This window comes from Myodes glareolus, chromosome 26, assembly GCF_982192425.1.
Source record: "Myodes glareolus chromosome 26, mMyoGla1.1, whole genome shotgun sequence".
Taxonomy (NCBI): Eukaryota; Metazoa; Chordata; class Mammalia; order Rodentia; family Cricetidae; genus Myodes; species Myodes glareolus.
The window spans coordinates 37,484,043-37,628,221 of record NC_142051.1 but is presented as its reverse complement, the minus strand read 5'-3'; the positions used below and the strand labels follow the sequence as shown (position 1 = coordinate 37,628,221).

At 41.3% G+C, this 144,179-nt stretch overlaps 1 long non-coding RNA gene across 4 annotated transcripts; it reads right to left on the bottom strand.

The window, feature by feature from the left end:
- Positions 1 to 25,850: 25,850 nt before the first annotated feature.
- LOC125389990 (uncharacterized) lies at positions 25,851 to 86,575 on the bottom strand. 4 transcript variants are annotated; one of them, XR_015736751.1, is made up of 8 exons: positions 86,071 to 86,575; positions 84,974 to 85,116; positions 61,687 to 61,780; positions 55,967 to 56,058; positions 38,089 to 38,302; positions 30,233 to 30,395; positions 29,883 to 30,126; positions 25,851 to 26,120 (listed from the first exon to the last, which is right to left on the bottom strand). It is a non-coding gene; the product is annotated as an uncharacterized LOC125389990 (long non-coding RNA). The 4 variants fall into 4 exon arrangements; XR_015736752.1 differs by lacking the exon at positions 38,089 to 38,302 and having other exon boundaries at positions 86,071 to 86,574; XR_015736750.1 differs by lacking the exon at positions 55,967 to 56,058 and having other exon boundaries at positions 86,071 to 86,573.
- Between the last annotated feature and the right edge of the window lie 57,604 nt (positions 86,576 to 144,179).

The following is a 144,179-nucleotide window of genomic DNA, read 5'->3' as shown; positions in this document are numbered from 1 at the left end:
GAGAGAGAGAGAGACAGAGACAGAGACACACACACACACACACAGAGAGAGAGAGAGAGAGAGAGAGAGAGAGAGAGAGAGAGGACCAGTCTTGTTTTGTGTCAAGAATAGTTAGGAAACTGAAGCTTAAGGCAGGTCTGTAGGCACTGAACCCCGCAGAGATTATCCATCATTCAAAACCTATAGCTTTCGGGATCCCCAAGCCTCTGCAACTGCTACCCCTTTGACCCCTTAGCAAAAAGCTTTTCTCTGCAGGGAGAGATGAAAAAGAAAAGGGGCAAAGCAAGAAAATACAAAGGAAGAGGGAAACGGGGGGGAGGGATAGAGCAGGAGAGAGTGGATGGTAGAAAAAAAAAAAAAGAAGCAGCTCTTGTTTCATTGGGTTCCCAGAAGGTGCTCGCACACAGGACACATGGCAGGCCAGTCAGCCCAAGTCCCAGGGCACGACTTTCATTAAATGCAATTTCCTTTCTCCGGGCCTCACATTTGCAGCAGCCCTGGTTACGGTATGGGATATTTCATCTGTGTGTGACCTTTCGCTCCTGGCACCCTACTCACAGCCAAGTGTTTATGCCAGTTAACCTCCCCCGTGCCCCCGCCCCCCATGACCTTATGCGTTTCCCACAAGAAAAATACAAACTCACCAATTTGTTTTCTCATTACCCAGAGGATATACATGAAGTGGGGGAAGCCTTTTCATCTTGCTGCACCTGCAAACCCCCTCATTACTCAGCACCGAACAAACATTTGCTAAGAGTTAATACATCCAGTTCTCAGCTCTCTTTGTGTAGAGAATGTCCTAGCGTCCTGGGCAATCTCTCATTAAGGAAAAAGAAATAGAACACATTCATATTTTATTCATGGTCTCAGAATCCCAGGGACAAATTTCTAGGAACTTACAGACACGGAGAAACCCAAGACACAAAGGCTCCTATCTCCTTACTTCAAATGCTACCTTCTGAGTCCCAGTGTTTTTGTGAAGACACGGGTCCTCTCCCAGAATGGTCCCAGCATCATCGCCATGTCATTCAGCCCAGGTGAGCACTAAGAGTTTGCCTTGTGGCTTTTCACCAGGTCCCACAATTAACAGAGACCCAGGGTCGTTGAAGCATTGCCCGGGATGCATTCGATGGGTCACATGCTAATGTTGTCATCCATTATAAATACCCTCTCAAGACTGCTTCTGCTTCCTTTCCTGGCTTGCCTCGACAGAGGTGCCTCACCAAAAAGGCACATCAGAGGCATCAGCATAGCAACTCCAGCAAGTTTTAATTTACCAGCGATTCCTATGTCTGCCAGTTTAGAAAGGCTTCAGTGATGTATTGGACCTGAGCAGAGCTCTCATCCATTATAGTTTGTCTTAACTTAATCAAAGGCATCTTCCCCCGTTTGGAACACCTCACCTACAGTCTCCACGGCCACAGTGATAAATGTGGCTGCTTGCATCTTTTTCCGATTACGGCAAAGGAAGCTTTGCAAGCAACTTAATACATTCTGTTAATGCCATGGCTCGGGCATGGAGAGGTTGGGGCTGGACTGTGTGGGGATCCGGAAGATGATTGCATTGGGGTTTTGATTGAGCAAGGGGATTGATGGTTGGGAGCGTAGCTGAATTTACGGGGATTTCAAGGGTCTTTAAGGGATCAAGAAAAGAAAGTGAGCAGAGACTTTTCCACATCTTTATCTTCAGCAATATACATTGTCACTCTCTACTCATCTACAACACACACACACACACACATGCGCACACACACATACATGCACACACACACACATGTGCGCACACACATACACAAACACATGCACACCCCACACTCTACAGAAAGTATAAATAACTTCGGACAGAGATCACTGTAAACCCTCCCTAACTAGTAAACAGGAAGGTAACAAGGATCTACCTGTGTGCATAAAAGAAGGAAATCACAGAAACAAGGTTTTAATTTTTGAAACAAAAATTTCAGTCGGAGAACAACCTTGAAATAGCCAATTGTTTTTTTACCCCAATGTGGTTTAAGAGTCTCCCTTTGATTTTTGAACAGTGTGTGGTAATTGTGCAGAAATTTCTAGAAGTTCCTGTGAATTTCTCTTAATAGAAAATTCTTCATCATGGATAATCATAAGTTTAAGAGTGTATGTAGTTTTGCCCACACCATCTAAATCCTCTTACTTTTTAAATTCTGTGGCAGTCCTGCACAGACTTACATCCCACTGTGGTTTGGATAAGCGTCCTCCAGAGTCCCAGATCTGGGATGCTCTTGAGAGGCAGTGGAACCTGTGGGAAGCATGGCTTTGAGGAATGAAGCCATACCCCTGGAAATGTCTTTAGGAAGGGATTATGGAGACCAGGGCTTCTCATCTCTGCTTCCTGGGTGCAATGAAGTGAACAAGCCTCTGATCCCTCACCCTGATGTGCCAGACACAACAGATTCGAAGTGATGGAGCCAAGCATGCACGACTGAAATCTTCTGAAACTTTAAAGCAAAATAGGTCCTTCTTCCTTGGAGGTTGATTATCTCAGTTAGTCTGTCATAGGGATGGAAAACCGGCTATCCCACAATTCTGGCAACTAACCCAGTGTCTCGATCGAATCAAATCACAATCCCAGAAGAACTTAGACAACAATGAGGACCCTAAGAGAGACTTACGTAGATCCAATCTACATGGGAAGTAGAAAAGGACAAGCTCTCCTGAGTAAATTGGGAGCATGGGGACCTTGTGGGGAAGGTTGGAGGGACGAGGAAGAGGCAGGGAGGGGAGCAGAGAAAAATGTAGAGCTCAATAAAAATCAATAAAAAAAGAAAAACGTGTCATTAGATGTGATGGTAATCCAGTTTATTCATGATTCTAAAAAGAACCCTTTTTACTTGACATTGTCTAGCATATGTGAACCTACTTCCAAGGGTGAATGCAAACTGATAAATCCTCCTGTTGAGTCTTCATTCTGAATCGTAGCCCTGTTGAGGAAGAACCTTTTTGAAACCCACCGACTGACAGCTGTCAGTCCTTTCTCCACCAGCCTTGTAACGTTTAGCACACTGTAGGGAATAAAGTTCATTCTACTGAATAACTCAGAATAAGATTTTCCCCTGTAGTATAATATTTGTAAGAAATTATGCAAGAAACTATAGGACCTTGAAGGACAAGCTTAGATTTGCGGGTAGCCAAAGACATCTTGAGCGAATGTCTCTTACTGCCTGTTTCTGTAGAACACATGTACTATGACTGTTCAGAGGTTTTTTTTTTTAAGGGATATAAACAGCAGTTAAAGAAGAATATGCAAGAGAAATGTGTGTAATCCACAAACCTAAACAATGTCCTGAATATTTAAAATATTTTGGACAAAAGCTTTTGCGTCCTGATGTTATGGGATAGCAAACCCTTGGGAGTTTTTCAGTGAAAAGCAATATGATCAAGTCTCATGAAATAGGTCCAGAACCACAGCTATTCCAGAGGCAAAGCCAGGAGAACCACAAGTTCAAGGCCTGTCTGGACAGCATAATAAGATGCTGTCTCAAAATGAAAAGTGGAAGAGGGGTGGAGATTTTCTCGTCTGTTGGTCTCCTTTGCTTTCTGTTGCTCAGATCAAAACTAGCTAAAAAACTTGGGAGGAAAGCGTTTATCTCATCATACAAGGAAGCCGGGACAGGAACTCAAGCAGGAACCTGGAGGCAGGAAATGAAGCAGAGACCAAAAGGGAGTATTGCTTACAAACGTGCTGACTCTGTGTCTTATTTTCTTCTACAACCCAAGACCATCTGCCCAGAAGAGGAATCATCCTCAAGGGACTGGGCTCATCTGCAATCAAGTTCGAATCAAAAAAATGCCTGACAGGCTTGCTTACAAGCCAAACTGAAGGCAGCGTACTCTCCGTTGAGGATCCTCCCCCCCACCCCCCAGAATAACTCTAACCTAGGTCATGTCAATAAGAAACCAATCAATGTAATGATAGAGTACTTGTCTCCCGTGTGCAAGGTTGTGGGTTCAGTTCTCAGCAACCAAGACACACACAATGAAGATAAATTTTGTTATTTTGGTACCACTGACCTACAAATGTAAAACCTCACTCCTTTTCAACAAACGTTCTACAGCTGGGTTCCAAGGCCAGCCAAATATTAACTTTTACCTTTGCCAATCAGAAAACAAACTGGGGAGAGGAAGAACTTTACTACAATAGACCTGATATAAAATAAGACGTCGGTGAAAACAAGCAAGACAATGAATGTGTCCCATTTCCTTGGAGAAGAGAAATTACCAGGAAATAAAAGAATGCACTCAAAATTCAGGATGTTTCAAGGAAGCAGCATCATTTTATGCCTTTCTGTGATTTTTATGAATGGATCTTTATTTTGATTGTAAACTTACAGAAGACTTGAGTAGGGAGTAAAATTTTAGGTTGATTGAGGACGTCGCTCCTTTATGCTCTATCACCTACTGTGTACACAATTCTTAGAGAAGAGCTAACAATCTTTTTATCTTCTTCTTTATCACATTTTCTGTTTGTCCTTTGTGCTCTGTAACTTCATGAAATTTGATGTAGAGGACTTATTTTTTGTTATTTTTTGGACGTCTCTTTATTGCGTACTATATGAATTTACGAGGGATTTTCTTTTCTTTCTTAGTAAAAAATTTCAACCAGTTTATTAATTTAATGTCACCCTTTTGTCCCCCTTATTGGAACACATCCTACGGCTCTTGTCTATTTTAAAGGTTCTGTTTTGTCATCCTTTGGCAACCTGGAAAATTTCCGCAAATCAACCTTCTAGTTACTGATTCTCTTATCAGCTGTATTTCATGTTTACATTATTTTTCCTCTAGATTTTGATTTGAGAATTCTTATTGAGTCTCTTTCAAACCTTCCCCTTTATTTCCCATATTGTTCTTTTTCTGGTTATTTTTAGTATGTTTATTTTATTGTCTCAGATTAGAGTCCATTATTTATAGGAGCTACATGGTATTAGCCACAAGAAAAGATTATAAAGCTTCTACAGTGGAAAACAATAATGGGAACAGAAGAAACACAGTATGTTTTCTGGGAGCAGCTGATTATTCATAGGTCCGAGAATTATTAAAAAAATATAATAAACACAAGATAGGATACAAAGACTATCGACTTAAATTTTACAATATTACGGTTTATAATGTAGATAATGAGAAACCCTGGAATGCTTAGGATGGTGACATAGTAGAAAGAATACTTTAGGAATTGTTGATGATTAATTTCAAGATAAAGAAAACATCAGCATTTGTCCCTAACACAAATGTTTTAAGTACATGGAAAGAAATAAAATTTGTGAGATAAGTCATTTTGTACCAGAACACAAATCTAAGGGGAAAGCACCGCACAGAAACAAGACACATATAATTGAAAGAGATAAGAAGACTATCTGGGAAGCTGTAGCGACTCGGATGCGTAATGGGGAGATTTTCTATAAAGGCAGGAGCGTTTGGAATAACAAGGAAATAATACTGGCATGATCTTTAGTCTCCTGAACAAATCTTTGCCAAAGCACAAGGCAATTCACAATAGAAAGATGATTCTAACTTGAAAGCTCAGGCAAGTGTGGGCCCACAAACACTACTGTAGGATCATTAAAGATATATTAGGATTTTTTTTTAATGCAAGATACTGGCAAGTGGGAAGGAAAGAAGTGTCATGACACATGGAAGGGATTCCACATACATGTAACTTATCGTTATTACTGTTGTCATTTTGCCTTGTACGGAAGAGGAGCATGCCAGTAAAAACGGTATAGATAGAGCAAGAGGAGGTATATAGGTTTCTTGGCAGGCTACAGCCTACTACCCTTCTTACTGCAGTAGAAGGTCTTGTGAATCAAATTTTAAAAGGCATTATGATGGACTTCATAGATGACAACACACAGTTAATCAATTGCTTACATTTAGAGCCTTCTTAGCATAAGACTTGGAAGAAGAAACAAGTTCAAGAGGCGGGACCCACGGCTCAGAAGTTAAGAGTATTATATACTGTTATACTGTTACTGTAGTGCGTTCCATTCCCAAGGTGGCTCATGACCGCTTTGAACTCCATCCTCATGGAATCTGATGCCTTCCTCTGGCCGTCATGGTACCTATGCTCTTGCATGCACCCACGTACACACCCACAGACACTCAAAACTAAAATACTTTTTATTTAAACAAGAAGACCCTTTTTCCTGCTCTTGGGACTCTTTTCGTCCTATTGGGTTGCCTTGTTCAGCCTTGATATGAGGGCTTTTTGCCTTGCCTTACTGTGTTTTGTTTGGTCGTGTTTGGCTGTTGTCTCCTGGAGGCCCGATCTTTTCTGAAAGGAAATAGAGGGGGAGTGGATCTGGGGGAGAAGAGAAGTTAGGGGCAGCTGGGCAGAGTAGAAGGAAGGTAAACTGTGGTCAGGAGGTTTATCAGGAGATAATATGTATCCGGAGAGAAGAACCAATTTTCAATTAAAAAAAAAAACCAAATTTCTACATTCAAAGTAGCCATTGCCAACCCTGTGACAGATACCACTTACTTTTCCCTCTTATAACTAACTTTATGAATGTGCAAAACATGAATAGTTATAGTTTAGATAGATTTATTGATTGGGTAGTACTTGGATAGTACATGGAAAACCCATGCTGGGTGTACGGATTGATACACAATTATTAGTTTTTTTTATCACCAAGGAAGAGCAAGGAAACTTTCTATAACTTTGAGGACCCAATAACCATGTAATGCCCTGGTTAGTAAAGCAGAATTCTGACTGAATCTGAAGGGCCAAAACACTGGAAGGCTTTCATAGTTAAGGATAAAAATAATTTAATCAAGGCAACAGAAATGAACTTAAATATATTTCTTAGTCTGCCAAATACTAGGAAGTGATAAAAAGGAGAATATTGCTATTTGCTCAACTTTTGTGGTTGGAAGTGAAAAAGGTGTCTGGCGAGTGCCGGCTTCTATTTCCCGTTCTATCACCTTGCACTGAGCACAGATTACTTCTCATAAAAGATTCATTTCCGCAGCCTGCAGCTCTCTCTAAGTCCGCTGCTGCCTATTCTGTGACGGGCAGGCGACGCTCACCCTGACTTTTCTCAACCTCGACAGTTAGCAAACGCGAGCCTCAAGTAGGAAATGCTGAAGTGAACCACCGTGGCTACCGCGCAGCTGGGCAGAGATTTGGGAAGTTCCTTGCAGCTTACGAACAAGGAGACTATTAATTTCCGAGGCTCCATATTAACCTGGCAACTGTATACACCTAGCAGGTGTTGGCCGGGAAGCTGTGTTTCCTCAGAATTAATGACATGCCATTATTGTAGCAATTTTTCTAAGTCCCTAGAGTGTCTGTAATTAAGAAGTTTAACTGTACTTAAAATGATATAAAGTGCCATTAGTCCCATGCTAAATCATTGCAGATTACTGATTTATTCACCAGTGAAATCATCCAGGTAATTTTCTCTGCCTGAGTAATGTAGGGTTTCACACATGAGCACTTCTACTGGATAAAGCTTTGGGTTTTCTATGCGGTTAAAAAAAATAGTAGGGCAGGGGCAGAGGCTAGGGCTGGGGCTCATGGGCAGAGTGCTTGACTGGCCTGTGCAAAGAAAACATCCCTTGCCGTGCAAGAAAACAGCAGATTCATTAGAAGTTGCACATCGCGATAGTATGAAACTTCTGTTCACTGCCCTCCATCAAAATGAATTTCTTCATAGAAGGTGTTGGAGGAGTCTAGTAGTAGCCATTATCTTTGAAGTCTTTCTTTCTATATTTATGTAACCAGGGGAAATCTTAGTTCAAATGCAAGAGTAGTTAAACACCTTGTATGGCTTTGACTGAAGGAGAAGTTCAGCAGACCCTGCCTGACTTCCTTCCGGCCCCTTCTCCACACTTTTAGAACCTCCTCAACCTTTAGGTCCTTCTCATTTTACTACTTTATTTCTTGTAACATGAGGGCTGGCTTGTTGGGGTTTCTGTCCTGCCCGGTACCCCACAGCCGACAAATCCCAAAGAAAATCATACACAGTACTCCATAAGATTATAAACTGATTGGCCCTTTTGGTCAGGCTACTTATTAGTTCTTATAACTTATGTTACCCCATTATCTTTATCTATGTTAGCACATGGCTCAGTACCTTTTCCAGCGGGGCAGCTTACATCTTTCCTCTCCGGTGGTCTGGGCAGAACTGTCAGAAGGAGCTTCCTAGAATACTCCCAGTCTCTTTGCTCCACCTCTACTTCCTGTCTGGCTTTCCTGCCTATACTGCCTGCCTGGCCAATCAGCGTTTTATTAAAATATGATTGACAGAATATAGAAAATTCTCCTGGACCAATTTCTAAATAACAATCCTAGCCTGGGTGTTTAGCTCATTATCAGACTTGTGTTCTCAGTACCCTTCTCCTAACAACATTCAAAAGAGAAAGTTTTTAATAATTGGGAAAAATATTTGGATGAAATTTATCTTAAGTATATGGTAGACTCTGTTCTTTTAAAGTAGAAACATTTAAGAACAAAGTACTGAGAATTAACATAGTGTTCTCATTTTCCATATGGTTGGACAGAGTTAAAGAATTCAACCAAAAATAATTATTGCTTTTGATGATCTTGTGGTCAATGTATCACTCCGCTGTATTCAATTGTTCTGAGTGTGGCTTTTCTGATAAATAGATGTTTATGGGGCAGATCTTACTCTATGTCCAGCATTGTGCATAGATCTGTCCCAGTTTCTGCTGGTGTGGTAAGAGATACGGTGTTAAATTCAGTTATACCGAAATCTACCATACCATATAAAGGGGAGTGATAGGATTTGACTCCAGACACCTGCAATGTGGGTCTTCAGATCTCAGCACTCTTTGATATGGACAAGACATTCAGATTTTCAAATTCCACCCTTTCTGGCAATGTTTATTCCTCTGACACCTTCATGCTTCACAACGCACTGCCTAAATCCTATAAATCTTTTTATCTGCAGAAAGCAACTACTTTTGTATTTCCATGCAAATCTGCCGTTTTGACTTGGTGTGCAAAGTCACTCATTGTCTTCAGTTGAAATGGATAACTTCGCATTGGTGTAATATTCTACAGTGAGACCAATTCTTCCAGCCTGTTAATAATGCTCCGTTGTCTTCCCGCTTTCATTGTGGCTAACATGAAGTCAGCTGTAGTCCTGAAGTTGCTACCTTAAATTTAAAAAATCTTTCATATTATTAAGAGTTTCTGGGTTTAGCCATAGGTAGTTGTCTTCCATTTGCCTGATTTGAAATGTTTTAAAACTTGTTGACCCTGGGTTGAAGAATGCCATCGGTTAAGAAAACGTTCTGTTTCTACTCTGGATGCGTGACATGAGGTCACAGCAGAACAAAAACATATTTGTATTTTATTAAACATACATGTGAACACAACAGCAATGTTGAGAAGGAAAGGGCAGTTGGAAGTGAAAAGATCAATTAGAAGTCCAAGAAGCTGACAATCAAGATCTCAGGAACCAGGGCTCAATTTTCTTTTTTGCTTTGGTAACTATTTATTCTATTCTATGCATGGAAAGCTACCTGTTATTAATTAGGCATTTTCTAGAAAAAAAAAATCTGCTTCTCTATGGTTTTGACAGCATTTGGCATATTTGTCAGGGATAGAGTAGTAAATGTGTCCGCTTTCCTAAATGCTTCTTTGGACATTTAAAGGCGGATGGTGCATTCCTCTATAGGTCAGCTCCGCTATGATTTCCACTTTCTGCAGAGCGCAGGTCTCACTCATTGTAACCTCCAAGTCCATATCCCACTATTCTGTGTAGAACTCAATTTTACCACTGCAAAATTAACAAGACCCCTCCTGAGCAGCTACACCAGCTCTTCCCTTGGGTTTTCCCAGCTGCAAAGGAGTCATCTTTGATTCTGCCGTTGACCGACCATAGTCCGAGATGATGGACACGATGATACCTCGGTGACTGTCACCTCATTTGTCCCTTTCATCCTCTTTCCCCTCCCTCGGCGAGCATCCTGCTCTTTCTTGGACTGCTAATTGCAGCTCTTCTCTTTCAACTCTCCTTTCTCAAAACTGTCAGTGTTTTCTCTTGTACATTTCATAAAACACCAATTCATTAGCCCGGTCTTAGAGGTAATCCATATTATGCTCTGGCTCTATGGAATTTGTCTTATACCAGATACTAGCAGTCAAAATACATGATTAAATTTTAGTCTTTAATCTAATTTTATATAAAACACATCCTCTGGAACTGTATTGTTAAACACAGTAGACGCCAGTCAGTCATGTATAACTTCTGAAAACTTGAAGGAGATTAGTACAATCTAAATGCACTGCAAATGTAAAATATTGAATTTTGAAAATGTACCGTATGAAAATAATGTATTATATGGCAGTAGTTTTATACTGATTACGCATTGAAATTATCATACTTTGCTATAGTAGGTGAAATTAAGAACAGAATTACATGCATTGTATTAATTTATAATGTAGATTTTTGGGAATTTTAAAATTATATGCATGGCTTGAGTTGTGGCTCCTGATCCATTCCTGCTGAAGAATTCTGCTTTAGTGTGACAATACATGGGTGGACAGAGAGTTTCTGTAAAAAGAATATGATCAGAGAGTTGGATTTGCTGTTGTTTTTGGAAAAAATTATTTTTCAATTTTGATTGTCCACAATAAAAATATAAAGTTTAAAGATGTTCCTATTTCTCTCTCAGCTAACTCTACAGGAAGCCTTCCTTGGAAATTGGAATGGAAATATTTTTTTCCTCCGTGGATGTATTCTATCTCTGAGGGTTCCGAAGCTTACTAAGTAGAGGGGAGCCAACCGGAGTATACTTCAAGACGTGTAAGATAGCTACAGCACATGAACTAGTTTCTGTGTGGAGACGGGAATCACTGTGTTATAAAATCTGTACTGGAATCAGCAATAGACAATACCTGTGGCACTTGGCAGGTGCTTCCTTTTAGTGAGGTAATTTGCTTATTACCGCACTTAGGTCCTGGATCCTTTGCTTTCCATCATCCCTTCTGCAAGGTCTTGTGTCTCATTGCTACTCAGCAGGTTACAAAACAAATTTGGAAAACATGAGATGCATTTCTGCAACAAAACCTTCCCAGGTAAATTCAGGGAGCTTGCTGTGACAATTACTCTGTTAGATTCCTCCCAGTTCAAGTTCATTTACTCTTTAGCCCAGTTCTACCAGGTAGGTGCTATTGTTACCCCTATTTTGATAAGGATGAACCATGTGTGTGCCCTGAGGCCAAAAAAGCTCACATGACCTTTGGCTACTACAGAAAGTACAGCCAAAATACAGCCCAACCAGAGGGGTACACATAGAAGGAAATGTGCTCTTTCAAAACTAGAGTTCAAAGGATGAATGTGAGCATGCAAAGTCTGCCTGGGACTAAACAGAAGTGCACACTTGAATCTGTTGCAGGAGCTTTATATTTTACAATTATGTATCTCACCATACAGAGAAATACCTGTAAATACTAGCAAACTAAGTCATGTGCCCTTCACCATGCAAAGACCTCAACAAAGAATCGGTGTCTGACATGTGGCAGACACTAGCAATGTTGAGAATGTGACTAAATTCACAGATGTCCAAGTAATCTGTTTACAAGGTTCTTACTTAAAGAAATTCATAGTCACTGGGCAGTGGTAATGCACACCTTTAATCCCAGCACTCAGGAAGCAGAGGCAGGTGGATCTGGGTAAGTTCGAGATCAACCTGGTCTACAGAGTGAGTTCCAGGACGGCCAGGGCTATACAGAATAACCCTGTCTCGAGAAAAACAAATGAACAACTAACAACAACAATAAAGAAACTCACAGTATGGTGGTAAAAATTATTAAAGAAAACAAAAATAATAGCCTGAGCTGAGATGTGTTGCAGAGCAGCTAAATTTAGAGGGGAGGATGGACATAAGAACATAAAATGCCCCTCAAGAAAGACCCTTTATGGAGGAGAAAGGTCATAGTCTCTAACCTCTTGCCTAGAGAGAAAGGTTTCTCACTGAAGCATGACATGAACGCCTTTATTCAGCTATTCAGTATCCAGGAGTATGCTCATTTTTTGTTTTGGTCTGGTTTTTTATTTTGTTTTGTTTTTTGTTTTTTTAATTAGCACTGCCAGCAGGGAGCTCACGTTATCTTTCACACTGGAATTCCATCCATGTAGGAGTCCACAAAAGCCAACCTATTGTCCTCTACCCCATGTCTCTCTTCCTACCTTGTTCAATCTGTTGCAAAGTCCTACCTAATATCGCTCCTTGCTCTAATCTGTCTCCCGTTGCCTGCATCTCTGTAGCTACCACTGTACTCGGGCTTCTGATGAATTCTCTCATGGGTGACGGTGTCAACCTCCTAATGGGTCTCCCTGTCCACATCTTATCTTTTGTTTCCACTGCTGCTGGAGAGAGCTTCCTGAGGACCAGGACCGATCAGTGCTCCCTTTCTCTGAATCTTAAGTGACTCCGTATTGCACACACATAATACATAATGCCTTTGATGGGACATTCATGTGTCTCCTTGTGCTAATTCTTTTTATACTTATGTCTGTGAAGGACCGACCTGATTCCATATTTTGAATCTCGTAATCGAGGATGATGCGCCCAAGCTTACCACTGCTACCGTTCTCATGCTGAGGATTGTATATTCTTCCTTTGCCCTTCTCCGCTGGATTTCCTTCTAGTCAACCCTCCAATCTCAGCCTAGCTGTGACATTTTAGACATTTGGGGATCAAATCCTCTAAGAGAGTGGTTGTTCAACCATATCGTGATTATTCCTTCAATGGAGTTTGAGCACCTTGTGCTAGAGAGAAGCCAGTGTCTATTTCTGAGCTAGCACAGCTCCCATCCCACAGGAAGGGCAGAGTGAATGGCTTGCTGGGCCATCCTTTGCAGTCAACCTGCCCTGTGAAAAATATCCCCGCTCTTCACATGTGTGAACCTCTGACAAGAAATGCTGTGCTGCAGAACTTTCTGGAAGTTACAGGCCACGGGGCGGGGTCCATAAGCACACATCTGTGGGTGTCCCAGCAAATGAAGGACAACCGTGCAATATTTAAATAACCAGTGCTAACTGAATAGACAAGAGAAAATGAGCCTGGAGTCATTAAGTTCCCCCTTAGCCAAGCTCCTTGGTATGGATGCTGACCAAACCATTGCTTAGCTGGACATCTGGAGGGTGTAGCATCCCAAAGGACATAGTGGCAGCCAGAACTGAAGAAATTTTCTATTGCCATTGATGATTTTCTTGTTTTAAAATTCCTCACTCCGGTGAAAAGAAAACAGAACCCCATAATTTTCCATACAAATGACAAGAATACAAAAGTCTGAATGTAATATGAAGCTCATGTCTCATTATGCATTATATTTTAATTAGGTGAAGTGATATGAAAGTTAATAACGGGAACTTTTTGTGTAGGAACTGCTATTATTACCAGTCAAAAAATCCAACACTGAAACAAAATTATGGAAGATAAATATCATGCCTTTGTTTCTAAAAAAATTTGCATGTTTTCAAAGAGCAAATAATGAAGAATGAAAAAGTCTTTGTTATTCACCGATTTCTGTGATCTGCCAAAATGTCAAATAATCCATTTAATCAATCAGAATATGAAAGACTGTGGCAAACCTCAAGCTCATTTGAGATTACAGCTGTGCAACACACTTCAGCTCTCACATAAAGTTATGTCACAATATCAGTTACTCCATGCCATTTCCCTGTAACATAGTTGATGCATGCATACAATGTAGGCTGCAAATTAATTACAGCCGTGCTGACATTTGAACCTTGCACGGTTTATCTGAAGCTGTTTACGTGAATTCTTCCAACTTTTAATTTAACAAATGTCATTTTTTGTGGGAAGATCCTATCTATAAAAGTGGAAGTCGAGCCAAAATTAAGTCTTAGCCAAAATCACAATTGCAAGCATCAGTTCCGTTTCCTTGACTGGTTCAAGTTAGGAAGATGATTTTGGAGTTTTGAAGAGAAACAAAATCCCACCCCCATCCTCTCCCCTCTAATCCACACCAGTTTAAAGGGGAGGGACCGAGAGGGAGAACAATGAAAGAGATATCTTGATAGAGGGTGCCATTATGGGGTCAGGGAGAAACCTGGTGCCAGGGAAACTCTTGTGAATCCACAGGATGTCCCCAACTAAGACTGCTAGCAATAGTAAAGAGGGTACATGATTGGCCTTCTCCTCTAATCAGACTGATGACTACCCTAATTGTCATCGTAGAACCTTCATCCAGGAACAGATGGAGGCAGATGCAGAGATCCACAGCTTAGCACTGGGCGGAGCTCCTAGAGTCCAGTCATAGAGAAGGAGGAGCGATAATGTGAGCAAAGGGGTCAAGACCATGATGGGGACACCCAATGAAACAGCTGACCTGAGCTAGTGGGAGCTCACTGACTCCAGACCAACAGCTAGGGATCCTGCGTAGGACCTACTTAAAACCTTAGCATGTGGGTGACAGTTATGTAGCTTAGTCTGTTTGTGGGGCCCATAGTAGTGGGACCAGGATGTGTGCCTGGTGTATGAGCTGGCTTTTTGGAACCTTCCCCTATGATGGATCACTTGCTCAGCCTTGATGCAGGTGGGGAGGACATTGGTCCTGCCTCAAATTGATGTGCCATGCTTTGTTGACTCCCATGGGAAGCCTAACTTACTCTTTCTGAGGAGTGGATGTGGGGTAGGTAGAAAAGAGGTGGTAGGAGGGAACTGGAGGAGAGGAGGAAGGGGAAATTTTAAAAATTAATAAAAAAGAAAAGAAACAAATTCTTTTAATAACTTATCCCAGGATCAAGAAACTATTAATTTCAATTATTGAACACACTTTGAGTTCCTTCTGTAACATGAGGCCCTGTTTGTTGGGGTTTTTGTCCTGCCTGGTTCCCACAGTCGTTAGGTCCCAAAGAAAAATCACACAGAGAGTCTGCAGTAGGTTATAAAATGATTGGCCCCATTAGCTCAGGCTTCCTATTAGCTCTTATAACGTATATTAACCCATTTTTTTAATCTATGTTAGCCACATGGCTTGGTACCTCTTTTAGTGGGACAGGTAACATCCTGCTTCTTCCGTGGTCTGGGCAGGACTGGAGGGGATGGGCTTCCTCCTTTTTAGAATTCTCCTGTTCTCATCGCCCCGCCTCTGCTTTCTGTCTGGTTGACATGCCTATACTTCTTGTCTGGCAAATCAGCGTTTATTTAAAACATGATTGACAGAATACAAATAATTCTATCACACCTTGCTTTTATGGACCAGGCCTCTGGTAAGCATTGAGGAAAACCAGAGAAAACCAGCAGCAGCCCCTGGTTTGACAGATCATGAATGCTTACAACTGAAAAGAAGACCACAATCGAATCAAATGCCACAAATGAGTAATTAATGAAAGGCTGAGCCAAATGTCCTAAAAGAAAAAAAAAGGTACATTGGTGGGAGCAGGAATCAAGTGAATCTTATCTGGAGTGGACAATTGGGGAGGAGGGATATGGGATGTGGAACTGAAGTTTGAACTGATTAACTAGCTAGGAGAGTAAGGTTAGTTGGAGAAACTTCCTATGAGGAGTGGCTGAAAGAATAGAGATGAGACCCGCAAGCCCATCTGCAGACCCAGAAGATGTGGAGGTGATGCCTAAAGCAATAGGGATGGGCTTCAGACCTTAATAGACTATATATCCCATGCCGATGTCTTTTAGTTTAGCAGCATTAGAGAAACATCAAAGTGGGACTGGGACCACGTATAAGTTGGTAAAGTGCTTGCCTGGCAAGGGAGATGGCTTAAGACTGATTCTCAGAAGCAAAGTAAAAGATGTCAGGTTTTGCAACGTGTAACTGTAATCATGACAAAGATGAGAGGATCCCGGGACCTTGCTGACCAGCCAGTTGGCCTTAACTTGCAAATTTCAGGATAGGGGAGGCCATGTCTTTAGGATGACCCCTAAGAATTTCCCCTGGCCTCCATGCGCATCTTTACAGACGTGCGAGCACAGTTCCCTACAGCCACAAACACTGCAATCATAAGGAAGACTTGAACTAGAGAATCCTGGCATGTTGTTATCCAACCTGATGAGCTGTGCGGAGTTGCACCAGGAGGCTGTAGGCTTGGAGGGCATGGAGAATTGAACTTTGGTGTAGGACAGCAGCTCTGCCATCATGAACTTGGGAAGACACAGCAGGACCCTGATAAGATGCGTTTAATAGATACCAAAGAGATTATTTTTAAGGCCATCAGTTAATTAGAAGTGGATCAAGAGCTATGCCACAGATTACTTCCAGGCTTTGATTTTGCACAATTGATCTATGAAAGCCTACAGAAGACAGTTTCTTTGGCATATAATGCAGTCACATGTGCATGGAATGTTCTAATTAGACTGTCTAGAAGGTAGTTGCTTATGGAGGTGAAATTGAGAAGACAGGCTGTTTTAGTCACCTGTCTTTGGCAATGACAAAGACCCAAGAAGAAGCAGCTTACGGGAGGTGATCTTGAGTTTGGTGTTTGCTTGAAGGAGAGACAAACTCCGGTACGAATAGGAAGACACGGGTCAAGAACTAGTGGACCTGGTTCAGTTGTGTCTACGGTTGTGTCAGGAGGCAGAGAGGGAAATCCTGGTGCTCAGCTCTCATCGCTTAGGCAAGGAACCCAGTTCACAGAATGCTACCGCCCAAAGGTAGAGTGGCACCTAAGCTGCTCTCAATGGAACCATTGAGTCTTCTCATCTCAATGGAACCAATCCGGAATCTGCATCCACAGACTTGCTTTTGAGGTTTGTTTCCTGTGAGATTCTAAATTCTGCCAAGTGTGTCATCGCATTAACTATTACACGGACCAAGGAAAAATTCTTGACGTCAGAGGCCTGAAGGAAATTTTTTATGGAGAGAAGACTGATATTCAGGAAAAGGTCGAGAATCTTGAGAGCTTCAGTTCAAAAAAAAGAAAAAACAACAAAAAACAAAACAAAAACAACAACAACAAAAAACTCCTACAAAAGATGTTGCAAGCTAGCTATGGTGGGTCACTCCATTAATCGTGGCATTCAGAAGATGGGGACAAGGGTATGGCCTCAAGCTTGATGTTTGCCTAGTCTACAGTATGACACTCTGTCTTTGGAAAGGAAAGGAAAGAGGGAGAGAGGGAAGGAGGGAAGAAGAGAGGGAGGGAGGGTGGGAGGGAGGGAGGGAGGGAAGAAAGACCTATAGCTACATGCATAAGAAGAAAAGATAAAACGTAGTTATGACATTAGAAACAACATGACACAGAAAAGAATATATATGTTTGGGTTTTTGTAAGCTATGGATCAACAGGATAGGTTGTTACAGGGGAGTCAGCAAAACAAAGTCTTAAATAGCTCATTAGATTTAGCTACATGGAAAGCAGGATGCTGTTACGTGTATGAGTCATGTTTTATGGGCAAATTGGACTGAATCAAGAGTAAGCAGAAAGTAAGAAAATGGAAATGAAGGTTGCGATCACAGCACCAGCTTACACTTGTCTAAAATGTTCTGAGTTCCAGGCACTATTTCAAGTCATTCTTCATCAGTGGGAGAATCCTCCTAGGATTCTTGAGGTAGTAATACTTTTCCTTCTGGAGGTTAAATTATTTGGTCAGGGTCAGACAGTCAGACACAATGACAGTCCTCAGAAGTTTTATATGTGAGGAAGAGAGATTTGATTAGGAAAGTGGCTGAAGGCATGGGGGCAGCTTTGGCTTGATTTGTGTTTAACTTTTAGAGGGAAGCCTTTGGCTTGCATATGTAGAGATGGGAAATGTATATCCTAATCCCCTCAAGGAAGGAGAGATACGGTTTCTGCTTTTACATCTGCAAGGAGAGATGAAACTGTACTTCTCTTTCGCATCACCTTGATGAGGCATCAGGCCCTGCTCCGCGACCCAGGGAGGATCAATCAACATGGAAAATTCTTCGTGGAAAAGTTACCACCCTTTGGCTACAAATTCATTTTAATTTCATTTTTACACCTTTGTGTGTGTGTGTGTGTGTGTGTGTGTGTGTGTGTGTGTGTGTGTCAGGGGGCAGGGATCAGAAGACTGAACTGCCCTGAATCCTTAAATAAGGTAAGGAAATTGCAACACAGTGGGTTATGGACTCTGTGTATCCTAGTTTCTAAAGTAAGCAAATCATTGCCTTTAAAGCCAGGGTGTCATGATTTGAATCACAAAGGTCTTCTGAAAGTGTAACTGTTGATGGACTCAGCCCTCAATGAGGTGGGGCTTTTGGGAGGTGCCTGGATTGCAAGTAATAACCTAGTGGATCAGAATCAATGGATCAACCCATGTGTGGATTCATAGTCTAATGGGCTATTGTGGTAGCTAATGTAATCATCTTGATAGAATTGAGAATCATCTAAAACATAAACACCCAGACATACCTATGAGAGGGTATCTAGATTTAGTCAGCCTCTGGCCATGCCTTTGAGGGGTTATATTAACTAGGTTTCTTGCCGCAGAGGACCCACCTCAAAAGTGGCCAGTCCAGTTCAGTGAGTTTGAGGATAGACCTAGCTGAGATCTGGATTCCTCACTCTCGCTGCCTGGCTATACAGTGTGCCTAGCTGGCCTCCTGCTCCTGCTGCTATGGTCTCCTGGTCATGAGAGACTACAGCTCTTCAGAAGTGTAAGCCAAAATAAAGCCCTCTCTCCTCAATTTGTTTTTTTTGGGGCGAGGGGGGTGAGGGGATGTTGTGTCACATCAGTGATGGAAGTGACCAAGGCAGAGTCAGTAGAAACTTTTGGAGGTGAGACCCACGTAAGCAAAGTAGGTCACAGGACACATCCTTGAAGAATATAGTCTCCAGCCTTTCTTCCCTTTCCTTCCTTTCCCCACAATTCCCTTCTTTCTGTTCTTCGGTCTTCCTGCTTCCAGTTCCCTTGAGTTGAGTTGATCTGCTTAGCTGTGTGCTGTGCCTCCTACCTTAACATCTGTCTCATAGCAAATCCATAGCAACGTGGACCAATGATCGTGGGCCAAGGCTACGGAAACCGTGCATCTTAAACCTCAGCTTTCCTCCTTGTTGGCTGTTTGTTTCAGATATGGCGCGTGCACAGGCACGTGTGCGTGTGTGTGCGTGTGTGTGTGTGTGTGTGTGTGTAATGTATATGTGCATTACATGTTTAGATGTATACATGTACATGGGTGCACATGTACACATATGTCCACACTTGCAGAGGCCAGAAGACAACCTTGGATATCATTTCTCAGGTGCTATCTCCCTGTGTTAAGAGACATGGCTTCCCATCTGCCTCAGCTAGCCAAATACACCTCAGCCAGCTATCCAGGTAGTCCCAAGGGGCTCTCCACCAGCTCCGAGCTGGGATTATCTGCCCTGGCCACCACACTTGGCTTTTGTGTGCATTTTGTAGTTATAGAACTTGGCTCATCATGCTTGCAAGGCAAGTCCTGTACTTTCGGACCAATCTTTCCCGCTGTGCCTCACAGATTTGTTATGGAGATGGAAAGCTAAGGACACCCAGGGTTAGATGTCACTTCTTCAGAAAACCCTCTTAGACCCCCCAAAAGGTAGCTCTTTACACCTCCCTTGAACTCTGGGCATCTATTTTTCCCAAACCCCTTTCTACTTTCACTTTCTACTGTTCACTCTCTACCCTCCCATTGTGTAGCCCCTGCTGGAGGTGATACTTTCTCTCTTCTTGACAATATCTCTAACCCTGGCTAACAAGCCATGGCACACGGGCCAGAGCAGGAACTTAAAAGGTGCCTATTAAGTTTAAGCAATTTGCTTCTCAGCCTTTGGGTCAGGATCATGTGTAAGTTTGAAATGAAATGACTTTTTTTTTGAATTTTACTTCATTTTGCAAAATAACAGTTGTGCAGAAGCTCTATGTCTATAGTGATGCTACGTTTTACCAAAACCTTTCGGATCAGTGTCCCCAGCTCATGCTCAGAATACCTTGAGATGGTAAGGATGGGGAAATCATTTCTGGGCTGCAAACAGGTATGATGAGAGTAAATGGCTTCCTGGACATACATCCAACAAGGGGCAGAGTTGAACCTTGGAGTTTTGTTCCGCTCTCTTGTTCCCCAGTTGCTACCGTCTACTATGCTCTGTGTATATATGCTCAGAATGCTTCTGAGGATCAAAAAACTCAGTAGGGTGTAACTAGTCTTTCTCTGTCTCACCTGTCACCTCCCAAATAATGACATTATATTAATTATGAACTCTCAGCCTATAGCTTAGGCTTGTTCCTAACTAGTTCTTGTATCTTAAACTAATCCATAATTTTTAAGCTACGTTCTGCCATGTGGCTTTGTAACTTTCTTTTGTGGTGTATGTCCTACTTGTTCTGAGTGTCCTGACATCCGTCATGAGTAGATTCCTCTTCGTCTCTCTCTTTGCCCAAAAGTTCCATCTGTACCTCCTACCCAGCTATTGGCCATTCAGCTCTGTATTAAATGAATTAGAAGGCACCTTGGCAAAGACACATCTTTATAATGTAAACAAATACTCCACAACATTATAGAGTCTCTATAGTTTCTTTTTCCTTCCCTTGGGCTTTTGATATCATAGCAGGTATACTATTAAATTCTTTTTTTGTTACTATCATCTATTTTATTAATTAAATTTTTTATTTATTTTACAACCCAACTGCAGTTTCCTCTCCCTCCTCCGCTCTCATTCCCTCCCATGACTCCCCTCTGCCCCTTCCATCCACTCCTCTTCTGCTTCTGTTTAGAAAGGGGCAGGTCTTTCATGCCTGTCAACAAAGCATGGCATATCCAGTTTACGTGGGACCAAGCTTCTCTCTTTGTATTAAAGTTGGGCAAGGCAATCAAGTCTGGGGAATAGATTCCCAAAAGCCGGCTCAAGCATTTGGCCTGGTCCTGATTCCACTACTAAGAGTTCACCAAAGAGACCAAGCTACACAACTGTCATGCATATGTAGAGGGCCTTGCTTAGTCCCTTGCAGTTACCAATAGAATTAATAATTATAGATGATATAAACACAGGGGTGTATTTATGGACAGGGTTAGTGAGCCATCACTTTTTGGTTGCAAACCATAGAATAGGAAGAGAAAATCCTTTCTGTGTAACCAAAATCCACAAGGCAGCTTGGAGATGAGAGATGATATCTTGAGAGTGACCATATTCATTGAGATCCATGCCTTCAGTTTAGGGACAGATATCGGGCCAGAATAGGAATAATGCCAAAAGGAACCCAGTTAAATACACACAGGATCTTGGAGTCTAAGTTGCCAAATCCAGGACTTTTTGTTTGAGTATATTAACCTGTTAGTGATGTTGTAGAGAGGATGAAACAAAATCACGTGTGTGAGTGACATGGTTTTTAACACGCCATGGGCATGGGCACACTGTTGTTTCTTGCTTCCTAGGCATACTCAAGCGGAAGACCACAGAGATGGAGGGGGTACTGTTGAAATCACAAACACTTCAAGAGAAGTTGTTTTCTAGACTCGACAGATTGCAGTGGTTGATGGATATTGGGAATCCAGCTAACTTTCACAATTTGGATATGACAAAGCTAAGAAAATATGTTCTGAAATTATATCCTATAATCTTGATAAGGACAAGGCATAATCAAGAAATATATATTTAAAGCAAGGATAAAATTGGCAGCAGTTTTTCAAATCCTAGTGTCTCTCAGGTGGGCCTTTTCTGCCCTTGAGTTTCAAGTAAGTTTAGATTCCCCAACCGAACAGCTTTCTCTCTCTCTCTCTTTCTCTCTGTCTCTGTCTGTCTCTGTCTCTGTCTGTCTCTCTCTCTCTCTCACACACACACACACATTCACACACCTGTCTACACAACCATACTAAGCCATACTTAAATCATTCCTCATAGCTCCTGATGGGTACACCTGCCAATTTGAGCCATTGTTTTACCTGGGCTCTTATATTTTCTTTAGAAACTTTAACGCTGATCAGTAAACTATATTGTGCTCTGGGCAAACAGCTCAGAATTTTAGACCTCTTGCATTTCATCCAACACACGATGAGCATCCTTCATCTCTCAGCATCAAGAGATAATTCTTTGGACACTTTGGCACTCATTTTCACAAGGGCAGGGAGATATTGACATTTTAAGGTGGCGTTGTATACGCCTATTCTTTTTAGCTAACTCATGGTTTCCACCATTTTCAAGGACTGCTTTGTTTAAATATCCCAAGTCTGTGGCCCTGAGTTCTGTCAGTAGAATGGTGACAAGCTACAAGTCCTCAGCAGGATAGTGTGGGGGTGAGGGGTGGGGGCAGTGCTGAATTGGAATCTGAGGCTTCCTTTGACTTCAAAACTAATCAATTCTTTCTAGAAAATTTCTTAAACTGAAAATGTAAGTGAAAACAGTAAAATTTGATGGATACTCCTAGGCAAAATGACTCAATGGATGGAAATGACAGGAAGTACAGAAGATCTGGCTAACTCCATAGAAATCAGCCCAATGTTGACATTTAAGTAGTCAATGGAGTTCTCTGCATTTGACTTCTCTGAAGAGTAGGGTTAACGGATCATATCCAGAAAGTTGTTTGGTCGTATGTGTGAACACACATACACACACACACACACACACACACACACACACACACACACACACACAATAAATATAACTTTTTTCAAAAAAAAAAACAAAATCTTGAGGCAGCAGCTATGTAACCCCGACTGACCCTGAATTTGTGAACCTGTGGCCCTCCTGCCTCAACCTCCTAAATGCTGGGATTATAGGCCTATGTCACCTACCTACCTATTAACTTCTGATTTTGAATTTATTCCAATAAGCAAATGGATAAAATCTTGAATCGGTAAAGATATATATATATAGTGGAGCATGGTTCTTAGGTGGGAAAAGGAGGAAAGCGAAGTTCTCTGTGTGACAAGATGCACGCTGAATTCATGCAGTGAGAGCTGTGCACATTTCATTGTGGCACTAAATAATCACAGGATCTGGAGTCCTGAATGCTAGGAACTTTCAGATACACTGTAACTCCAGCCAGTTCTTGTGTATCTGATTCTAGGCTTTGGGGAGGAACAGCATCAGCAGACAGATTCATTCCTGGTCTCCTACGGCTTATGTTCTTCTCTGGCAGAACAACACAGAAAACAAGCAAACAAGTAACTATGTAGCAGTAGTATACCAGAGAAAAGTCAGTTTTTTTCCATGGAAAAGAGCCAATCCGGATAAGGAGTCTGGAATCCAGAGGAGTGGGCAGATACAATTTTATAAAAGGCAATCAGACCAAATATCACTGATAAGAGATTTCTGAAATTTTTATCTCAAAAGAGTCCTGAGGCAGTGATACGGCATGAGACACATAGGTAGGTGTCTCCGAAAATTAATCAGGGTGAGAAACCATACCATCAGCTCTGAAGAAGAAGCCAGTTTGGTGTATTCCCAGAATAGGGCAACATGAATAGATAGATTAGCCGGGAGAACATGGTAGATTAATTCAGAAAGACGCCTGACTATAGGACATGTGGACCTACGGGTGACTTACAAGGACTTGGAACTCAAGCAAGGAGCTGTGAACTTTCATTGTGAGGCCTAATTTTAAACTACAAACAAATCGCGTGTGTATTCTCTACTAAAACACGCACCGCTGTAATTCCACGTCTTGCCTAAAAGCATTTGGCATTGCTCAAACAACAAGGATGGGGGGAAGCTGATGGGATGCAATAATGAGTGTTACCTTAAATCAACCCTGCTTCTTTCCGATAAGGACTAGAGGTCAAAGGCAAGGCTGGAAAGCCAGGACATTACTGTCTTTACCTGTGGCTGAACTGCCACAGGTCTGCACGTTTCCTTCCTAGGAGGTTTAGCGGGGAAAAGGTCATCTAGTAGAAGGGTAACAGCTATTCTTAAACCTGGCCCCACTTCACACTGCGGCCATCCGCATTTTCACGCCAATGACAGTGGAATCTGTCCTTCTGTGACATCCATCCCTGGATTCTCAGCTTTGGTTTAGAGCTGAAAAACCTGGATTTCATACTCAAGGTTTATGTTCATCATTACACACAGAGTTTCCGGGTCCTTGCTCTCCTGTATGGATCTCCATCTCAGTGAGGAGTTGTAGACTCCTCCTCTGTAGGTGATTTTGGTCAAAACAATAGTAGAGATTAAATCAGTGTGTGTGTGTGTGTGTGTGTGTGTGTGTATGCATCTGTGTGTATGTATGCATATTTGTGTGTATGTGTGTATGTATGCGTGTGTGTATATTTCATGAGACTCTTTTCTGCTATGTGAAGCATGGGGTTAGAGTTTGTTGTACTAAGCAAAGAAGAAGAGAATTCTGAACTCTTGATTTCATCTTCTTCGGAGATCCCACAAACCCATGGCCCCATTTTTGGATTTTAATGTATTGGACATCTGCAACTTTCTGATAAGCAGGACCATCTCACGGAGGGGCATGTTAATCACTCATGCTTTCCTGATGTAGGATGTGCCTGCTGCTGGCACTAAGACCCTGGCAAGGGCAGGGGGACATGTACCTATTCATTACCAAATGAGATGGCTTCTCTTTGGAATCTTCTGCTCTGTGGACCTCTTAAATAGGAATATCCTCGGAGACACATTGCCCGTCCATAATCCCAACAGGCCAATGACAACTGAGAAGCTCTCCTTCAAGACAACCTTCTTACACACTGTCTTTACTCCTCCAAGTATTATAGTTTAGATCTAATCTCATAAAAGGAAAGAGAAGAGAGAGAGACAGAGAGAGAGAGACACAGAGAGAGAGACAGAGAGACACACAGAGAGAGAGACAGACAGAGAGAGTTAGAGAGAGAGAAAGACGGAGAGAGACAGAAAGAGAGAGAGAGAGAGAGAGCACGGGCACAAACACATGGCTCTCCTTGAACTTATGGGTACTCTGACAGCTTAGACTAATCCTGCAGGGTAACAGCTAATTGCAGCCCACTGAGACCCAGCAGTAATTAATTAAGCTGACAGTGTCCGTTCAAATCGGCTCTCTGCGTCTAATGATACTTGTGAAGAGGTTTACAAGTAAATATCTTCTCTAGGGTAGAATGTTTTGCATGTCGGAAAAATTTTCAAGAACCATTCATAAAGCCTTTTCATAAGTTTCTTGAAAAGTGAATTTCAAATCTTTGACTCCGACCTATGGAAATGTGGCCGTTGTTCCACCTTCTAACAGATAACCCCTCCCCCTCAGTTCTAGGGAACCTCCCTCATGCCGAGTGCCGTTTTAGCTTGTCTGTGGTATTCATTTTGAGTGGCCAAGTGTTCCTAAGCTCTCTTCAAATGCAGGTCAATATGGGCAGGGGTACACGTTTTTCCTCCTTTCCTTTAACAACCATGTTTCTCATGTGACTTAGTCTTTCACTCTTTTCATCCTCCTATAATTCTCAGGATCTCCTTCCCCTCCTCTCTTCCTCATTTCTTCTTTATCCATACCACTGGCTTACCACTTTTTGGACAGCTCACAAATGTCGTGGTCATTAAATAGGAACCATGAAGGGTAGTCATGAGATCTAAAGGGAAAACTCAATGATAATAAAAACACTCTGGACGCAAATGAAGTAGTTCCGGCTCTTACCAGATCCTGCTTTGATAGCAATGCACGTAGATTGCTGTGAAATTTTTAAAAGCGTCATTATGTGTGTTCTTCTCCTTACCCACAATTATTCTACAGACTTCAGTGCCTTGCAAATTCTAATTTTTAGTTATTCTAAATAACTAGATAAATGATCATCAGACTTACAATTACCGCAGCAATTTTCCCCCACTCACTGACAGGCTATGAGGAATAAGGGAATCAGTCCTTGGGTCATGGTCAGGGAATCCCTTCTAAGAAGTATTTGCCCCCTTATAGCAGTCAGAGATTTATAAAATGCAGGACACTATCTCATCATATAGAAAAAGCAGAGAGACAAAAGATTAAAAACACAAATAAGGTTTTATTAGAATTCTCTTTTAAAAATCCAGAATTAATACGCAGTTCAATAGTCAATTCTAAGCAGTTCAAACAAACAAACAAACAAAATCCTCAGAGAGCAGAAAGGCTGAGCATAGTTTGACAGTGCATCTTATACAGTCCAGGTAAAAAGTAAGGAATTAAACCATAGGGAAAGGAGTCTTTACTTGAAGTCGTTTCTTTCTCAAACATCCGGCTTAGATCCTCAGGTGTTGTTCTAGACAGACTAACATCTGAAGGAGGAACGGGTACAGGACAGGGAGAGAGAGGAACAGGAGGAGGGAGGAAGGGAGAAAAACTAATATTTCCATGAGCTTTTTAAAACAGAGTCAAGATCAAACACTTGGTTAGATATAGTATAAAGCTGTCATTTCATTTAATCCTGATAATGAGACTGGTCCCACCCCCACCCCCTTCTAAAAATATAGAAAGAGTCCCACTGTTTAATTCACATGCCCCAGTCACATAGCTGACTTGATGAAGATATCAGAACCCCACCCTTCTCCAAAGGCTCAAGGGTCCCTCCACTACACCACACCTGTAAAAGGAAGCCGGCTCTCATGGGATCTTTGGATCTACATATAGAGCTAGCCCATTCGAGGTATACCTTTTCACTTTTTAAATTATTTTTTGGAGATTGGGAGTAGAGAAATCTGGACCACATTCCCAAGAGGACAAATCTGGTTTGTCTATTTCTTCTTGGTTTCAGAAGAAAGGCCTCAAAAGTTGTCAGGGGGAAAAAAAAAGAGTCGCAGAAGGGTTGAATGCTGCCTACAAGGAGAGTGGGCTATTAAGATTTTCCCAGAGGATGTTCGTTAGTAGGAAAAACAGAGGAGCAAATGTATGAGAGACAGAAATGCGCAAAGTCAGATGTGCATGTTACTCAGTGGTCAGGAAGATGGAAAAACTCTTGCCACATCCACTCCTCAGCTGTCAACGCCTAAAGATGAAGACACTCAAGGAACACACCGACAGGGTAGCAGAGCTGTCCACTAGCTCACGTCTCCAGCACGCTCCAAGGCTACCGTTCTCTATCCTGATGATGGCCCCTTCTGAGGTGATGCGTTTTCACAATGTATTTCATGGCTTCCATCCCTACATGAGACTTCATTACAATCACATAGGAATAAAAAGCCATAAAGCACTAGAGTGAATGTTTTCTCGGTCGGATGTGAAACTTATTTTCTTCACACGACTTCACAACCCTTTCCAAGCCAACCAATCATTTCATGCTACATTAGAGAACATTTTAGGCTGCGTTGTAAGGGACACAAGCACACTTAAATTGTAACATCGCAAATGAGCAAGATTGTATCCTTCGATGGCATTCTTAGCTACAAGGACCAGAAACAAGACCAGGAGACACTCAGGAACATTCAACCACAGAAGGTCATCAGAAACAAAGGACGCTGCAGACAATTCCTGGAGAAAAGCTCATCACTTGGACATTGAACTTGGAAACACATAAGGAGAGACAGAAGACAGACAAATCACTGTACAAACTGAAGCCAGGAGAATTATTTCAAACCTCCTGCTTCTCCTTCCTTCCACGGGATGCTTTCTTACACACTCACTGCCTGTGGTCAGATGTTTTGTGTGGTGCCAAGCGGAAAGGAAGATCCCTAAGACCTGTATGTGCTGTGTCATCAGTAAGCTATCTAGACACAAAAATTAAAAAAAAATAGAAAAGAAAAGAAAGAAAAAAAAGAAAGAAAAGGGGGATGGAGGGAGGGGGAGAGGAGGAGGGAAGGAAGGAAGGAAGAGAGGGAGGGAGGGAGGGAGGGAGGGAGGAAGGAAGGGAAGGAGAGAGGGAGAGAGGGAGGGAGGAAAGGAAGGAAGGAAGGAAGGAAGGAAGGAAGGAAGGAAGGAAGGAAGGACCAAACTCATAGCATCAAGGGTCTACAAGGGCTACTAGCCATTCACAGAGGTTGAGGGCATCCCCACCCTTCTCTATGGAGACAAGTTTCCAACTAAGCCAGAAACAATGCTGGGTGCTGAAGTAGCTCAGTGATCCAAGTCACAGAAATCCAAACTCCAAGAACATTTCTCGCGCTGCATTTAAGTGGCTTTGTTCCCGGTATTATAAAGAGACTTACGCGTGGCTGAACCCAAAGCCCTGAAAGCTTGATGTTTGAATTTTCCATATTGTTCTAGCCTTTCAAAATATATCTGAGGTGCCTATCTACCAACTCCAGAAGCAGCAGCATTCCAATGTGCTGTTGGAATTCGACTACTAAGCACTTAAGTTTTTTCCCTTAGGGGTAAAATGCAACTCAAGCTATTTCTACCTAGAAATCACTATAATGAAGTCTTGGTTTCTATGAATCGCAAGGAGCCTGGGAAGAGTTAAATGAAAGGAAGTGCGTACATAAATTCAATTATCATGCACGAACATGCAAATGATTTACGTGCCGCCTCTGAAACTCTGGTTGATGTTCATTAATCTCAGGTTGCACTTTTGGAAGGAGAAAGACATGCTAATTGGGTCCAGATTAATGCACTCCCAAGCCTCTCCAATTTGTTTTTAGGTGAGGGTTAAATGATACGTCTTCAAATAAACACAGCTGTTCACCTGCCTCCACCTCTACCTCTGGGCTTGAGGTCTACCTCCTTCCCCAGCTGGCTATCTCTCTGCTGCTCTCCACTCCCAGGTGGCTCCACTCTCCAACACCCACCAGCTGACTCATCTTCTCTACTGGGCCTCTTGTTCTCTTACAGAAGGTACCAGAGAGCCCTGCCTTGTCCTTTTTGGAAGCACACGGAAGAACAACCCCTTTTCTTTGCCACTTTAATACCTTCCCTTTCATCAGGAACCCCCACACTCCACAAAGGGGATCATCTAATCTTGGACCCAAGTGTGATTTAAATTGTGGCACCAAACACATATATCAGTGGGAACACAGCCTGGCATTCTCTCAGCTAATGCATTCTTTCTACACGCCTTTGCCTTGGCTCTCTGCAGCAGGATAGAGGGGGTAGTTTGAAAGACTCAGGGGCACAGGATTGCTGGGAGCCAAAATTGCTTAAGGTTGGCATGGCGATCCTGGGACTTGCTTGTGTGGGCAAACAAAGACGGAGACCAACGTGGTCTTTGCTGCATTCTTTCCCTGGGACTCACAAAGACCCTGGCCTGTCCCTGTCCCTGCTCCCTACCAAAATTAGCCTTAAAAGAAGAAAAAAAATGCTATGATTTATTTGTTCACTTACTTGATGAAACATTAATTTGACCCACAAAGAAATGACATATTTGGTGTGTGGGGGATAATCATGAAAGTAATGACAGTCTTTGTATAGTAAATTAGTATTTTTCTTGGATCTAATCTTTAGAAAAATGCAACCAAGAAGAGCTGCAATGTCCTGGGAATGAAGTCAGGGATTTTTTGTTTTTAACAAATAAACATCAAGGGGTTAAAGCAGCCATCATCAAGGAGAAGGAGGCTTCAAACTAATTTGACACTGAAAGTGATGTTCAATTTGAATCCTGGTTGTTCGATCACCTGATAACTCCTACCCAATTGGTGCCCTCCTTCTTGGTATGTCTTGTAAACGATGGGATACTTTTTGTAATACATATACTTTTCCCAAAAGTCAAATGAAAGTCTTGGGTCTCATCTTTTGGGATCCTATCATTTGTCTAATTCTCCCAACGCACACTCACAACAGAGCAGAGACAAGAACAAGAACACATATATACACAGAGACGTAAATTATTGGGCATGCCACACAGCACAGCACTGCACATGGAGACAGATGGCTGGGGACAGACATGGGGCTCAGAGAGCCTGGCCACCTAAATTGATCTTTGCATATTTATAAATGTAACATTGGTCATCATAAATAACAGCAAGGACGAGGCCGATATTAAATCTGTCAGCATCCTCACAAACGCCCCGAGTGTTGCTTGGATGGGAAATACACTTAGGATCGTATTCGCTCCTGAAAGAGAAAATGATTACACACTAACCAAACCCTAAGTACAAGCTACAGATATTCACCTCATGACGCCATTCCTCAACTAGCCCCTTGGCACTCGCTGGAATTAATCACGGCACGAACTCTACTTTCTCATTTTCTGCAGCCTCCGTGTGGGTAATTTCTTTCACATGATTAAAAGTGAGCTTGGCAGATCCTTCAAAACGTGCTTTTAGGTGTGGTGAGGCTCCGAGTGCGTCCTTTGTCTAAGGCAGGATTCTAAGGACGGGACCTTTCGACAAGCAGGTCTCGACAATATTCACGTACCTGAAAAGATTGTGTGTTATTTTTACAGGCAGGCTTTATAGATACCTTTATAGAGACATATATTTGTACAGAAACATGTGACTGAGAGATGAAACAAACTGTTTACCTTTGAAAACAGAGGCAGGGGTTTCTCTTCCAAATAATCGCTCCAGTCTTTCTGAATGTCATCCAGAAGCGAGTCTGCCTCCTCCAACTTATCCAGCATCTGAGGTGGTGAGATAACCCTTGTAGTATTGGCCTCCTTCCCTGGCCCCTTCATTATTAGCCTCCTGGTGTGTGAGAGAGAATACAGTGGCTGTAACAACCCTACTTCACACAACAGGCTCGCTCTCTCTTTCAAATTGAAAATCCCCTTATTACAAAACAAGGGGTGCTCTTTCTCCTCTACCTATAAGGAGGAATGCCACATTCATCGCTTCTTACAAAAACCGCAGCTGCTTTTTAAGCTACAGACAAATAGAATGTGCTAGGCGGTAATTCGGCTCAGGCTGAATGCATTATTTTCCAAGACACTTTGGCAAGGGGCTTTCTATTATGAACTGGAAGGAACAAGGAACGTCCTTTCTCTCCTAATTATGGATGTGTTTTGTTCTCCTCTATTAGCCTACACTGTCAGATTGATCTTCGTTTGCTGTAGCCAGTTCAATACATCAACATTTTTTTTTTCCTGGAAAATTAGAGGGCTGATGACTAAGTCTTCATGAACTTTAATGACGAAAATAAAATTAGCACAAGAGAAAAGCAGTTGTGCTGAAACCCAACGTCCACAATGGGCCGTCCGCGGAGACCAAGGAAGCAAACCTTGTTTTGACACCCAAAGTTAAGAGCAACAGACTCGAGTTGCAAATTTGAACTCATTTAATTGTAATAAAAGTAAGACTTTGCAGCCATCTTGCCATGTTGGCTCGTGTAGAAAGCGAGAGGGGAAAGGCGTACACCTAGGAGAGCTATTTCTGCACAGAGGTCCGACCCCATATCTGTGTGGATTGCTTCCTAGTTTAAGGTGGGTGATAACTGGGCATGATGACCGCTATTCTCATGTTTCTGACCCAAGCAATGGATTAATGAGCTAAAGCAGGAGAAACTCTGGCAACATGATCAACTTGAGCCTTCACTGCGCTGTTTCAACCTCGAAGATAAACATTGAGAAACAAAAAAATCGTGAGTTCCTAATACTATCACCAAAACCAAACCCAAAATAGAAACACCAAGAAACTCTATTAACCTAGGTTCTGGTTAAATTCTGATTCCAAAGCTGCTATTTCTGAATATAATATTACACCCAACCATGGCAGAAGTGCTCTCGGTCTATAGGGATATATTGCCTTGCCAAAGGGGAGGATCCCACAGGGTGACAGTGGGGTTCCAATTAAGGCAAAATAAATACTGCTGCAGCCTGACAGCAAGAGGAGATTACCAGCCGATCACAGCACACGGGCAGGTGTGCCGCTCTGAAACCACAGGCTGAGCCGTGTTGTCAGCAAGCAAAGGGCTGAGGAAGAGCTGGGTGTGACAGGCAGTTTGAGAGTTGATTTATTCCTGTTTGCTCCCATTATTTTGAGTGTGTGTCCAGGAAGGTTGATAGTGGCAGTCAATGGGGATCTTGTGCAAAGTGTACAGTCTTTCCTGAACCCTGGACTGAGACTGCATGCATATTTAAGAGACCCCAGACCCAAGGGGAGAGAGAAGGAGGGAACAAGTGAGGGAGAGAGACACTTTCAAATTCTACATTTGCATTTAAAGCCATGCTGGCTCTTTCTCTGTAGATCTGACATTGTTTTAGAAGGGCTGTATTTGTTTCCAGAGAAATGGTGACTGGATTTTCCAAGCACTCTCTTTAGGAAGAGAATGTGTGTGCAGTGAGGGTTGGTGACAGCCTTCAAGATCCAGCCACTCTGATTAAATTTGAATCAGGTTTCCATCTGATATGCCTGGGAACACACAATGTGCTGGGCACTTGCCCACCCTGGCTGATAAGCCTAAGTGATGCCGTGGCAACCCAAAGAGCCCCAGTTCACCCTGATAAATAATGGAGCCCTGTCCCTGAGCCACATCGTGGAGCATATTAGACATTGTCATAATAGGAAAATTGAATCCCTGAGTGTCGATATTTCCATTGAGCAGACAGCACAGTAATAAGCCTGGCTTTGCAATAAAGAGTGTTTGTTTTTGTTACAGAGATGTTGGAGGCAAATAGAAAACAAATTCTCAGTTGTATGTTTGAACGAATGCAATATTCCTAGATATCCTGATAGGCAAACGTTATTCAAATAGAAACAGTTGTGCACGATAGATAGATAGATGATAGATAGATAGATAGATAGATAGATAGATAGATAGATAGATAGATAGATATCGATGATGGATAAATGGATGGATGGATGGATGGATGGATGGATGGCTAGATGATGGATGGATTGATAGACAGATAGATAGATAATGCCTGAGCACACTCTTGCTTCAAATTGTTTTCCACATTCCTGCCCCCTTTACCCTGGGTAGACATTGTTATTTAGGCTTCTTTTCCCCTTTGTGCCTCTTCCTCTAAAAGTTCCTTTTATTTCCCAGCATTCCTAAGGACATCCAGTCAAGTAGACGAACACAGTACAAATTCACCCCGCTTTAAATCTGATCGATTCCAAACACTTCCCAGTTTCAGTGGCAAGTGTACCTAGTGACTTCATTTTATTTATGGGTCCTGAAGATTGAAGATAGAAACGAATGATGTCTTAGGAATGAGACAGAGGCATGACTCAGTAGAGTGACCTGCACTCTGTGTTCCCATAGATAAGACACAGCCAAGTTTCCAGTGATTGAAGGGGAAGCATCCATGGGGAGATAAAGGATTCTCTGAGCTGTGTCATTGCTGCTTTTCCTCCCCCAATTCAGTGTGGTGTGCATGCCTCCCACATGGCTACACACACCTATACACACAGAAACACGCATGCACACCTACATTCACACTCTTCAGGTGTGCGTTAGCTCCCCTCCAGAAATCAACCTGCTTTGACTACATGTGAAAACCTTCACTCTCCAACTGGTGATAAGACACTAGCCTTACTTCAAATAGTGGGTGAATATGAATTTTGAAAGGTGCCATCCTCCTTTTTCATGTCATCTCTTCTGAAGTGCCAGCTGACCGTGTCCAGGTTGTCAAAAGACATTGAACGCCGCTACTAAGATGAATTCAGTTCCAAATGGCAAAATAGCAGCTTTCACTTAAACACACTCTGAAGACAACATTTTTATTTTATGCTTCTCCCCCAAATTAGTCATTGTTTTAAATGGAAAAGAAAGCCATAATATGAATAATTGGATGATGAACTTTGGTATAAATACATGTGGTCTAGTTTTTGAAGAACAAGACCCACTGCTGGAAATATAAAGACAGATCCCTTCCTCCCCTTCCCCGAAGTCTGCTTTCTAAATAGGATTGTCTGGAATCATCACACCTTTATGAAGTCATAGATTTTCATAAACTCATCTTCTAAAGTCATGACTAAAGTCATCAAATTCAACAAACCACTATACAAGAAAGGAGAGACTCTAAGATGGGCAACTTGAAAAAGCTGAACTCCTCCTGGTGGCCGTTGGTCCATGGACTCACCTCCCAAGACAGAAAGAGGCTCTGGGCGCCACAGATCATTCTAGCCAAGCGTCTACTCTCTACAGAAAGCAAGAAGGGACAAGGGATGGGGTGACGGAACAGAGTGAGCTGTTGGATCGGGAATGTCCTACAACTCCAGAGGCACATGCTGTCTGAGAAGCGGTGAGTCTGAAAGCCTCCGAAGATCTTTGACTTCTTGTCAAGGCTTCTGGACACCAGGAGCTTTCAAGAGGTCCAAAAAAAACCCCACATCTGTCCCCAGCTTCTGTCTTCTGTTCTCCTTTAAGGAGAAGAGTGAAGAATGGGACCACTCAGCAGCCTTTTAACATGTCACACTTGGATAATTCCCTTCCTTGCCAGAGAGCTTGTCCTTTCCATTCGGACTCACGGAAGAAAAGCAAAAATCGATTCAGAACAAAAGAAACTCCCACGTGTTTGCTTCCTTTGTGTTTTTTTTAGAGTGCCCACAGTGTAGTTAAGTTGAAAAAGTTTTTTATAAAGCCCACTGAGGCAACAAATCACACAGGTAAAAACCTGAGATTTAAGAGAGAATGAAATTTAAAAGCTAATTAAATTCAACAAGGGCTTCTCAAAGGACCACATAATCAAATTCGTCTCAGGTTAACATTTGGGTTTTGAAAGGGGGCAGTACGTGGAAAACTGACATGGTTGTAGATTCCATATTGTGGTAAAAAAGATAAAAAACTGAGATGGAGTGGGAAAAAGATGAGATGCATGGATTTCTATACAGACTGGACGCCAGGGTCAGGATGTAAGGAATAGATAAGTTCCAGCGTCGGAGCTCCGGAGGAACTAAATTTGAAGGCAGATGGTAAAACGGATTGAACCTTATTACCTCGAGTCCCTGAGAAATTCCCGAGACAGTTGGATGCAATTTGAAAAGGTCAGAAAAATATTTCCCGCACACCACTGCTTCATGCTTTAAGGGTGTATGGGCGTGAGATGCCAACTCTAATCATTTTTATTGACTTTGCTTTCTAGAGACGGACAGACAGTCTGGGAGACACGACCAGCAGATAAGAGAAAGGCAATCTTACAAATGAAAACCTCTCTGACTTGGTTCTCTGGCTTGTGACTGTGAAAAATTCGAAGTCTTGCCCATTTGAAGGGAAATCTCTCCATCTTCCCTCTGCAGGCTGATGAAATAGAAGGGCAGCACAGGGAGGCACCAGTGTAACTCGACTGTGGCTATTTCCTGGTAATTGCTATTTAGTTCACGTCTACTGTATGCTAAGCACAGGGAAACCTATGTTTACTTCGGGGAAATGATTAAGACGAAATGCCAGGATGTGCAACAGCATGCGAGCACCAGCTTTCTGCCGCTATATATTTGGAGGGCGGTTGCGGGGAAGCAGGACACCCACGGGAGAGAGTGAAATGGAACAAAGCACAACCAATCTCCATTGAAGAGACTATTCTACTAAAGATTCGACTGTCATTAAAATCTTCCCCAAGACAAAGGGAAAACGAGACTGGTGTACAATAAGAACCTTTGTTGGTGAATATATTTGTGGATCTTTTTTAATTTTTCCTTTTCTGCCTTTCCTTTTTTGCGGGCATCCAATTAGAAGTTGAAGCTGACTTTTCAGTACAGAATGCCATGATCCTTTACAGCTCTGCAACGTTTTAATTAGCATCTGACTTCCCTTTCTGTGGGGAAGTGAACCCAATCCTGTTTACTCTTATTTAGAAGCAGAGATAAACTTTTTAATGGCCCTGAGACCTGTCTGCAGGCTCTCCTAAGATGTTCTGGACCCACGGGGGTATCTTGGCAGCTCACTAGAGCCTTTCAACCAGCAGGGCGTCTTTTCCTATGGACAGCCTTCATGTTGATCCATTAGTTCTCTAGCCCTGTTATCCACAGACCACCACAACCAGCAACGAAGGGGGCCAATCGCAAGGCGGCTTTGCATAATGTCAAGGGCCCTTCACAAAGGGATGAAGCAAGCTCATTAGTTGGACATCTGGATGCTTGGCAGCCAGGGCAGGAAGTTCTTGCTTGTAATTGCCTTTCTTTCAGGATCACCTGAATATTTGGTATTGGTTAGAGAGAAACAACACAATTTGGTGACATTTTTAAATTTCCACCTTATGTTCAATAAAGTTCATAAGTCATACTAGACCTTTGTGATATAGGCCTCCACTAGATCACGTTTAACCCAAGACGCTTCCTATATTTTTACCATTTTACTTGCAAAAGAAAGTGTTTAGTATTCATCTCCTTGTACTGTTAATATTACTAGAGAAAAGCCCAAGTCTTTTACCTGTGAATATCATTAATAGCAAAAGAGCAAGTCATTCATATGAAAATAGCAATGATAACAGAAGATAATATTTAATAGTATTGTCTATTAGTTGAGCATTTACTGTGGGGAGCATTCAAAAAACACATTGTCCAAGTCCTATTGAATTCTCACAGATAATTTCAGTAAACTGAACTCAAGAATAGGACTGAGGGAGGCCAGGAGATTTGAACATGTGTGGGTATTCAAGCTAGGACTCAGACCAAGGCTTGTTTATTTCTTTCAAAGCTCGAAGCTTCAAACTCTGTTCCACAGGCACAGCAGAGCCAGGAAGGCTAGTCTCCAGTGACACTGCACACTGCACACCCTGAGGAGTGGGATGAGCCAACTTTACTGCTCTCAGGGAGTGAAAGCCGGGGCCTCTGAAACTTTACCCCAACTCCGGCAATTGTAGACAAACTGTGTAGCTCTCTCTCTTTCCTGTGCTTGTGGAACTCAGCTCACAAGGAGTACATACACTCCTAGCAGCCTTCTTAATCAGGGTGTGTGGTTCATGCTTCAGAAGCAGCAGCTGCTAAATGCTGGTGCCTAATGACACACAGATTGTTCTTATTTGGGTTATGTTTGAGTTATTCACTGAAAAAAAGCAAGGCAATGAGAAGAAAGTACTTATTCACTTGAGCTGTATTCGGGCTACTGTGGTAGTTTAATAAATCATTCTTGAGTCCCAACTTTCAAGGGGAAATGTGCAGCTATTTTGTGATCGTCATGGGTAAGTAGGTGGAGTAAAATGATAACAATGACGGGTCACCTGAGTTTACCACATTAAATAATACAGGTCTTTGACTGGAGCAAAATGCATTATACATTGTCAGATCTCAACAGAATACTATTTTATCATTGCTGGAGAAACATTTGTTACAGCTGATTTACTAGCATAGCCCCAGCAATGGTTCATCTTGTTTAAAGAGATTATGGCTAAAAATGTGGGAATATTGCTTGGCTGTCTGGCAAATGTTCCTGTAGCTTTCTTCACCTGCCTTTTGTTGGTTTCCTCTCTCTGTACTCCATTTGAAGAGAGCTTCCTTAAGGTATCAGGTCCCTTTCTAGAACCTTTGTTCCCCAAAGCCTGAAAAGACACGTTCCTACTGAACAAAGGTGTCTTGGAACTCAAGGGCCATTAAAATAAGCCATTCAGTAGAAGATATTCCAACAGATGGGTTGCAGTTTGGGCAAAACGCTGTTACCAGTAAGGACTCAGAGTAGGAGCAGGTAAAATACAGAAAGGCGTTCAGGCACAGCTGCTGGAAGGTGCAGAGAGAAACAGATGAAGAAGAGGCTGATCACAGTATGAACTTGAATCTGCAGGATGGCTACCCCCTCTTCCCTGTAGTATTTCAGGCTCATTGCTTTTCTCCAGTACAGAACAAGACTAGGAACAATGTGGAGAGTGTACTAGAACATTCTGGTCCTCCCAAAGTGCTTGGAAACAAAACGAGTCCAATTTCCACCCAGGAAGGAATGTAAAGCACTATCCCAAATTGTCTACATTCGATACGTTTTGTCGAGGAATTATGTATCAAGCCTATTAATCTTCAAAGGAGGAACGTCCTGAAAAATGTTATAAAGACAGGCTAATTGAATAATTTCTTTTTCAAATAGCAATTTGCTCTTAAAACAAATGACAATTTCACAGAGAAAAATCTCCATCATAAAAGTACTGGAAGAAACATCAAGTTAGCTTATTGCAGGAGCCTTTGTCCTGCTTTTATTTATTTATTTATTTATTTATTTATTTCTACTTTTCCTAGTCCTTCCTGTGTGCACAGTCTCAAATGCAGGCATCAACATTATTACAATTAACTATTTAGAAATAATGCTAAAAAAAAAAGATGGCACACAATTAAAACACCATACTATAACAAGAGAAACAGTAACACATCCCAGGCATGGCAGAGAGATAAAACCAGCCCTTTCCTCCTTCCTGGACCACACAGAGTAATTTAGTGGTTTCTCAAAGCATCTTATTAGATTTCTATTTTAATCATACTTCCATTACCTCAATGTCAGAATGTTAAATGCTTTGTGTACCTGGCCGTCCTTCTCAAGGGGACTGTGGTAGGATGAGAACCCGAATGTTATCCCAGTCCATTTTCTGTGAATTAGCGGGTTCTCCAGAGCATATTATTTCTTGTGTTGGGGAAAAAAAGAGCGTGGCTTAAATTTTTCTGAATAAATTTTCAAAATCAAATTTGAAAGTTTTCATGAGAGATGATCCTCCCTGGTGGGTGATGCGAAGCATAACCTGAGGGGCAACCATGAAAATAATTAGCATAAAATGGATTAGCATATAGATGCCTTTGAAATAACAAACAGCAGAAAACTCAAATGCTTAGCCCCAAAAGAAAGGGATGAGAAGACACGACATTACCGTATTCTTCTTGCGTGACAACTCTAGCTTGAAAGCCAAAATGAACTTTCTCATTCCCTGATGGGTGTAATGACCAGGGAGATGGGGGTGTGACTCCCAGCTCTGAACTCTGATTCCTTGGCTTTATTTGGCCATTATCACCATATGAATGCTCTCTACTTACCCTTTCACCGGCATTCCCCACCCTTATCTTCAGTGAATAGAAACAGAGCCAAATATCTTCCATTTACTTCCTTTACAACCTATCAGGTACTGAGACGTAAATCATATATATATATATATATATATATATATATATATATATATATATATATATATATTCAACCCCCTTCTCTTCCCTGCCTTTCCCCAGGTTTCTCAATGGCATACCAAACGCTGGAATTTGTGATTCTGTTACCAAGAGGACAGGGGAGCCTAGCTTGAAAATGGAATAACAGTCTGTGTTTTTATTGGCAATGGTCCATGAGCTCAAGCTAATTCTTTTTTATATCTTTAATAGATGTTACTTCTGAGACAGTAGCACGGTATAGGCTGGCATGGCAGCGGACCATGGTCTTTGTGCCCAGTCCCATTTTCAAATCAGCTGGAGCTCACTTAGGGAAAGATGGGTTAACACAACGAGCCCAGTCGTCCCTTTTATAAGACAGTGGTAAGCTTTACACATCAGAAAGGCTTTGATGTCAGGTGTACTTAGGCGCCATAGCTCTCTCTACCTTCTTCAGCAGGTGATGAAGATGCCACGCTTTGTGATTTAAGAGCTTAGCAAGCCAAATGCCATCCCACCTTAACTTGCATGTATTTAATGACATTAAGGAAAGATACCATGAAAGACAATGGATTCATCATGACATGACAGTATACAAATCTACTTCCCCCTCAAAAAAGAAGTAAAGAAAATAAAGATCACAAAGCTAAAATTTATCCCGTGGAACCAAGAAGATGACTTCTAAACTGAACTTTGTTACAACTGGCAGAAGTGTAGGACTCTCCAATACAGTGCAATAGAAAGAATTAAGGATTCACTAACCATGCTTTACCTAAATCAAGGGACACAGGTAAGTCCGTCGAGCAAGAATCATGGTGCATAGTTGAAACGCAGTGGATCCGTATTTCAACTGCAATGCATTATTTTGATTTGTTGATTTGGTTTTGAGACAAGGTGTCTCACTGTATATCCAAGACTGGTCTGGAGTTCTCTATGTAACCCATGCTGTCCTTGAAATCTTCAGCTTTAGGGTCATAGGACTGTACTACCATGCCAGGGTATTGATTTTAATCATTAAAGGCATCAATAGAGCACTTGGAACCCCAAGAAAGGGCATTTCCACCAAAATATCATTTGGCTTTCTCACTTTGCCATCAATTTGGAGCCTCCGATGGATGGTGACAGCTTCACAAAGGAGAGTCTTGGCCTCCTGACATATGGAAGGGGAAAGGAGACATACACTGGCAAATATCAAGATTCTACGGATAGCGGAAAGTCAGCCTTAGTATATGTCTCTGATTCTTCTACACACTCTGGTCTCATGCCGTTCACATTTGGGAACTGCTGCTAGACACTTAGGCTCACACGCCCTATGAATGCTAGTAACAGGTTATCTAAAGAAGAAACCACAAAACTAATCTCATTAATAAGGGACCGAGGAAACATGTTTTATAGATATGTGTATAGGTATATATAAAGACTTGTGCAATGAAACCTACAAAATAGCAAAAGAAACTGAAGGGAAGCATCAGATTTTTCATGTCCATAGACTCATGTTATTAGAATGCACATATCGCCCAAGGTAATCTACAGATTCAATAAAAATTCCTATCAAAATTATCATGTTTCCACCAAAATAGAAAAAAAAAAGCTTAAGATTTATGATGTAGTAGGGGGAAAAAACCCTACATTAAGAAGAATAAAGCTATTGGAAGCATCAGGTTCCCTAACTTCAAAATATACAAAGCTATAGCAATCAACACAGCATGGGGCTGCCATAAAAACAGACATTTAAGCCAATGGAACATACTAGAAAGCCCCGAAATAAACTAACACTTTTAACAGTCAATTGATCCTCAACAAACATGCCAAAAATACACATTGTGAGAAGATTGCTTCTTTAAAATATGATGCTGGGGCAATTGGGCATCTAGGTGCAGGAAGATGAAATTGAGCCTATTTCGTTGCATACAGAAATGCTAAGTGGATTAAATTCCTAAGCGTAGGACCCGAAGCTGTAAAAGTACTGGAGGGAAACAGAACCACATCTCCCTGACTTTGGAATAAGTCATGATTTTTTATTTTTATTATGTATCTATCCTTGGAGAATTTCGTATATCTAGACGTGTTCTGATCAGATTCACTCCCACTATCCCTCAGTTTCGCCCAAACCACCACTCCACATTTCCCTCCTTATACCTTATCCTCTTCTCTCCATACCCAACATAACCCACTTAGCCTAGTTAGTGCTGGTCATGTGCACATGGGTATGGGTATGACTGTTTTATGGCCTGAAACACAGGCACGAAAAAGAACCAGGGGAAAAGACAACAAGCTAAATATTCACACATCCAAAGAGCCAATCAGCAGAAAAGCAATAACAGCAACAAAGGGATGGGAGGAAGTATCTGTAGGCTACATGCCATGCAAGTAGTTAGTACTCGAAGCATATAGGGAGCTCAAGCAACTCAACAGCAGGAAAACAAGGAATCCAAATAAATAACAGGCAGAAGAGATCAAGGAGGTGTCTCAAGAGATAACACACAGATAGTCAACAGATATATGAAAAAGGCTCACCTTTTACTAGCTACCAGAGAAATACAGATTAAGGCACATTGAGACATGATGTCACTGCTTCTAGAATGCTACTATCAAACGATAGTGCACTGGCAAGGATGTGGGGAAGTGGGAGGCGTTGAAGGCCATTGGTGGGAGTGTAAATTGGCACAGTCAGTTCAGAACCCAGCAATCCCATCCTGGGTGCAAATTACAAAATTAAAATAAAATTACCCTGCTGGTGAGGTATCTATAAGTATATGTTCACTGCGGCATTTGTCACAAGGTCCCAGAGACAGAATCAACTTAAGTTTCAGCCAACAGATGTGTGGATAAAGACAATGGGGTGTAAATAAAAGCTGCAATGCTATCAGCTTTGAAGCGGAAGAAACTCTGACCTTTGCAACAGCATGGATGAAACCCAAGAACCATGTGGGGAGGGAAGCAGGCCAGGCACAGGCAGAACCCTCTCAGATGTCCGGTCTGAAATGCTGAACCCCAAAGAGGACGACATGGTACAGGGGTTGGGGATGGAAGTAGGAGCTAAGGAAGACGGGGAATGTGTTCAAAGGGTAAAAGTTTATTTTGGATAAACATGCTCCAGAGCTATGCATTGAACAAAGGGACTATAGCTTATAACAGCACACAGAAATTTTTGAAAAAAAAATCACTAAAAATAGATTTGAAGTGCTCCCAACATACATAGAAACATCTGTGGGGTAGTGCATTACTTAACTCAGTTGAGCCGTCCCCAGATGCATGCATATTTCAAAACATCACGCTACACATTTTATATATGAAATCTTTATTCAATTATATTATAATGGATGTGCCTCTCATCCTGATCCTCAGACAGCCAAGGCAGGAGAATGGCAAGTGTGTGGTCAGTGTAGGCTAGGAAGGATAACACTATCTTTTTTTTTTTCAAAAAAAAAGTTTTTTAACCTTCTACAAGCAAAAATAGTCAGCAAAAAAAATTATTATTTTCCACATAACATATAGGACTAGGAACAAAAAATGCTAACAAAACGGCGTTGACCAACCACCCCTGGAAGAAGTCATTCTGGGAGGAAGGTGGCATCTAAATTTGAGATGCAAGATGAAAACATGGTAGATGGTACTGATGAAACTGCATCTTCAGTTCCCCTTAAATCGGATTTCACGCTTCCTTCTTCTTCAGCACCCATGATTACACCCCTTAGAGACTGCAAATACTGGCAGTGATATTTGGAGATTCAGTTATCATGGCGATGATAGATGATTATTAAATAAGGACCAGCCGATGTCACAATATAGAGAGAGCCCAAGGACTGCAAGGAAATCCATCACGTAGTAAAAACATGGCTTTGTTGATCTGACCCTGACTGGGAAAAACCAGGAAGTTATCTAGGAAGTCATTTGTAAAAGGATGCTTTGTAATTTTCTTCCAAGGTAGATCAAGATCGCCACAATAAATGTCTAAAGATACGTCATCAAGGTTTGTTACCAAGTACTTTATATTGTTCAGAAATCTCTAGAACAGTCTTAGTTTGGGGGAGAAGGAATTAAGATTCTACAACATAAGGCAATAGCAAGGTCGCATAATATGCAACTGCATTTTCTATAAAAAAGCAATGGGATGCAAACCCCAAATAAAACCATTTCATTTTGAACTTTAATGAAACTGAGTAGCTCAGGAGAGGAAGGGGTGTAAAAAAATTGCTTTCAGCATCTGGAATGATAGGCAGTCGTGAAAAGGGAATGGATTGGTGACAGCATGCTGCTATGGTGGGGGTGGAGAAATACAGAGGAAGGGGGAAAATGTACAATAGGCAATTTCTAATTGGCATCCTTGACCCTGTACCTTAGCACGCAACTTCATTCTAAAGACATTATAGTCATTACATCCCATATACCCAGAGTTAATGTTCACCTGCTTTTAGGAAGCTTACAATTCTTTTTCGGCTTCTCCATATTTTTTTTCTGACATTCAACGGGGACAGAGCCTATAACACCATATCCGTTCTGTGCTAAGGCACCAACTAACTAATTTTGAAAATAAGCCTAGTGAAACCCAACTGGCCTGGCACATTCGCTTTTAAATGTGGTGTGTGTTAATCTTCTATTTAAATCTCGTCGTTCTATCATAATTTGTGTCAAATGAATCTGAGTCACCATGAGTAAGCTAAGATTAAATCCTCAGTACCAAATTTTCCATTCAGCCTGACAATATGCTTTGGGCTTGTTAATGGACTATTTTAACCAGCACAGAACCCCACAGTGCTAATTTATAGCATTAATCATGCCGTCTTTCTTCTCTTTTCCTTTTCCTACTGAAGAGAAGGTAGGCAGGGAGATCAATGAAGGAGGCTATTCAAAACAGGGGATGTGATCACCTCTCCAGATAACTGCATCTCAGGGTAAAAATGGGACTGATTCTCCTTGCACTGTTGGGTTGAACTGAATAGCATATTTAAGAATGGGATGTGATAGGTTTTGTTCATTGAAAGGGAGGGTGAATTCCTGATATGACTTATAGTCAAACCCCAGAGGCCACATTTCAATAATATGTAATGTAGAATATCAGGCTAACGGATCACAACATGGTTCTGTCACACAGCACCCGTGTTTCAATGTCCCTGCACATAAAATTGGGAAACTGTGCCCCTGCTTCAAAGGTTTCTGCTTGGGTTAGGGACAAAGGGCTGAGAACAGTGTCTAGCGTATAGAAAATATCACATAAGGGTTAGGTGGGCATCAACCTTGTCCTAAAACACAAGTCTATCACTTAAAATAAAATTAAAAAAAATCTCTTCCTGCTATGTTTCCTTCAGCATAACGGAGAACAGAAATACCATTCCAGTGTCCCAGTCATAGCCAGTTTGTTCATTAGCATGTGCCAAGCACTACAAAGCTAAATGGCATAAGAATATTTGCCCTTAGAGTTTACATTGTAGGGGTATCATAGACAATAGACGTATTTATGCCATGAATTGGTGATAGCTATGGAAAGCAAGCCATAGGAAGTCAGAAAAAGAAAATGCCTAGATGCCATTCATCTGCCCCTGTATCCAGTCCTATTTGACAAAATGGCTTAGCACAAGGCCCTGCTTTCCCCTCGGGAAAAATTTTCATGCTGACATCCTAGGTAACCGCTCCACTGACATCCCAACCGCTTGAACGATACAGAAAGAATCCAACATATGAGCACACCCAGGCAGACATATGTACACTGGCTCTCTGAAATGGAATGTGTATGCCATTTGTCGAATGGCAGATCGTCACTTCCATCTGGTCTCATTTCCCGAGCACCCGAATGCACCCCCAGGATGTAAACCCTAGAAGCTAGGAAACGGAACTGAAATACTCAAAGACATATGAGGGGATGTTTTCCGAAGCTGCAGACCCCCAAGCGAACACCGCACTAACGTCATTAATTCCTTAGCCACGGTTGAGAGTCGCAGGGGCTGAGCACAGAGGCCACAGAGCATGAAAGACATTCCATGGCAGACCTCATTAAAGGGGCTTAAGACAAGCTTGACAAGTTAATGACAAAAAATCCAATTTGGTTTTGCTGGACGTAACCCAGAGTGAGTCCAAACACACTGCAACTCTACCACGCACACTGTCAAAGAGGGAGGGCCACAACCCAAGGTCAATTAGTCCCGTGGAGTTCATGAATCAAAGGCCAGGGGTGGATACCGTCCTAGTCAACCACATTGAATAGAAAACCATGCCCTGTGTGTTTTGGGTTTGAACTTTGGTCCTATTTAAACTGCACAGACGCCATAGGTCCCTAAATTAACAGTAGTTACCAAGGAGATGTCCATCGGGCTGCATATATTGAACAAAAGCCTGGGTAGCTCCAGATGCCACACTGTATACAACACATCTTCGCTATTCTTTGCCCTTTCTCTAAAAGTCCTTTCTTAGTTCTACACTCTAGGTCCATGGAATATGGGTCCTGTTACCCAGCACTTATTCATGGCTATCTTATAATTCGCTGGTTGACCTAGTACATGACTTTCTCCATTCTTTAACTACCTTTCCATCCCAAGTATATGTGCCTCGCAGAGGAAGAGCTCCTTACACACATTCTTAATGCCCATTCCAATCTTACCACAGCCAACCCAAGTTTACAGATAGGAGAGCCGAAGAGCCATACAACTTACACAGCCCCTAGTTGGGACAGGAGCAAAAATAGGAACCATGGCCATCTGTCTTCTAAGCTTATATGTGTATCTGGCTACGAGGAGGAACAAATGCCTGTTGAATGGATGTCTCAATGAGTGGATGCACATCCTAATATCTCAGGTATTAAAAGAGGCAAGATGTACAACTCTAACCTCCGTGCCTTTGAATAATAGGTACATAATCATAGCTTAGTTTAGAATGTTTAGAGACACAATGCCCTCAACCCGCTATGCCTCTATCATATCTTTAAAACTATCTCATGGGTGAAAGGGATGAAAGATTTTTGTGTGTTCCTCTCCAGTCTCTTCTGGGTCTCATGAAGAGCATGCTAACCCTTACCTTCTTGCCCCTATCACTGGAGTACTGGGACCAGAGGCATGGCTACTACTCCTATGTAAGGGCTAATCTCTCAAGAAATCCATAGACGCCTTCCCATGTTTAGATCACTGAGCATTTGTCGAGATTGAAGGGAGACCTCAGTTCCTGGTCTCAGGTTTTCCAACTCTAACCCACCCACTTTCCAGTCAAGCAATAATAATAATACAAGTAGTATAAATTTAATCACCATAAATAATATGAGGATATTATTTTAGTAAACGTATATTGAGAAGGAGAAACTAATCTTTTTGTTTGTTTGTTTGTTTGTTTGTCAAAGCCTGGTTAATAGTCAGGATTTCTCAATAGCCTCATCCTGGGTCCAAGGATGGGTTGGTTACAGAGACTATCTCACAGATACATAGACCGGTGTGCTTTTATCCAAACAGCCCAGGAGTGTATTCTCCCTCTCTTCTCCCCTCTCTCCCACTGCAATAACAGTTCTAAGTGTGAAGGCAATGTTCCTTGCCCTGTTCTGCTGATGGGAAACCACACAGAACAATATGAACAGAACTGCTTCTGAGCTGTGAAATGTTAGTAGTTAGAAATTAATAGGAAAACGGAAAGGAGAAATATTGTGGACGTTCAAAAAAGCCAAGTATTTAATTTTCTCCCTTGCCCTACATATTTGTGCAAACACATACACTTTAAGACATGAGCCATAAATATCTATGAAGGCAAGTTTAAACAAGTTAATGAAGGCCGTTTTCAAGTTTTCACCAGTTGCTTTGATTTCTCTCTCCTCTCTCTCTCTCTCTTTCTGTGTGTGCGCACTTGTACACATTTGCATGTACGTAGGAGGTCAGAGCTTGACACTGTCTGTCTTTCTCAGTCCCCACCATGTTACTTAACACAAGGTTTCCCGCTGAACTCAGTGCTCAGGTTAGCGAAGTTTGCTGGCCAATGAGCTCCAGAGATCTGCCTGTCTCTGCTTCCCCAGTGCTGACACTACTGACCTGTGCCAGCATGCCTGGCCTGTGTGAGTCTAAGGGATCCGAAATCAAGTCCTCAAGCTTGCCTTACTGGATTTACTGACTGAAGCATTTCCCCAGACTCGTACCTGTTGGTTTCCAGGGAGCCACTGCATTCGATATAAGTGGCTACAGTTAGCACTTCCTCATGATACTGGGTATTGGGTTAAAGCGCGCATCATACAAACACGGATGACCAACATAAAGAGTTCGTTTGCAGATGGGTAAGCTCAGGTCGAGGGGAGTTAAGAAAAATGCCCCAAGGTTAAACAGTCAGCCAACCCTAAATTGAAGTACCTGTGCACAGGGTTTTGCTAACCAGTCCAAGTCCCTTCATCCCAAATGGGCAGCAAGCCCAGGTAGCACATGCTATGCTTATCTGAGAACCAGTTCAGAGGAACCATCTCTGCTGTGAGATGTGAGAGCTCCTTTGGCCAGAATACAAACTCATCGAGACTTTACAGCTTCAGATAACCTCAAATAACCAGGGGCTCTGGATGCTTTCCAGTGTGCCCGGGAGGCTCGCATCCCTAAGTTAGGGCTACAGAACCTGTGAAACAGTTACTCGGGGTGACAAACAGGATTAGTGGCCAAGGTTCTTAATCTGGTAACCGCCAGTCTTTCCAAGGGAACTCAGGGCACCTACTGTGTGTATAGCATCTCTGGGGAATAAGGCCATAAGGCTGTGTGAAGGGAGTGAGAAGGCTCCCCGAGGCAGCCAATTCCCTTTGGGGAGTCTTCCATCTACCCTTTGGGAGGGGAACCTGAATAAGTAAAGCAGTAAGAGTCAAATTAATCTCAGAATACATTAGCAATACTTACAAGTATTAAAAGTAAATCAAAATTTCTTCAAAGGATTAAGTCCTTCAGCCTTCAGCTCAGTCAGACCTGCCTTCCCCCCCCCCCCCATGCCAATTAGAGTTCAAAGAAAAGATTCATACACCTCATTTGGAGATCAGTTGAACCTTGGGCACAAGTGCTAAATCCTTAATAAGTCAGAAAGATAGATATATTTATTCTTAAAATTAACTAATTTTCACACCAAGGTTAAGCGATTTGCCCCAAGACAATTTCCTGGAAGTCTGATAAGACACCACATCCCCATCTCTCATTTGACATCTCTGACCCCATTCCCCTTGTTCAAGTGCCCCTGCAGAAATACTTACATGTATCGCACAAAACACGCGCATGCCTGCCCACGGGAACAGAAAAGAACAGAACAGTTCTCACTAAAATATTAGAGTCTCCTGGTGGCAGTGAGGAATAGCCCAGACACTGTTCTGTAGGGAACAGAACTAAGTCTAAGGGGGCTGCTTCCTATGGCTGTGTCTTGTATATAGTTCCAGATAATTGAACTGGTTGGCCAGGTACAATTGCATTCAAAGTCTTTGCTTATGTGGTGTTTCTAAGCACACACACACACACACACACACACACACACACACACACGCACACGCACACACACACGCACACACACTTTGAGTCCGTAGTGCTGAACTCCTTGAGATCATCTATACAACATGCAGTAAGTTGCCTTCAGCCATTGGGAAATAGAACCTAAGTTGTTTTGTTTGTATGTCTGTTTGTTTTACCACAAATATGAAAATCTATACCAGGAAGCTTTAGAAGGAATAACAGTGGTCAGCATTAAGGCATGTATGAATTTCATTTTAAAAGGTACTGAGCTTATCCGCATTAATCAGACAGTAGACAGTCTAAAACAATTATATGCTAGGATTGGAACTGATACGGAAAATGGACCATTTGATACGCATTGCCCCCACACATATCCTGCATGCTTTTTATTTGTTTTATTTAATTAAATTTCGAGTTTTCCTGGCCTAGTCAGCACCACAGTTACACTTTGATAGCAAAACTGTAGACAGGACAGATTCCTTGTTTCAGATTTCTTATTTTTCCTATTAAACTCTATTGTAATTTTGTTATGCCTCAGTCGATGTTAGAGAACCCAAATTACGCAAAACTTTGGGGATAGACATTAGCATAATTGAAATAATTAAATTTTTGGCAATTATAATTCTCACTTAAACCTAAATTAAATATGCCAAACTATAATTATGTTCAAATTTGCATCATGAAAATTATCCCCATTTTGCTCGTGGCATCTTAAAATATCTAACAAGAGACCTTAAGCCCTTCAGGTTGAGTCAAGAGGCCTTATCTCTGCAGCCTTTGGGAGGAGGAGGCATCCTGCATTAGACACAGTCATTTAGCCTCTTGGGAGAGGGAAAGTGGTCTATTATTTCTTCACTGTGACATGTAGGGCTGGTACAATAATCTTCAGGTACCTGCGAGTTACAGTGCCATTAATGAGGACAAAGAGCCAGAGCAGACGGTAAAATGAGAATGTTTCCTTTGGAGAGAACCCTTAAGCAAAGCAGGCCATGTTTTAGGACAAGGGTAAACAAGGGTAATGAGCAACAAAGACACACACACGCACAAAGCTGCAACATTTTTAACCAGACACTGGGAAAGCACCACTGTTTCTTAGCTTTTAAAAAAAGAATGAAGCCAGAAACCACGTACAAATAAGGAACATTCATCCACCTTTTGGTCCAGGGGATGCACAGGCATTTTTAAGACTTCTAGGATGGGTTCTTTATTACTTATTTGGGATGCAAAGATAAAAGGCAAAAATCATACAGTGTAAGCTGCGTTTTTAACTAGCCTTTCTGCTCTACAGTTACACGAACCAAATGGTGTGATTAAACTTGCAAGATGGTAGTGTATCTATCTTCATCTCTGGGACAGTAGGCGGATATAATCTGTGGATATATTGATCAAGAAGTAGATAAGGCCCCGTGCACAGGGTTGGCACACTGTCAAAGCCTACAATGAGTTTCTGACAAAAACATACGAATGTATCTCCAGTTGAGCTAAATATTCACATTAATAAAGAAATAAGGCAGTAGAAGCCTGGCTGACATCCCATCTGTTCTGATGAATTAAATTTAGCAATCATATGCAATATAGACGTTCTGTCTGAATATCATACAACCCTGACACATCCAGGCTTTCATTAGAAAGCCCCACAATGTGACTTGAATAACAATCTGTCTTGGCTAATTACTATTTTCACTTCGCTATACTCACTTCCAGACATATTGCTGTTTGCACATGGTAATTTAGGTAAACAGATCCCGTCCACAGCTGCATCAATTAACACTGCTAATCAAAACTGAATTCAGGTAATTAGGCACATTTATGCAAAAAAATGTGTAATTTTGGGGGAAAAGCTAGATTCTTCAGTAATATGTCAATAAGTAAAAAAAATCTCATTTTGTTTATGAAAATGAAGAATGAGGAGAGAAAAAATCATCATTAATATATACATCATGCAGACAGAGTAAAATTCCTAAATTAAATCTCACTCTTTAATTGGCCTGTATTTTCAGAAATTGTATCATAGTTTTTATAAATGTTTTCCTCAATGTTTCCATATAGTGAAGTTGATTCATAGCTGCCTAAAAGTGTAATCACCATCAAGCGAGATGCAAATGGTTAATGAATCTTCATGGATTCCTACAACTGGGGTGTGGGTGGCAGGGACCCTGCTCACACTTGCTCATCCATCTTGCCTCCCATCCCCAGGCAGGACTGACTCTTGGTGACTCACTTCACCACATGCTGAAACCCTCTCTGCGAGGAATCCTTCCACAGTTGGAGCCACGATAGCACCCTCACACCCCCATTTCTATGCCAGTAATTATTCAGAGTTCCTAGTTCTGCATAGTGGCCTCTAGCTGGGCTACGAGCTTGTTTTTCAAAAGGCTGGGATGGATTGTTTGATGTTTGCTTCGTCTCTGTAAAGACTTCAACCAAAATGATAAGTCTGAGGAACTACTCTGAGCTGTTTGGAGACACTGGTTGGATTTTTGGCAAGTAATAAGTGAGTTGACAAGTGACTTACGTTAAGAACCATCTAATATGGGAACAGTTTAGGACGTATCAGCCCACCGACCTATCCATCTATCAACAGGTCATCACATCTCTCCCTCTGCCTACTCTCTCAATGTCTTTCCTTCCTCAGAGTGCCGTTTGCTTTCTGCACACCTGCCCTTCCTCATGAAGTAGGGCTTCAGGTCCCTTAGCTTTAGCTGAATGGGAAGAGGTTCTGTCAATCCAATTTAACTAACACTTCCTCAGTTCCTGCCATGGACCAAGAGCCTCTGAAACCCAGAGGGAGGAGGCAAAGATGGACTTAGAATACTCACACTCTTTTGGGATGATTTCAGACCGTTTACAGACCAACAGAAACAACTTTCGGAAAGTAGAAAAAAAACACCAAGTAACACTGGATCTGCATTCCAAGCCGAGAACGCGCTGGGCTAACCTTATAAGATCTGATTTTTGTCTAACTCAGGATAATTTCTACTTTTCCCCCTTGATAACAGATTAGGAATGGGAACAAAAGTTCTCTTGCTAAGCAGTATGCTGTCCTTTTATCACTTTGTAGGATTCCAGCACATTTTTTGTTGCTGTTTGGTTTTAATATGTATCACAATGATGTTTTTATGTAGCCTTTAGATAAATTTATCATAAACAACTGGACAATTTCCTACAACCCAGAAACCTGACAGAAGCCATCTTTGGGACACAATTTCAGTAATGAAAGCTATCAAATAGAAAGGCACATTGACCAGCGGAGTGTCAGCATCCAGTCATCAAGAGGCACACTTAAAGAAAGTGCGGTAAAGACACTTCTTAGTTAAACTGAGTTCTTTTGAACGTTAAATGGAAGAGAAGTAAGCATAAACCTTTTAAAGACAGCTTTTCGTGTGTGTGTGTGTGTGTGTGTGTGTGTGTGCGTGCGCATGTGTGTGTGTGTGTGTGTGTGCGCGCGCGCGCATGTGTGTGTGTGTGAGAGTGTATCTTCCTTGGTATCTTCCTGACTCAGACCTCACTCACCTTCTGCTTTTTTCGCTTCTGCAGCCCCTAAGCTGGCTAGTCTAGACCTATCCTGCCTCTACCTCCCTCCTCCAGATAGGGGAGCTCTGCTCTTCTGGGATATGTCTGCTACTGGGTCAGTCCTTCCAGTGGATTCCGGAAACCGAAATTTAGGTTGCCATGCTTGTGCGGCAAGCTCTCTACTTCGAGCCATCTTCCCAGCCCTCGAAGATAATTTTTTTTTAAGGGCTTACTAGTTATTTGTCAGCAAACTGAATAGTGTGATAATTTTAGTACAAATTGCACACATAGTGCCAAACAGGCCACACCCACCCGACTTCACTAGGTCAATGTCGTGTGAAAATTAGTATTAAGGAAAAAATTGCTCTCATTAATCTTGAAAGTCAATTGGTGAGGCGTTTGTCCTTTCTTGAGTATTTTCTTCCTTTAGATTATCTCAAACAAGAGAAGAAATAGTTCACCTAACTACTCTTAGCCTGTCATTTTCCTCCAGTGGCTGTTGAGGAGAAGAGCATCTTGAAAATGCTGTAGGTGACAGCTTTTCAATTATGAGAAGAAAATTCTGAAAACCCTTAAATCTGTAACTTTTTGTCTTTCTTTTGTTAGGTGAAATAAAACCACTCATGAGAGGCATACTCTGAAGGTTTGTGAACTTAAGTAGCTGACACATACGCAGCTAGGGACAATAAGCAAGGAATTAAATGCCGTCAACTGCTGCTTTTTAAAAGTCTGATTTTGTTGGAAACAGAAGGACCCCAACACAAACATGTAGTCCATACAAATAGCAGACGGGCTAATCTTGGCTTATCAATGGCAAATGATTTTATTTCATGACTACCAGGGAAGGCGACAGGTTTGGGATTAGTTAGATCAGAAGGGAATTGATTGTCAGAAAATAAAGGAAACACACACACACACATGTCTCTAAAGCACAATGAAGTAAAACAGATGATGGGCTTTGAGACTAACCAACATAGAACTTCCACCAATTCCCCTATGTCTGAGAATGAATAGTGTAGTTTGGGGGGTTTTCTACAGCAGTGGCTTGTTGTGGTGGTTGTTAAAAATTGTTTTGAGTAAGCACACGAGTGTTAATGTGGGAAGAATGAAAGGATGAGTCTTAAAATTTTGACAATTCAGTGTGCCGAAGCGAAGGCTGACTATCTGCATCTGATCAGAGAGCAAAGAGCAACCCATATGTCTACAATTTATGGTGAATATTTGTCCCCGGATTAAGAATCGGGAATTATCCCAACAGCAAACATACTCTAGTTAAACATATTGTTAATCTGTGCTTCTAGGCATTAGAAGTCTCTGGAGGGGCCCAGAATCGTTCTGCCTGCTGATTCCTCGCGGTCTCTCTGTCACAGGTGTTACTTCTGTGACTTTCTTCACAGGCCTAGTGTAAAAGCCTATCTCTGAGAACGGTGTTAAGAGCACATGTGAAACGCTGGTGCAAAAATAAAACGATAGCTCCTCGGGCTTCTTAATTTTTTACTATTATACATTGGGCTTTTCTGCCTTTACACATTCAGAGTGGATTCTTTGATGAAAGGAGAAAGAAATGGAATTGCATTCCATATGAAGGGAACCTTTATTAACATTTTAATAGTTCGCAGACCCATAAAAGGAGGGCACATTCACTGTGTGGAAGGACCCAATACTAAAGAGATCCACTGGCTTAGTAAGAAGAAAAGCAGTATGATCTGAGGAAGGAAAACCATTTTGGGAGCACCCTGAATATGCAAACTTTTCACAAAGGCTTCCAGGAGATTTACCAAAGGGAAGTAAAATGAAATCGTTATGTGAATCTCCAAAGAGATGGAGTTCGTCTTTCCTATAATGGTTTTGGGCTCAGTGAAAATACTCAATACAGCCATAGAGTGTAGGAGATCATGAGAGTGAAATTCCAGACATCAGAAATCAGCTTTCAGGACTGCTTAATGAGAAACTATGGTAGAAGGCTCATAGTCTGGAGGAACCACTGTATAAACTTAACTTAGCCTAGCATGCAGTGATCATTGTGGGTTAGGACAGAAATAGGACAGTCATTCAGATCATTGCTTCGCTATGGAGAGCAGTCACTGACAGTTCTATAGATCTGGGCTTTATGCTCCATACCTTGGGTGTGGTAAGGATTTTGAGGTTTTGTAGCAGAGAAATAGTACTTGGAATTTTCCCTCCATGGCTCCCCATTATATATTCATTATTTCTTGATTTTTTTTTTAATGTTTGATCCATGCTCTCGCCAGAGCTCTGGTCCTTCCCAGACAACACATTATTGAGATATGTAAAAAAGAAAATTAAAATACAAGGGTTTTATTGTTATTACTATTTTAATGACTCAGGGCCTACTTGAAGTTTGCATTTAAATTAGACAGACTAATTCAAAGGAGGCTTTTAATTTTCGAAGGTTAATCACCCCAAGAAAGGTCAGTCAAAGTTGAGCCTTCAGTATGATTACTGTGGGCATCCCAGTCACCTGCATGACGTTTATTATGTGAATGAATGTGTTTTATTCATTATATGTCCCTCATCTTCTCTGTACATTACCACATTTGAATAAAAGTATTACATTCTTTGGGAACTCTGACAAAAGTTTATTTCTACGTCTCTTAAGAGAGAACTTATTCTTGTGAAGCAGCAACGGAAGTCAGGCCTTCAGCTGTGACTGACGTTCCTAGCCCTTTGTAAGCCCCAGAAACCCCTGAAACTCATCAGAGTTCTTCCAGCCCCCAAATCTCCAGTACACAAAACAATAAGGTGTTGGTTAAAGCAGCGGTGTGTGTTTAGAGGGACTTAATCCTCTACATTGTCTCGGGCTAAGATGGTCACCTCCTTGGTTCTGTTGGTGGAGCTTATTGAAAAGCAAGGCTATTGATTTCCCGGAAGCACACGTTAATCATGTTTGAAGACCAGCAGACTCCTTATATCCACTAACTCAGTCCGTGGTGTGTATTGAGATACACAGTGAGTGTCAGCACATGGAAGAGACGGGTGAAGGGTACTCTAAGCTAAAGAATAAAAGGATCTTTATTGTGACACATTTGTGCTGTGAAAATGATCCTCAGAATATAATAAAACAATCTAACTCTCCGCTTCCAGCCTTTCTGACCGGATTCATGGAGCTTTAGTGACGACTTGAGAATACTTAAGTCAAACTATACCATAATTTGGATTAACAGTGTTTATAATTATTTGCATACTTAAATACTTCAAAACTCATAATTCCATTGGGGTGATTCATTTCTTACGCTGATGATATGAAATTTGATTATCAAGTTTTCAAACGAATAGATTGAGAATATAATGCTTTCTAAGGTTAGGAATCGAATCACGAAAAAGTTGGGCACGTTTAGAACACGTATACTATGCATTGCTTTTGAAACATGTTGTGCAGTTGAAACACTGCTGTGAGCACAAAAGACACTGGTGATAGGCAAAAGTCAAAAGACTGATCATGAAGGGGAAGTAAACGAGCCTTAATGTGTGTCCCCAGTTCTGTTGCACATCAATCACCAGAACATTATGGCCGTGGTGTGACACAGCATAAATAACCCAAACTTGCCTCCTGCGTAGGCCTGAGACCCTCCCCCCACTCCTTTGGGCTCAGATAAAGTGCACAGGCATGGTCGCAGAGGCCCACGGCTCTCCTCATCAATATTCACACGCATTAATTAACGATATGTGAAGGCTATAATTCGAGAAACACCCCAGAGCTTGAATATTCAATCAAGCCCCAGCAAATCACGGTGGAAAGGAAATACAGGTAGGAAAAGCTTGGGCCAGGCTGACGACCGAGAGGAGAATGACGGTTCAGGAAATTAAGTGAGGGCACCTGCTTTGTGTGTGCAGAGCCCACCTCTCTCCAATTTGAACCCTTCTTCAAACTAAGGTAAACTTTACACATGCTATAACTGTGTTTGCCCCTTTATCCCTCTTCTGTGTTGACACGTAAAAGGAGGCAACACAACAGCTTTCACATGGTTAAGCAAAAACCTACAGTGTTCCACAATATAAATATTCAATTACCATCTTTTACCAAATAGTTATTCCAAAAATGATAAAAACCAGCTAGACAGAAAAGGCAAAATATTCCTCTCTGATCTATCCCCAGTATCACAAGCTATCTGATTATCGTTTTGACTTTTCAGATTTCTGAAAAATAGAATCTTAAAGCTTTTTAAGAGAATGTGATCCAAATGATCAAAAAAAAATATGGATCTTTAGTAATGCATTTCAGTCATGAAACCGGAAGGAACCCACAAAACTACCACCCAAAAATCTTAACAAGAGAACCCTGGATGTAGAATTATAAAGGAAACCTACCTTTGGCTGAAGAAGTTCACAAGTTTCAGTTACACAGCCTTGTCATTCCACCTGGAGCAGAAGTCGACCCCGAGACCGAGACCCTGGTGATCCTGGTGAAAATGCCATCACACCACTGGCAAATTTTTCGATTAAACTTTGCAGATGTAGTAGCAACTTTGCTAATTATGATATTAGTCAGCTGGCAGGGACAATCAGTCACCCACTGTCCGGCAGCCAGACAAAGAGACATCTAATCATTGCAGCCAGGGCAGATAAATTCTGTTCCCTTCACGCAGGTGTCACGGATCCCATCCCTGCTGACCCTCTCCTCAGCATCCACTGTCAAATTGAGATTCCGCAAGCTCCCCAGCTTCCCTTTATCCCTGCCTCAGATCTGAAACTCTTGGTTATCAGGAAGACACGCGTCACGAGCTGTCTCAGCGCAGGAAAGCAATCAGGTGAATACGACTTATTATCTTGCATTGCTTTCCGAGGACTGACAAGATTGATTTGAGACCAAGAACACACTCAGCTCGGAGACACGTAGTTCCGAGGGCTTGAGTTCAGAACAACAGGCTGGCTGCAAAGCTACAGGAGAGGACAGAACCTCAAGCCTGGTGCTAAGGCTCTAGGATGATGCACATTTCTATAGAGATTTAAAAGCCCCTAGCAGAGTTTCCTTTCTCAGATGCCCTTCTGGTTTCCTTTCCTCTCCTATTCTGCCCTAAGAATGCGTCTAAGAGCTCTGCCCCTGGAGACTCAGGCTTAGATCAACCCTGGGGAGGCTATGTTCTGATTGACGTCATCTGTGCCCACTCACTTTGCGTGTGGGGCCATCACTACAAGAGGATTCTAAATCGCCACACTTGGTTGATTTAATCTAAAAACCTAAGAAAATAAACACATAGATCTTTAATAACTTAGAGCTATTTGGTGGAAAGAAGGAAATATATTCATTAGGGGATTTTCTCTCTCTCTCTCTCTCTCTCTCTCTCTCTTTCTTTGTGTGGTGTGTGTGTGTGTGTGTGTGTGTGTGTGTGTGTGTGTGTATAAGAGGGGTTCAAAATCTCATCAGAACTAGATAAGGAGGTCTCAGAAATTTTTAAAATTTATTTATATATTCATGTCCATGTTGATCTAGGCTTCTTCTTGAGAGCAATATAATCTTTAACCTTGATCTCTTGAGGCTGGCATTTAAAGAAAATGAATCATAGAAGGCAAAAGAACAAAGATGCTGGAAATGTCAGGGGATGGAAGTTTGTCTGTCGTGGCTCAGTTTCAAGGAGACAAGCTTTGATGATTACTTTCAGTAAGCTTTGCTTGGAAGTGCGCTCTTCTGACCGTGCTCACTACGACAGCTTTGGCAGCTACTCGAGGCCTTAGCACAGGGCTAACTCAAGTTACACACATGGATGAAGAGTAGCTACCTGGTCTATGTGTATTGTCTTGGGAATGCAAAACTCCACTCTTTAGGCCCCGAAAATTAATTATTCATATACTTATTTTTAAATATATTTTTAAGTTAATAGAAAGACTTAATTCCAAAGGGGGGGGCTGAAGTAGGGATTTTAAAAGAATGCCAAGTACATTGACAATTCTCCTATAAAATGATTACAATTCAGGACGTTACAATTTATCTAAAAGATCTTGACTCAAACTGAAAAGATTCAGAGAATAAAATATACTATATGTAGGGGTTTTCATGGTTGTAGAGCTAATAAGAGAAAAGGAACAAATTTTATGTCTCTAAAGAAAGAAATTAATAAACAAATTTTGGCATTTGCTCATACGTAGACAGGATGCAATTATGAGAAAGATGAGAAAATTGCCTTTTTAAGATGAATACTAACTTCTTGTGATGATACTTACTGAAAAGTCTAGAAGGGGCAATGCTGGATAGAAATCATAGCCATCCTTCATGGTGGGGCATTGGTCAAGTCACTGTTGACATACGTCCCAAGTAACTCTCCTCTATACTCTAAATTATACTAAAGATAATTAATACAGCCATATAAAATGTCTGTATGTTTCTCATTCTGATACCATGACTTTTTCTCCTGTGGGTAGTTGAATTCACTACCTGTGACTATTTCAACCTGTGGGTAGTTGAATTCACAGGCCCAGAACTGGTGGGCGGGGAACATCACGTAGGCTATGGAGCATGAGAAAACCTTGCCCCTTGCAGCATCGTGATTCCTCATTCTCAACAGCCGAAGACCTCAGCTACCAAACAGCACAGTAACCAGGTTGACTACATGGCAGGAAATTGATATTAAAGTAGATAATACACGTACAATTCCTTGCATATGTCCTGGACTGCATTACATAGCTTAATTATTTCTCTTATTATAATTACCGTGTAAAAACTATTGCACGTTTCCATGTTTTCTATCAATCATTCTCCAATATCCATGAAAGTAGATGAGGCATTTTTAAACAAGTAAAGTGTGATAACTTCAGCCACACATAGATATGACCAAGATTGCAAAACTTGCAAAACTTTAACAAAAAATCAACAAATACAAATGCTAAGAAAAGCCTCCAATACTCAAAATTTCAGCCACAAAGTATAACTGGACCTAGAATACATGTTAACAGATACATAGGTCACCTTCAAAGGACTACATAGGTTTGAAATCACCATGAAGATTTCCAGAAACATGGCGGTTACACCAAGGATGTGACAGAGAGTAGATTGCACCGAGAGAAGCCCCAGGCTCCAGCTTGCCTGGAAAGCTCCTTACCTAGTTTGACATTTGCTCATTTCTGCTGCCCATGGCCACAAAGCCTGGCTTGGAGCAGAGCCAACTTGTGCCCCTTATCATGATAGGGCTATTGTATAAACAAAGCACGTGGGTGTGGGATGTTTTAAAGGTTGAACCAATGAATGAGGACCAGTCAACTGTCCTTTTGAAAACACTCTCCTGAGATGAGGATCCCCTTTGGGTCCACAAAGACCACTGATCATGACTCTGCTGTGGATGCTCTTGCCAGTGTGCCCTGAATCCTCTTCCACTGACTCATGGGACAGCTTTTCCTGCCTAGCCCTCTCGTGGCTTGAATAGGTTTAATTATATCTCTCATATATTTAAATTTCATTTCTGCCTTCCAGAACATTAGGCATGTAAGCGAATGCCTGGAATTCCCTCCTCTGCTTGCCTTAGTCTCAGGCGTCTGATGCCCTGTCTCCTTTCCATTCTTAGATCTTAACTTATTATCTCAGAGACCTTGAGAAAATGATTAAACCTCATTAGGAGTCTTAGACAACAATAACATACTGGAATACCCTGACAGAGGTGGCATATAATACATGCCAGCTGCTGATCATACAGTAGGTGCCTAATAAATGCCCCATCACTAGCACCGCAGCAACAGAATCATTGGAAACCAACATGCTTTTTGAAGAACAGCAGAGGCACTAAAGTCAAGCTTCCTGAGTGGACTCAAGGCCCAGCATTCTCCACTGATGAATCACAGCAACGAGTGTTAATATCCACCTCAACGAGGAATAAGAATTAAAGGTGTAATTGCAAAGTACCACATGGTAAATGATGTTGCCAATTATTATTGCTTTGCCTTCTAGGCTAATTGGTTAGTTATTTGCTGTCGTTTAACTCATTTCAGTCAAAACAAATAAGGGCTTTGAATGTGAAAACCTGGGGCTATACACATAGTGATGCCATACACACATATGTGTGCGTGCACACACACACACACACACACACACACACACACATATATATATATATATATGACATGTATATACAATGCATGTGCTGTATCTGCATATGTTTACATATGATTGATGATGCATGGGAAAGATACTAGGTGTAGCACTGTGTGTAATAGAAAAAAGTATTATAATGATGTCATGGGGTTACTAGAATAAATGGAGAAGTTTTGGGATGAAGTGTTCCCTATGATTCATTTTAAGCAAAGAAAGGCATAGAACCATATACGTTGTAAATCACTCTTCTGTATGATAAGAATATTGTATTTAATTTATATGCTGGGAGATTATCTGTAAACACTATGCCAGGAATTGCTCACAATGGATGCCTTAATAGATAAAGGTCTTGGAAGGGAAACAGCATATAGTTTCCAGATGTACAAATTTCATATACATGGACATACCTTGTAATATATTATAGTCGCATACACACAAACTTGCAGGTCTTTTTTTTTTTGAATCAACACACATAAAGACTTTGTAAAGAAAGTGTTTGGGAGGAGAGGTTACAAGGATGGAGGGTGCATTTTGAGAGACAGGGAGATGAGCAGGTTAGGTGTAGGAAGTGAAATTCACAACGAACTGGTACAAAGTTAATAAAAAGAAAGTTTGTTGTTCTTTGAATGGGTAGTTGACTTCAGTTTTTGTAAAAATAATTCTGTAAGTTCCCATTGTCCCACAGCTAGGAATGGTCATTACAGCTTTGTGTGCCCGGGTGATGATTTCTGCCCGCCTGTGCCACAGACTTTGCTACTTCCTGCTGCCAATTCTCATCTCCACACTGCTTCCGGTACCATGTGTAGCATGAGTTGATTTTCTTCAACTACCAAATGGCAGAATGCTGACCTGCCTGCAGCCTCTCCTCTATCCTGCAGCATCTTCTCTATCCAAGAACGCCTTCCTTCAACAAGATCTCATACAGAACGAGGAATTCAAACTAAATTCCCGTATTTTATCCAAGTCTAGATTCACATCAAGTAAGGCGCTTGCTTCTCATGCACGGAAATATGGAAATACAAATGTTTGTTATCAGAGAGAGAGAGAGAGAGAGAGACAGAGACATTCAGACCTTTAGATGACAGAGGAATGTAGAGTTTAGGGCTGTTGTTGTGCCACTTAGGATAGGTTTCCTGTATGTAATAAAGTGTGAACTGATACCATATAGTTGGACATGAGTTTAAAACCCAAGGCATCCCTTGGCATCACAAATATACAAATCCGATAATGTACTGCTCATTACAAATATCTCAAGGACCCCTGGTGTAAGCCTAAGCGTCTGTCAAGTGTCACATTTTCCCCACATACGACAAGAATGCGTTTCTTAATTTTTAAAGGTGTAACTATCAGTGTTCACCTGCCTTGGGCATAGCTGGTGCTAGTCATTAGAATACCTAAATTGGCAAGGGGCAATGATGGTCTTGGGTAACCCATGGCTTCAGTTACCTCATTGTAAAACATGCACAGGGCTTAAAGGAGAAAGGCAATTGCTAAATGCATTAATTCATAGGCTAGATGATATGATCAACACCTGAAGATCCTTAATAACTAAAGGGAGGTCTCATCAACAGCATTAGCACACTCCTTCCAATGCATTCTGAACAGTAATGGGCAGCGAGCGCCAACTATAGAGTATGGAGATTGCTGTTGCTTTCAGTTTTTCATTCAGAGAAAATTTTATCCAGCAAATGGATATAGTCCCATATGGCCACTGACAGTGCATATTCCATGTACCTCTTCTCAAATTCAAATGACAATGGAAAGTCCTGTGAGTATCATTAAGGTATGGATTTTGATTCAGTAGTTTTGGCTAGAGCTTGACATTCTTCATTTCTACCAAGCTCTCGGGTGATGGCAGGTACCCTCGCTGGTGGTCATGGAATACCAAAGCCATAGTCTACTTTGGACAGTACAGAATATACAAATGACAGGCCTGATAACAAACATGGGAACGTTAAGGTATAAACTCATGCAAAACCAAAGAATATCATTTTTCTCCTTTTTCACTTACCTTGCTGAGCAGAATTTCATCATTTCTCAGTCCTGAGATTCAATGCAAACGTGCAATAAAAGCATGATTTTTAGTTTATTCCACTTGGTAACTCCTGAAAGATGCAAAGGAAGGAAAAAGAAATGATGACGTAATTCCTAATGAAAAGAAGGGTCATATCTTCCACGTTTTTTTTTTTAACAAGTAAAGACACATTTTTTTTTAACCTGGAACTATTTTCTTTCTTGTAACACAGGAAAACAGTTATAGATTATATTCATCATGTTTGGCCCAATAACAAAATATGGTATTAACACAATCCTTTCAAGAAACTTCTCTTGTGCAACTAAATATTCATGTCTTTTCTTTATATAGCTACCTAAAGCTAAATGTTTTAATCAATAAGACCATTGTAAGCGGATACAGCATAGCTTGTAATAATTCTGGAAGCATCTACTGAGCTTCAATGATTATTTATTTTTGCCAAGAGCTAATTCCCTTGAATTGCTTGAGGATAATTGTTTTAAAAAGAGAATGGGGAAATAATACTCTGAATTTAAAAGTCTAGGATTCAGGTAAAATCTTACAAAAGGATATATAGTTTAGTCCTGTGCTTTGGTTTTGTTTCCCCTTTCAGAATTTCTTTCACTGAAACCCATAAATAAAAACATTTATAATGTGTGTTTGTGTATGCATGCACGTGTGTGTGTGCTGTGTACAAATCTATATGAATGTTTATGGGTGGGGGTAGGTGTTTGCACGCGTATAAAGGTCAGAAATGGATGTCAGGTGCCTAGATTGATTTCTCTACCTTATATATTGAGATGGGGTCTGTTCTTGTTCCCAGAGTTCACCATTTCGGGTAGTCTACCCAGCCAGTCTGCTCTAGGGATCCCTGCACAGGGATCCCCTTTCTCTGCCTTCTGAGCCCCAGGAATATAGGTAGGTCTTCACACCCACCAGACATGCATGCGGGTGCTCAGGCCTGTTGCAGATAGTTACCAAGTGAGTTATCTCCCCAGTCTCCTCATGGCCTTTTAACCAGCTGTTCATGCTCATGGTCCTAAAGACAGTCACTCAGCAGACGCTGGGACCTCAACCTGGTCCTCTGCCAGTTCATGAGGCAAAGACGGTCAAGGAGTTACGCTAGAGCTACAATGCGAAAGTCATACAAAGGAACAGCCAGGGAGTCTACGCAAGGGCATCTGGGAGAAAATCCTTCAGGAGAAACTATGTCTCCATCTCAACAACTGATCTCTCTACACGTTCTCTGGAGATAAAAGCAAAAAAAAATATATGGAGACCTGGAGTGATAGAGGTCAATTTTTCCTGCTCAGATGCTACTAGGAACTAATAAGAAAGCAAGTGAGGAATGAAGTAGGAGAATTGATAAACCCACGCACGTGCCGACAGACAGCACTGTTTATCGGTTTGAATACAAACTCCAAGGTGGAAAGTTACGGTCCCCTAAGCATTGCATCAATAGTCTCCTTGGACACTACTCCGACACACTTTTAGGTACATAGAAGTCACAAGAAGGCACAAACACAAAAACAAGTGATTTTAATCTGTCTTGACCTATTTCATGTGCGAAAGGCCAAATAAGACCTTCAAAGAAGTCCGGATAGCAAAGACTGTCCACAGGCTAGAGTATGGGCATTTCAATCCACTATTAGAAAAGCGCAGAAATCAGGTAGGTGTGTAAGTTTTGCAAGCAAGCAAGCAAAGGTGAAGGAAAGTAAGTGAAACACACCGAAACAACCCGTCTATGCTCAACTGGGTTCTAGGTCTTCTTTCTCGAGTTGAAACGCTAACTGGCTAAGTAAATAAAACTGTATTCCAGTGGGTGGCAAGCTAGACATCGTATAGAAAGAAGAGTGAAGCTATCTTTGGTATGGGGCTCTGAAAAGTTGTGCCTACACAAAGGTTGGTCCACCTTTCCCATCTCTTTCCTGTGGAGTTATTCTAAGCCTCTATAGGAGAATTAAAAATAGCCTTGAAAAATCTGATTTCAGAGTTGGATAGCTCACAGCAGCTCCAGGTGTGTGTGTGTGGGGGGGGTAATCACAACTGAGCATGATATATAAACAATATTATAATTATGATGATGAACCGAATTCTTCATAGTATTTTTTTTTAAATCTTTCAGTGTATCTAAGAAAAGCGTCTATTCTGACAATCCACTAAGTGCTATTCGTAGAGGTAGTTTACATATGTTTGGATAAAATCTGTGCTAAACAGAACAGACAAGGTAGATGGCCATGCCTCCATCTTCCTCTCCAAGAAACATTTGCAAAGCTCTCGGAGGCCTCTGGCTTTTAGGAGACATCAATTCCTTGCTCGGTTGGAATTATTCTGACAGCTTTGGCATTACAATATCATCACAAGATCACGGAATACTTAAAGAAAATTGAAGACCCTTGAGAATTAAAAGTAAAAATAACAAGAATCCCAAATGCTTGATCAATATCAAAGTAATTCACATCAAAACTTGTCAACTTAGAGTTCAATTAGCCACCGCTCTGTGTGCTTCCAGGGGCCTGGCTAAAAACAAACGACCAATTAATTCTAAATAACTCTTTTCTCAATATGTCTCTATTTCTCCTTCATACCAGAACATACATACTACATTTTACATTTTAAAGATCTTTTTTTTAAAAAATGGCATCCTGTCCAGAAACTGATTTTTCTATATAATTTTTTCTGATTCAAATGATTTTCTTTGGAACCCAGATTTCCTCATTCTCACCAAAGGGGAAAAAAATGATTTTTTGATAAGTTTTGGTAGAATTTCAAAGTAGGTTCTGCTTCCTTCCACACACACACCCAATATGGTCTATTATTAAGTTTTTATGCTGTTATACCAACTTACAAAATTGCAAAGACTGATAATTGTCATTTTCTTTGCATTTGACCCTACTCCATCAGATACAGATGTATTAGTTGATACCTGAATACTCTCAAATCTGATAGTCTTTTCCAGAGTAGTGAGTTAAGTTGTGGTTTTTTTCCTTCTTTTTCTAGAAAGCTCACCATGCCACAAAGAGGTTTTAAAAAATGATGTTTTGTTTCTGAGTTTTAAATAACAATGTTTGTTTGCATAATTATGGGCTTATTTGAGGACTCCTGGCTAGAGTCAGGGTTTGGAAGGAAGGAAGACGAAACAGATGCAATACAATACACAGCTAAGATCAAAGAGCCCCATCAATTCATTCCCAGAGTCAAAATCCAGCTGAGCCTCAGAGCTCTTCCGGCATAATAAGAAAGGTTGAGTGAAACATAGGGATTAAACAGGTGGGCTGTGTCCTGCAGAGCCAGGGAGGGGAGCCCCACAGAAACACTTGTAAAGACACTGTGGAAGCTCGCACCTGCTCCATCCCAAGGACACTAACGTGGCAAAAGACACCCTAGCATTAACGAAAGGAGAGTGGGGCCAGCATACTTGGCTTTCTTTTTCCAGATAATTTCTTTTCCCAGCAAATGACAAATTAATAAATTGCTTCCATTCCTCCAAGGTGACTTATCCAGTGCTCAACTTTAAAAATAAGGGAGGAGCAAGATGATGCAATGTTCCTGGGGCCTGGAAATCTTGTTGGGGGATGCCTCCCTTACGGGCTTCGTCTTCCTCAAATGAACAGTGCTTTCTTTCTTAAGTCAGCCTTACAAACACTGGTCAATATAATTTAATTTTGCAGTCTCAGAAAGAATTATTTTTAATCACATGAACAACCTCTCAAATGTTTTATAAATCCATTGCCAAATTCTTTTCATGTCAACCCACATCATGTAACTTCGCTCTAGGCACTAAGAATGAAGTTCAGGGATTAAAAATACTTAAAAGAGTCTGTTCCTGTGTTATTTATTGGAATGTCCTTAATACAATGTTAGCTTGTAACTACTGATGAATTATTCTGAACATTAAAATAATCTTCTTTGAAGAAAACTGAGTTAAAGTAAAGCAAGCTAGGTCTTTAATGAGACAGAATGACAAGGGTGTGCCAGTATTGTTTTATAAGATAAATTTTAAATCATATCTATAAACTCTAACTTTGGTGAGGATTAACTTCCTTAAGCACTGAACATTCTGAGATTTAAAGATGCAGTTAATACATTCAAATCAATGTCAAACATTAGCTTTTATTATATTCACCAAAATAAGGAACATCCAGTTAGCAGTTAGAGCAACATGACCTCCCTGGTGTGGGGTTGAAGTGCAGGCTTTGGCCTGCTATTGACCTTATTATATGTTCCCTCGTTCAACCATGTTTGTAGAATGTTGACTGTATAAGACAATGTGAGGGACAAAGAGAAGAATCATACATGAATCACAGGCAACAAAGAGAAACCCTGAATGCCACATATATGCAACAAGAGACATCTGTGACAGTTAACCACTGCAGAAAACATACAGAGGTCACATGGAAGAAGAGAGGTTAGCCTTTGAACTTGGTGATGAGAGACAGAGAGAAAAGAGAGTCAGATTTCCTAGGGGGAAGGACCAGACATGGACTGGACTAACTGTCACTAGACATGACTAGACATGGACTCTAGTCATGTCTCACTCATGACTAGACTGTGAGTGAGTAAGTGGTCCTATTTGACTATGAAGTAGGAAAAAGTGACCAATAAAAATGACCACAGAATTCAGTATAAGATGTTTTCAACACTCTACAAGGAAATTAAATTTCTTTCCCAGTTTTTCTCAAAATTCAGACTTGAGAATCACCTGCCAGGCATTCTGCTCAAACTTGCAAGTTAGGAGATCCATTTCAGACCTTGAGATTTGAACACATCTACAGGACATATTATTTTAATTTCTGGGATGTAGCCGGAAACCCCAAGAGCATTTTGGAAGATGAAAAATAAAGGAGAGATGATAGAGACCCTGTGAAAAAAGTTTAAACCTCCTTATTTTTATTCAGGTATATAGTAACAACAATTTTTTTTGTCCACAGTATGCATCAATATTTTCATTTTTCTTAAAAGCATAAGCCAAAACCTCATCAATTTATCCCATATTTGAATGTTCCAGATCACTTTTAAGAATGACTTTGACATTCACTTTCATTTTAACTGAAAACCTTCTATTCTGCTTCTGATAATCTTAACTCAAGTGCCATTTTTAGGGGTATAACTTAACTCTGACCATTCAAACAAATACATGTTAGGTTGGGGAACCATTAGACAACACAGGAGCGTGCCAACAACACTGTTCCATGGTTTCAGAAGAGAAGTAATACTCACTACCAGGGAAGAGTCTGGAGGGGAACCCTGATGGGGGCTTAGCATGACGGTCATCTCAGTAGACATCTGAGAGTCCCATTGTATGAACTCTACAGCAGAAACAGTGAGTGTGATCTGCTTCTGAAGAACAGCCGCGGAGTCACATGACAAGACATGATAGACACATAATGAAGGTATACATAAGTACAGAAGCAATGTAAGGAGATACTAGCACACGCATCCTGTTAAAATCTATGCAGTAAAAATCTCGAGTTCCGAAAAAAAATCTGCTACTGTGAAGCAATAGTCAATGGAAACCATTGATGCGAAAGAACAGATTAGATTGAAATACATCATCTAATTTTTAAGGTACATAGTGATGTGTTCTCAAGGCTATTGATATCCGAGTCTTAGTTTTCAGAAAATGTTCAGTTCATGGTGGACACAGAGAATGGGACATTAATAAGACTTCTCACTGTGATTTATATGCTGCAATCTCATTTTAATTTTTTTAGCATGAGCAAAAGCCCTTTTTGAAAAAGGGAAATTAGAAAGCAAAACAAAACAAAAAACATGTTAACTTTCAAGTACTTTAAATATGTATAGCTATTTGAAAAAAAATACTCGTCAAAGATCTTTAAAAACTTCAGATAATAACATCAGAAAGGAGGGAAATCTGGCACCTGCTCCTTTTGCTTAATTAAGCCTCATATTTTGACGCAATTACAGTCTTTAAAAAGTCACTTAGAAAAGTTAATGGATACACGTACTGATTTTTACATTACAAAGAACCTTTTATCTTAATTAACCTATCAATCTTTTCATTGATAGAAGAGAATTCCGGTTTGCAATTCTCAAGAAAGAGAATTTGAAACAAACACCTCCATATGGTGGCTGACTAAATTCTGACTAAGATGACTAAGACCATCCTCCACCCATTCCTTGACTTAGCAGGACGAGGGTTCAGGCTCTCACAGAATAGTGAAGCTCAAACAGGAAGTACTTACTAGCAATTCATTATGGAACGGATGTCCCAGAGATACTTCTGAAATCAATAACTCAATACTGAGCAAGAAAGACCCTTGTCTATAGTCATCATAACAAGGCCTAAAGTAACATAACTAATTTATGAACTTTTAAGGTTAGAAAAATGCCTTTGAGAATTTAAATACTTTCATAAAGAATTTAATTCTACCATGAAATTCTCAATTGTTTTCTTATTTGGATTTTCAAGCAGAGGATTTTAATCAGAGTTAATTCCAATGTTAAGGAACATAAAGAAAAGGCTAACTCTCAAATAGTTATGACATAAATTAAGTCAGTTTTTCAAATATTTTTAGTATGCTAGCACAGCTGATATACACATATCCCTCAATGACTGTGCGAGACAAGGGACAGCTTTATCAGGTCAATTTTTCTATGGAAAAATTGACGATAAAAACCCTATGATTCAGGAATTCATATCAGCACACTGCCTCAACACTATTATTTTATTTAAGTTACTTTTAAAGTCATATTTTAAAATGTGGGCCTACTTGAGCAAGTATTCTTTTATTGAGTTATCGCACAAAATTATGCCCTCATAATTACAAAATTAGAAAGTTGAAGAAAATGAAAAGGAAATATCAAAGATGTCTCTAGACCGATGATAAAAAGAAATCGCCAACTCTAGATTCTGAGCTATCACAAACGGAAATCCATATCTCCCCTGTAAAATTGACTTGACTTTCAGAAAGTCTTGGAATCTAAAGAAAATACCCCTGATACTTCTCCCTGGGCCTTCTGTAGGTATTTAAATACTTTTCAGCTTCACTGAGGCCCTTTTTTTCCCACTTATCCCACTCCTGGGCTTTATCACTCTATATCATATATTGATAAATATTCGAACTATACCGTGCAGTATTCCATAGCACATAGGAGTAATCCAAGACACATTGGTTATCCTGTACTTGGTTAATGGAGAATTTTCTGAAAACTAAGGCATAGTCAGAAACGTGTGCAGGAACACATTACTGTTTGCCTTGAAGTTAGATGACTTATTTCAATCTAAGTTGCTCTTTCAAGTCAGTGGTTTACCTTGAATATCATTTTACAGTAACACAGATTCTTTTTCCTGGAATTTGAGACGGTCACTGCCTGAGTCCTTCAGTACTTGCTCACGGTCTCCTGTATTTCTCTAAGTGAAGGCTGACATGAGTGTGTACTGTCTTTTGTCTGTCTGTTGTATGTAACTTTGCAGTTGTTTTACTAGACCGTCTGTTTAGTTCACCATCAGGAAAGTCTGTTTGTTCATTTAGCAGCTATTTGGAGGCTTATACTATACGATGTATCCTATATTGGATATAATGCTAGTTGATAAGGTAGAAGATAGATAATTAGGTACAGCCCTAAACTGTCATAGACTGATTTTTATTTTTTATTTTTGTAGCGATAATAACGCTGAGATACCTCCTGGCAATGTTTCTACCTCTGCCATGCTTTCTTCCAGTCTCTTCATTTCCCCCAGTGAGCTACAGAATTCAAGCCAATGACAAGGTATGAATTTTATGATATAAACAATGCCTCTTAGATATTAAGTTAAAGAGCACCGAGCAGCAAGGCAGAATAATTAAAACATCTTAATGCTTGGTCTAGCTCTATCCTTACTATTAAAAAGTCGGAGTGAAAATGAAACCAGCAGAATTTTAAAGAGAAGTTGCATACACAACGTCAGAGAAACTGACTGCTCCCCATAGGTTTGTAACATTTCAAATCAACTTTCCACTGAGCATAATTTCCTTCTGTTCCAACTCAAGTATGCCCAAGGAGGCTGGGTGGGAGTTCATGTCATAGCTCAAGCCTTGGAGGCCACAACTACAAACTTGCTTAAAAGTTTGGACAGAGCAGCACTTTTTAAAATATTGATATTTGTCTCCTTCTGCCTTGCTTGTACTCTGCTGCAAAACCTTTTATCATTTTGCCTTGAGATGTGATTTGTACCTCATCACCAACAGAAGAATTCATTAATGTCATTATTAATTCATATTTTATTTTATTTCTGTAAGGCCCCTGTTGGTCCCACTGAGATCAGCTCACTCACTGCGTGTGCTCTATAAAGTATAATCAATCTCTATTATGGTCATGAAAATGGTATTTGTCACTTGGCTGAGAAAAAAAAATCAATATATCATCTAAGGCTGAACAGGCATTTAATGCAATGAATTGAAGACTATTAGAGAAATTTAGCTTGCCAAGAGTTTAGGACAAACTAATCGAAATCCAGAAAATTCACTGAAAGGCTTGCTGATAAAATACATGGATGTGGCATAAAAATTAATACTGGGGAATTAGAATAAGCTGTCATTTCTAATCCTGACCCTTCCAAAAACAATGGATTCAGACAGTCAATTCTTAGAGGGTCACCATTTAAAATTGAAAAAAAAAAGTGAAATTCATGTATCGCATAGCATTATTTTTTGTACAATGCTGCTAAATAAAAGGCTACATTTTCTATTTCGATGAATTCTACTGGATAGATAAACAATTTTAAAATTGCAAAGCCTGAAATGTCATCACCTATCAGCATATTTTTATGTGAAAATTGGTTGCCTCTGGGGGCTGTAAAGATGACACAGTCACTAAAATGCTTTTTATACAAGAATGAAGACTTGAGTTTGAAAAGCAGAGTCTATGTAAAAAGCTCAAAGCAGGGATACTTGCCTCCAATCCCAAGAACATGGTGATCAGAAATAGGCAAATTCCTGGAGCTCACTGGCAGGCGATCTAGCTTGCTTGGTGCGTTCCAGGCTAGCAAGAGAATCTGTCTCAAAAACATTAAAAATTGTAGAAGACACTTGGAATTGTTCTTTGCTTCAACAAGGATGTTCATGCATGCATGCATGCATAGACAAAAACATCCATATACACAAAATTAATTAATTCATCAATGACTCATAATTAATTAATTATGTGTTCTCTGAGTTTTGAGAAGCTACACAATATAGAACAAAAATGGTCTTAGAAACTTGGAGACTCTCAGGTACATGAGGCCCATTTTCTACTCAGACATACCCTCGACCATGTTCTGGCTTCTACTCGATTACATCAACAAAAATGAAGTTGGTGACATCTTTCCTTCGACATCTTAGACATCTTCTTTACAGACTAACTCTTGTAATTAGAAGAGTCTTGGTCTTAGGCTAAAAAAAATTCTACCATTATTAATAACTTCACATATATTATAATTTCAGAAACTGGGTCTGTTACTTGTTCTTTAAATCGGATCATCCAAAGTCAAGTATGATTGCTCCTGATTCTTGGCCGAACACACCTATCAAGCTCCCTTACCCACTATTTACAGACAAACCAGGTTTCTTATATTCTGTACACAGGTCCTTAAGAATTCAAATAAGGGTTTTGGGATGTGCTGAGTATTGCCTTGCTGGTTTAGATGAAGTGTTCCAATAGCTAGCATTACTTTAAAATATATAAGTGGTAAGAGGCTGAGAATGAAGGAATGTCCTAGTTTGAAGCATGATAATTAAAAACTCAGGGAGAGAAATTGGGGCTCAACCTGAAGATCCGAGAAACAAAACAGCCAGCCACTGGCTCTTACTTCGACCTCAGTCTGAAATGGCGATCCTACCTCCTGGAATCTCAGGAGACTATGTGCCTGAGAGCCATTTCCTCCCACTTTATAATCCTCTCTAGGGCTGGGATGTAAGGTGTGCACCACCATCATTAACGGCAGGCACTGCCCAGTTTCTAGGGCAACTAGGACGGCTACTGGGATTAAAGGTGTGTGGCATTATAATACTGGGATTAAAGGTGTGTGGCATTATGGATACGGAGATCAAAGGTGTGTGTCATTATGGATACTGAGATCAAATGTGTGCTTCCATAATCTGGTCTGTGAGGCTGACCAGTGGGACTCTTTTACTCTCAGATCTTCCGGCAATCTTTATTTATTAAAATACAGCTGAAATCCCACTACACTGGTTGAGCCCGCCATCCATCATGGATTCAGTTTCTTTCCGTTAGTCAGACTCTAGAGCTGTGGTCTCCACCTTCCTGATGCTGTGACCCTTTACCACAGCTCCTCATGTTGTGGTGACCCCCAACCATAACACTATCTTCATTGCCACTTTCGTCACTGTGATTTTCTTACTGGTATGAATCATAATGTAAATATTTGATGTGCGGGGTATCTGATAGGTGACCCCTGTAAAAGGCTGGTCGACCCCCAAAAGGGGCCATGACTCACAGGCTGGAAACTGCACCCGTAAAGTTTTCAACTCCAAAGTAAGCACCACTGTCACCTGGTTAATTAACTCTGATTTTAATCCTGTTGTCATTAGTTATTTTACTTGATCTTCTCAATAGAAGCCATTCCTACAGAAGACCATGAGACATGGTAAGACAGGATAATATCATGGGAAACATGCAAGGTCAGGTGTGTTCGGACCCAAATCCTACATTCTTTTCACTAGGCCATACAACCTTTCTTAGAGACTTCTAAGGTGCTGTAGGAAAGAGCAGGGGGAATGGCTTTCGGAATAATTTATATCTGTCCTCATGAAGAGGTTCCCCAAGATTCAAATAGAGAAATAGAAAATGCTGTATTAATTTAAAAAAAAACACCTATATACTTGCCTGGTGGAAATGATGCCAATGGACCCGTGAGGAAATAAAATATTAAACTTATTTTTCATTTCACTGCGGCAGCTTAGCTGCCTCTTTTGTTCAACTGTGGTGCTGGTGGGTGTCGCAAAGAGAGAACATCCCTGATTAATATTGATTTCACCTGTTCCTCTGCAGGAAGTCGCTCATGGGGTGGAAAAAGATCAAGGAGAGTCTAGCCAAGGAGTTTGAGCAGCTGATATTTTGGTGAAAATGTCCCTCTCAGACGGGGCAATTGTGTACTGAGACAAATGGAATAATCGGGTCTTTGGAAATTATCATGATGAATATACGATGTACCGAGCATTTTCAGCGACCGTGGGACTTTTTCTTATTCGATAACCGTGAGTGATAGCTCCTCTTTATCTGTGACAAAGCTGTGGGTGCTCGCTTCATTTAATGACTTGCTCAATTCCAAAACAAAATAAGTGACTCACAGAAATCACTTATTAGAAGGCAACAAGGAGAACTGGAGATCTGATTTTCTCTGTGCGCTCCATCTGCCTCTCATTTGTATGAGCAGAATTTCATAACACCTTCCTCAATTACTGGCACTCTCAGCAAATGCTTCTGGTAGAAGATTAGCTAGAAATTTCTACCAGAAGTCCGGTGTTGCTTTCACTTACGAAGTCATGGGGTAAAGATACTGCCAATTAAATAAATTTCTCTGTATTCAATACCAAGGAGAATTATATGAATTCACCCTTAAATATGTGTCCTCTATTTTAAGTTGTGGAGTAGAGATGAGTATGAACGTATAGAAATAACGCATTAACTCCTGATTAACGTATCCACAAAGCTTTATTGACTACCCGCTCTGTGTCTGCCACTATGCTAGATGGTATGGATTTGACTAAAGGAATTATGATTCCCCCTCTTCAGGTCACTGTAGTCTAATTGGTAAGTCAAATGGAAACGCAAAGCCTCAGTCACTTGAGATAAAAAGAGCATCAGAGACCCATTTAAGTTTGCAGATGGCTGCGGAACTTAGGAAGATATCTATACCATAGCAGGCTCTCAGTGAAGACTAGTTGACTGTCCGAACAAGTGAATGAATCATTTCCGTGCCAGGAACACAGAGGAGCAGCTTCTGTGCTAGTAAGGTCACCTATGGGGGGCATGGGAGTGGCGGACAAGGAAGTAACACCTAGTCTTAGGAGCATTTACCTCCAGAATAGTATGACCTCATTCAACATGAGAAAGGAAGGAATAGAAGGGAAAGGAAAGGAGAAAGAAGAAGGAGTCAGGTAGAAGGCTGGGAAGGAGAGATGAAGAAGGTAGAAATGCCCCCGGGATTGTTCACCTATGGGGAGACAATTATCAGATCATTTTTCCTACATGGCAGGCTTTCAGTTGGAATCTGGAGGAAAACATAGGTATTTTTGTGCATATCTCACTGAGACTCTGCGAGGCAAAGTGGTGGGCTTGGATTTAAGTGGTTGAGGGCAGAATGGGACCAGCCAGTTCAGCGTCTCCCACGCTGTAGCACATCCCACAGAATGTATTAATGGAAAGTCTTTTTATACACGAAAGCAGACCAGCCAAATCTCGACGGCAGCAAATTAAAGGTTCGACTTCAGATGGCAAGAGAACAGAAGCCCAAGGATCATCCGTGTGCCCACAGTGGAGTCTTCATAAAGAAATCTGTAATGATCTCTCCCCAGAGGTCAGTCCCTATTATCCCATATCAGCACATACACTGGGAAATGCACGCAATTACAGAGATAGCGCCTACTATAAAAGATTAATGATTCCCCGAGTTAAAGCCCTATTCAAAAGATGAACTTTCTGCGAATTCATTTCACTATAAAATCTCAGGAAAATTAAGGCAGAGATTCTTGCTTTGCCTTGCCTTACACAATGAAGAATCTAGGAAAAAAAAGAAAAGTTGATTCCTGTCTAAATATTTGCTGTCTTTTAAAGCTGCCTTGGAATACATTAAGTCTTTCTGCCTACACCTCTGAGTCTTCAGCAGGGAAAAGTAGGGCAAGCTGTGAGTATTGAGTCTTTGCCTCCCAGGCCCTGTGCCTTGCTTCTGATGTGTTTATGTTTTGCCCCATTGTCCTTCTGCCAACCTTCTGGATGAGCACCCTACTCTGGGTAAACTAAACAAAGCTCTTCTCGACTCTTGATGCCGAGCTATCCAATGATGCCAAGAAGAGTGAAGTCCTAGTTCAAGGCTGCCAGGACAGAGGTCCAGCCTTGGGTCCTCGGGTGACACTATACACCCCCATTTGTCTCTCCTCAGCTCCATCCTCTGCCCTGATCTTCAAAGCAGATGCTACACACACATCTGCACAGCTCTCCTCAGCGTTCCTACGGCCATCTTGCTTCCTACTACCTGAGGACCAATGAACCCTAGAGGTAGATTTCGATTCAATTTACCCACTGGTAAATTTAGCTTCTCTTCTCCCGTCTTGGAAGAGGGAGATGTTTTCATTTTCTTCTAAGGACCCTCTTTGAGCTCTAAGTATCCGTGTAGGCAATGTGTGTCTCTTCTGCTTCTATTTCTTTGTAAGCGCCTCTCCCTAGAGCAGCCTCGTTTTCACAGAAGGCTTCCTTGGGTCCTGTCAGGCCTTGTAGGAATCACTCCCTCTCCCGCTTTCATCTCAGCACCAGACTGTAGAAACGGTATGCAGCCTGCCGTGGCTGACTCAGTTTCTCCATCGTGTCATCTTCCCGATCCATGATTCACTCTTTCTGAGATAACTAGAAACTTCACTTCTCCCCAAAGCTTAATGCGACTTCAGTTCATCTTTCCACTACTTATAACTTAGTGAACCTTGACCCTGGGGCCCCTCTCAGCAAAAGATCCACTTTCGCTTGGTTCTATGTCATAACTACTGTCTTTTTGGCTCCATCCTGTGTTGGCATGCTCTCCTATCGATCCCTTAAAACCATCAGGAGTGCCAAAATTGCAACTGTGGTGTGGCACACTTCCTCTTGTTCCTATCCATTCTCTTAGACTTATGGGTCAAGGGATGCATGACCGGCACCATGTAAGCACCAACTCCTCTACCCAGTAAAAAGTCTGAGAAGTGGAAATGACAAAGGAAAGGTTATCTGCTGATAACACTTTTAGGTTAATGCATTAATGCCCTGCTGTGGAGGCTGGCATGAGAGGCACATTTCAAGAACACTGGTCTCTAGTTTTGATGAAGCTTCATCAAGAAAATGGATGTCTGTGCATTCATAATCAGGTCCTTACAACAACTTCCCAGTTAGCTTAAAATTCAATATAGATTGAGCTGTAATAATGAACAAGTTCTGCATTTCCTGCGCAGCTTAAACATCCTAGTACGCCATGAAAAATAACTGCAAGCGTTGTGGTTGTGCGTTTGTGGTTAGAAATAACTGCCACATATGGAGCACCAAGGAAAAATGAGTTTCAGGAGTTTCCATCTGACGTGGGAGCACGGGACAGAGCAGACAGGCGGGATGAGTGAGGGGGAAGTCGCACACCCAGGAAGTGTGCTGGGCTCTGATCTGGAGTCCGACGCAGTGCGTGAAGGAGGCACCTGAATTTTTTTTTAAGAAGTGGCACGTTCAGTTCTAAAGTCAGCAAATTTGACTCTAAGGGCTGCATTAAATTTTATAGATGAGGAGGAAAAAAATGAGAAAGTAAGCAGATTTTCACGAGAAAAATGTCTCAGCTGCCTAATGAAAAGGTGCACGAAATCTGCCACCCACACGACTCGGGATTCTAGATCCATGTTCTTTTTGTGTACAAAAGAGTATGGTTCATTAATATGACATTGACACTCAGTTCAAATGATTGGGAGTATATGACCAACTTTACCCGAGAGCATAGTCTACTGGTTTGTTATAATTCATATTTTTGTACCTCTCTGTGTCACTCTGTGTGTGTATGAATGCGTGTGTATGTATGTATGTATGCATGCATGTATGTATGTATTTCCAATTGGCCCGTATCACGTTGGTATCTGAACTAAACAGATAAATAACTGAACAAGTTTACATAAGTAGCTGAATTCCTAGCACTAACTTAAAATCTTTAAAACCTTGGGCCCAAGACAGTACCAAGGCTTTGTTTTAAAAGCAATGCCACTTTAACAATGACAACCTCTCTTAGTGGATAAAGAGCAGCTGACATTTACCACGGACAGTTTATCAGCACCTGCTCATATGTAACTCTCTTCATATAAAGCATGTGGCCTTCTGGATGGGGGTGGGATACGTGTCAGAACCGAGCTCCTGACCTCTGATATCGACCCAGCCTTGCTCTTGGCACATACCGAGTTTTGCTGCCTTCACATATTAGCTGGCATCTCCTACACTGTTGGTGTTTATGACTGATTCATCAATTCTGTGTGGATCCATGGATGCCTCGCTTGCCAACAAATTTACAACTGGCCTTGCTGGCTCGTGTGGGCATGTGTTAAACATCTCTTTCTGGACCCTGTCTGACTTGCAGTTAGCAGTGAGAACTTAGTCATTTCTTGACATTCTTATTTATTGCCTTCTTTTTCTCTCTTCCTCTGGGGAAAAAAATGCCAGGAATGGAACCCAAGATCCGTTGCACATGGTAACCTGGTAGTCGACCAGTGAACCACAATTTCTCTAGACCCCCCTCAAATATTTTTTTGAAAAGAAAGGAGAATGAAGGAAATCTACATTAGTTTATGGTTTTTACGTTAAATGTTTGCTTACATGTGTTTTCTTCTATGGACCTCTGATGCCAAACCTACAGTTGACTTTTAGCCACACTAACTACTTAGGTGTCTAATGGAACATGATTTAGAGATGTCGGAAAATAACATGACAGCTCAGCCCCTGTGCCAAGAGACAGCCCCAGGAAAACAGGATGTGAATGACGAATCCATGGGCAGTCATCTATCACTTATTAATTTTTACATATATATATTTTTTGGTTAAATGTCAATTTTTTGATGAAGCATTTCCTGGCTTTAACCACACAAGTTTGTCACTTTTACACTCATAGGGACAGTAGATCTCTTTATTACAGCGAGAGCTCTGATGTTCTAAATCTATCTTGGTATCCTCACCAAGCATTCATTTGTGGTGGTGAAATCAAGTGTTCACAATTGTGTCTCAGAGACCTTAACACCTTCCCTCAATCACAGTACTTAATATAGACTAGGTGCCCCATAAACAGATGATCAGTATATTATTGTGTGAACTCAATTGTAATCACAGATTAGATCTCACAATAGAGCAATTCTTAAGAATGAGAATGCATATCAATTTCAAGGAACTAAAATGGCCAATGTAATGATCAGCAAAGGCTCCATCATGAAGGCTAACTAACATCTCTATATATCTTTGGCCATCAATTTTATTTTTTCTGACTGTAGAGGAAGCTCTCTACTGACATGGCTGTAACACATGAAGCATAATGAGGAATCTAAATGGAATCTCTGATCAGCTAGCTGCCCCTTCCTTGAAGATCAACTTAGACTCACAACAGATTTGAGATGATGGCACATATAGATAATCCCAGCACTTAGGAGACAGGAGACAGGAAGCAGAGGCAGAGACAGAAAAACTGCCACAAGTTCAAGGCTTGGTCAACATAGCAGGAACCTGTCTTCACAAAACAAACAAAAGAAACAGGAAAAAGAAAGGTTCTCACTAACACCAGGATGCAGAAGTCAGTGTTGCATTCAGAAGGGTGAGCAAGGTCAAAAGACGCTAAGCTTTATCTTGAAATCTAGGGCAGGGCGTGTTGCCTCTAGATAAACATAAATGTGAGACTGACTTGTTTACCCTCTCTTTTCTTCTCATCAATTTTCTGCACATAATTCTGTAGATGGAATGAACATTGGCACCTGCCCTGGTACCTGCTTCCCACAATTCCCTGGGAGAGATAGGTTTTCTATCTATTTATTTTCACATTGACTTCAAGATTTGTTTCCGGGAATGGTACAAAGGGAACAGAGGCCAAGGTATCTTGTTTTGTCTAGCAAGCCACAGAAGGAGAGAATGCCTCCCATTGCTGTAGAAAGCACCTACAATGTTTGCTATCCTGCCTTTGTTATTTGCTTCCTTGAATTTCCTGAACCTCTCTAAATGCAGTGGGAAAGAATGTTAATTAATCAACACAACACTGAGCTTGTCCTCAGAGAGGAAGGCCATGTACCTTCAGAACAGTGGTATCCCTATTATCTCAAGGGAACTCAATTAGGGGGGCTTCATTCCTTGGTGACTTGAAGGATGAGGCAGTGGGTTTTCATATTAGACACATACCACACAAAATGAGTTTAATTCTTACGGGTATGTTATTAAGACATTCTATTTAATTTTGGTTATACAAAAAAAAATACAAAAAGAGCATTGACAGTGATGTCTAATTTATCTTTAGCTATTTCCCACCTGGGTATAACCCAAGGCCTCTGCTGTAAATATTAAAAGTAAGTCCATTGGGCATATGCCCATCTAAAGAATGGTATAGGTGTATCTTGAGGTAGATCTCAGCTTCCTGAGGAACTGATATCCAGAGTGGTTGTACCACTCCTACCAGAAATGGAGGATTCCTCCCCTTTCCCTACATCCTCACCATGTGCACCACTCTTACCAGCAATGGAGGATTCCTCCCCTTTCCCTACATCCTCACCAGCATGGGTACCACTCTTACCAGCAATGGAGGACTGCTCCCTTTCCCTACATCCTCCTCACCATGTGTACCACTTGTACTGATCGTCACCATTCTGACCTGTGTCAGATAAAATCTCAGAGTCATTTGGATTTGCGCTTCTCTGATGACTAAGGATGTTGAGCATTTCTTGAAGTGCTTCTCATCCATTTGTGTTTCATCGTTTGAGAACTCTCTGCCTAAGTGTATAAGTCATTTTTTTAAATTGGATTATTTGTTTTCTTGATGTTCTGGGTTTTTTTTAGCTCTTATTTATTTTAGATAGTAACCCTTTATCAGATATATAATTGGTAAAGATAAGGAGGTGGGAAGGATGTGGGAGGAATTGGGGGAGAGAAAAACAGGATCAAAATATATTGTATGATTTTTTCATTAAAAGCATTACATATATAGTGTGCAAAAGTTCTTAGTCAATTCTTTAATTCTTTGCCATTTTTTCTAGTAATTCATCTTTGGTGAATTAGAGACAAAAGGAAAAAAAAATAGAAACAGTGAAAGGCTCTTCCTAAGAACTCCAGGACGCAGAGAGGCAAGTAAGGCTTCAGAGTAATCTCTTCCAGTTTTACAGTGATCCAGGTGGACAGGTGCCTGAAATGCTCGGTGACCTCAGCTGACGAATACACAAAAGGGTATCTATATTTCAGAGTCCTGGACACATACTTAATGTGCCCTGGTCCTGGCATCTGTTTCCTCAACTGTACAACAGACAATAATACAGACGCCACAGTAGCTTAGATTCTGAATTCAGACAACTTGTATAAACTGAGGCCGATTTAGTGCCTGGCAAAATCTCCAAATTAGCGGTTATTATGACTACTGTTCTTGTTGTTATTGCTATATAACAATGATTATTATTATTATTATTATTATTATTATTATTATTATAAGTGTCTCATATATAGAAAGTATTCAGTAGACATTAATATCCATCTCTTCTCATTTGTGCAGGACATTCTGAGAGCAACATGGTTTGTGGGCTTTAATGCAATCCTGGGCACTGAAACTGGGCAGGCAATGAACAATGCTCTGGACTCTGATGCACCCATCTGTTCACAACGGGGCATCTGTCCTGTCTACCTCTGTGTGCTAAGTAAAGGAATTAAAGGGTAGCCATTGGCAGCCATGCTACAGGAGACCACACAAGAGCTGGTCTGGGCCATGTGAGGAGATAAAGTTTCTTAGAATTTTACAAACTACCAAATATACTGCATCTTCTCCAAGTGCTTTCTTAGAACAAAACTGCTTGAGAGAGTAATTGATATAGGAAAAGACATAATTTTTTTTTTGAGACAAAGTCTTACTGTGTAGTCCTGACTAGACTGGAATTCAATCTGTAGACCAGGCTGGTCTCGAACTCACAGAGACCCACCTGCCTCTGCCTCCTGAGTGCTGGGATCAAAAACTGTGCACTGTGCAGTATCTTTTAAAAGACTACAGATGAGGTCTGCACCATTGTGGTGTTTACCAAAGGCAGTGATCTAATTGGTTCTTATAAACCAGGGGCAGGCCCATGGATAAACAGGCAATTAGTAAAATAGATAGGATTATCTCTTTTTAAATTCTTCCCATTGCCCGGAAGGGTTTTTCTGTGGCATCCTGTACTGTGGCTAGCCTGGAATTCTTTATTTACTGCACAACATACAAGAGAAATTACAAGACTGTTGAAATGTGAGCTTCTAGTGTGGGCAGAGCTTGAACAGGAACGCTTCACATTTTAAACCTGTCTGCAAGTTGCATAAAAGACAAAGGGTAATATTTCAGAAGAAAATATCCGAAATGCCATCTGATGGATGCAACACTTCCAGCCTCGAAAACAAACCTTTGTGAGGGAAACACAATGGGCAAGTAAGAAGGAGGCTACAGATAGGATATAGGCAGAAAAAAAAAAACCTACCTATCCAAACGAGAAGAATAATATTGGGAAAACTGTTCCAAAGGCTCTAGCTTGTGTCTAAGGCATAGCAAGATTCAAAGTCCACAGTCATGAAAGAAAAAGTGGGGCTTAAAAATATGGAAAAGCTGACAGACATTCCTAAATGTCCCCAGGCTTAGAAAGAGGCTGCCTTTGAGGATGTTGGACAAACCCCAAAGAGAGCCCCAGCAGGCACCTTCAGCATCTGAACTAACCTCACCCCATGGCCCAGTTAACCATCCCGACTCCGGGCAGAGCACTCCAGAGGGCAGGCAGAGATTGCACAGTCCGGATAATTTTCCAGCTGCTGCCTGTGCCCCAGTCTCCTTGGCTCAGGACTTGATCCCTGATAAGAGTTCAGAGACCTTTCTACGGGCAGTCCAGCGAATGCTTTCAATCGCTCTCACCTTTGTGCGGGCGACCTGCAGCACAAAGGGTCTGCCAGCAAAGAGGGACAGGGAGGCAGGGCATCGGGGCATTGTGACTGAGCAAGAAGAGGACGCACCTGCTCACTGGAAGATGCCAATGCTGACGGCAAGCAGTGCCTTTTCACGATTCCCTCTGAAGATTAGCCAGCATGCTTTGAATAATAATGTGTTATGCCGAGAACGTGTATATGGGTTGTGTGTGTGTGTGTGTGTGTGTGTGTGTGTGTGCAGACACGCAATAAATGCTAGCTCCATGAAAGATGATTACTGATGCTTCTGATCTTTTACTATACACTAAACATTGTTCTTAGGTCCACTGTGCTATTTAATTTCTATTGCCACACTATGAGGGCAAGGGTCAATATCCTCGGGTGAGGAAGAAGGTTGAAAAACTCTTTTTAGGGCTAATGAGGAGAGCAGGGGTTCAAACTATTCAAGCCAATTCTAGTTTAACCAGTACATGTGTGTACTAACATGAACAATGTTCTCTTTGGGTCTCTCTCTCTCTCTCTCTCTCTCTCACACACACACACACACACAAACACACACACACACAGAGAGAGAGAGAGACAGAGACAGAGACAGAGACAGAGAGAGACATATTCACATACAAATACATATACACACTCACACAGACAGACACACATTCACACATATATGCACATAGAGACACACACATGCGCCAGCATTCTAGTCCCATACCAGGGAAGCCAGAACCCCCGATTTCAAGTGTCTATTCTTCTGGTTTAACATAGTCCATGCACACAAAATTTGAACCAAGGAATAAAATGTAGCAGTTCCTCTTCAGAGGGAAAACAAGTGGAAAGGAAACGGAACCTTTAAGTGTGGAACGTTTGTCAAAGACGGTGATGAGGAGCCAAGAAAGTTCCATATCTCAAAGATACTGACAGCAAAACTGAAGTCTCCTAAAGCCCAAAAGAACTGCTTTGAGTTCAATCATTTTCTTCCTTTGGTTTTTCAAGATGGCGTTTCTCTGTGTTGCTTTGGAGCCTGTCCTGGAACTAGTTCTTGTAGACAGGCTGGCCTCAAACTCGCAGAGATTCACCTGCCTCTGCCTCCCGAGTGCTGGGATTAAAGGCGTGTGCCACCACCGCCCAGTGGGTTCAATAAAATTTTGCACATTCACAAAGAACTCATTTCTACTTTCTGACGCTGATCACCTAAAACCTCAGGGTAGAAAAACAGGTTCAGGGCTGCAATGGTTGTTTACTGGTCTCCCACCTGTTGCCCATTCATGTGTCCCAACCCCGTGTTCCTCTGGGCTGCATATTTCAAACCTGAAGAAAGTGTCTGAGGTGTGTGCTAGGATGCTGGGCATTAAACTGCCTGGTAGAACACAGCAGACACCCAACGAAGGTCTATCATAGTCCAGAGGGGAAGATATGGCAAGCCTATTTCAAACCCCAGCTTTACTTGAAGAGAAGCACATTGAAATACTTGTGTAGGCAATGACGTACATGTGATAAAATGAGAATAGAAGGCCAAGTGTATGTGTCTAAAATAAAACCCAAACTTCAGATTTAAAATGGCCCACTTTGGGGTCACACACCTGGTCACTGAGTTCTCCCTCCCCCGAGGTTTTCACAGCTTCCTGAAAGATGTACATGATTCAATGGAAGCATAGGTGCCCGTATTTGCCCCGCATCATGGACCACTGGGATTAACAATTAGAGAGGAACCAGATCGAGGTGGATTGTTATCTTTATGTCACTTTAGACAGCAATGATTCATCTTTTTAGCTTCAAGTTCATTAAGAGTTTATCAGCCTGGCGGGCCCTTAGGGATCACAGCAGTTGAAGGGCCGTCTTCCCTCTACTCCTTGTGACAGATACGCTATGGTCTGCATTTTACTCAATGGTTCGATCCCAAAACAAAGACATTTTTCTAGAATTTTTTACTTAACCAATTAGAATAATAATAAAATACTAATAATAACTTTTGGGAGATTGTCTTTGTGTTCTACCACTCCAAACTCTGTCCTCGCATATAACTATCCTGCAAAATTATTTTGATAACCAACACACATCAAATGAGCAAATGTAAGCCCTCCTCCTGACAGCAGGAAATGAACCCACCTAGCGCTCTAGAGTGCAATGGAGCTGGCCTTCCCTTCCTTCTGAGTGGATCAATATCCAAGATGGTGTTGCCACAGGCAAGCAGAGAGGTAACTCTGAAAAACTTTTAACTTATTGATTCTGAACCTTACTTTAGAAAACAAATGAATGTCCAGTACGCCTTGTGGGTCCTCCAGGACATTTATAAATAGAAAGTCTTTGTCAGCCTTGACAAATTGGCTAGAGGACCTGTCCAGCTACCCAAGCAGAAGGGACCACATACCCTTGACAAGATTCTAGGCACAGTCACAGTGTGGGCATCCAGGGGCCTTCAGTTCATAATTTGCCTTATTAAACCTTAGAGAAAGGCTCCGTTATTTTTTTTCCACTGCACCCTTTTGTTAAGATATGACTTGATCCGAAAAAGAAAATATCTATGAAATGCCCAGAGAACACAAAGCAAAACGCCAGTCAAACCCCGGGGTAAGGGTAGCGTGTGAGCAGGTACTAACTCCAGGGGAAACAGCTCTGAAAAACTGACATCACTAGTTGTAGGAACGTTTCCTTCCTAGTGAGTAATGTTCTCACTGGAGCTATCTGACACAGTTCAGAACTTCAGTCCTCCCACCAGCAATGAGACAGTGTTAGCCTCATCTGCCCCAGGTGACTCGGATATAAAGATCTAACCTTTCTTAGAAATGCAATCGGCATGGATGGAAATTGATGTTATTTCTCCAAACTTCACCAGTCATAGGGGAATGCCCTCTGTCTGCTCCTGCACAGGGTGAATGCCTTGTTCCGCAAGATCCCGTTTGCCTGAACTTAGAGAAGTCCCATGATCAAAGATCAGCCTATGATTTGCTTTGTTATGCTCGCTTGACTAAGTGAGCCTCACTCAGTATGGAAGGGGGCGCATACTTCCCACTTAAGAAATCATAGTCAAGTGATAAGAACAGTCAAATTTAACCTCACTGCCTCATTCTCGTCGATCAATCAATAATGCACATTATGTACAGATAGGCATATGCGATGGAAATTTTTACTCCACACATTTAGTTTCTAATAACCCAAGAGATATCATAAAAACGCTTTGCAATTCTTCCACTATGTTCTGTTTAGGTGGTGGTTGGATGGAAGCAGACCAGTTCCATGCCATGTAGAAGGGGGCACCCATTTGAGTTGACAAAACCCACCACAGTAATCCTTAAAAGTGAGATTTCCGTATCCTGTAATCAGGAGTTGCCAGGCATTTGATTAAATACCCCAGGCATTTGATCCCCAACCTACTTCCATTTCTTCCCCTGACCGGCAAGCCAGAAAAATTAAATCAAAAACCTGAAGAAACAAAATGTGTATTTTAATACAGAAATGCTTTTACCTGCCATCCCGCTGTGAATGAAATGGGCCGAGCTCTCGAAAGGTTCGTCAGTTTAACTCGCAGTTGGTGGCACTGTGAAAATGTAGCCAGGCAGCCTTATTGTGGCTTCTGTCCTTTAGCTGCCAAGCGGAACACAATAGAAGCTTCAAAGAGAAACGGAAGAGAGGGGAGTCCAGAAAGAGCCCCGAGGAGGATGAAGAACAAACAAAGGAAAAGTTTCTAAGTCAGGGACATTGTGTTCTGCCATTTGCGCTTCTCGGATAGCTTGCACACTAAAGATGAGCGTGTCTCAGTGAGTTGCCACTTCCCCCAAATTGTTTAGGAAATAGTCACCTTGAAAAACTTACAAGACATGCTTAACTTTAATCTAGAAGAGAAATGGCTGCATCGTACTGCTTGGATAAATAGATAGATAGATAGATAGATAGATAGATAGATAGATAGATAGATAGACAGAAATACTCAATATCTTATGAGATTGACAAATATTAAATATCTTATGAGATTGTTTTTGATAAACATGAAAAAAATGCTTTTTTCCATACAATACATATGCCAGGTGAAGAGAGGTAGATGCTGGGGCTTTCTGGATTGTGTGCACGGGATCTAGGACTGTATCCATGGCTGATTCTTGCATCATCTCACCGTTGGTGACTGTCATTTTCTTCTCATAAAGACACTCCATTATTACAACAGTGTGCATGTGGTTATCACTCATCGCAAAAAAAACCCTCAAATCTTTATTTCCCATTTAACCACAGAGCACTTGAAAAAAAATGCAATTGTCTTTGTTCACCACAAAGAATTTAGGCACCACTCATTAAACCTGAGCAAGGAACAGAAAATAGCATGCCCTATCCCCAAAGAGCTATAATGTCTACCATTTACACTTTACTTATTTACCTGCATGATATTCTGAGTCATAATCTAAAGACGATGGAGAAGATAAAAACCATTTGATTTATATATAAACATAATCATTAAATAGACTAGTTTTAGCCATCTCCAAAGAGTCGCAGTGCAGACAGGGAAGAGGGGGCTTGCTGGGACAGCATTGAAAGCAAATGCAGTTTCAGAGCACTTGATAAAAATCTTACCACATTGAACGGGAAATCCAAAGAGTTTCACTTCCAGTTATTTTATGTATAATTCTGGGCTCTTCACATCGGTTGTCTTGCACAGAGCAGGGATGTCAGGCACAGCCAGAGTCAGGATACTGTCTAGTTGGCCCGAGTTTGAGCAGTGATAATACACAGTCTTTAGTGTTTCAGACAATTTAAAAGAGTAGTCTAAGGAAGAAAATAAGACTGCTTTGACTGGCCAATTTAAAAAGAAAAACCAATGCCAGCTGCCAACTGCCAGCTGTCTATGCACACTTTTAATCCCAGCACTCGGGAGGCAGAGACAGGGGACTCTCTGAGATTGAGGACAGCCTGGTCTACAGAGCAAGTAATAGGACAGCCAGGGCAATGCAAAGAGCCCTGTCTTGAAAACAAAACAAAAACAAGTGAACAAAACGAAATGATAAGATCATCACATTAATTATTATGAACTGGCAAGCTTTTGTATTTGGACATTTTATAATCAATTTCTGATTGCACAAATGAGTATAATTTAGATATATCTCTTTCTTGCCAGATTAAAGTAGTAATTTGGTCATTTTGTGCTTTTTCAGCCTGAATAGTCTTCCTGGATCATCAACCCTGCTCAAATTCATTATAAAAATTTCCCCGTGCCGCTTCCCATGAGAAGACACCACTCCAGAACCCAGGCCCCAGGGCAGAACATACCAGTACCACCAGGGAGAGGTGAGCTGGCTGTCACATAAACCAGCAGTTTAACAGCTACATTTATGCTTTGCCTGGCAAACAAGCTGCCCATTCTCCATTATAACTCGCGAGCAACAGGCACGTTGAAAAGCAGGTTCTACCAGCACACAACACCCTCTACTTCTTGTAGCCAGTTCACGATAAATCTCTTACCTTGTCGGAAGATGGAAGAGCAGCAGGCTCGTAACAGAATGAGCGATGCGTAAAATGTTCCCCAGCTGACTTCCCGCGGGATTTATACTTCCCAAACCAGGGACACCTCTGCCTTCGCAGATGGAATGCTAAGTGATACAGGGAAACAATCAAGGTGTGAGGAACAGCTTTGCTTTGGGTTTTTTTTGTTTTGTTTTGTTTTGTTCCTTTTTCTTTCAACTCAGAGATCCAGAAGAGGCTGTCCCCGTAAACACGCCAACAAGCGAGCGTGAGCGTAGAAGCCGTGGTACAGATTCGACGGGATATAGAGTTTGAGGATGAAGGTTGGTGATGGGCTCCTGTCTTAACTGAGCTGGTATAAATAACGGGTTTGCTTTCCTTAGAAACGGACAGGATGTTACACTCACGTCAGGAATTTAAGAAGGAGACTTTCATATTACATGATAAAAACATTTCACCAAAATACTTTTAGCTGAATCTAAGCTACAGATAAAAGTTCAAACAAAGATACTTTTTAAATAAAATGTACCAAAGATTCTTTTTTTTTATAAAAAAAAAAATCTAAAAACACTGAATGAGACCAACTTCTATGCTTATTGAATTTCCACACTTATTTGTTTGGCAAAGTTACTGCATTTTTTAAATTTTTTTTGGAAGTAAAGGGGTCATGTCATACTTGTTTCCAATCTAAAATTAGTCTCTGTTCCTTGGGCCATATTTCCTCAGGCACAAGAAAGAAAATCAATGTCCCTACTCACCTTTGGAAGAATTTCACTGCCGAGTCTCCACGGTTCTGTGGGATCCAATAATCCGTGGCTCAGCATCGATTTTTCTGTGACACCCTGTAGAAACAAGCCTCTCCTTCCTTTCTAACGAAATACAGCGGCAAAGACTGTGTGGTTGCTCAATGAATTAAGCGTATGGGCTCTTCAGCACAACTTGCACTTCTAAAGAGACAGGGTTTATATTTTCTGAAGCTGTTAACGCTGCATGCTTTTCGCTGAACCACTTAGCCACCATTTAAAGATAATGTGAGCATCTATTTTGAAGAGAATTGGAAGGTAATATTTTTCTTAGGATTCTCACAGTTAATTCATACCACCAGTAACACTTTCTTTTTTCCTGAGGAAATAGATAAATGAGCAAAAAGTCAAAGTACAAGTCTCAGGTTTGTTTGTTTGTTTTTTTTTAAACACAGCTCCCAAATCGAGTTGTTTTCAATATGTGAAAAACTAGCCTCATGGTTTTAATATTTAAAACTTGGAAGCTTGGTGAGCTACAGAGGGTCTGGGAAGGCCTGGTTTGGAGTGTGTCAAATTCTAGGAGACAGGGGTTGTGTTTTAAGGCTGAAGTTCCCCTTACCCCCCTTCTCTTGGTGGCCTTATGTGCATGAAAAGAAAAACACAGACAGTGATTCATGTTTCCAGCGTCCTTCACGCACCCGATTGAAATCTCAGGGGTATCTCAATGACCCTGGGCAGACTTCTCTGGACAGGTCTGGAAACCCTGGGCAGGGTGCAGGGCTGCTGTTCATAAGCCACATCCTCCCTTGACTCTGCCAGCCTGCGAGTCTGCAAAATCAAAGTGCGGGATTCGCAAAGGCGCCCCCTGTCCCGTGCCCCACTTCATTTGCGCTCCCCAACAAAACAGAGGGAGGAGAGCACAAGGCAGGTTGCTTCTCCTGAGGAAGGTGACATCTTGGTTAAAAAAAATGACATGGCCAGGCAACGCTCTGACAGGTTTAGTGCTAAGACCTGACAGATATAGGCCTGCAAGAACCTCCCTGCCACACATAGTTAAGCTCACGCGAAACCTTTGATTTGATCACCCCTTGATTGGCTTTTGCTGCACTCAGCGCTAACCCTTTGAAGCTCATTATAAATGACGCTACTCATCCCATTATCGCCAATTTAGGATCCGCTTTACTAGAGATGTCGTCATCTCAATCATTCATCAAACCTGTGTCCGATTCTCAGTTAAAGGATTAGGCCAAGCCACTACTCCAGTTCTCAAGGCAGGAAGCTCCAATGTTTATCAGGCCATGTCTACACTGGCTGAGCAAAGCGCTCGGTTCAGAAGGAGAAGCGCCTTTGGCAGCTAGAGTCCACATAGCTGACCCATGGACGATCGCGGGGCGCTCCTTCACCTGATTACCCAAGTGGAATGAAGTCGCTAAGCGTCACATGAGGATGACCCCAGACAGCGAGAAAGCATGACGTGGTTGTTGCTCTAATTTATTTACAGGGCAATCGTCTAGCATTCTAGTCAAGAGGCTAGAAGAACATGTGTACATCTGGCACACATGATGGCTATCAATACGGAAGCAAGTCATGGCTCTGTAGTGAGCTTGACCGTTCTCCATCTTTCTAAGCAAGACAGCAGTGGCACCATCTTTCCTAAGTAGTTAGGATTAAGTTCAAAACCCTACCTCTTTATTTATACAGAAAATTCTTCACAAAAGACAATGCTGATCTTTAGAAAAGAAAGAAAGAAAAATGGGACAAAGGTGTTAATATTTGGGACTCAATATTTATCCTCTGTTTCTTGTATGGTCAAGAATTAGTGCCCTGAGTCTGAATACATTCTATTCTGGTGGTGGAGCAGCCTAGAATTGTCCCGAGTACTGAGATTCTTTCCAATTTTTAGAATAAAAAGAGGCTTAGCAGAAATGTTCTACTAATAGCTATAAAATTATAGGCTTCCCCTTTCACCCACCCAAACACACTCCACCCTGTGACATAACAGATATAATGCAAATCACCTTTGGAATTTTGCCAACCTTTCCCATTGGTGAGTTGGCAGAGTTGGGCCAAGCTTCCTTAAAGGCATAAAGCATGCTTAGCCCCATGAAAGCCTAAGTAATCCCGGAATCCAGTCTGATTCTTTAGCAAAACAGAAGTGAAGACTTGTATCTGTGAAAATCTATCAAATCTGTAAGTGATTGGATGACCTACAGTATCTTCCTAAGATGAATTGTCAAAACAAAAATGCTCTATCATGGCTTCCTAATCACTTGACCTTTGCAGATAGGAATACATCCCACTTTCTAACATGTCAAGATTCACAATTTCGTGTGTATGTGAGCTCATGCTCACCTCTGTCCGAGTCTACAGAGGCTAGACACTCACATTAGATCCCTTCCTTGATCACTAGCCACCTTAGTTTGGAGAGAGGGTCTCTCACTGAGCCTGGAGTTTACTAATTTGACTAGACTAGCTGATCAGCAGTCTCAGAGATGCCCCTGTCTGCCTCTTCATCACGAGGATGTAGGCACAGGTCCCACACCACCATTTTCCGTGTGCTCTGGGCATCTGAACTGGGGTATTCGAGTTCACATAGCAAACACCTTGTTGACTGCATCACCCGCCCAGATCAAGATTCAGACTCTCACAATAAATTTTCAGTCTCTCTGATTTCAGTTTGAAAGTCATCTGATTTATATGTGAAGTTAAATCCCTTTCGACTAAGGGCAAAATTGTAATTTTACCCAGTGACATGCAACATGTTGGTTGATCACCTTTCCACTCACCATTCCAATGAGATAAAGCTTCTCAAGCTTCTTAATGCTGTGGCCTTTAATACAGTTACTCATACTGTGGGGATCCCCACCATGAAATTATTTCATTGCTTTTAATACAGTTCCTTATATTGTGGTGACCCCCAACTGAAAAATATTTCATTGTTTTAATACAGTTCCTCATGTTGGGGTGAGCCCCAATCATAAAAATATTTCATTGCTTTAATACAGTTCCTTATGCTGTGGGGACCCCCAACTGTAAAATTATTTCATTGCTACTTCATCACGGCAATTTTGCAGCCGTTATGAGTTGTAATGTCAATATCTGATATGCAGTATATCTGAGATCCCTGAGGGGGGGTCTCGACCCTCAGGTTGAGGATCACTGTCCTAGACGATCTCAAAATTGTCCTAGTCACTGAAGTGCATCTAACAGAAGCTGCGTTTTCATCTTCTCCTATATAAAGTCCAGAGAGCTTCTGGATACCTAAAGCCTCCATCACAGTCAGCACCATCACCACATGTGTGGAGCAGATCATGAGGCTGAGAGGGAAGCAAACACCTGTACAGTGCACTTAACTCCATAGCAGGCACTAATCTGCATCCACAACCTCTTCAGCTCCACAACGGCCATGTAAAGTGGGCACAATTACCCTCTCTCTACAGACCAGACAGAGTCACAGAGGCAGCAAGTCATTCGCCTGGGATCACACAGCTTCCAGGTGGTGGAGCTGGGATTTTAATGCAGATGGCGCAGTTCCTGCAGCGTCTATGCTTATACTGCATGGACATGTATGGGTCTGAGCCATGCATGGGTCACTGCACTGCAATCTCTCGATTCCTGGAGACTTAGACCAAAAGGTGATCTCTTTGTCCTGGCTGTTTTCTGTCTATCTGAATGTAATCAATTGGCTTGGAACTAAACTTGACTCTGATCTGCCCTGTCCACCCGGATTATCTGCCTATTTCTCATTCATGTAAAAAAAAAATGACTGAATAGAATCCTTGAGAAGACCATTAACCTAAATGTCACCTATGGAACCAGGTTCCCTGAGGTTGTATCCTGGCTCTGTCTTTGTAAACTGAATGTGTGATTTTATTTCTTCATGAATTGACTTCCTTGCCTACAAAATACAAATAAAAACAACACTCTTGCCGATAATCTATGCTAAATACTTAACCCAATGCAGGGTACCTTGGCGAAGACTTAATTTATGTGCCTAAGCCACCAGTGGGATGACTACCCAAAGCTGTCTTTGGTAAACAAAAGCAGTACGCATTTTAGAAAATACAGATGTGGGCACAGGAACAACATGGCTTTGAAATCTGCAGTCTCAGTCATAGTCATACATAATTTAGTCTGCTTACACTTGCAGGAACATAGGCATATCATGGACTATGTCAGGATCACCTAAGGATGCCAGCTAATCTCACAAGCAAGTGGGAGCCCCGTCACTAAGGGAAGGATAGGTTCGAAGTACTGTGATAATGGTTGGCTTAATTGTATTTTTATATCACAAGCCAGATCTCAACACGTAGTCACACAAGCCCATTTTGTCTGGATAGTTATGACATAATTTTATCAACTATCCAATCTGAGGCTGGGGAAACTCTCTGTGTTTCCCTCATATCTGTTTCTCCTTTTTTCTTGAAACCCTGAGCAAGTGGTCCTCAACCTTTCTAATGCTGTGACCCTGTTATACGGTTCCTCATGTTGTGGTGACCCAACTAATCATAAAATTATTTTTGTTGCTACTTCTTAACTGTAATTTGGCTGCTGTTATGAATTGTCATTCAAATATTTTTTTGGAGAGAGGGGTTTGCTAGAGGTGTCAAGATCCACAGGTTGAGAACCACTGCCCTAAGTGTTTACCCTTCTTTGAGGCCACTTGATGTCTTAAAAAAGACTGCCTAGGAACCTAAAACAATTTATATCCCAAAATAAGAATCGTACAAGTTTTAGCAGAAACTGGTAGGTGCGGTGCCCATTTACATGACATTACAGTATGTGAGACACAAAGAAAATAGAATAGACTAAAACTTCTTTCCCTTTAGTTATGAAATGGACGTCACCACCAGAGAGCATGAAAAGCTCAGAGGCCCAGCAGGAGACCCAAAGAGAAGCTATTCTGGGTCACTCCCCCAGGATGCACTGGGGTGTCTATGTGGCCTGCTTGCTATGGGATGAGACAACCAATTTCTGGTATCCAAGAGGCTGACAGTGAGAGGCTCCTACACTTCATTTTGCCTGCCTCAGAGACCAGACATTCTCTGATATACCCAAGGGAAGGGAAACCTTGATGTACAAAGCAGCATCTTGGTCCAGAATTATGGTTTTGATGAAGGGATACATGAGCAGCCCCATTTGAGAGGAGGGTAGAAAAATAGATGGAGACACAAAGACCAGCCAGGCTCCGTTTTGATCCTCTAGGCATGTCTGCGCTAATTCTTCCCCACAACATCCAGACCTCTCTTCAGATAGAAGGGACCTGTCCCCTCACGCTCTAGGAGACTCTCATTGCGAAAAGAGGTCTTGTGAAATGAGACTCAGCCTCTGCTTTTCGAGATGAGGATGGCGTGTCCCCAAGGTAGCCAGCTGCCAATCACGGGCAGGTCTAAAGTTAGAACCCTTGGGAGGTCAAGAGCAGTTGAAGTCTTAGAAAAACATTAAATGTCCTGATAAGAACTCGACACAAATGTCTTAACCTAGCAAGACAGGACAGCCAGCATGATCTCCTGGGAATCATCTATAGGGCAGAAAGAAGTAGCCATTCTCAGGTGATGGGCAGCCAAGATGACGTGCAGAGACGTGCAGAATGAGAAGCTGAGCCATCCAGGATGGTCTTGTACTTGTTAAGATCAGTCATCTGTACAGACAAAGGATATCATTGTTTTGGCTTTGAGATGATGTGAGCGGAGGCTCTAATTTTCTACCTCTCAGCATCTTTAGGCCATGTACATCATGGCCTTTATTAGTATCTTCCAAAACCCCTGCTATGTGCAGCTCCAGATGAGGCAACTTCATGAATCCTCTCCCCTGGGTCCTATCTCCTCACCCAGCCTCACAAGACCATTAAATGTGCTTTTCAGTTTTTCTTACCAAAAAAATATATATATAAATCTTACTTTCTTTTTGGAATGTCCATCTTTTTCTTATTACTACATACTTGGAAACCATGGAAAGAATGCCTTTTGCAAATTTTAACCGGTCGCTTGTTTTAAAGATTCTATTTATTTTACACCATATAACAGCTTCAGAATAACCTATATAAACACCAAATATGTAGGTGTTCATACGCGTTTGGATATATGTGTCTGTATATGCATGTCCCAGTATGTGTGTACGCATGCCCCTGTGTATGTGAATGTGTGTGTGTATGTGTGTGTGTGTGCCTGTCTGTACATGTGGAAGTTCAAAGACATTTCATATCATTTCAAGGCAAAAATTAGCCTTGACCTCATGAAATAGACTAAATTTGGATGGCTAGTGAGCCCCGCAGTTCCTCTTGTCTCTGCCTCCTCCACAGTGTGACCATAACCAAGTGCCGCCATACCTGGCTTCTCATTTTCTAACATGGGTTCTGGGGATGGAAGAAAGGTTTCCATGTTTGCAAAGCAATGACTTTAGTGACTGAACTATCTCCCCGGCCCACCAGAAGAAACATTAAAAATCACCGAGGGGGCGAAGAGGCTCCGCTTACCTATGGCCCTCCTCCCTGGCCACTCCCTGGGCCTGTTCCCATTTCTCATTATTCATTTTTTATGATTCCACGCACAAATTCAACCCAGGTGATTTGGCTCTTAACAAAATGAATGTGAATTAATTCTGGTCATACATTTTAATGAGACAACACTTCAGGAGCCCTCAGACGTGACAGATGCAAAAGTCACCTCTTTCGCGGCTGATACCGGAATTCCTTTTCTGAAGAAGTCTTGCTTGGTTTGCCTCTGCTACTTTGCCACTCGGAAACCATTTGCACAGGAGCAAAGTCAGAGGAGGGGAAGGGCCGAGCTGCCAAGTGTCCAGCATCCTCACCCCAATGTCACTGCCACACACCTCTCATTTCCCTTTGTTCTAAGTTTTAAGAAGTCCTATAGTGTGACATCAAGCTTGATCTTGTCATTTTGCCTGACTGTTCAAAATTATGCTAAACCCTAGAATGATGGCAGGATTTCATTATACGTTCTCTCTCTCTCTCTCTCTCTCTCTCTCTCTCTCTCTCTCTCTCTTATTAAATGGTAGAGTCATATTTAAAGAATGACGATTTCTAGGGCCACTCATTCAATTCTTTAAAGACTGATATCATGTTAAAATTTCATTCCCCTAATCTTCTCCAATTCTATTCCCGCTCTACTTGACACGCCAGGAATAATTATCAGGGCTTAATAAATACAGAAGACATTTCTTTTTAGAATTCCTGAGCAGAGAGGCCCAGTATTGCTTTGTTGGCAGCTTTGCACTAGCTGGCAATTTGCACGTGCAATCAGCAATCCCTCATGAAAATGGAGAAGTTCTTCTGCACCGTGTTTTGGTTTCTCTAGCTGACGGTGGCTTCCCGGGGACCATCCGTTCCTTACACATAATTAATAGCCCACGCTTGACTTCCTCGGAGATGTCCCTCACCTTCCCCTGCCACTGTGCAGATGAGCGTGTTCAAGGCAATGACTTTGCTCTGTCACGTGTTAATGGCAGGTCAGCTTGTTTAAAACCCGGTTCTGATTAGAATGAAAAGCTGGTCGGGAAGCCTGTGTTCAGTTATCTCTTGTTTTTCACTCCCCGGGAAAAGTGGGCACCGTCTGTTCTGTTCATCAGACAAAGGCAGGGGGAGAAAAAAAATCTATTTTGTATCCAAGGTAAATGGAGAACTCTTGCCCCCGTATTTCCTTTCAATGCTTCCTATTGTCATACATGAATTAAAAAAAATAGTGATTACAAAAGGCCCCTGCCATGTCATGGTCTTGTTTCAACTCTGAATATATAAAACTGCATCCACACAAAACAATGCATTGGGCGGGGCTCTCCCATGGTGGGTACACTCTAAGGGAATATTGAGGATGACATCATTGGACACTGATCATAGAGATTACAGCCAGGTGCCTCAACCTCTGATTTGTCAGGTGATATTAACTCCTCTAACAGTCCCAGGGAAGAGAACTACCAGGCTAGCCCTCATGTGAAGAGAATCAGGGTTGGCTGAAGCTCCCAGCATCAATTCTGCAAGACTAGCTTCTGCTGTGCCTGTGGTTTGATGGGGAGAGTTTTTGACTTGTGTGCATAGAATCATGTTTCCCTGTCACTTATTCATTATTTGGCTTTGAGCAACGTATGTTTCCCGGGGCTGACTTTATACGGATGCCGGGAATAATACCTCATGGGTCTTGTAGGCTATCCGATCATGTATGTGACACAGAAAGCATCCGCTCATGATAAAGCATCATCATGGTGCAGGCTCAACATTGTTTCAGTTCGGGAAGGACGTTTGGCTAATGAGCCAGGGAGTCGGGATGACTGACATTAACAAGAAGTGTAGGCGAAAGTCATCATATGATTTGACTGCATTCGGCACCAAGTATAGGGCTTTCACAGAAATACAACTGGGAGAAGCATCTAATCACGTGAGCCAATCTCATATACAGGGGACTGATTCTCAGGGAGTCACGGTGCAGTACAATCCTTGTATATCAAAAAGACATAAATGAACACCTCTTAGTAATTAGGAAGTATTTCATTCTTATGGCACCTAAGGGTCATAATTATGATTATCTGGGACTAATTTACAAGAGAAATGGATGGGGCCCAAACGACTCTATGACATAAGTGAGAATAAATTTTTTGGAATTAATCCATACTATCCATTTTTAATGTTGTCACATGTCTCCATAAAAAAAAATAGCATGACCTCAATAATTTGCAGTTATCTGACCTCGGGTTTTTAATGATCTGAGTTATCTCTAAGTAGGAATTAACTGCAGTGTGCAAATTTCCACACATCACCAAGCAGGAGAGCCAAACCCCGGGCCTTCTGGGAGGTGCGCATGGCCGGTTTACTCCAGGATCTTGATCTCAGGTACCGGGTTTAGAAAGAGCAGCAGGTAGTCACTGTAGGGCTGGGACACACAGAGGAACTAATAAGGTCTGTGCTGGCAGATTGACAGACTGTCAGAAGATGAGAGGAATTAACAGCCCAAGAGGACTTTGTAAGTTATGAGGCCCTAGGCATATGTAAGGTGTTAGCGTTACTAATGATAACCTTAGCTATTTACAATGGGTAAGTTTTATATATATATAGCTGGAAAGGGAAGAGCTCTTTTTTAAACAACGACACATTTTCTCCTTCGTCACCCGATTCTTGCTCCCTAAGCTTATCTCCCAGCCAGCCCGAGTGACACATTAGTCTATCGCTGCTTCCCTCTGTTTTTGTCATAGCTTGACACAGTGGAAATAGATGGGAAGATCTTGCAGAGAATCATGCTGCAAGCAAATTCTGCAAATTTAAAAATAACTGGCTCTGAAGATTGGCGTATAAAGGTGTCTGTATGTGAGGGGCTAACTGTTCTTTGTTTATGTGGCTGGAAGCTTGTAGCAATTATTACAAGGATGGTAGAATTTTCCGGAAGCTCAACATCTGTGCACTATCTCCACTTAGATGCCATTTTCACAACAGATACAAGCCAGAATGACCTCCATTTGGGAGCTCAGCTATTCTAATTGTCCCCTTCAGATACACAAGCCTATATTTGTACATAATCACGAATGTGTGGTTTTATAATTATAAACCTATATAGTTATGCAGAAATATACACCACCATAAGAAGAAAAGGTCCATGCAGGAGAGTTCTGTAAAACTCTGCAGTGTCACCAAAAATCATTTTTGAACCATATAAACATAAAATTAGGTTAATACAAGCAAATAATCATTTCCTCACCAAAGGAGAGAGGATTTTATTCACCTTTAAGGCATTTAGAATACCGTTAGAGGCACAAGGCACACAGTCCACAAGGCCCCCACAGGGATGGGTAAAAATCTAAAATAGTGATATGAAGGGCAACCTCCGTACAAAGAATAGAAGCATTTAGAGAGATCTGCTGGTGTACAATGATTGCATTGCAAGAATTAGAGGCCATAGTACTCAGAGAAAACTGGGTGTAACCTGACTCTCCTGCTGTCTGGCTTAGGACTGTCCCTGCTGACCACACAGCTCTGTCAAGAATATATCTGTGTCTGATGGGGATAGAAGTGGTACCTTCTCTTGCCCCTGGCCACTGCCCTTCACGGGATCTTTCAAATATCACCTGGACAAGATGTCCACACGGACCTTCAGCTCAGTGACCAGAAAGCAACAGGGAAACCACCTGGCTCTGGACCCAAATTCACAGCAAATAGGATTTTTTCTTCTTGCTTTTAACTGGAGAGGTTAAAGCACTGAGATAAAATCTGTGACCTACTTTTTCTTTAAACCACCACAAAAACAACAAATACAAGAAAAGAAAATTTTAAATCCCATCCATCTTTTTTTTTTAAACCTTAAGGAACTCAAGTGTTTATTTTGACTACATCCTTAAATTTTACTCAAGGTGAAGTAAGTGTCTGTCTTTAGTCTTTATGACTTTAAAACCCAAACAAGAGCTACTAGTGGAAGCAATGAGCCTAAATGAGGAATTGGTAAATAGCATCCAGGAAGCCATATACAGGAAGTTCTATGTGTATAAATAAAGTTTTATTGGGACACAACCAAACTCATGCATTTAAACATCTCTCCTGCTTGCTCTAGAACCATGGCAGAAAAGGTGAGGCTTCACTGAAGAAACCACATCCTCCATGAAGGCTAAAATACTCACTAATTGAAAGATTCCAATATGGTGATAAAATGTTGATGCTAATGACGACAAAAAAAAAATACCGCTATGTCTAATCTGCATGTTGGCCTGCTCTTTCCGGGAGTCTTGTTTTAAGAGAGACTTTTAATTGTGAGTTCTTAAGGCATGGGTATGTGTTCATTTCTTCTGGTACACAGAAAAACAGAAAGAGGCAATGAATACATTACTTTATAAAATCTCGGTAGGGAGAATGGGAGTTTAATTCTGAATTTTGCCACTTTGTTTACAGTCCTGTTGGTCCTCGACCAAAGTCTTAGATTGAAAGTACAAAGAAAGGCCCAGGTTGAAGGACTACAATCCTGATGGGCGCTATTGGACATGTCTGTCAGTGCTTCTAATATTGTGACTAACTTCCTCAATTCCTGAATGCCCCAATTTTATCCTGAAAAGAACCTGGCCAAAAGAGAAATTATAATTGCTTAAGCTAAATTTTTGCAAAACATTTGCGTGGATGGAGCCATGCAGGGTATTGCCAACGATGCTCTGATTTTGTTCGCCTGGCAAGTTGGCTGAGCTTGTTTGGCATTTCATTAACAAAAAATAAACCTCGCTTCTCTTCCTGAGAAAATAGCATGTGTAGTATTTTGGGGACAGCCACACTCCGTGTGCTCCTTTTTAGTATAAAAATATATATTTCCGAAATGTGGATGAATCAAGCTTTTAAAAGCGTTTCTTTGGCATGGTAACTGGCCACCTGGGGGAGATCCATGTTCTAAGTATGTTACTGAATGAAAGCGTTAGAAAAACACCTTTAAATGTTTAAGATTCGCCAAGAGGCAATGCTTGAAACTCTCAAGGAGACTGATCTGTAACCCAGAAAACTGTGCCCTGACACTTTAATTGTGATACTCTGCAAGCCAAAAGCTAGTCTTTTGGCATCTCTGAGAATAAGACATTTATAACATGTCACATGAGTGCTTGGATAGAAGGTCACAATAAAGACAATTGTAAAATTTGACTTGGTTACTGTTATTTAGATGGGGTGAAAAGAGAAATTAAAGATAAACCCATATACAAATAAGCATTCTAAAATGGCTCAATTATCAGTAGTGGAATGGGCAAACATTTTTCCAGTTCTGGCTAAATTCTTATTTAGGAAAGTCTTAATTTTAGTAAAAGGAAGCAAGCTGCTCACAGCTATCAACACAAACGGGAACATCATCTAATTAACGCACAGGCTAGCTTAGATGCAGTGTATGGAGAAGGCTTCACATAGTTAGGAATGACATGGGGACACGGTACATAAAGGACCAGGCCCTCAAGAATGTGACCAGAATGTCAACTAGAAGGGCAAGAAAGAGGGATGAAAAGGGAACTGGAGATACCACAGACAGCAAATAAACACAAATAGCATTCATATGTGTAAGACTATATTGTTACATATTACTAGAGTCCCCTCTTTGAAACAAGGCCCGAGTGTTCAGAGAAAAGCAAAAGCCTAGAAAGAGGCAGGAAGTGGTGGGTCTAAAGTAGAAGGTAGATTGTGGCTATTTTGTTTGTATCTGTCAGGGAGGGGCAAGCCTGGGAGCCTTTGGACTTGCCACAGCAGATATACTGTGGGTTCTGCACAGGATGGACTTGACCCTAATGGATCAGACATTCCGTAGTTTAGATGTCCCAGCAGGAGACTAACCCCAAGAAGCCATAGCTCTGAACTAGAACCGGTGATGATAATGAGTGACCATTGTAAAAGGAATCAAGAAATATTCAAGACGGAAAAAAATTAACTAGTCCTAGCTCTTGGTCTGAAACGCAACCAACAAAAATGAAAACAGGAGAGTAAAAATGACTATCCTATTGTCTCTCTACTTCTGATGAATAGACAATAATGTCTTAAAGCCAAACAGAGGCTATAGAGAAACCGGGGGAACCATGATGAGGCTAATTTGTGCATACTGGCTTGTGGGTGCCTGATGTGCAGCGTAAGCTGCTGGCAACGCAACTCTGAATTCTATGAGCCTTGTAAATCCTAACAGAGGATGACAGCACAAGGCAATGATGTGTGTGGTATGAGGGTGAACTTGAAGGAAGGGAAGAAGTCAACTCCATGACGGAGATGGGTGAGGAGACACCATTTGGTTGATCTGGTACCACGAGAGACTGGGAAGTGGGTTGAATGGATCATTAGGACCAAGCATGCAGAGAGATCTAGGAAGGAACCCAGGAGTTGAGTTGGAATCTGCAACTCAGAAAGTCTTAGTTCACTGATGCATTAAGAATATGCAGGTAGAGATAAAGACAGACGTCACGTATGCAGATATCAAGGTGGCATGCTTACATGAGATGGAGACACCACAGTGAATATGGAGAGTGACCCTGACAATGGGAGGACATTACAGACAGAAGAAACCCTGTACTTGAACCAGTGATCCTCCACGCTGAGTTCTAGCTTAGACCTCAGTTCCATCTGAGGAACCTTAGCTTCCATAGGGAGCTTTCCTCCCTCTCCCTCTTCTCTTTGCTCTGTTTCCTATGACGTTCATATCCGGGGTACTTTCCATGCAAGCTGCCCTAGACCTTGATGGTAATATTCAGGCTCTTCAGCAAGCAAAACATAAAACAAGTCAAACCTGGTATTTTTTTATTATTATATCTCCTAGCAAAATGAGAGAAATAGGAATTTGTTTCCTAAATAATTAATATCTTTAAGATTATATGCCTTCTTTGTTTCATCCCTATTTAACTCTTGCCCACTATTAACAGAGTGCTTATATTCTACAGTAATTCATTTAATAGATAGATTAGTACATTATGAAATATCCAACAGGAGACCTGATTTCTTGATGAATAGGAATTATATTCACCTGTATCTTTCTGGAGTTTTTAATCTCCTATACTAGAACAGAAAGTAAAGCATATCTCAAAGAGATTTACCTTACTATGAATAGATTTTTGAGTTTTCCTGGGTCTGCCGCCACTTAGCCGCGGGACCCTCTCCAAATTCAGTCTTCATTATAACTTTCAAATCTTATTTTACTAACAGTTCCGTCTTCCAGAATTTGTAGGTAAGAGAAAATGATGATAAAAAGCCAAACAATGCATTATAGAACCTAGAAGACTAAACATAAAGATGTTTCATGAGTGGGAAGCAAATACTCAGCGAGGCGATGGGTCAAAAAATCATGACACATTGCCTCAGAAGAGAACTGGTTGATAATAATTAGAAAAGATAGCTCCATACAGTGGCTTTTCTTTTTCAAATGAAAAGCTCATTTGAATCTCACAATATTTTTCTTCCCTTTCAAAGTCGGCTACCAAGGGCTTGATGACAAACCAAAGCAGGATTGTTACAGCCTCAGTGTGCATGCCAACAACTCTGAAAGCTACATCAGCAGAGCAACAATTTCTAGAGACAAATGATTCATTTCTGTCCCGGCTCTATTCACTAGGACATAACCGCAGTGGAGATTCAATCTGAGCTCCAGTAATGCAAAGTCTATGGACTCGGTCGCCACACAGACAGCGCTTCCTCCTGGAGAGTCTCCGCAGACAATACTGGACAAAATTGCCTTAAACAACATTAGAGTGAGGGGGTCAGGCAATAAAAAACTGATTTTAGTCTTATGTAGATTTGAGCAACACATAGTTGTGATCCTGGAGATAAAATGGGAGCAATTAAATTACAAAGAATTACCCTCCTGCTCTTTTTCCTTTGTTCCACAGACCAGCAGAAGGAATCATGACGGTAAATAGGGTTGGTCCTTTTTCTAGACCATTCTGGAAGACTGCATAGCCTCAGCCAGTCTTGCTCTCCATGGGCAACTTTTTCATTAGAAAAAAGAAGTCTACAAACATTTTTTTTTATTCCTTTCCACCCTTGCATGTTTTGTTCCCTGGTTCTACAGTGTCAGATCCTATCAGTGTTTTAAGTGATTTTATCATTTCCAGCTCCTGAATTTAACTCTGTTTATCTTATATTGTATCTATGGTCTCAGGTCAAAACTTACTGATTCCTCGTCTGGATGCTTTTGGCATTTTTTTTTTAAAATCTGTTTTTAAGGGTTTTTTTTGCCATCTCATCTAACAACCCCACTCATGCGCATAGAAATCATTCATTTATTCAAGGGGATAAAAATCAGTATGTGGAAGAAATTTGGGCACTTTCTTGATTGTTGTAGGGCTATTCTTGTGAATGGTAATAAAATAACAAATATGGATAGTAAAAAAATCTGATCTGCTTTCTGAGGGTTAATAAACATCTTTGATTTCTGAGGCTCACAGTCTTACTGACTGTAAAACTGTCCTCAGTCCTCTATAGAATCGGCAGTGATATTCCCCAGGATCTCTCTCTGACTCCTTCCTTCACTTTCTACACCGATACTTCATACAGTTGGCTCTCCTGAATTCCTAGAGATGTGGGCAACCCGCTCTGTCATATCCATTTTATCTCTTGCACCTGAGGTATTTATCTTATGCCTACGTCATAGAACCATTCTTCTCTCACTCCTATACCTTCTGCCCATGTACATCCCACGTTTCCAATCCTATCTTCAGCTTACCAGTCTTCTCCCTTCCCTTCATGAGTCAAGACCATTATCTGGTCCTTGATAGAAGAGCCAATATTGTTGGAAATATCTGCAAAGCAAACATCCCTGGGCTGTGGTTTCTTACATACATATCCCATTTTACTCCGCCCCCTTTTCTAGTGCTTAAACTGCCCAAGTGTATGAATGCCCCAAAGCTTTATGACTTTATACTCGTCTCTCTCTGCAAACTGATTAAGTCTCTATTTCCATCAGTGGATTTGAAATCTGAGTGCAGAAATTATAGCTATGTATCAACCTTTTGGATATTTTTAAATATGTATTTGTTATTTGCTAATACTTATAGTCTTCAGATGTAGACAATCCAGAGATGACAATGAGATTATTATGCAAATCTGCCTGTTCTACCATGAAGGGCATTAATGAACAAATCCATCCTAGTAGGCACATAGCTGGTCTCTATCAGCTCCCCCATGGGACATAAAAGCACTAAGACTCTTTCGTACCTTGTTCTCTGAGCTGTGGTACTAATCCAACCAGAGACTTGCTTTTGAAGTCAACTGGAACATCAAACATGGGTGAGCTCCGGAGAGCACACAAAAGCAAGAGAAGAAAACTGGCATGTTATTCTTAACTAAAGAGACCGTGCTATTTCTGAGTTTCTGTACACACTTGGGCATCCCACAGACTTCAAGAGCCTGTAGAGGAAGAAGGAGAAGCTGGAATTAAAAAAAAAAAAAATCCCGAAAATGGGCAGCAGATGAAGCCACTAGAGAATGAAAGTTCTAAATTCTAAGTAAATCTTCAGCATGTTTCTTTTTTTTCTTTCTTTATCAAGTCATGCAAACCACAGAGAGAGAATTCTTTAGAGCTATAAAGACACTCCTTAGGAATGTTAGGCTCTTTCTCAAACGGCACTGACTACCACTCATCTTGGGTACAAAAACTGCCTTCTAGGCTCCCATTCAACTCCAAGCAGTGGGCATCTATCTAGAGTCGTTACTGAGGAGGCCAGCCCCTCCAGCTGAGAGCTGCATCAGCGTCTTCACAAAGAAAGTCATGAAGTAGCTCTCGTAGCACACAGCCCTCCACAGGCACTCAAAAGGCACACTTCAGCATCAGCAGGCGAGGTGGCCACATGGGTGAAACACACATTCCAGTTTTATATGCTGCGCGATTAACACTGTGGCGTAGCTCTAATCCTATACACAAAGGCGTACGCTAAATGAGGGTTTGGGAAAAGTTGTTTTGTGTTTGTCACTTTTGACCCCACGTGGCTTTCTCTGAATGCAAAGCCCACTGAAGAAAAAGAACCAGCCAATAAGAACTTAGCTAGTATTTTTCTGGCAATGCTTTTCTTTACCTTTGCAACCCTCTATGTAGCTACTTGCAGATGGTGGATAATAGCATTTACCTTACATATGGCTGTGATACCTGACATGGAAGAATTGGGCAGAAAGATGGTAAGAAAATCGGTAGCATGGGCTTCTATTTACAGAACAAGGTACATCTAGATGCTGAGTCATGGACCATGGTAATAGTAGGTCTGGAAATCTGATTTCAATTTGTCTGATTTAGAGTTTCTGGCTTACTGATCCTCCTTGAATCTCAAAGTGAACACGAAGAAGAAACATCAGCTCAGCAAATCCCCAACCATCATCACACAAGGTTAGAGGCCTTCTAACAAACATCTCTTCAAAATGTGAACTCAAATTTAGAATATCAGACATTAAAAAAAAAATCTACTATGCTCAACTAGATACTAAACTCCAATGTAAAAAAAAATGGCAAAAAACATCATCAGTGCTTTCATGTTCAGAGAAAATGAACTTGCCTGTAAGAGTCAGAAATGCATTGATTACTGGCAAGAAATGAATTCACTAGAGGGCCGAGAAAATTGCTCAGTGCTCCTGGACATTGATACAACACTTTAACCCTATTGCTTATTTAAATATTTCAAGGTGAAGCCTGGAAAATTGTATTTACCATTAAAAGGACCATTACTCAAAATAAGTCAGCTACATTATCGGGCTAAAGACTCTGATGGTGATAAGCAACCTATATCAAAGTTAAGTTATTATGAATAAGCACATTGGTGACCCAATATAGTGATTCACTATCTCCTGGGGATGGGCAGTATGAGAGTTCCTTCCCTAAAACATATTTGCTTCAGAGGTATAGCACTAAAATTAAGGACAAACAAGAAGGTGAGTAGCACAATCTAGTGAGGCAAATAAAAAATGGAAATAATTGAGTCCATAATTGAACATTTGACCCCTTTCTTCAAGTTTTCCTCTCTCCAGATTTACAAATTTCAATACATACTCTATTCTCCAGTGTGTAGGACTTGGGTGTGCTCAAGTTTTGGGTTGATTTTTCTTTGCTTCAAACACTCCACGTCTAAAGTGTACGTGGAGCATGAGGTCAGACCCAATGCCTCTTGTCTCTAATGTTCATGTTGTATATCACCCTGGAGGGCATGGAGACGTGAAGAAAGAAATCGTATTGAGTGATTTCTCAGCCATACCTTTCAGATTGTATAAAGTTCAAAGGTGCCTTCTGCAAACAGCTATCAAAATGAAACATAACTCAAGGCAGATGTGAGTGAGTTAGCATTTTTATGTGGGAGGCCCAAAGGCAATCCCGGGCATTGGCAGAAGGTGTACCATGTCTCTGTTGGAAGTATCTGTTTAGACAAGTGGACAGTGAACCTTATCCTCAAGATGCGGAGAATCCACAGCTGTCAGGTCTTAGAGGATGCTGCAACCTGTTTTGCCAAGCAGACTTAGCATCCTTCAGTCTGACTCTTCCCATGATGGCCCACATATGCCCTATCATGTGAAAGGAGTCTTAAGGAATTTACCCTTTGCTTGTCTCTTCCACCACCCTGCATAGAATGATGCTTGCCTTCATCTGTTTAAAGAGCAACATATACCACCCATAGGAGATGAGCCACAAGAATGACTGCATAATTTTCTCTTCATTCTTCCCTTACCTGAGGGAGCAGTAAGAGGAAGAAAGAAAGAAAGAAAGAAAGAAAGAAAGAAAGAAAGAAAGAAAGAAAGAAAGAAAGAAAGAAAGTTCTTTCAAATTTTACAAAAAAGAGTACAATTAGGTCTTTGCTGGCTTTTTGCTTTTCAATACAAGGAAGTAAGGACTTTATTTTTAATAAAATTTTAAAACATGGCAGTGAATTTTGTTTTTCTGGAAAAATTGTGATTCACTTGTATAGGCAGTTATTGTCTTTTTTCCTTTACAATCTAAAATTTTATATTTAAGCTTAAAACCAAGAAATGAAACAGTTTTTAATTATATAGTATTTTTAATCTAAGAAGGGTAAAGATAACATATCATTTCTGACAGAAAATGAAGGTTTGGGTAGGGTACCGTACATTTGTGGATGCTGGGGATAGTTTCACAAACTTTCCATCACAGACTATGGTCCTGTCTTCTCAAGATGGAAAAGAAATCGAAGTGTTTCACAGGATAGACACAAAAACAATGATAAAGGGTCCTTTAAACATTTCAATTGACATTTATGCTAAAATCTCTGAAGTATACTGAAAGTAATAGTCAATTTTACTAACACACACACGCACACACACACACTCATATGCATGCCCCCCCATTTTTATTATAAGCCTCCAATAAAACACGGAGCAGTTTAATAATTTACAACATTACATAATCTTTGAAAATTCTGATGAAACAGACATCTCGTGTTTTTGCTGGTGAAATCAGCAAATAATTCTCAAGTCCATTTTTAAGACTTAGCCTTCCTTTGGAATATGTGTATTGCCTCACAGACAACCTGAGCCAATATTCTAAGCCTAAAAACTACATTTGATTGTTAATAAAGCTTTGTATCTGTAAAGGAATAGATTTCCCTTTTTAGTGCTGAAGTATGATTGTTGGAGAGTCATTTCATCATAATAGACAATTAGTTCGGTAAGGTTCTTTTTCTCCCTCCAATTATTACAATTGATAAAGGAAAGATCGTGTTTCCTCCTTACATAAAACTCTTAAAAACGTAGTCTTAGCAACAGTAGTTAGATGAGATAATGAAAGGAGGAGAAAAGCCAATGAACCGAGAGAGTGAAGAAATGCCTACATTTTCCAAATTTATAACAATCCTGGTCATTGAGTCAAAGACATACCCTTTGAGTTACCAAGTCCCTATATGACACCATTTTGTCCTTACTTGGAATGTAAATACTAAGTTACCCAAATTGTAAAAAAATAATGTTAAATTTTTAAAGCTCCATGGCCATTTTTTAATAGTAGTCAGCCAACAAATAATTTTAAACCACTGCAGAGATGAAGTTTACGATGTTTATAAATGTTAGAGATCCCCTGGGTAACAGGGTGAACTCAAGTGGATGGGACGTCACTGCATGGAATTATGGGATAAAGATGAAGGGTATAAAATGGAGTCAAATCATTTTAGCTCTTTGAAAACACTGGACTTAAAAAAAAAAGGCAGACTCAGTCCTTAAAATGGTAGCTTCTTCCCTCAGATAATTTCATTCTATAGCATTTGGCACTTAAGAAGCATGAGCACAAGACTGAATGAGAGTCACCATGGGCTTCCGGTTTCACCAAGTATGTGTGCACCTTGGAGGTAATTGCCTTGCCACTTGAAACGCTCTCCGCTCTCCATATATCTTTTAAATTAAAATTAAAAGCTGCTAACATGAAACTATTTTCGTAAATGTCACCACATGGAATTTCTTTTAAAGATCAACAGCATCATCACTCAACACGCCTAAAAACAGAATGGTATTATTCGTGCGTCACTTACAGTCTTTCTTCTTCCTCTCTTCTTCCGGTTTTCGTCTGAAGTCCACATTCAGCCAATGAAGGAGAGAGTGCGAGGTGGTTTTCTTTGTGATCTTTTGAAAAAATTAGTTAGAAATAGCCTATTCCTAAAGTACACTCTTTATATATGAACATTCCAATTAATAGTCAATGTGTCCAAATTTGCGTATTTTGAATTCAAGAGAGAGAAAGACAATCAAAAATTGTGAGGGACTTCAACCAACTTAGCTCATTGGGAGTGCACTGGGAAAACTGGCTAATTGAATATTTACTGTCAACTGCATGTGGTCTGTCCTTATGGCAAAATCGCAGGGGCTCAATATTATCCGCCATCCACTGCCCTCCATTGTGCATCCAGGTGGCAGCCAGATACCAACAATTAGACATTGTAGCTAGGCGCCAGGGCTCATGCCTGAAATTCATGTCAAAGTGAGGGAACCATAGGAAGTTGGGGTTAAAGGGATTCCAAGCTATCTCTTGCCCTTTATCAACATCACACAGGGTAGGATATGTGATTAGAACCTATTTTGTTTTTGGTACTCCAGTGATATGTTCAGCTGCTGCCATTTCAACTAGCTGAAGAAATATTCTTCCTTGTTTTGTAAAGTAAGGCCAGCTCAGAGCCTTAGGGCCAAAGCTTAACCATTGCTACTTCAAAGAACAAGCAATCCCCAAAATACAGAGCAATTCCAAATGCATCCACCCCTAAACGTTCAAAAGGTACATCGCATAACATTATGTTCAAATAGCCAAGAAAAATAGTACATAATTTATATACATATGTATGTATGCATGTATGTATGTATGTACCTATCTATCTATCTATCTATCTATCTATCTATCTATCTATCATCTCCCTGAAACAAATCCTATATTCTGATCCACATATATAAACCTATCCATCACAGGCAATAGAAATAGCCCCAAAGCTGAAGTCTGGTGCAATATCTGCTTTTAAAAAATGCCCACTGGATTTGTACCTAAAATACCTTGGAGTGAGACAGCAAAGAAAAACAGATGTAGGTACTTCTCTACGTGCATCAAGGCTACATTTTTTAATTCAATTGACCAAAACCATAAATTAAAGTAACCTTAAGAGATGATGGTTAATAAAGAATATTTGTATCAGAACACTGAAGAGTGAGTTTAACTTTTATTGAATGTAAAATCTAGCATGAAGAATTAACTAGCAAAACTTAATATTGGCTAAAGGGAAAGGACTTGGGTGGAGTGAGGGTGGGGGTGAGGAGCAACTTTAATAAGAGTGGAATATGTCCCACATAATAGAAGAATAATCATACATAGAGTAAAATCATGAAAGCAACGACATCAGGATGTGTCATCTGTGCTGTGGACTCAGAGACGGAGTGCAACCGCAGGTGTGTTTTCTCTTAGAAACTACAGATGCACATCCCATCTCAAATGTATCCATGTTGCTTTAAAATGGCAGCTTATCTCAAGAAGAAGAAAAAATGGTAGTTGAACATTATTGCATGGTATACACCTGTGTTATCCTTGATCGATCTCTAACCACAATACAAACATATGGAAGTTTTAAAGATGCTGGGTTCTGAATGCAAATGCCCCACAGTGGTCCCTGCCTCTTTCATCTCTCTCATCCTCCCAGTGTGGCTGGGACATGTGCTATGTGATGGGGTATTGCTCAGGCACTGGGCATTGTGTTAGGCAGGAGGGCACTGTGTCCCAAGCTTCCCAGTCCTACACTTTCTTTCTTCCTCGATTTCACTGCTGTTTTCCTGACTTCTCTGACAACTTGTCCGCTGGATGCATCCACAAACACTGACACCAAGCAAGAGAGGAGCCTTTCCCAGTCTGATTTCACCTCAGCTGTCAAAAAAGCTATGGGTCAAATGATCACTGCCAGGAAGAGAACATTTGAGGATTTCATTTCTACCACGGGTTTCTTGAGATCCACGAGTTCTTTCTCGGGCACCTGAAAGCAGGAGGGGGGCAGTTTGAAAAGGCACTGAAAAATTGTTTGGGGTACAGGAATAATGAGAGAAAACACAGGACAAGCTTAGCTGGGGTCATGAGAAAGATGGGCTTCTGGGGTAGAATTTCTGTTTAGGAAGAGGCAATAATGCAGTTGCAAAGGACTGAAGTGAGGTGGTAAGATGTAAAGAGGGAAGACATTTCATAAAATCACCTTCCTTTGCCTCAGGGTAATCACTGGATGCTAAGGAAATATCAATCTAGCTACGAGGTGCCTTCACTCTATAGGCAGAGATTGGGGCAATTGAGTCCAAGGGCTTTAAAGCCTATCATATCTACACCTTTATTCTGAGTGTCTTGAACAAGTCTAAGACTTTCCCAGGGCTCAATAATATTTGCTGAGTGATTAGAAAAATTAATAGAACCTGAAAAACTTGGGCTTTAAGTCATCATAGCTATTGGCTTGCTTTGTGACATCGGGGGAGGTTATCTAACTTCCCAAAAGCTTCCTTTCTTCATCTGAAAAAGCAGTGTGTGGTACCTTTCTTATGAAGTAGTTAAGAAGATTAGATAGTAAGAGGAAAGGGCACTTAGAGTCACATCTAGCATACAATGAATAAATGTTAGGCATTAATAATCAGAATTAGGATCTCTTTAAATGGTAGATTATAATTTAAACTCTTAATATAGTGTAAGAAGCATTGGAAGAGGAAAGGAAGAGGAAATTTATTTAGTGTGTGCTGTGTCGTAGATCTAAATGTTGGAGAAAGGGATGCATTGAGGTAATATGTTTAAATACTTATTCAATATGTTTAAACACATATGACAGTAAGACGACTCCTTGAGGTGCATGCTGACTGACATATCTGCATTCTTAACTATGTGTGTGAGTGTGTTTGTGTGTATGTCTCTGTGTGTGCCTGTGTGTGCATCTGCTTGTTTGTGTATGTTTGGTGTGTATGTTTTTGTGTGTGTGTCCATGTGAGGGTATGTGTATGCATGTGTTTGTGTATGTATGTGTGTGCATTTGCTTGTGTATGTTTGGTGTGTATGTTTGTGTGTGTGTCTGTGTGAGTGTATGTGTATGCATGTGTTTGTATATGTGTGTGTATGTTTGTGTGTGTACATATATTTGTGTGTGAGGGATATATTTAAATTATTTAAAACATCAACATGAGAAATACGTTCCAAGATGATATATGTACATCTACTAAGATTCCTATAATAGTGAAAAACAGATATATACTGTTGATAACTTGATCAATAGTGACATGTCAATATACTATAGATACTAAAGAATGTTTTCGGAAGGCATGAACACTTTATGATTCACAATGGAAGCGTGCTTTTAAACATATGTCTGATTTCCATGTTTGAAACTTCTAGAAAATTGGATTCTACAAATACTTTCTGAAAAAAATAAGTATTTTTCAAAAAGTCTATAGCACATTATGTTCAAATCCTTAAGATTTTGATAATTAACTATATGCCATATGTTCCTAGTCACTACGTGTGACCTTATCTTTCTGTCTCTAAGGAAACCCCTAGCCTAGCAATTTATTTCAGGATTTGCATTTGAACTGTGAACTCAATTGTCAGAAACATGAGGGAAATCCGAGGGTTTATACACGACAAATGTACTGTGGCTAAATAATGTCAAGAAACATCAAGAACGTCAGTATGCGACTTGGAGATGTTACTCAGGATGCAAAGAGGTTCTGTCTGCCATGGTGCATTATTAGAAAATCATAAAGTCTAGCAGTGTTAGAAGGATTCAAGGTCATTACGCATGTATACAGGCCATCTCCTAAGCAATGGATCAGGAGAAAAGAATGACTTAATCCGATTAGAAACAGCATTAATACAATCTTTGCATTCCAAAGTCTGAACATTTTCTTTAGTAAGTGGCAGACAATTAAGCTTTGAATACAACTTTTATTTTCGTAGCCATTCTAGTATCTTTGATGGCCACACAAATTAAAATCTGTTGTGGGGTCAAGAACATGATTCAATACAAACCTGCAGATAAAACTTTATCAGGAGACTCTTTGCCAACCTGCTAGAATAGTTACTTGGGCTGATGTCTCCACTACCTATCCTGGAAGGCCTATCCCCTGGGAGGTAACATTCTAAAATCATTTTGCTAGATATTATTGTTTGGGAAAAATAAGGTAGCTTAAGGGAATATTTAATGGAATTATTCAAGAACCTTCTTAGTATCAGGGAAATGAATCCTAAGGACCATATGATTAACAATATCCCAAGACCAACTCAATCCTTTTGATAATTTCAACACAATCTCTAAAGAGACAAGTTTGAGGTTAATTCTCAGCTTGAACTCTGACAAATAGGTTAGGTAAATAGCTTCCAAGACCATATAACTTTCTAGAAGGCATGTAAGAATACTGGTACATCAAAGAACAAAAGACAAAATTAAGAGCTGTCAAGGAAAAAGAATACTCTCTTAGTACCCAGCTGTACTTATAAAGATATCTGGAAAAAATATTATTTACAAAAATAAAGCAGATGCCAAGATATTTCCAAACATACCACAAGAATGGACTAATTTAATCAGATATGAGAGTTTAATTTTACTTTGATGAAAAAAATGAAACTAATGGTGTATTCATTCAGCAGGATTATATTCCGACTTTAAATATTCATGCACATCAAGTTAAATTGTATTTTTAATTCCTAATTAGCATTTGGAACAATGCAGTTTGGAAGCAATTGACTCTGTGTAACTTGCACAGGAAAAAATTGATGTAAGGATTTCATTTGAACTCCAAGACAACTGATCCACCGTGTCACAGCTTCTTTTCCCCAAGGGTTTTATTCTGCAAAAGCTAGGTGATTAACTCTATGTGTGTGTGTGTGTGTGTGTGTGTGTGTGTGTGTGTGTGCAGCTCCCGAAAGAATTGAAGTGCCAAGACATTCCTGGTACCAGTCACTGGAATCTCATTAAGCTGATAGATCTGCATTTATATATTAATAAAAACACATAATGTCTGCATATTTATGTACATTATTTTTTAGTCTAGTTTAAAATTTTAAAAATGTGCCCACCCCAGTCGTTTCTTACGTTTGCCCGGTCTCCCCTGACTTGCATGCCATTTTTTGTCTGCCTTTTAAATCACAGGCTATCATCCTGAGAACTCCTTTCTTTCAGAACCAACAGATGATCCTTAGGATGTGCCACATGAAAGCAGATGCAAGCTGGGAATACTCACTGTTTCAAGAGTGGAGCTCAGATAAAGGCAGCAAGACTGTTCTGAAATAACTTTTACATAAGGGTAAAATGATTCCTACAGATAAGAAAACAATTACCAGCCAACATTAACAGCACCAGAAAATGGGAAGCTAGGATGAGCAATAAAAACATAGCATTTGGAGTGAGATGTTAGAGAGTGGCTATTAAAATATCTTACTCAATTTCTATTACACCTTAAAACGAAAGTCATCAAAATGTCATTACAGGCCTTTCCCCCAGATTCTTTAGAGTGGATTGAATCGCTCCTGCAAATGGACTGCTATCCAGGACTGACTTAAAGTCCTCTGAAATCACAGCATAGCAAAACACAGCGTGAAATTTATGGCATCTTATATTACAACAACACGCTTCTATACGTACCAGGCTGTATTTGTCTTCAGATAGCTACAATTAAATACGTCTTATGAAATTAATGACTCACAGAGGATGCTGCCTTCGAGAAGCCCTGCAGCCAGAAACCCCAGCAAAGGGAGCCAGAGTTTAGCTCTGCAAAGCTGAGGTTCACCAAGCCTGCATAAAACAGTTTCTTTAAAAAAATAATCATAATGAAACAAAAACCTTGTGGAAAAAAAATCAGTTATTTCAAAATTATTTCAAGCCACCATGTATTACTTAAGCAACGCAGCACAGAACTTTTGAAAGCTTCTCAGCTAAGAGCTGAACAGGAGCTGAACAACTGCAATTAAACAATAAGGGCATCTTTACCCTGGCTTTTGGAAACCTAGGAGCCCTGTAAAGAATTTTCAAGCCAGAGGAGATCTTTAACATGCTGCAGTTCCGGCTGAAGTTTGCTAGCACTAACAATAAAATCTACACAAGGTAAAGATCATTTTTACTGACAACACCACCACCCCACACCTCCCCATGAGGGTGGACACCCAAGCAATCAGCAGGTCTCCATTCCCGAGGTTGAAAAGAAACACAGAAGGCACCTGCTTGCACTTGGTTAACAAAAGCTGGGCAGTCTTTTGCAAATGACTGACAATAAAATTCTAGCTGGTTCTCTTCTAATCTAACACGTGAAAAAAAACCTATTCAAAATTTAAGTAGTCATATTTAGAAAGCAGTTTTCTAATGTTCTTGGCAGAAAGCACATACAATATTTGAAAAATAAAAAAAAAAGTTGATTTTTTTTTTCTTTACCTTTCAGTTCGAGGAGGGCGTCACATCTCCTGGATCCCATTTTCCGGAGGATAGTCAGTGCTGGCCGGTTTAGAATAAAAACCATTAGCATATTACTTAGAAAAAGAAAAAAAAATCTACCAAGCTGCTTTAAGGAGAAGGAAACTAACGGTGCTAGTGGCAATACAAGCCTTTGCTGATTCTTATTTCTCCCTAATCATCTTATTCGCAGTGTCTGTTGCCCGCAGCATCCATCAATTAGCAGTTTTCAAGGGAGCGGGACCTATGCGGGCTCATCTGCTGCATGGGGCTGCGTTCTCCATAGCCCCTCAATCACCCAGGCTCCTTTCTAACAAGGATCTAGAAAGCAAGTGACCGGGGATCCTTCAATAGCACACAGACACTACGTTCCTGGGAATTGCCGATATCGGACTCAGCAACTTTCCCTCAAATAGCCAGCCTAAGAGTCCAGGTCCCTAGCACCGAGTCACAGCTCGCTCGCCCGCCCGCCCGCCCGCCCGCCCGCCCGCCCGCCCGCCCGCCCGGGTGAGCTTTGGAGCTTGGGTAAAGCGATGCTCACGGGAGTCAGGGGAACTAAGGCTGATTTACTGGGTCCTGGCAAAGGCAGCTACGGGCGAGGCGGCCCCAGTTGAGAAAGGGAGGACAGCAAGGCACCCTTCCTGGCTCCCTCTGTCCACCTACCGTCTCATCATGCGACTCACAAATGAAATGCTAATAAACGCGAGGACTGATGCCAATTTCCTGCACTTTGCTCAGCATTTCCGCGGCCCCAACACAATAAAAGATAGCTGTTTGTGGAGAATGCCCTGTTCCATACCATTAACTCCGAACAAAACATATTTTTAGTGGGACAGCGGTGTTTACTCGTAAGAACTGATGAAATCGTCTGCACCATACATCACCCACAGACAAAGACATTCAGCTACAGTTTGGACATAAATCAAGGTACATGCTCCTCAATTAAAAAAAAAAAAGACTGCTTAAGTCCCTCACACACAGAGATTGAGGTCAGGCTGGCCATAGCAACCACAAGCAGAACTTGGGCTTCCAGAAGGACCTAGCAACCGATAAATGAGTTCAGATCTCTTTTCATCTCCACTGGTGTGAAAGCCAAAATTAAAAAGATTAGATCACCCTGCACCCATCACAAAAGGTACCACAATGAAAAAGTCATTTCCAGCCCCTGACTCGCATCAAATAAATAACCTTCATCCTTGCTATAATGAACAACTTTCAAAGTAAATTGAATCTCCATAGCCCGCTTTCCCTGACCGAACAGTATTTACATAACAATATATCACAGGAAGACCTGAATAGATCTTGGAAATGGAAACTGGGGATAAAAGCATCCTTAGCCCAGATTACTGTATGTTCAGAAGGTTTTGCAGCACCCCTCATAGAAACAGTGTCTTGCACCACGAACACAAACAATGTCTTTAAATTGTGGGAAATACAAGTTCTTAGGTACCTTTGAAAATGCCTGGACTCACCCAGTGAACCACCTTTGACGCGGCGGGGGGTGGGGGGGGACAAGAATGAAGATAAAAAATCCACTCGCTGCCCTTAACCCACGCTCTCGACACGTTCTGTGACAAAGAATTTTCACCTGTGTGGATCCTCGCCTCTTTGTTCATACCAGCAATCTTTGATCCTAAAGAGCTGCCGGGCTTTTTACATGGTACTTAAAATAAAAACGCATTGGCCGATTTTTTTTTTATTTTTTAATTTTTTTTTAGAATGTGTCTCATTCATCACTTGCTGTTTCCTCGAAAGTCCCAGACACCCTCCATTGTCATGACCATAATGCCGGCGAAGTTTTAGGAATGTCTCCACACAGAGTGTTCATCCTCAGCAGCCTGAGACTACATGTCTCCTAGTCACTCAACAATAAATTAAGGGCTGGTCTCCAAATCACATCAACTCCCAGAAACTCCTGTACCCAGTATAGGCGTCAAATGGCATGTATTCAAAGTAAGACAGGCAAGTCTATGGCAAAAACCTAGCAGCCTAATCTTTTCGTGGAGGCTCACGTAGATGTTACTATTTGAACTCCACAGGGAATCTCATTAATTTTTAAAACTCTCTGACCTCAGTACAGTTGAGTATGAAAATAATTACGAATTAAGAACGAGAGACCATCACTTGAATTCTGCACAGCCATATGCTCCGCCTTGCACAAAACGTTACTATCGTCAAACAGAAATTCTTTCTTTTAACAGACACAGATTTAAACAGCATGATAAAAGTCACCACACAGACATAAAAGGCAGCCCATCCTTCCTCCAGCCCTGCTCACACCTCACCTCTAAGGTTCTAATAACACAAAGCCCTGTGTGAACACAGACAGGTTCTCTAGGCAAGGGACGGCAGGAAAGATGCCCTCTTAAAAAATATTTACCTATAAAGTAATGTCTCTCTCGGTCACAAAGATACAGAAATGAAAGACTTGCATATAAATGTTTTCTTACCTAAAACTTGGTAGAAGAATGTTCTCGTCATCGTGGTCACCTCCTCTGGTTTCCCCTCTTGCCATCATGGGAACTGACTCCGGTATGTTGATTACTGTGTGTCTCAGAGCTGTGACACTCAGCTGCCTGCATTGAACCTTTGAGGGGAAATGAGAGAGGAAGGGTGGCAGAAAGAAAATGAGAGGGAGAGAGGAGGGAGGGGAGGAAGAGGGAGGGTGAGAGGGAGAGAGAAGAGAGAGAGAGAGAGAGAGAGAGAGAGAGAGAGAGAGAGAGAGAGGAGGCACTAAAGAGAGACTAAGAGAAAGCAAGCCAGCCAGCGCAACTGCTGACTTGTGACTTAGAACCTCTAGCCAAGTGAAGCCAGGACAAAAATGCTCAGAGCTTTGTCCTTCATCAGCAGTGTAGACAGCTAGTTTTTTCCCCCCTCCTCTGAAAAGTAGGACTGTCATTGGGGAGTCTCACCAGGAGGGCGCAGACAGAGGCAGCTCTTCTCCAGAGTGCCAGCGCTGCCCAGCAGCCCGTGCAGAATACAGGTACCTATTGTTCCAGAGACAGATATGTAGCCAGCCAGTCAGCCTCCGACAGATCTCAGCAAACCAGCGAGCCTGCCTTCATTTTAACTCCTTCTTTCCTGGTGCCTTTTGCTGAGAGACTCAGGTCTCCTCATCACCCACAAGAAATAACTAGGGCTGAGGCGGATGGTCTCATGGCAGGACCTGCTTCTTTTACAGGGAGGGACTTTAGCTACTAGTCCTGAAATTTGCATTTGGTGGTATGGTAAATGTTTTCTCTATCTCTCTCTTTTTTTTTTTTTCTGGGAAGAAATAAAGTGTTAGGTGATAAGAGGAAGACGGCACGTAAGAGAAAGCCCTTGGCGTGCAAGGATTTTCTATTTAAAAAAGAAGATGAAAATCAAGGTTATTTCAAATACCCTGGCAGTAAAGATGTATGTCCCAGCACAGATGGAGCCCCTTCCTGAAACCAAGAGGGTCCCAATCTTGAGCATAGGGGTAAAGCCCATTTAAGACATTCCCTATGAGAGCCAACCCCAGTAAATCTGTTTCCCTAAAGCTGGCCTCTTTTTGATCCCCCTGTCCTTTTAATAAACACCACTGCTTTCTCAAGAATCCCCCCAACTATCTCGCATCTCCAGTTCCTCCCCAATGCCGAAACCACCCAAAATTGTAGAAGCTCAGAGAAAAAATGACTTATGCCCCGTTCTCCTTGGTAGGTCTGCTGATCCAGACAGAACATTTGATTCTCCAAATTCCTAGACCTCAGCGGGCCACACTGTGTTCTAGTTTTTATCTGGGTAGCGTATTAATTGCATGTTTTTCCTTGATGGGGTGCCAACGGAGGCTTTGCTCCTGATTATAAGACAATATTGGGAAATAGAGAATAGAATAAAACAAAACGTATCTTGTCACTGAGCCAAGATGAGAGGTGGCCGAGAAAAGGCCCACTGTGTGCCCTCTGCCTTCTCGAGAATGAACACCACATACTGTCGCCAGGGTTTCCCCCAGGAAAACGGGCATGGGCCGAAATAGTAGGGATGCTGCAGAGAACAGAGATGGTTAAGAAATCTCTTTGTAAAATCCACACTGAGGCATCACTTTACAAAGCCAGAGGGTAAACACTGAGAGCAGGAGGAGGAGGCTCAGTCAGGCATGGCTGTTAATGGTAATGAGACATGGAGAACACAGCCATGCCCTGCCGAACAGCTTCTCCCAAATACTTTGGGTTTGTTTTATTTATTTTTAAAAGCAAACTTGTACTAGATTACATCAGGGTGTTTTTTAGGAAACTCTGCATGGGGATGGGTGAGTGTTTCTTCTCCCAAATTCCAGCATTTTGAAACCATCTCGGGTCATGCCGACTTGACGAGGTCTCTGAGCAATTAATACAGGCTTTGGAAACCCAGAAGTGAAAATTACTTAACTTGGTGACATCTGAAAAGGACACCTTGGGCTCTCTGCTCAGGGCACTTCTATCAGACCCAGGATGCCATCTGATTTCATCTGAATAAAGAGCAAAAGTATAAATGTCTTCTTACTAAACACACCAACTGCTAAGGTCTAAGCCGAGGAGAAAATAAGGGGACCGTGTAGCTCATTTCTTCCCCGTGCATAATCTGATTTTCCCCCAAGCCCATTTTAAAAAATGTGTTCTCTGCTCTGCCAATGAAAAAACTTTGCTATGACTATCTCAATAACAAGTAGCAGAAGTCCATTCAACGAAAGCAAGGAAGACAGGCTATAGGACCTTCTACAGAAGAGCCCTGGATCTCAGCAGAGGTGACACTTATCCCCAGCTCTTAGTGCTGCCCCTAAGTACAGAGGGGGCATGTAGCCTCTCACTCCTGAGCACATGAGAAGACTTAAGAGTAAGTGTGTTTAATTAGAGCCTTACCCAGGCCCTATCCAGATGCTGTCTTTCATGCCCTCCCCCTTTTGATCTTTCTGTTCCTCTTCTGTTCTCATCAGAGAACCGAGCTTTGGTGTGCCAAACTGGCTTTAAATATTCAGCTCTTAACAGGTTTGAAGACGGACTGTTCTCACAGTCAGGGGGCACCATTTTCTGGGTGCCTGTGAAGAAGGCTATCAACATTAATGAGAGTCATGTGCACAGGGAAACCCAGAATAGGCATGCGACGGGGAGTGTAGGTGCATGACGTGTGTCTGCTGTGCTTAAACGGGTCTCGGTTTGTGCCTGGCACACATTGCTATATGCTTTGGAGTAGGGAAAAGATCTTAGTGGCTTTTTTCTTTCTTTTTCATGTAGTTCCTACTAGGATGCCTATGTCACTTACAGGCCATCACTATAGCTCTAAGCTTCTAATTCACAGCCGTCCCCAATGTGCCAAGTAAGTCACCTCAAGTCAGAGTCCAACAGGACGTGCCAACTGCTCTTTGAAAGGAAAAACAAGCTGCCATGTGCTGGCTTTGTAAAGTCTAAACACGGGAGAGTGTGAGGCTCTACCCTACCCAGCAGCCAGGGGACTCTGGGGCCTCGGATATTAGGTATTAACGCTTTGTGTCTATGTAGCTTGGTCTGAGAGACCCAAAATGGAGTTGTTCAGAAGAGATGCGGGAGGAAATATAACATCTTCATTATATTATTGAATCTTCCAATTCTTATAACCCCCCCCCCCTCAGGATATGCTACAGTCTGCTTCAGTTATTCATTCCCATAATAAACCCCAGGCTGCTGTGACTTCGGAGGGACCCTTCAGGAAGGCTTTAAGTAACTCAACTGCAGGAAAGTTAAAAATAGTCTCTCCACCAAATTAAACATTATCTAAGTTCTCCATGCAGCTATTACTTACACAGAAAATCACCTCTGAGCACCCTCTACAAATGGCTTAGATTACATATTTAAATTCTAATTAAAAGTCCTGTTTTATCTACACCGGCTGATTTGAGATTACAGAGTAAATTCAGATTTGGAGTTAAACTTGTGAGGAATGGTGTTTTCTGAAGGGTGCGCACTAATGGCGAAATTACAGGGATTTTTAAAGTAGAATATTAAAGCAATGAAGAAACTCTGGGACTTTCTTTAGACCATGATTACTTGGTTTTGTAAGATCGCCTGGTGACTTTTATTCCCCAGAACCTTGCTCTCTCGAAAGTTAGTGAACAATCGTCGGGAATGCTAACATTTCTTCAAGACACAAGGGGGAAGTGTTGGCATAAATGACATTGAAACTGGAGAAAAAAAAAAAACCAACTATGTACTTCCGAAAAGATGTGAAAAACTATAAGCCAAGGCATTGCAGGATTTCAGATTCAGAATGTAATAAATATTGGTTATCCAGGTTTCCTGGAGGGTCCCTCCGAAGTCACAGCAGCCTGGGGTTTATTATGGGAATGAATAACTGAAGCAGACTGTAGCATATCCCGAGGGGGGGGTTATAAAAATTGGAAGATTCAATAATATAATGAAGATGTTATATTTCCTCCCGCATCTCTTCTGAACAACTCCATTTTGGGTCTCTCAGACCAAGCTACATAGACACAAAGAGTTAATACCTAATATCCGAGCTAAATAAAAATACTGTTTCTGGGAATTTTGTTGTAAAAAGTCATGGATAATTTAATGGAAAATAGTAGGAGGTACCTGACACCCCCACCCCCAAAGTATACAGTCTTTCTAGTAGAAGCAAAATTACACATTTTCCCTTGCTATTCTTTCACTACCCCACCAGTTGATCTGTTTTGTGGTTTCGCTGACCTATTCCCTGCCATATAGTTTAATTGAGATAACTACTTGGCTTGAGAAAAGCCCTGTGAGGTAGTTTTATCCATCAGTTAGTAAGCTGTAGGATGCTTTGAAATAACAGCAGCACACTCTGCCTTCCTTATTCTACAGTGGCTGCTGGAAGTCAAGTCAGAGAACACACACGCCCAGGGAAGAGAACACTGATATTTTGAGTGGCAGCGGAAAGGGAAGAGTTTGCAAGGTCACATGTGTAAATGAAGCACTATGTCGTTCTGTGTCCCCGTAAATGTGTTCCCAAGTACCCTCAGACTTCCAGCACAATAAATAAGAAGTCAACATGAACCTGACTGATGAGAGTTGATACCCAACACAAAAGCATTTCACAGAAGTTAGGAAGCTCCCACAAGGGGATTAGGCAAGGGAAGAAAAAAATGGAAAAGATTTTACTACGTTTACTTTGCATCTTTGTATATTTCTTTCAAAGCTAGAACATTCTAGAACAAACATTTCCTTCAGGAATTCCAACTCATTCTATAGTCAGAGCTTTGAATGAAACAAGACCAACCTGGATTCTCCAAGAAAGGGCTTTACAGCTGCTGGTGGTGTCCCGATAGAGGAGGCGCCTCACGGGGAGTGCTCCAGTCTCGTTTCTGTCCTGTGCAATCTTTACCCATCCAAATCTTTGGCTAAAAGTCAGGATAAGGGATGATTTATTAATATGGCAAAGTCATTACAATCTGAACCAAAATGTTATTGGACATTTCCCTAGCCACTACTGTTTAAAGGAGTCTTTAAAACACAATTTCGATTCCTTCCACCCAGTCAAGTTTTTCTCCACAGATAACTGACTTTCATTCCATGCACAAAGAGTATCAGTAAAGTCAGTATGCATGAGGCATTTAAATATTTCCAAATGAAAGTGTGCCTGCATTTCTGTTCGAGTGCCCAAACACCCTCTCAATGGAATCTGTGCAACTGATCATTAGGGCTCCTCGAGTGTGAGAGGAAGGCCACATGCACATCCTGAGAAGGATGCACAGCAGTGAGCGGGCTATCTTAAACAAGTGGCTTACAGAGCCTCATGTCCTCCTGGATAATCACGCCAGCCTCCCTCCTAGAAAAGTTCCATCTTGTTCTCTGTTTCTTTACTCCTAAGTACCCTTTTAGGATTTTAAGGCTTGTCTCAGGACGTTCTCATCATCCAAAGTGTGTTTGAGATGCTAATGTGTTACCACTAATTGTTCGTTAAGTACCTTGAAACATTAGATTAGCAATGTTTATAACGGTCTAAATACAGCATGGCAATATGAAATTAATCAATTACCATGTCCATCAGCCTCTGACATTTCAGTGTGTCCCCGCTGTCGTCAAAGCTACATAAGCTTTTAACAAGCAACAGTTACTATTACTTGAGAGTTGAACTCATGACTAATAATCTATTGTAAACATTTGAGAAATAACCCAGTAGCTATGCGATTCTAAAATAAACCCTACTTACTCAAATATCTATCTTCTTCTGAATTTTAAGAATCTATTCTTGAAGTTGAAGGATTTCAGTTTTTGAGAACTTTTCCATGTCCTCTTGACCCCACGGTTCCTCTTCCACTGGAGAACTCTTATCCAATAAAAGAGCCATATTTAAATAACAATTCAGCTCCTTTATGAAAGTCATCAAACTTCTGAGCACTGACTTTTATTCGGGAAACTCCTTTGAGACACAGGTGTCTGCTGCTGTCTAGGGTCAGCTTCGTGTCACCAGAGCTGAGTGGTCACAATTCCATCAGGTTATTTTACCCCTCCCGGGACAGGAAGTAGAGAGGAAGGTAGGAATGCCTTCTCCACGAGAGTGACTTCCCACTGGATGGAGAGGAGAAGACTGGTGGGTGTTCAAGACAAGAGCAAAGTCCAATGTGCAAAACACAGCCCTCTAAGTTAAGTTTGGGTACCAGGCTTTATTTCCAGGGAAGAAATCAAAACAAAAGAAGGAACAGAATAAATCTGTATGCCAGACTCCATCGAGCCACTGTGAGTCCAAAGGAAATGAAAAGAAAAAGAGAAAAGCAGGCAAGAAAAGAAAACCAAATGTTCTAAGCAAACGAGTTTCTTCTCTCGTTCCTGAGCCCCCTGGGTCCTTGCTGCAGACCAGGGTAGGTCCTCTTCCTGTCGAATCCTCACTGTTCCCGAACACAGGACGCTTAACGGAGCAGAGGTCGGGCTGTGTGGACTTGACTTTGGCCGTGACAACAAATCAGAACCGATAGCATCGTAGAGATTTATGAATTTTATATCCATAGTCCCAAACATCAGACGTTTACTATATAAAGAGAGCTTTTAGATCCTTCTCGCAGTTTCCATAGTGACTTCGGTTTTTTTTCCCCTTTCATCACAGATTGGCTGAAGCACCGCTGCCCTTCGCGCGTTAAAAGGCTTGTGCTACCAACTGTCGATATAAAAGGTAGCCGAGGCAGAGACGCAATACACACTGCCAAAAATAATTGAAGCAGAGACACATCGCTGGAAGGCTCCAGAAGATTCCCCCCTACACACACATACCATATCAATGTGATAGCAAGGCAGAAAACTAATTTTGCCTGAATTGTCATAATTATGGTGAGTTAAATGCAGTTGTAGTTTAGGCAGGGTACCATACATATATTGAAACAGTCACCATATGAGGCATAATCCCTTCATAAAAGACTTTAATATCACTTACATGTCCCTGAGTGTCTGGACGTGTTAGACATAAAGGTGCACAATGAAAACCTTTTGTTTTAGTGACTTTAGTTTTTACAAACAATGTGAAACCCGGCGTTGATTCTTCTCGCTTATTTCCCAGTTACTTGACTTCATGCGTATCATTTGTCCTATCCTTTTAAAACACATAGCACTTTTTTAGTCCATGCATACTGCCCCAAATCAAACAGCAAGGATCTGTGCAGGAAGACAGGGACTGCTCTTAGACACCCACGACAGCAAGGACTTGGTTATTAATGGGTGCTCTCTCGGTTCACATGGTTCTTCTTTCTATTACAATTGAGGATTTAAATAAATTATAAATATCACACTGAGTTTTCCCCTAGCCCTCGTCATATTTAATACTGTTAGTGCCTGAATGATCCTAGTCGAAGGTTGCTATGCTCCTTAGAGAAATGTCTGTTCTCTAACTACTTATTAAACATATTGAATTCTCGTCACAGAGCTGTGGATGTATGGCAAATAAACTTTTAGCTGCAAATAATGCCTTTTCAGATGATGGGGAAATGAATACCACTGCTGCTGATTGCTATAGTGAGTGTTTTTATTTCTATATATTACTGTATGGAGATGACAATCAATATAAGAATAATTGTCACTATTTCTATGAAAGTACTAAAGATACATATTATTAAATGCTTCAGATTAAAAGCTAATGTTTACACAGAGGCCCACGAGCTTCACTTTATGGTTATTACAACTTATACTCTTTTCTATCATATACCTTCTTTTGCTACAAGTTCCAAGGAGAGTTCAGCCTAAATTGGCTAGCTAATATCTGAATTCTTATATAATAATTAATGAAATTATGCACCACAGTAAGATCAGGCCTACTCTTCTTTTAAAACTATCATCCTGCAAAATAAGTATAAAACGTGTTTGGGAAGAAAATATGGGGACTGGCACGTACTATGGGAATTCTAAGACACAGTAGGGAAGGCAGACATGGTCTAGAGAGCCTATTTTGGCGAAATTCTTCGAAGGTCAAGAGGTAGTGATTTCCTGTACTTCGGCAAGTAGCATAGCTCTACAGATAAACAAAGAAATAATTAACACTGAAATCTTGTGCCAATCTACGGGGTAGTTCTGAAGTTCATGGTCTAAAGTCAGAGTCTAAGAAGTACTGGGATCTGTCATCCAAATTCCTAGTTCAGTCATTGAACAATTTCTTCTTGAACTCGTTATGTGGCAGACTCTTTGGGGAATGGGGAGCATGGCTCTGAATTCTTGAACAAAATACCCCACCCTTGCAGTCACGGAACTTCCAGTTTGTGTAGGAAACAATGGGATGATGGAAAATTAGTTCACTAAGGAAATATTACAACTTTTTAAATGAGAGAAAATAGCGACGTCTTTGAAGCAGGCATCTGTAATCTGGGATGTGGGCTGTGTGGGAGAAATGTTCCAGACACAGCACGATCATTCTGTGTCTGAAAAGTGAGAAGAATACAGTCACAGATCTACGGAGGGAAGAGAGGTGGTGGCTGGGCAGTAATAACTAGGGTCCAGGTCAATTTGTGCCGTGTGCAAGGGGATATCATTGAAGGATTTTATACATGGGAAAGAGACAGGCAGAATTTAATTTTAATGATTGTCCTACACCCCCTGCGTAATCAGAGTAGAGCAAGATGAATGTAGAACTAAGTAGATAAATCTAGAGGTGATGATGTGAGCCCGTAAAAGGTGCTAAGGACCAAGACGGTGATTGCTGCCAAGACAATGAAGATGAATTTGAATAGAGGGTAGTAGAACTGTTGGTGTATGGAGCAGGACAGGCTGTGGGTGGCAGCGTAGTTTGGAATAGGGCTGGGTTGAGGATTATAGAAGAAAGGAATATATGGAAAGAAATATAGATGGCCTGTTTTGAACCTGCAAATTTGGACAGTGTCAACATAGAAATAGTATGTAAGATACATTTTTCTTTTTGAGGAAATAGACAGGTTCACCCACAGAAATTCTGCCCAGAATCCAGAAAACGAGCTGAAAGCTGGAGATCTGAGAAGGTCAACATTGAAAGGAGTGGGTAGACAAAGAGGAAGTGGAGAAACAGTGGCTGTGGCGCCTCAGAAACTCATGAAAGAGGCCATCTCAGGAGGTGGCCCGCTGTGGATGGTTGCTGGAGGTCAAGGAAGAAGAGAAAAGAGCCCTGTGGGCTAAGCCGCATGGAGTTCACAGGTGGCTATGTGGGGTGCCAGAACCGGCAGTTCCATCATAGCAGGCTGAGAAAGAAAATAGCGAAGTAAGAAAGTAGAGATTTTACATCCTACAGATATTTGAAAGGCAGCCGATGATCTAGTAGCTGTGGGGGACATAAAAGATTCTTGTGCGTGTGTCCAAGGGACAATCCTTTGTGTGTGTGTGTGTGGTAAGACAATATAAACGGTGATAAGATCCAGTCGTCCATAAAAAGGGGTTTAAAATGCTGCTTATTAGGAAAGGCAGGATAAAGGAATAGCAGAATCTTTGGTAAGGCAAGGAGAGAGAAGATCCAGGAGACAGGCGGAAGGACCAGCCTATGTAAGAGGTTTTTCTCCGTTGGAGGAGGAGAGAAGAAAAAGAAGAGAGAAGAAGCAGGGAAGTCATAAAGTTGGTCAAGAAAAGGGGTCTTGTTTCTGACTTTGTTCAACAGAGACTACTGAAGTGGAGTTTTTGCTATGGTGGAAGTGTTTAGCTCAATTCTGAACACCAACGCCAAGGACCAAGGTTGGGTTAAAGTGAAGAGAAAATGTCAAGAAAACATCAGGAATGGGGGCGGGATTTGGCCTAAGTAGATTTGGCAGTAGCTAAAGGTAAAGCAGAGGGGTAAGATAAAATATTAAGGGTAGGATAAGTTGATATGGAGGATGATGAAACCGTCAGGGTAGGGAGTTTTCACTGACTGACACAGCTTTGTGAACAATGCACTAGCCATATGAAAGAACTCACCATTCGGGCTACTTAGCAAAGCAGTCTCTGAGAAGCTTGGGTAGAGACCAGTCAAGGAGAGGTACTTCACCAGTTGTATGGTGGGAACATGCGCTTCTTAGGAGATGGAAGGCTACTCTGGCCCCTTTGAGTGCCCACTGGAGGTTTATGGTCTTGACTGCAAGGTGAAATATGACTGTGGGTTCATTTTGACTTTTGTTCACCAACGAAATTGAGTGTTTTCTTATTTTGTTTTGTGTTTTTTTATTTGTGTTTGTTTCGTTTTTCTTTTTAGTAAGAGAATGCACCAGCCTGCGGCTGCAGCAAAAGAAACAGTAGGAACATTTGCTGGATACTGGCAATGTTAGGGAGTTAAGAAAGGACCGAAGGAAAGCCTTGCCAGGGAACAAAAATGACCAAGGCCAGGGGTTGCAGGTCTTGAAGAGGTTGGGATTGAAGACTGTAAACATAGAGATGGGAGGGAGGGAAATGGATGTTAAGGGTGATGGCTGTTATAACATCTCTATTATTTGTGGTTTATAGTAGCCACGAGAAGGGGCTATGCACTTTGCATGCAGATTTCAGAAGGCTCTAAATAAATTCAGATGAGTGTCTGTGTTTTAGGAGGAGTAACAAGAAGCCTGTTGCCTCAAGGGCAAGAGGAGCTAGGAGCTCATTAGAGCCTCAATTCTGGACAATAATGTAGCTGATGAAGAAAAGATGCCAAGAGGAATCTGAAGGCAGCGTTCCTGTTTGTCAAGGTGTACTTCAAATAGGTGTGGATGATTAAGAGCATAGAAAGAGCCAGAAAGACAGACATTTTCCAGGGATGGGGAAAGCAAAAATACAGAGTCTGCCAGGAAGAGAAGACCAGAGTAAGGCAAGCTAGGTAAAAGGCATCACAAATAAAAATGGTTTTTCTTTCTTTTTTTAAAAAAAACCTATATTCCGAGAAAGAACAAGGAATCACCTCACTATTCGGAGCAAATGAGGTCATCTGTTCATTCATTCAGCTATGCCAAGAACTCGACACCAGTCTCTGATGTGTGCTCTCATAAAGTTGGATGGCACCCAAAGACACAAAGAGCAAATATATCAAGACAGTACTGCCAAGTACGTAAGGGGCCCCTCTGTGATAGGCCATGCTTATGACAATTTCCACGAGCTACTCCATCTTACTCTAACCTCCACGCGTGGACACAACTGTCATTTCCATTTAGAGGTAGAGTATTTGAGAGACCCGAGACAGTGTTGGTCACCCAGATTCTTCAATTTCTCACAGTCTAGAGAGCTGAGACTGGTTTTCAGTGAAAAATATTGGGCTAGACAATCCTGATCTTAGGTTAAGAAATGGCTCACTCAGTAAAGTGCTTGCCATACAAGATGAGAACCTGAGTTTGATCCGAAGAACCCACAAAGAAAAGCTTGGTGCTTGTCTGTAATCCTAGAGTCAGGGACATAAAGAGCGTCCATTACCTGGGTCTCCGTGGCCAACCATCTTAGCCTGCTATGTGAGTTCCAGGCCAGAGGGAGACCCTGGCTCAGGTAAGGTCGATGACTCCTGAAGAGAAATAGATTAAGGAGACTTCTAGCTTCCACTGAACACACACACACACACACACACACACACCATTCAAATCTCTTATCAGAAAGTCTGGGAGCTAAACACTCTTCAAAATAAGGAAACATTTTATACTTCAGGGTTATACAAAAAGGGATATATTTTATTCCATAACGACACCTCCATAATCTGAGACACTAATTATTTTGAATGTGTCGCTTTTGGTGTGAAGTATTGTATTTACTATACCATGAGATAATATAAAGATTATAAACGTTACAAACAAGCTCATGCTATTTCTTGAGGCCAAAGCGGTTTTAGTAGCAGCATGGAAGGGTGAAAAGGGGGCAGTTAAAGGAAGAAGGAAGAAGAAAAGAGAAAATGAAAAAAGAAAAGAAATAAAGGAAGGAAGAAAGAAAGGAAGAAAGAAAGAAAGAAAGAAAGAAGGAAAGAAAGAAAGATAGAAAGAAACAAAGAAAGAAAGAAAGAAAGAAGGAAAGAAAGAAAGAAAGAGAAAGACAAGAGGAAGAAGAGGAAGAAAGGGAGCAAGAGGCTTGGTCTTAATTCTGTTTCAGTTTTGGAGAGTGGATAATGGATAGTGAATGAGTCTAGTATTCTACAATGATCACAAATGAGGAGATGGTGAAATTAAAAACATCTAATAATTGCATAGCTGGGCAGTGGCCAATTAAAGGGGAGAACAAGAACCAGCACTATGAGAGAACCCCAAAGGCCCCAGACATGTCATGAACTAACTTTTGAGTTGCTTCATTTTAAGAAAGTCAAAAAAAAAAAAAAAAGAATGGCATAAGGTGACTAGGGGCACGACAACACCTTGACAACACTGGGTGGAAGGCTGGCCTTGAGGCAACCGCCTTTACAAATGGTAAGGAATGTTTCCCTGTATTGGCAACCAGTACCTTGGATAGAGACCATCACATTATAATACAATGTTGTTAGCAATGTGCAGGGTGGGAGCAAAAAGGAGGAAGAATTGATTCATGGCAGTGGGTGGGGAAGGGATCAGAGAATGCTGTTTATGTTATAATCCAAACATGATGCCAAATGATAATAGAGATCTTGTATGTGACAGGTGTATAATAGATATTTGATACTTTTAAAATTGCTCATTTCACCCCTCAGTCGCCCTGTGGGGGACCCTAACAAAGGTAACCAGTTCGCAGATGAGGAAGCTGAGCCATAAAGCAGCCAGATATTTTGTTGCAAGCTAAAGAGCCACCAGCTAGTGGCTATGAGCTGACCCTTGGTTTGTCCTCCAAGTTCACGTGTGAAACCACAGTCCATACTGCATGTACACACGACTCTCCATGTTTGCATGCTGCACTGAAGATCTGAACATGAGATCACATCTCACTCATTCCTGGTTTCTCTGCACAACACCGGAATACTCACTGTCTCGGTTATTATTACCGAACATTGAAGGAGATACTGAACAGCTGGGAACGCCGAAGGAAAAGCTTCTACAACCGTCGACACAGCGTCCCTAAGGCCTAGAAACCCTCTGTCAGCAGCACCCATGGTGATTCTGTGCCACTCTCAGGGGAAGAGTGTTCCCATTCACAGGGATAGAACCCACAGTAGTTATAACGTCAGAACACATCGTGGAGGAGTCTAGCGGCATCAGTGTGTGAAAACCTGAGCGGAGAAAAAGAGAAGCAAAGAGAACAAGAAGGGGGATGCCCTGCCCACAGGCTGCACAGTCAAGCTTCTGAAAGCCCCAGTATTGCATGATGGCTTACAGACATGTAAATAGAAGCTGATAACATGGGTGGCAGGGTGGCGTTGTGGGAGCACATGCATGTGTTTGCTTGCAGAGACTAGCGATCAACCTCCTGTGTCCACTCCTCAGCAGCCGTCTATCTTCCATCTTTCCTGTATGTTTGCGGTTGATGCTTGTGGGACAGTGCCTCTCATTGGACTGGAACTTGATTAAGAGACCAGGATAACTGACCCTGGATCCCTGGGAACTTGCTTGTTCCCACCTCTTCAGACCTGGGGTTCAAACAGGAACCCCCATAGCCAACTTTTCCTCATGGGTTCCTTATTCTTGTGGCGCAAGTACTTTCACAAGTGAACCACTTCCCTAGCACAGTGTTCCCACCTCCTCCTCTTCCTTCTTTTCCTCTTCTTCTTAAAAAATCATTTAGGGTTGGGTGGCGGTTACACATACCTTTAATCCCAGCACTTGGGAGGCAGAGACAGGCAGATCTCTGTGAGTTCAAGATCAGCCTGGTCTACAGAGCAAGTTCCCGGACAGCCAGGGATGTTCACTGAGAAACCCTGTCTCAAAAAACCAAAATATTTAAAGCTTTGTGAAATAATTAAAACTCAGGGTAGGTGAAGAAGCTCTAAGATTCTTCTTGATTCTCTTTGGGCCAACCGAGGGATGGGGAAATACCCACAATATGGAAGATGCCAATCAGCACACCCGCATGATGGAAGGGAAGACTTCCTGACTGAATACACAGGTTTAGGCAAATAGCAAAGCAAGCCTAAAGAATATGATGCCCAGATTCTTAAAGTTGTGTGATGTTAAGCCATCCTTCTTTTGTTCTTTGTCAAGAGTTTTCTACGCTAACATCGTTGTCTTATGTCGTAGAGGAAGAAGCTATGAAAGCCCAGGGTGAATTTCTCTGCAAAGCAGAGAGAGCTCTATGCGCAAATTCAGGAGTCCAGGCTACCGTCAGGAACCAGCTCAGTAGAGTTAAATTACGACTAACTTCATACTACCTCAATTATATACAGCAATGAAGATATTTAGACTAGAAATTGGAAAGAATAGAACCCCACTAACAATATGCTTTCTTCTAGAGCTTTTTGGAACTTAAGTATAGTGTATACAATAGACACCTACCTATAATGAGATGCCAGGCACTAGACCCAAGCACCGGGAAAACCCCTATGAAGTGGGGTAGTTGGGCATTGCTTGTCTGTTTGCTGGCACCTCCTCTAGACCTATCACCACTAATAAGGAAACAGAGACTAAAAGAAAAACAGCTTTATCCAACACCACTGTGGGGCAGGAGAAAACAAAATCTGAGTTTCTATCCCCAGTCTTTCAACAACTCTAGAGCATCCAAAAGCCAAGTCAGGTCCTGCTTCACGGTGCTGGGAAGTTGAAGATCTTGTTCATTACCCCACCAAAATCAACTGCCTTTCCCTCAGAGCTGTAGCATTTCTAATGGAAAAATCAGCAATTTGCGGGCTCAGAATATTTCAGCTTACTGTGCTATATTCCTTTAGTGTCACCGAGCAGCTGTCTCCTTCTGATGGACTCAATCTGCTCATGAGGCAGACTGATTTTGACTTGTTGGTCTGCACTAAAAATGAAGAAAAAAACCCTAAAAATTGTTATTTTCCTGGTTGATAGTCAAGTCTTTTAAATTGACAGAACTTTGAAGCGAGTATGCAAATAGTGTCCCCATCAACACATTAACGGAAGTTGGGTGTGCGCGGAGCTGCAATTTTCCATCCTAAGAGCGTGGATGTTTGTCTGTGATTTACAACAGCTAGCACCACGGGGGTCATTTTATAAACCACTTAAATACTTAGTATGGGTGGTGGTGGAAATCAGTGCATATTCCCTGTCAGGTAATACTGACATGGTCTATTTTCATGGTGTTTTTTTGAAAGCCCTCAATAGCCTGCCTCTATAGGATGACAAGGCCAGCTTCCACCAAGCCGGGGCAAGTGGTGCCATCAACCTTAGGACAAGGAGGGCATCAGACTGAAGCATGCACCTTTAACATGGCCACATTGTTGGAGCATTGTTTCCTTATGACAATACATGAACTATTTAATATAATAACTGCGCATTATCGGCCTATTGATTCACCGAATAAAGAGGTCATCTAGGAAACAATATTCTAATTTTACAGACCCAGAAACCAAGATTCTGGCTGTAGAGTGGAGACACAGTGGGTCAGGGCTTGCTGGGGGCCCCTGAAGACCTGAGTTTGGGTCCCTCTGCACCCATATAAAAAGCTGAGCATGGTTTATACATGCCTGCAATCACAGCACTGTGGGGACAGAGACGGGGGGACTGCTGAGCTCAGCTGGTCATCCGTGAGACTCTAAAGCCATTAAAAGAACCCATTGAAGGGAATGAGATAGGGTGGGGGGTATAGCAGGACTTTCAGTGTGTGTCCTAATCTGGTCTCCTCACATGCTTACAGGTACAGGCACATAGAAAAACATTTGTGCACATGACATAAAACACACACACACACACACACACAGAGAGAGAGAGAGAGAGAGAGAGAGAGAGAGAGAGAGAGAGAGAGAGAGGTGAAACCCATAAGTTTGTTAAGCTAATAACTATAAGGGGCCTAACAGCCAAGATAGATCTGCTAAGGCCAAAACTCTGTGCATTCTTTCAGCCATTCAAGTACCACACAGATCTCTCTCTCTCTCTCTCTCTCTTTCTCCCACTCTCTCTTTCATGCACACACACACACACACACATGACCTAAGTTTATTGACCCAAGACTTGAAAATTGATATACATTTTTGACATCATTATAAAATTCATTTATTCTTACTATGTGTCTCTTCTCCATCTAAGCAAGCTCACTAGAAAACTTATTCGACACACAATAGGTGCGGCCTTGCATCTAACCCCCCTCTCTCTCCAGTTTCCTCATCTGTAGGAGGAATGCAACTGGACAAATTGCATAATTCCTTTCATCTCCGACCATGTTTTCTTCCCTTTCTTCTCTCATAAACTCAAAGGAGCCTCACAAGTTGGCTCCATCACCAACCACAACAGCACAGGGGAAAAACGAGCCATTAATGATCTCAACAGATGTATGAGGTTCTAGAAGACGGCCTAGATCACAGTGCTTGAAAGAGTTTATTTCAGCCACTCTCGGGCTGCTTGATTTAGTACTGAACCAAGGAGTGAACGAAGCAATGTGTGGGAATGTTTTATCTGTTTCTCGTCATTATAATCCAATTACAGGAGAAAAGGCCAACGACATCCCCAAAAGCCCATCAGCAGATTCCTCACACATTTTTTATAACTTAAGAGCTTAGGTAGTTCGGATGCAAATTCAAGACTCCTGGGTACCTTTTGTATTCAACCTACACAGAAAGTAAATATGCAAAACTTCACAGCATCAAAACTTTTCCTCAAGGACCCTTAAATAGACTCGTTTCTTTCATTTTTCCTTTAAGAACATCTTTGATCTTCTTCCTATTTTCTCAAAGGAATGGCTGTTTTGCGATTAAAATAAGACAGATGGCTGATACGGGGTAGTTCTCATTGACCGTTTCTTACCTAATCGTTTCATTTATTCATCCAACCATTATTTGTTAAGGACCTGTTCTGTTCCAGACACAGTGATAGGCGCTGGGAGTGAAATATTGTGCAAACAGGCAGACTCACAGAGCCTGTAGGTAGCAGAGCAGATTTGAAAGCTGCAAGGGAAAGGTAGATTTAAAGGGAAGGGAGGCTAAGAGAGCTAGTCAAGACAGCCAGGTAAGAATCCATGAAGAAAAGACAGGCAAGCCGGGGGTCTAAAGGATAATACTCCTTGAATAGGAAAAGATGAAGGGCAAGTCTCTCCACACGAGAAGAAAAGCTTGTGAAAATCCTGGGGTGGAGGTATACCACAAGTTTAAGGGACATAAGGACTTCTCTCCCAGTAAAAGCAGGACAGAGGCCGGATGAGAGATAGAGGTGGCCAGGCAGCAAGAGGCAGGGCACAGAAGCCCAGCCTCTGTGTTAAGAGTCCCAGTGAATACTCTTTTTTATTTGTTTTTGATCTTTTGTTTTTCAAGACAGGGTTTCTCTGTGTAACAACCCTGGCTGTCCTGGAATTCACTCTGTAGACCAGGCTGGCCTTGAACTCACAGAAATCCGCCTACCTCTGCCTCCAGAGTGCTGGAATTAAAGGCATGCGCCACCACTACCCAGCCCCAACTGATACTCTAAGGGAGATGGAGAACCACATAAGGATTTTCCAGACTAGGGTGAATGGGACAAGGAACGTAACCGATCATGTGTTTAGAAGCTGCTGCCGTAAGTTGGTGCCATTTCATACAACCGAGTAGCGGTGATGAACGATCTCAGTTTGTATATGGTCAACTGAAACCCAAGCTACTGGCACTGCTCTGAGAAATTTTCATTATCAGATTATCTGGAACAGGAAGACCTCTCCTAAATCTGGGTGACATCTTCAGGTGACAGCCCAGATAAGAGGACATGGAAGAAGGAAACTGAGTTTTGCCTGCTAGTGTTCACTCTCATGGGCAAAGGCATCCATCCTCTTGCTGTGGAATTCCTCCACTGATATTCAAACCTATGTCAGGCTTCCAAAGTAGAGTGATAGCCAGCATTGTAGGAGCCCTCCAAGTCTTCAGCACCGGACTCTATGTGGACAGAACAACTATGGAATTCTTGGCTTCTCCAGTGTGAGACAACAAGGGTTGTTCCACTTGGACCACATTTTGTAAGCCGATCTCTAACCCCCCCTTTTAATATTGCAGTGGTTTCAATGAGAATGTCCCAAAGGTGCCTGTGTTTGAAGACTTTGGGAAAGATTGGGTGTGGCCTTGTGGGAAGAGGTATGTCACTGGCAGTCGGACTTGAGGTTCCAAACTAGCCATTCCTAGTTAGCTCCTTGCTGCACATTTGTGTCACATGATGTGAGTTCTCAGCAGCTGCCCCAGTGCCATTTTTACCTGTCTGCTGCCATGCTCCCTGTCATCATGGTCATGGACTTTAACCCTCTGAAACTGTAAGCCCCAAATAAACACATCTCTATGTATGTTGCCTTGGTCATGGGGTCTTATCACAGCAGCATAAACATAATTAAGATGCATATATATTCATTATATATATTTATTCCACATGCATATATGTGTGCATAGATACATCTTAATATATATATGGAATATATATATAAGTATATATATTCCATCAGCTCTATTCCTTTAATTAGGACCTTCCAATCAGCAACAGATCCCCATTAAAGTGGAATAATATGACTCATTGAATTTTATATATTCTACGTGATCACCTTATGGAGTCACAAACACTTTTGATTTAGAGACTCTGAAACTCGGTCGGGTCACCAAGCACTAAAGAGGCCACATGTACTGTATACTCAGTTGTTTTATTGCTTTTCTTATGATTTTGAAAAAGACGTGAAAAGTGAAGTATTGAATCCTTTAGATCTCATGGTCTTTTAGTTATTATATTTTTTTGAAACAAAGAATAAGATGCATATTTTAAGGAAAACTTGGCTTTATTTATTATTTGATCCTTATTAGAAATGATCGCATGTAATGTGTTTATTATTAAAATCTGGTTGAAAGAAAAAATGACCAGAATAACTGCCTGGCACATGTAAAAATTCCAATCATCCCACGGTGAGATGCGGTTACTTCTGATCATAACTAAAAACATTACTGAAGTACCTTCAATAAATGTTTATATTATTGAATTAAAAAATTTCAGGTTCTACTATGGTAAGTTATTGTTCTGTATATGTGGTATTCTATAATACAAATATAAAGAAAAGACCAAAGTAGTCTACCATGAGGGACAAAATAGACACAAGATGGAGACAGATGGTGTGGTGGTTTGAATAGGAATGGCCCCATAGACTCTTCTGTTTGAGTGATTGGCCCATACGAAGTGGCACACTTAGGAGGTGTGGCCTCGGTGAAAGAATTGTGTCACTGCAGGGGTAGGCTTTGAGGTCTCATATGCTCAAGCTACACCCAGTGTGGGACACACATCTCTTCCGCCTGGGGATCCAGATGTAGAACTCTCAGCTCCTTCTCCAGCACCAGGTCTGCCTGCATGCCACCATGCTTTTTTGCCATGATGATACTGGACTAAACCTCTGAAGCTGTAAGCCAGCCCCAATGAAATGGTCTCCTTTATAAAAGTTGCCGTGGTCATGGTGTCTCTTCACAGCAATAGAGACCCTAACTAAGACAGGTGAATCCCTGGATATTTTATTTTGCTGATTTTATCTTTGAGGGGCTCACTGTGCAGCCTAGGCTAGCTGTGCTAGTTTTATGGATGCGCTGGGATAAAACATTCCAAGTCAAAGCAGCTTAAGAGGGGACAGGCTTTATTTCAGCTCCCAGGTCACAGATAGTCACTGGGGGATGTCAGGGCAGGAACTCAAACAGGGAACTTAAAAGACAAACCATAGAATGCTGCTTCCTGGCTGGTTCCCAGGGTCATGCTTCCCTAACAGTCTTTCATTTTTTTTAAAAAAAAATATTTTTTAAAAAAAAATAGGTGTACATTAATGTGTGGATATGTACACATAAGTGCAGGTTTCCACAGTGGCCTACAGCTGGAGTTACAAGTGGTTTGAACTGCCTGGCACAGGTTCTGGGACCCTAACTCATGTCTGCTGCCAGAGCCATTCACTCTTAGCCACTAGACCATCTCTCTGGTACCCCTAGTGAACTTGTGTATACAGCATGAGACTACTGGCCCAGGTAAGGGTGCTGCCCAGTGGGCTGGACCCTGATATGTCCATTAATAATCAAGAAAACCCCCACCACACAGGCATGCCTACAGGTCGATCAGATCTGGGAAATCCCTTAACTACCCTTCTCAAATGATTTCAGGATGTATCTAGTTAACAGTTAAAACTCACACTAACCTTGAACTTGGGACCCTCCTGCTTCAGTCTTAGAAGGACTGGAATGACAAGCAGGTGACACCATGCCAGGCAAGTCCGTGGGTTTGATTTGGTTCTGCAAAGTCAGGAGTTGAGCCACTAAAGAGTAATACGATAAAAGGTTAGATTTTTTTTATTATTATTTTTTGACACCAGTCTGGGATTGTGGGGAGAAAAGGAAGTTAGCATCATGAGCACACTTGGATCTGTCTCTGATCAAGGGAGATATTTAAAAGTTAATACAAAGCGTGCACAGTCTTCTAGGAAGAAAAAAGTTCTAGCTAATTAACATATATATGGTCTCTGAGTCTCCTCCATACAGAACCTACCCACAAATAGCGGTCATGGAAAGAGAAACCTATTTCATGATGAACTACTAAAAAAGATATTTTATATATATATATATATATATATATATATATATATATATACACACACACACACACACACACACACATACACACATATACACATACACACACACATATACACACACACATACACACACACATATACACATACACACATACACACACATATACACATACATACACACACATACACATACACACACACATACACACACATATACACATACATACACACATACACACACACATATACACATACATACACACACACATACACATACACACACACACACACACATACATACATACATACCACTTGGAGATGTTACAATAAAGAAATTTAAAAAGAGAAGCCTAAGTGATAGATATTTTTTTCCAGTGTAAGGGATCGAACCCAGGACCTTACGATGAACTGCCAGACACGGAGTCCCATCCCCTGCCCTGAGGACTGGAGGTTAAGTTTCAGTGATGATGGAAACGGATATGCTTGAAAGGAAATACAATCACCTCCAGGACGCAACCAAAACAGCTTAGAGGGCTGGGGAGAAAGTGAAGGGAGAAGTGGACCAAGCAATGAGGAAATGTAAGAATGTGGATGGGTTCTGCTAAAGCCACACCCAGCATTATGAAGAGCAGAAGGAAAGCAAGAGAAAGCAAAGAGAAGGGAGCAGAAGAAGGGAGGGAAGTGAAAGAAGGAGAGAGAGATAAAAAAGAAAAGGGAGGAAGGGCAGAAGGGATGGTGCATAAGGACATTTGCAGGAGCAGGCACAGGAGTGTGAGGAACTCAGAGCCGGGGTCTCAAAAAAAAAAAAAAACCTAATAAATGAAGTAGAGCAACATTAAAACATATAGAAACTCTTTCCAATTTTAGCAAAATATCTTAATCTTCCTGGCAGAAATGTGTACCATTTCTAGATTGGAAAAGAATGTCTCCAAATTCCTAATATCAATGTATTACTAGAGAACACTGAAGCGCTGTGGGGTAGCGAGGCAAAGCGGTAAAGTGACTTGTAAAATTGAAAACGGAGAGCATTGTTTCCAACCTCCCAAAGCAATGTCCAACCTACGAAGTTCTAAAGGATAGAGAGTTTTAGCCGGGCAGTGGTGGCACATGCCTTTTATCCCAGCACTTGGAAGGCAGAAACAGGCAAATTTCTGAGTTCAAGGCCAGCCTGGTCTACAGAGTAACTTCCAGGAGAGCTAAAACAACATAGAGAAACCCTGTTTCAAAAACCCAAAATGAATGAATGAATTAATAAATGAATAAATAAAAAAAGACATAATAAAAAAAAGAATAGACAGTATCATCTTAAATATCAAAGTTGTCAGAATTTCACTCAGGCCTAAAGAAAATCATTAGCTTTAAGTATTGAAAAATTCAAAAAATATTTTATGTGATTACCTCATGAAGATTCTATGAGGTTGAAAACATAAGCCAACAAGGGAATAACTTCAAAATGTTACTGCAACAGATCAGTACTAGAAACTGAATCGACCCCAATGTAGGATTCAGATTTAAGCCAATACTGGCATTGTCTTACAGCAAACTCCACGGTGATAGAAACCTGGGGAATTAGAACTGTTACGAGCAGCAAAAGTTTGAGAAGTTAAGATGGGATGTGAAATGCTCACAGTGACTTTTCTAATATTTTTCACAGATGGAGACCAAAGAAAATCAATTAAAGCTGACACACAGTGGAAAAGCAAAAAAACATTTCTTCAATGTTGCCAAGGTAGTCATAAGAAAAGATAAGCACATCTACCATGGGATGGGAGGGAGGCGGAGGAAAGGGAGGTCGGAAGGAAGGCAAAGCCTTTTATTGTTACGCATGGTAGGGGATTAATGGGTGAGGATAAAAGACACTATGAAAAGTTGTTACAAAGATAGGTGAACAGACACACACACACACACACACACACACACACACAAAACCATATAACGCCTCAAACCTGTTAGAAAAACAAATCCTCATATCAATCAATAAAAGATGCTGCATGAAAAGTACTTACAATAAGATCGACAACACAGAAAAAGCTTCAAACCTGTTAGAAAAAAAAACACACATAAGTCAATAAGGAAAAGTCTACATGTAAAATATTAAAAAGTAATGAAATGAAACCAAACACAAAATAACAAACCTAAGAACAAATATGTGTCATATCACTACTCAAAACTGACCTAATTTCATCAAAAAGGAAAATATTTTTAGGAAAACTCCATCCTGTATGGTACAGTAGACAGAGGCTGCTGGGCATGGTGACTTGTGACTTTAATACCAGCACTCTGGGAGGCTAAAGCAGGAAGATCTGTGTGAGTCAGAAGCCAGCCTGCTCTCCACAGCAAGCCCTCAGCCTGCCAAGGCTGCAAAGTAAGAGCTAACCTGTCTCAACATTTAAAAAGAAAGAAAAAGAAGAAGAAAAGAAAATTAAAAGAAAGGAAAAATGCAGAGATCGGGAATGATTTGATTGAGAATAAAATGACTAGCATGCATTGTGATATCAACCAAAGTTCCCCGTATAAAGTAAAAATTAAGACACTGAGGTTGTTGAATAGTATCTAAGACACAAGGAACAGAGAGATTCTCAATATTTGTTTACCAAAAAACACAGCAAGAGTCCTGGGGCCAAAATTATCAGTGAAGGAATAAGAAATAGATGAAAGTGGGCATGCCCATAATCCCAGTCCTTGGGAAATAGATGGCAGAAGATCAGAAGTTCCAAGTCATTTTAGGTATCTAATGAACAGCTTTAAAATAAAAGAGAAGACCTCTTTTAGACCACAGAAAAAACATTAAAGAAAAAAAAATTTAGGAAATAAATGTAGGATTGAAACTGTTGCTTGGTCCCAGGGCAGTGAAGCCAAACCAGGAAAATCAACCACTTGCCGACTATTTAGTGACTCTCTGTCAAACAGCAACTCAGTCAAAGGGGATAATAATTAAATTGAAATTAAAGAAAACCTAAACCTGACAATGAGATTCAGATTCTGATAACAAACACGCACATGATTCAGGCTATGTCACCCTTAAGGAATTATATCGCTGGACAAGAAATTGAAATGAACATTTTGAGCACTGAACACACAAAACTGGGAGCAGATCTATAGCGGAGACGGGAGGGATCCGGTGAGGAAAGACGCAAACTCAGAGTCAGCATGTTATCGCAGAAAATAGGCAGCTCCCCTGATCGCCACTGCGGCAGCAAATACATGCACTTGGAAATTACGAGGATACGATGCACCTGCGTGACAGCATCTTTGCGCTGCAGAGATAAACCTCTCAGATACACATCCGGCGTCAGGAAAGACAGCGGTAAGTGTAAAATTCACTCTTATGTACGTAGCACTATGACTGTTATGTAGACAGGACGAGGGAAAGCAACAGGGTCAGGACAGGAGAAGGGTAAAACACACACTGATTGTAGGCGTATAAACTATTTCTAGATCTAAAGAAGAAAGTATAAGATAGACATGCACCCAGTATAAAAATATATTAAAATATTGACTGAACACGTTGTTTGCAAAGCATGTGACTTCAGAGATTACTCCAGACTTACAAAGAGAATGACTCCAGAAGATGCCTTTTGTATAACTCAACTTTTCAATTAGATCTAACAGATTCACGAGCTTTGGCTTTGGTTTTATTTGGTTTTGTTGCTGTATTTTTTTTTCTGAACACTGCCCAGCCCCTTTTATGGTGAGGCGTGGGTTTTGCCTTTGTCTTTATAAGGTGGAGCCAGACTGAGTTGATGCAGCAAATACTACGGACTATTCCTGGCCATTCTCCATCAACAGTGACCACTACAGGCTAATCCTGGCCATTTTCCATCAATACAGTGACCACTACAGGCTAATCCTGGCCATTCTCCATCAATACAGTGACATCACAGGCTAATCCGGGTCATTCTCCATCAACACAGTGACCACTACAGAGATCAGCTCACACACCCCCTCCCCATCACGATACCAATCACTGACAAATGCTCACAACTACTGCTTGCACTGTAGAAGAAGCCACCGGCCTTGTGTGGATAAGGGTAGCACTAAGGAACACACATCACATTTAGTATCGTCTGTGTAATACTCATTTCTATTCTCATGCCCTTGTTCCACGGGTTCCCAAAAGACTTCTGGAAGCCTTGTGTTTTAATTTCCCAACCTTTGCATTAATATTTACTCACCTGAGAATATATCCTTTGTTGGCCATAGTGAAGCCAGGAGATGAACCGTTGCTAAGGTACCTAAACCCTAGGTCCAGCTGCCTAAAGAATTCACAGAAAAAAAAAAGTATTTTCATTCCTAATCTTTTCCTTACGCCATCTTACAGAAGGTTATGCGCCACTCTTAACTGAAGGGACTTGGCTGACGTAGTAGGCACTGTTCTCCTGCACTATGAGCTCCGCTGGAATGCTGAGAATGGTAAACGTGTTGACACCAGGATTGAATTTAGAATTTTCTGGTTCTAAAGCCATTATTCTTACTCTAACACCTGAGGCCAAGGTTTCACATGCCAGAAACAAACAAAAAAAAAGGAGAAGGAAAAAGCAGGAGTGGAGAGGAATGGAAGAAGGGGAAAAGGGAGGGGGAGGATGGAAAGGAAGAGAGGACGGAGGAGGGGGGAGGGAACAGCAGAAACATGTATTCATGTTAGGCAGCATCACATATAGGAAAAGATCAATAGCTAAAATGACAAAAACATATTGAACAAAGCCAAAACAACCATTAAATGCACTGGTCACACAATGTTAAGAGACCTCAAGGTCATTTCATGCACTCAGCCACCCTGGATTCTGAATGTATTTAAAGCATCAGTTGGGTTTTGTGCTACAGACTGTTGTCAAAGACTTTTGAGGGACAGACAGAGGATGAGATTTCATTGGCTGTTCCCTCCTTGCTTTCTTCTGCACCCCTGAAGAACAGGAACATAAGAGATAAGCTAATGCAATAGAGTTAACGATTTAAGTTATGCCTTATTCTTTTTCAGGCAGTATTTCTTTTGACATTTTCGAAAAAGGAGGGGCGAAGTGAACAAAAATCTCGCCCCAGGGTCCTGCACTGCGGGCGACATCAAAGGAGCAAACTCCAAGAGGAAAGTTCCATTCATCAGCTCCCCACTGGGGAACAATTTTTTTTTTGTGATAAGAGCCCACGGAAGATCCCTGTAAGACACAACCATCTACTTTTTTTTGTACTGTTTTCCCTGGTGGTAGCAGAATTGATTTTCTAAAACATTCTGATGCCTAGGAGGTGCTAGATGGTCTGAAGCAGCCATGCTAATCAGAGCTCTCATTACTAGATAGAGGTGGTTGAGGGGCGCAGCTCTCAATTGGGGATTTTGGCTTCGAACAGACATGTGCCAATGTCTGAAGACAGTTTTGGTTGTTGCGGTTGTGGGTAGAACTAAGTCTTGTATCTAGAAGACGGAGACCAGGAAGAGTGTTTGGGAGAAGTAGTTCTGGAATTATTAAGACCAATATTTGAATTAAGATGATCTGTTTCCAAAGCCCTAATTCTTTCTCATAGTTCGATGTTGAGGTTTAAGAGAGAGAGAGACAGACAGAACTTTAGAGAACAAAACAAATTAGAAATATTCTCATCACAGCAAAAATATTCTGACCCCGAAATGTTAAGTGACAAAGTTAAAAAAGAAACAACAACAAACTTGGTTTTAAAGGAGTGTGTGTGTTGTCACAGTAAAATGATATAAGAATGGTGTGTGTGTGTGTGTGTGTTTGTGTGTGTGTGTTTGTTTGTGTGTGTGTGTGTGTGTGTGTGTGTGTAGGGGGAAGATTAGTAGACTCCATCTGCTCTCTTCCAACACCCAGGCATCTACTGGGTATCCACAGTTCATCAGCAAGCCTGAGGCGAGCATTTGACCAATCAAGGCATCATTGCCCCACCCCCACCCCTGGTGGATCCCAGGCTTCCCCTGTGGAAGGAAACTCAGATGTCCTATAGAGCCGATAGCTTCAATAGCATACCTAAGATTAGCCTCCGTGCCGAGTCACTGCAGTATCTCCAGGTGGGTTTCTTTGGTTTCTGCAGCTCAAGGCAACATCTTTCTGGAAGTACTGGCATGTGTCTAGGATCCATTTTTTGTTCTTTTGTCAGTCTTAGCACCTGCTTCTAAGATGAGGATGAAAATGAGTCTCTTCTAGCCTATGTTGCCTTGTCCTGGCTTCTTCAGCTTTCCTGTCTTATATTCTATACAGCCTGTCTTCTCTCATCACCATTAATATGTAAGCTGTCTTCCAAACCACCTGCAGCTACACTTTATTGTACCTTGAGAGACTCTCAGAAAATGCGTTCTAGACAAACTCATTAGCAAAATGTTGATCACCAAATACCATGCTTAACAGAAATCAGAAGGAGAGAGGGAAAAGAATAGGTCTACTAGCAATTGTCTCATGAACCCAGATGCTCCTTCATACAGAACCAGAGGACACGGCACAAACATCTGTCATTGTCAGTGTCTTCCATGGGGATGCTATGGAGGGCAATGGTTGTCCCAACATGAGTTAGAAAGTATTAAAGACATCCTAGCCAAGTCTGAATGATCACAGAGGTCTAGGGGGATGGCCAAAATGTGATCCACACTATTTGAAAAAAAATAACCTGAAGATAGATTGAAAAGCTTGCCTCTTTTTATCAGCTGCTATAACTTTAAGAAAACCCTCAGCTAGCAATTCACAGTGAATCTTCTACATGTGCCTGCTGTGTGCATCGCCATGTGGCCTTCAGTGTGCGTGCGCTATGTGCTTGATGATACTGTGTGGTTATGATAGTGAGAACAGGCACAGGGTCAACATGTTTCCATTATAAAGAAAGACAGCCTTACATGGGGCTGGAGAAATGTCTCGGTGGTTAGGAGGAAGACTTGGACTTACATAGGAATAAAAGGATTATGGACCGTGATCAGCCCAAGAAAAGAGGCAAATAGAGAGCTGGTACAGAAAATACCTAGAGATCAGACAATGATCTCAGGGAAGTAAAAGTCTCGGGAGTAAGAAAAGATAAGGAGAGATGTGGAGAAATCCCGCAATCTTTTCTCATCAGTTAATATATAATAGATGCTTGTCCACTAATTCCGAAGGCAGTACTTCCTTTTCAAATTAATAAACAGAGTTCTTGCCTATCTATCTGTTGAGGCCTGAGAAAGTAATTTTGAATGGTATTTCTGACTTCATGGTAGAATTTAAATTCACCTGATTAA